Source organism: Megalobrama amblycephala, linkage group LG13, assembly GCF_018812025.1.
Source record: "Megalobrama amblycephala isolate DHTTF-2021 linkage group LG13, ASM1881202v1, whole genome shotgun sequence".
NCBI lineage: Eukaryota > Metazoa > Chordata > Actinopteri > Cypriniformes > Xenocyprididae > Megalobrama > Megalobrama amblycephala.
This window is the reverse complement of record NC_063056.1, coordinates 15,362,412-15,479,513: the sequence shown is the minus strand read 5'-3', so window position 1 is coordinate 15,479,513 and position 117,102 is coordinate 15,362,412. Positions and strand designations below refer to the sequence as shown.

General features: G+C 36.4%; 5 protein-coding genes across 5 annotated transcripts in view; 4 read left to right on the top strand and 1 right to left on the bottom strand.

Annotated features, from left to right (window-relative positions):
- Positions 1–17,195: 17,195 nt before the first annotated feature.
- Positions 17,196–37,424, bottom strand: ahr1a (aryl hydrocarbon receptor 1a). Its single transcript, XM_048152739.1, has 11 exons — positions 36,914–37,424; positions 35,176–35,360; positions 26,436–26,524; positions 26,203–26,292; positions 24,838–24,961; positions 23,846–23,976; positions 21,939–22,141; positions 21,598–21,707; positions 20,850–20,991; positions 19,270–20,590; positions 17,196–18,535 (listed from the first exon to the last, which is right to left on the bottom strand). Exons 1-11 carry the CDS (start codon positions 36,967–36,969, stop codon positions 18,410–18,412), a joined length of 2,577 nt encoding a protein of 858 aa, XP_048008696.1. The 5' UTR covers positions 36,970–37,424; the 3' UTR covers positions 17,196–18,409.
- A 1,785-nt stretch (positions 37,425–39,209) lies between these two features.
- ankrd28b (ankyrin repeat domain 28b) lies at positions 39,210–73,531 on the top strand. The gene is made up of 28 exons (XM_048152196.1): positions 39,210–39,570; positions 46,669–46,752; positions 46,882–46,960; positions 47,112–47,182; positions 49,812–50,012; positions 50,159–50,246; positions 50,359–50,501; positions 56,098–56,310; positions 56,433–56,511; positions 56,596–56,710; positions 56,915–56,997; positions 57,102–57,165; positions 61,013–61,081; positions 61,177–61,317; positions 61,404–61,515; positions 61,595–61,621; positions 61,716–61,790; positions 61,902–62,103; positions 63,764–63,851; positions 63,939–64,056; positions 64,165–64,384; positions 66,285–66,372; positions 66,463–66,546; positions 68,784–68,929; positions 69,060–69,142; positions 69,301–69,383; positions 69,472–69,563; positions 72,017–73,531. The coding sequence occupies exons 1-28, from the start codon at positions 39,544–39,546 to the stop codon at positions 72,298–72,300; spliced, it is 3,159 nt and encodes a 1,052-aa protein (XP_048008153.1). The 5' UTR covers positions 39,210–39,543; the 3' UTR covers positions 72,301–73,531.
- An 8,671-nt stretch (positions 73,532–82,202) lies between these two features.
- Positions 82,203–84,759, top strand: LOC125243143 (uncharacterized protein C2orf66). The gene is made up of 3 exons (XM_048152526.1): positions 82,203–82,836; positions 82,935–83,037; positions 84,359–84,759. Coding segments are annotated over exons 1-3 (264 nt in total). The 5' UTR covers positions 82,203–82,834; the 3' UTR covers positions 84,518–84,759.
- Positions 84,760–85,246: 487 nt separating this feature from the next.
- On the top strand, positions 85,247–103,363 carry hacl1 (2-hydroxyacyl-CoA lyase 1). Its single transcript, XM_048152523.1, is given in 18 exon segments — positions 85,247–85,404; positions 87,026–87,130; positions 87,228–87,268; positions 87,349–87,429; positions 87,523–87,595; positions 87,872–87,949; positions 92,146–92,240; positions 92,365–92,477; positions 92,582–92,717; positions 92,806–92,911; positions 95,739–95,777; positions 95,779–95,823; positions 96,447–96,548; positions 96,678–96,832; positions 98,481–98,639; positions 98,817–98,924; positions 99,444–99,630; positions 102,515–103,363. Coding segments are annotated over 18 exon segments (1,707 nt in total). The 5' UTR covers positions 85,247–85,353; the 3' UTR covers positions 102,548–103,363.
- Positions 103,364–104,467: 1,104 nt separating this feature from the next.
- The window catches only part of colq (collagen-like tail subunit (single strand of homotrimer) of asymmetric acetylcholinesterase), a 30,443-nt gene continuing 17,808 nt past the window's right edge, over positions 104,468–117,102 (top strand). The window contains exons 1-5 of the mRNA XM_048152525.1: positions 104,468–105,200; positions 108,133–108,239; positions 108,504–108,605; positions 113,185–113,229; positions 115,135–115,161. Of these exons, the coding sequence (XP_048008482.1) occupies positions 105,110–105,200; positions 108,133–108,239; positions 108,504–108,605; positions 113,185–113,229; positions 115,135–115,161 (372 nt within the window). The 5' untranslated portion in view covers positions 104,468–105,109. The remainder of the gene's footprint in view (positions 105,201–108,132; positions 108,240–108,503; positions 108,606–113,184; positions 113,230–115,134; positions 115,162–117,102) is intronic.

Genomic DNA, 117,102 nt, shown 5'->3' with positions numbered 1-117,102 from the left:
ATAGATGAATATATATGTATATATATATGTGTGTGTGTGTGTGTGTGTGTGTATATGTGAAATAATAATAGTACATGAAATATAGATGAAATATTTGATGTAGCAGTGATATTGCTGTAAATTTCATGTTTTTGTAATGTTGCTGTTTTCTAAATGTACTTAATTTTAAGTAAATATATTTTAAAATCATAAGATGTGATATTGTTTTATTCAGTGTTAAAATCAGCAAACACTAACAGGTACATTAGTGTTAGTATTTTGAAGTATTAACTGTCCATCATTGCACTTTAAAAAGAATCAGTTGAGGCTCTTGTTGGTGAATATAATATAAATTTTTGGAATGTATTTTTCTTTGTATCTGTCAAAATAGTACAAGATTATCCTACAATATATGTGACTTCAAATAAGAGCTAGCACAAAAGTAATCTAAATGTAATCCAAAAGTAGTCAGATTACGTTACTCTAAATGTGTAATCTAAGAGATTATATTACTGATTACAAATTTTGTCATGTAATTTGTAATCAGTAACTGATTACAAATTTTGTCATGTAATTTGTAATCAGTAACTGATTACAATTCATAAGTAATCTACCCAGATCTGTATGTATATATGTATATATTTTTTGGACTATATTTTTTCTTTGTATCTGTCAAAATAGTACAAGATTATCCTACAATATATGTGACATCAAATAAGAGCTAGCACAAAAGTAATCTAAATGTAATCCAAAAGTAGTCAGATTACGTTACTCTAAATGTGTAATCTAAGAGATTATATTACTGATTACAAATTTTGTCATGTAATTTGTAATCAGTAACTGATTACAAATTTTGTCATGTAATTTGTAATCAGTAACTGATTACAATTCATAAGTAATCTACCCAGATCTGTATGTATATATGTATATATTTTTTGGACTATATTTTTTCTTTGTATCTGTCAAAATAGTACAAGATTATCCTACAATATATGTGACATCAAATAAGAGTTAGCACAAAAGTAATCTAAATGTAATCCAAAAGTAGTCAGATTACGTTACTAAAAATGTGTAATCTAAGAGATTATATTACTGATTACAAATTTTGTCATGTAATTTGTAATCAGTAACTGATTACAATTCATAAGTAATCTACCCAGATCTGTATGTATATATGTACACACACACTAAAGTGTTGTGTGCCTTCTAGCACAATTAGTTTCGATTCTCTGATTTTCAGAGATTTCTCAGCAGAGATTTTTCAGCAAGAATTCTACTGCCTAGCATGATTATTAAAAAAAAATATAACCTTAAATAAAGTGGACTGATGGCTTCAACAGAGGCATATAACATTGATTAAAGGTGCAGTGTGTAAATTTTAATTGTTTATAAAGTTTTATAAGTTATTATTAAAAATGTGGGATTTTTCCAACTGTTGCAAACGTTTCACACTTTTCAAACTTTTTCTGCAAGTTATATTGTTCAGACAGTAGGTGCTGGCAAATGACCATCTTTATGAATTAGGCATTGAATCATTTACTCAAGCAATTCATTCAAAACACTGATTTATTCAGGAACGAAACGACACTGTTGCTTAGAAGTCCGTGACGGGAGATTTTGTAAGTTGTAAGCTACATGTGATGCACAGTTTGAACCAGTAATGTAAATCTCAGCATTGTCATGAAATGGAAAAGTACATTGTTGCTACTCTGAAAGCTTTCAGTTCTCACTTCTTCACAGAGAAATACCTTCAAGTAATAATAAGGAATACCCAAGAATGAAAATGAATCATCATACTGTACTCCCCCATGTCATTTCCAAATCCTTTTTTTTATTCTGTAGAACACAAAATATTTTTTAAAGAATCTCATTGCAGCTCTTTGACATAGAATAACAGTTCCCTGTCCACATTTACCACATTAAGTGCTGTTATAAATAGCACTTATGTTTTGACATTCTGATACACAATTGTAAGAATGAGTCATTTGAATTGCCATTGTATATCCAAAGAAAATTCTAGACTTGCTGGAATATGTTGTTCTTACATTTCCAACTCACACAAATCTGTGGTGAGAATGATCCTGGGTTCACGAGGACTTTAGTTGGCAGTATGGCGATGACACTGCCCCCTCAAGCCATCTGACTGGAGAATCATACACCTGCTGGGCTTCAACAGGCAAAAGCTGCTCTATGTCGGGCACGCTACACATTGTACAGAAAATGTTATGTTTAATGAGAGTCAACAGAACCACAGACCTTCTGACTATGTATGCATTAGCGGTATTAAAATACACTACCCGGGGAAATTTTTAGCCATATGTCTCACCTGTTTTAGTCATCTGTCCCACTGAGCTGTCCCTGTGATATTTTTTAGTTACCAATAATTTCTTGACTTTCATCACACGTTCTGTCAGAACTGCTGAAACATGATTAATTATCATCCAAACACTATGAGTGTGACTATGTCGATCTGGGGACCGAAAGTGTGAGATTTTTTTTTTTTTTTTTTACAAAAAAATGTACTACTTACTCATCTCTTAACAAATTTGATAAGCTGTAATGCTTTTCATTTGAATATATGCATTTACTGAGGTTTTTAATGTAATGTTCCCAGATCCAACAAAAATAGTTATCTTCTAATTAGACTTTATTCATAGATGTAAATTGCTGTATATGCATTTATAATATAGTTAATCACAGGACAAGCTTCAACCAAAAAGTATCTAACTACAGTAAAACCAAAATTTATTCAGACACCTTGAACATTTCATTCATTAATTCAGTTTATTCACTATAGTTTTAAAAAAATGGTAATAAAATATGATAAGATCTCAGAGTTAAACTATGTCAGAAAAAAATAATCTTAATTATGTCAGATAACACATGGTCAGGTCAAAGTGTCTGAATAATTTTTGGTCCCAAATTTTTAGCAATTTTACTGGTAGTCCACTCTATGAAGAATTTTTGGGTATAATATTTCACAGTTTACTTTATTTTGCTAACCTCACTTACATTAATGAACTATAGTGTCCTGCACCCACTAGTAAAAAAAATATTTAAAAAAATATATCTAGTGTCTGAATAATTTTTGGTTTGACTGTACATTGGAGTAATTAAGGCTTAAAAGCAAATTAATAATTTAATCAGAACAGCAGCTAAAAAAAAAACAATGAAGGGTTTTGAATAAATGAACAAACTCTGACAGTTGGCCTTTCTATGTAAGCTTCTTTCTGCCATGGGATAAAAAAAAGTAATAAATAAGGTAGTTGCAACTTTTTATATCACAATTCTGACTTTTCTCATAAAAAAAAGTCATAATTGTGAGTTATAAACTTGCAATTATGAGAAATAAATTCAGAACTGAGAGTTTATATCTCACAGTTACAATAAATAAAATCAGGATTGCAAGTTTATTTCTAACAGTTACAAAAAATAAAGTCAGAATTGCAACTAGCAGTTGTGAGACATAAACTCACAATTCGGACTTTATTTCTTGTGAGATACAAGCTTGCAATTGCTTGTTATAAAGTCAGAAATGCAAGATATAAACTCATAATTTTAACTTTTTCCTCAGAATTACAAGCAATAAAGTTTATATTCCACAGTTACAAGAAATTGCAACTCACAATTCTGACTTTATTTCTCGTAATTGTGAGATATTAATTGCGAGGTAAAAAGTCATAATTGTGAAATAAAAAGTCTTACTTTAAGTCTTAAAAAGTATTACCTTTTTTTCAGTGGCAGAAACAAGCTTCCATATCTTTCAAACTTGAACAGGTAAATTCCTTGTACAGCTACAAACTTTGTTTACATATAGCCAAGTCAAAAACATATAAATTCGATTTGTGAATCATATGTTTAATCTGTTCATTTACATGAACCAATTCACGAATGAATCAGACTTTCCAATACTAAACATGAGAAAGGACTGTTTAGGACAGGGGTGTCCAAACCTGGTCCTGGAGGGCCGCTGTCCTGCAGAATTCAGCTCCAAAACACAACTGAACCAGCTAATCAGGGTCTTCAGACTCCCTAGAAACTTCCAGGCAAGTGTGTTGGAGCTGGATGGAGCTAAACTCTGCAGGACGTTGGCCCTGCAGGAGCAGGATTGGACACCCCTGGTTTAGCTGTATGAAAGAGGAAACCGTTTAGAGTAGACAAACCAATTCACAATAATGAATTGGATTTTCCAATGCTAGACATAAGAGAGAACCATTTAGAACTAACCGATTAAAAAATTCTAGTGCTACGTAATGAGAGAGAGGCTAATTAATGCTGTTTTTATTTTTTACATAATTTTAAAATTGATTATTAAAATCTATCTGCGTACACATATTAAGAAAGCAAGAGAGAATGAGAATAAATAAAGGTGTGTGTTTGTGTGTTGTTAAGTCAAATGTGTGTGTGCATGGATGGGTGTGGGGGATATGGGTGAAAAGAAATCTGATTGTCTAGTTTAGTTTCATCGCTTTTTCCCCAAGCGTGCCACACGAGTCCTGAAAAGTGAAGCCAAAGTGTCTCGATCACCCCCAGGTGGCTGGAAGCAGTATAGGTCATAAACTTCGTCCTCTCCTTGTATTCCAATGGGACGTGAGACAAACTAAACAATTAAATTACACTTCAAATATTTTTTTTAAAGACTGTGGCGAGCAGGGCGGGTGAGAGCCGTGAGGGAACGGCGCGAGGCCGGTGACGCGAGAGTTAACCAGCTCCACCTATGAGGCGCACCGGCCTTGAGTCTCTCACGGAGGAGCTCCGGGAGCATAAAAGGAGGAGCGACGACAGTGAAGGATGAGAGAGGACCAGGCCTGGACTTTATTTTATGTTTTATTATGTTTGTGTGGCCGGCAGACGTCCGCGAGGGTTACTTTCGTTTTGTATTTGTTTATTTTGAATTAAAGTTTTGTTGAACGTTCACCGGTTCCCGCCTCCTTCTTCCCATACTTACGAACAGTGTTACATTGGTGCCGAAACCCGGGAGGAAGGAGGGACATGCTGTCGGCGAGCCCTCGCTGCAGGAGTGAAGACCGCAAGAGGCTGCTCGAGGCGGTGGTGCTGGAGCCTTGTGACAGGTGGGACTGAGACCCCGATGCCATGCTCCTGGGACGAGGTGGGGTGGTTGTCATCCAGGAGGGAGTGGAGGAGTTGCTGTCGTCTGCCATGGGCCGGAGCCTGCTACCGTCCGCCATGAAGGGGAGAAGCAGGGGACGGCGGACTCGCTGCCGGCCGCCAGGAGGCGGTCGAGGATCGGGCCGTCCACCGAGCGTCCAGTGCCATCGCATGGCACTGCGAGGAAGAGCCTCTTGGCAGGCTGAGGACCGAGCGGCAGTGTGTCCGGGAACCGGACCAAGAATTTTTTTTTCTCTTTTTCCTCTCTCCCCTCTCTCATTCTGTCGCTCCCCTTGCTTCCGTCTCCTTTCTCTCGTCTCATCTGTCCTTACCCCCAGGTGCTGCGGCCGCCGAGACAGGCCCCAAGGGGGAGTAGAGCGCAGTCTCGGGAGTACCCCCGGCCTGCGAGGGGCGATGGGGGTATGTGGCAAGCAGGGCGGGCGAGAGCCGTGAGGGAACGGCGCGGTCTCTCACAGAGGAGCTCCGGGAGCATAAAAGGAGGAGCGACGACAGTGAAGGACGAGAGAGGACCAGGCCTGAATAAAGTCTTATTTTATGTTTTATTATGTTTGTGTGGCCGGCAGACGTCCGCAAGGGTCTGCCGGCATTACTTTTGTTTTGTATTTGTTTATTTTGAATTAAAGTTTTGTTGAACATTCGCCGGTTCCCGTCATGATTGACAGCTGAGATTGACAGCTTCTCTGAGCGAAGTAGTCACTGAGGCGCCAACAGATTTTTTTTCTGGACCTTTGTAAGGTGAATGGAGCTTTAACTTTAATTTCTACATTTCCATAACTGTTTATTTCTCACTGACATAATGAGTTGTCCTGAATTTGATATCGCGGCTCCAGTTCAGTGGTCCTGACATAAGAGCCTGTTCACAACATGGCTGCCACATCAGAGCCTGTTGATAACATGAACGCCACGTCAGAGCCTCCAGCTGTCATGGATGCCACGCCAGATTCATCTTAACACATCTTAATACCGGGGGGGTATTACAGAAAGTTTAACTTACCGTTACATATACCCTGAACTCTCAGTTGATTAACCCAAACCTTGCTTACTCAAGGTATGCTGGTTCCAAAAACACGACCGGGAGTAAGTTCAGCCAACCCAGAGTATGTTCCCAGTTAACACACAAGACATTCTCAACAGAGACGAATCAATGATTCACCGTGAAAACAGATGCTAAGAAGTAGTGCCATTCTACTTCCTTCTTCTTCTTTTGTTTAATGGCGATTTATATAACCTACTTAGTGCACATCGCCACATATTTGGTGGTTGTGCAATCATTTTTTCAATCTTTTCATTTAATTAATGAATTCCGGAGCAGGTTATGTTCAGACCCCATTTGCCTCAGTTTTTGGAACCAAAAGTTGAGGTTATCCACTTACTTACTCTTAAACATACCCAGGTACACCTCTCGATGCATCCTCGATTAAGGGGTGGATCAAACACACATCTGGCTAGATGTGAACTTTGAATTCGAACAGTACTTGGGCAGCGACTGATTCTGTCATTTTTACTCGTCCTCAAGTTGTTCCAAACCTGTACCCCATTGACTTTCATAGTATTTTTTCCCCCAATACTATGGTAGTCAATGGGGCTCATCAACTGTTTTGTTACCAAAATTCTTCAAAATATCTTCTTTTGTCTTCAGCAGAAGAAAGAATTTCATACAAGTTTGAAACAACCTGAGGGTGAGAAAATTAAGACAGAATTTTTATTTTTGGGTGAACTATTCCTTTAAGTTAGAAGTCACTCTTTGTAGTTACTCTTTTACACTGATGATAAGCAGGTTAATGCAATGACCTCAAAATAACAGCTTATGGTTGAGTTATTTTCGTACAGGAGCATCTTGTAAAATTATAGAGCAGTGCTTTTTTTTTTTTTTTTTTTTTTTTTTGAGCTTGCTTCTCCATTTGCACTGTTCTCTGTTCTTCTTTCAAAAACAAGTTTTATGTTCTTATGGCCTTGTTTGACTGAATTTCTGGCCTAGTATATCTAGCGCAGGTGTCGAATTAATACGTGTGTTAGATTTATTCTGGTGTGTAACCTCAAGTGTTGGTCTCCAGCCAGGAGCACTGCGCTGATTCACGTGTCAACATGACATTACATTTTCTGAAGCTGAGAGGTTTTTCCCCCTGCTACCTCTGTAAATCCATCATCACGTTTGTTTGCAGGCCTTGCACATCAACAGAAATCCTAAATCCCCCAGGATCCATCTACACATATTTCCAATTCCATCTTCTCTCCCTACTTTTGTCTGATGATGAAGAGATGCAGTGGGGAGTTTCTCTGTGATGGATGACGTAGTTTATTGTGCTGCAGATGAGTGTTTGCGGTATGAGGGAGAAAGAGCTGGTTTGTGCAGGTGTACGGCTGCCACAGTAGTGTTTATCCTGGCTCTGTATTGTGTCTGGGAACGGGGGCTCTGACGGAGGTTAAATGTCCCCTGCGGCCTCAAAAACACTCTAGAACATGAGGCAAAGGAGGAGTCCAAGAAGAGAGAAGCTTAGCTGGTCCTCTTCTAGAGTGTTTCTTGTGAACGTTTTTTTAAGGAATTTTGCTTTTAAAAATGTTTGATATGTGAGCTCAGTTAAACAACACTATGCTTGTCTTTTTTAGATGAGATTGTTTTCCTATGATGAAGGTGAAGTGTTGCCTACAGTCTTAAAAATTGAGTTCTTTATTGCCATTGATGGGACCATGAAGAACCTTTAAAGGGTTAGTTCACCCAAAAATGAAAATTCTGTCATTTATTACTCAGCTTCATGCCGTTCCACACCCGTCAGACCTTTGTTAATCTTCAGAACGTAAATTAAGATATTTTTGTTGAAATCCAATGTCTCCACGAGGCCTCCATAGGGAGCAATGACATTTCCTCTCTCAAGATCCATTAATGTACTAAAAACATATTTAAATCAGTTCATGTGAGTACAGTGGTTCAATATTAATATTATAAAGCGACGAGAATATTTTTGGTGCGCCAAAAAAAACAAAATAACGACTTATATAGCGATGACCGATTTCAAAACACTGCTTCAGGAAGCTTCGGAGCGTTATGAATCAGCATGTCGAATCAGTGGTTCGGAGCGCCAAAGTCACGTGATTTCAGCAGTTTGGCGGTTTGACACGCAATCCGCAATCCGCAAAAACAAAAGAATCATAACACTCCGAAGCTTCCTGAAGCAGTGTTTTGAAATCGGCCATCACTAAATAAGTCGTTATTTTGTTTTTTTGCCGCACCAAAAATATTCTCGTCGCTTTATAATATAAATATTGAACCACTGTACTCAGATGAACTGATTTAAATATGTTTTTAGTACATTAATGGATCTTGAGAGAGGAAATGTCATTGCTGGCTATGAAGGCCTCACTGAGCCATCGGATTTCAACAAAAATATCTTAATTTGTGTTCTGAAGATTAACGAAGGTCTTACGGGTGTGGAACGGCATGAGTAATAAATGACAATTTTTTCATTTTTGGGTGAACTAACCTTTTAACATCCATGGAACCTTTCCATTGCACTGAAAGGTTCTTTGGGAAACCCAGAAGGGTTTTTCAATGGCATCTCTGTGAAAACCCACTTTTGGAACCTTTTTTTTAAGAATCTGTCATTTGATTCTGACGTACATGTATAGCAAAACAGTGTGCATTTACTAATGAAATATAACATATTTTAGAGTTTAGCATGTACAAGATAATGATGTATCATCTCAGCTAACAGGGAATGTTCTCAGAACTTATGAACAAAGTTATAAACAAACGTTCTTCCAGTAACGTTAACAGAAGGTTCGTTCAAAGTTGTCTGGTCTTTAATAACATTCTCAAAACGTTATAGCACAAAAACATTACTTATGCATCGTTCATGAGCGTTTTTCTTCTTTTTTTCAAATCATTTATTCCCTGCCAATCAAACCTATGACATTGGGGTTGTTAGCACCATGTTCTTCTGTTTGAGCTACAGGATTGCTCATAGAGCATTTTTCTGAATCATTTTAGTTGGATGTTCGTCTAACTTTAAAAAAAAATATTACTACTTGCTAGTTTCTGATGTTTTGGAAAACAAATGGAGAATAAATTCCATTAATGTTTTCTCAAAAGTTCACATAACCAAGATTTTTTAAAAGGTGCCCTAGAATTAAAAATTGAATTTAACTTGGCATAGTTAAATAACAAGAGTTCAGTACATGGAAATGACATACAGTGAGTCTCAAACTCCATTGTTTCCTCCTTCTTATGTAAATCTCATTTGTTTAAAAGACCTCCGAAGAACAGGCGAATCTCAACATAACACCGACTGTTACGTAACAGTCAGGATCATTAATATGTACGCCCCCAATATTTGCATATGCCAGCTCATGTTCAAGCATTAGACAAGGGCAGGATGTCTGGATGTGCACAGCTGAATCAGACTAGGTAAGCAAGCAAGGACAATAGAAAAAAATGGCAGATGGAGCGATAATAACTGACATGATCCATGACAACATGATATTTTTAGTGATATTTGTAAATTGTCTTTATAAATGTTTCGTTAGCATGTTGCTAATGTACTGTTAAATGTGGTTAAAGTTACCATCGTCTCTTACTGTATTCACGGAGACAAGACTGTCGTTATTTTCATTTTTTAAACACTTGCTGTCTGTATAATTCATAAACACAACTTCATTCTTTATAAATCTCTCCAACAGTGTGTAATGTTAGCTTTAGCCACGGAGCACAGCCTCAAACTCATTCAGAATCAAATGTAAATATCCAATTAAATAGTCTACTTACGCGATTAGACATGCTGCATGACGAAAACTTTGTAAAGATCCATTTTGAGGGTTATATTAGCTGTGTGAACTTTGTTTATGCACTGTTTAAGGCAAGCGCGAGCTCCATGGGCGGGGAACACGAGGATTTAAAGGGGCCACAGCCTGAATTGGCGCATATTTAATGATGCCCCAAAATAGGCAGTTAAAAAAATTAATAAAAAAAAATCTATGGGGTATTTTGAGCTGAAACTTCACAGACACATTCAGGGGACACCTTAGACTTATATTACATGTTTTAAAAAGACGTTCTATGGCACCTTTAAACTGGATATTTTAAACGTTCAGAAAACATTCAGAAATAATGTTTTCATAACTTGATGGGAATGTTACAGAATATCTAAAATACATCTGATAGGATTTTTTTATTATTTTTTTAAAAGGTGTCATTAATGTGAAATGCTAAATGAAATTCTGTGTAAATATATGTTGACAAATAATACATTTGAATAATTAAATGATGACAGTCCAATAAAATATCAGAATCCCACTCAACGAGATACATTTGAATTAGTATAATTCTATGAATTATACACAATACTTTTAACTGAAGTGATATCATAATAGCAATAGACTCAATTCACATACAATTCTGCTCAACTGGCCTATGGGTTATAATGAATAATGAAGGTGTTTAAAATGTATGTAATTCATGCAATTATTAAACTGCTCAATGAATTATAATAATTATTAAGATACATTATATAACAAGAACAGCTAGAGACCTTCTTTCCCAATTTTAAAGAGGGCAAGAATCTAAGCTTGATTATTTTCACTGAAAGAAAATATATATATATATTATATAACTAAATAAATATACATATTCAGGAAGTACTGTGTCCCCCATTATATTAAATCACAAAAAAAAGTGCTATGTTTCTTTAAAATGAATGCCATGGCTTGAATTTTCTTATTTAATGCAGTGACACTTCAGAGTTCAAATAATTTTGGAGTCAGTGCATTTTGGCTGAATTGCATGTTTATTATGTCTGACATAGTGGGAAGTTCATTCTGCACAGAAGTATTTAGGCTATGCACCTGCTGCTTTTCTTTCTCCACGATTTGAGGAAGAGGAAGACTGCCACCTTCTGACAATAACTGAACATTAACCTGTAAAAAACTTCTGTATGATTTCAAAGTCTGCAGCCAGTATGACTTTAAAGACATGAATGATCAGTTATGCCTCATAACACGAAGGTCTTTCCCACTCCTACCGTCTGTCACTGATGACTGTTGGGAACGCAGTAGGACAGGGACCCTTTCATCCCTCCTGAGGATGGGTGGAGGATGCGATTAGCACCGATTATGTACAGATTTGTCATCGTCATAAATCCACAGCTGCCAGGGGATTCACATTTTTACATGTCACTTCAAACGCATTCCTGTCTGTCTCCGCCTGCTTTACAGCTTCTGTCCAACTACTGAATGCTGCAGAGGAGGGTCACCCTTCTCCTGCACTTCTCCACTGAGATGTCACGTTTCACGTCATGCTGCCTGAATGCTTGTTAGGAGCAAATTGGAAGGCCAGTGTTGTCTGAACCTTTTTCATCCCTCAGAAGAGGACTATCCCTCTTCTTCTAGTGTTCATATCCTTTCTTCCACGTCAAGCAGCTGGATATGTGAGAGTGTTTGTGTATTTGTGTGTGTGTGTGTGTGTGGTACAGGAATACCCTACGATGGGGATAAAATGTCCCGACAAAGATGGAGCAGCTAGAGCAACAAATATCTGAAATCCTCGTCCTTGTGGAGACGTTTTTTAGTCCCCCAGAGGAAAACAGCTTATAAATCACACAGAATTATGTTTTTTGAAAAAATAAAAATGCAGAAAGTCTTCTGTGATGGGTAGGTTAGGGAGATAGAATATACAGTTTGTACTGCATAAAAATCATTATGTCTACAGAAAGTCCCCATAAAATGTGTGCGTGTGTGTGTGTCTCCTCTAAGCAGCTGTTGGCTATTCCTCATGCTGACTGCCTGGGAGTCTCCCTTGACCCAGTGTCCCCATCCTTTCACAGATCTGCCTTGAGCTGCACTAATGAGACAATATTAATTTATTCACAATAGCTACATTTACAGGCTTTTTATTACACATACAGTATATTGACTGTAAAAATATAGTCATTTTACCTGTAAAAGACTGTAAAAATGCTATACAGTAAAAAAAAAAACTCTTAACTGGTTAACTGTTCCCTTACTAGCCTAAAGTAAAATATTGTTAAATACAATTTTTTGCAAGTAAAAAAGAACAAATTTACAGAAAAATGTAAATGGACATTCCCAGAATTCCCTGTGTGACACTCACGTTTGATGGTTTTTCATGTTTCGTTATCTGCACATTAGGGTTTTATGGTACAACTTGTTAAATCAATGTTTATTGTATTATTTTGTCATGCGTGTTATATTTTGGTTGTTCTGTAAATATCTTTACATTTGTTACTGTATTTTTACAGTATTATTTTGGTAACCACAGCTGCCAGTTTTGTTGTTTCTGTAAAAACGACATTGTTCTGTTCAGACACGCCTATTCATTCTTTATTACTTTTTTGCCACATTTTAAAGCGATGGTAAAGTTCTAAAAACATAACAAAAATAACACAAATGTATGTATTAGAATTATGTAAGCATGGGAATTATGTATTTTTTTTATTCTTCACCCTTTGACTAGATTAGTATTGTCACAGCCATATAAAAGGATACAAAAGACCTGCCTGTTCTGTAGTCTAAGTGAGACCCTTTTGTTTTAGACAAAGATGGTAATGATGATCACACATGTTCACAACCTCACGGGAAGTGTAAAGTTCAAAGGTGAGCAGGTCTCAAACAGGACTGGAATACAGTGGCAGATCAGGGGTAGAGTGGGCTTGACCTGCCCTGTGCCCTCCGACCTCTCTTCACCCTGCCTCAACTGACTGTCTACTAATTCAATTTGTGGGAACCTTCAGCCAAATTCCATCTGGTGTTAGTGGGGTATTATGAGGCTTAAGGAGCCCAATCCATTGGGATTATCCTGCTCTGAGTGGGTTGGTCCCACCAGCTATGACACTATAAGCTGTAAAACAAAATATACATATATACACACTCATTGGACCACCTTTTGCCTTCAGAATTGCCTTAATTCTTCATGTTTCGACAAGGTGCTGGAAACATTCCTCAGAGATTTTGGTCCATATTGACATATCATCAGGCAGTTGCTGCAGATTTGTCGGCTGCACATCCATGATTCCACGTTCGACCACATCCTAAAGGTGCTATTGGATTGAGATCTGATGACTGTGGAAGCCATTTGAGTTTGAGTTTAGTGAACTCTTGAGCTTTGTGACATGGCACTTTATATGCTGCTGGAAGTAGCCATCAGAAGATAGGTACACTGAAGGGATAAACAGCAACAATATAAATATATTTGGGCACTACATAACACTATATTTATACTTTACAATACTTTATATTTTCATTTAATATAAATATTTATCTAATATAATAGAAAGACATTAAAACAAGCATTTTATGTATAATAAGTATTTCTATGGAATATATATTCTATTATATGTCAATATCAATATAATTGAATCCAATTAGAAAAATAAAAAAAGAAAAAGTTTTATTATAGGCTAATTTTCAAATCACTAACGTTACCAATACTGTTTCAAACAACAGAGGGCACTATTGCACAACCAGAGAATAGAAAAACAACGGGGGAAAGTACAGGTAATGTCCGAAACAGACTCAGTAATTAAATCTAATCAGTAATTAGATGCCACATTCATACTCATTAGTTGGTCCGAAAAGCTGAAATGATCCAATCAGCTACACACATGCTTTGTAAAAGCTTTATTGAACTGTTCATTACACTCTTGCTATATAGCACTAAAAGTGGTTGGTAACACTTTACTTGAAGGGGTGTGCATAAGACTGACATGACACCTTCATAATCATGACATGACACATGTCATGAATATGAAGGAGGTTTTATGAATGTTTATGACAACTGTCATTAAGTGTCATTCGCTCAATTATGTCATTTTTAATGCAAAGATGACATTGTTTGAGATGTCCGAGTTATGACAACTTGACATAAACCAATACATCATAACCTGTCAGTGTCTTTGTCATGACAACATGACATTATTTAGCTAATTGGGTTAACATTACATTAAACTGTCATGTGGTTGGTTTTGACATTGGCTGTCATGAGGCCATTATAATAGTGTCATAAATATGTATCTTGAGCTCAAGTACAGTGGTACAAATTGAACTTGTCATTAAAATGTCATTAAGTGACAATACTCTGACAAATAATTTTATAACAGCGTCATGACTATTTTTCATTTCATGTTTTTTTTTGTTTTTTTTAAGTTTCCTCCAACAGAAGGTCAGATAATAGATAATTTCAAATTTCGTAAAAAAGATGACACTGTTATAAAATAATGGTAACACTTTATTTTAGGGTCTTTTAACTAGTTGCTTATTACTATTAGCATTCATATGGCTAAAATATTGGCTATTTATTAGTACTTATAAAGCACATATTAATGCCTTATTCTGCATGACCTTATTCTACATTCTTAATCCTACCCAATACCTAAACCTAACAATTAACTATAATAAGCAGTAAATTAAGAGTTTATTGAGGGGAAAGTCATAGTTAATCATTTATATATGTGTTCCCTGTACTGAAGTGTTGCCAAAATAATGTAATGTAATGTTAACTCATAAAGCTAAGTAGTTTTTTAAGTTTGATAATTAATCTGCTATGTCATGTTTATGACAGGTTATGATGTTTTGCTAATGTCAAGTTGTCATGACAAAGACACTGACAGGTTATGATGTGTTGGTTTATGTCAAGTTGTCGTAACAAAGACATCTCAAACAATGTCATCTTTGCATTAAAAATGACATAACAGAGCGAATGACACTTAATGACAGTTGTCATAAACATGCATAAAACCTCCTTCATATTCATGACACGTGTCATGTCAAGATTATGAAGGTGTCATGTCAGTCTTATGCACACCCCTTCAAGTAAAGTGTTACCAAGTGGTTCTTGGCTCGTAATCATAGGGGAACCACTTTTGGTCATATGTAGGACCATATCTTTAAAGGTGCTCTACAGCACCTTTGTCAAATGGTGATATGTAGAACCCATAAGAGGTGCCATATTGCATTTTATTTCTTCAACAAAAATGGTGCTAAACAGCACAAACAGTGGTTGTTTGGCTTATAAAGAACCTTTAAAGGGGCTTAACAGGTTCTTTGTACTGCAGTGGTGCTATATAGCACCTTAACCACCCCAAAGAACCACTGAAGAACCATACAGGGGCTTAACAGGTTCTGTATATGGTAGCGGTGCTATATAGCACCTCAGTCATCCCAAAGAACTGGTGAAGAACTGCTGAAGAACCACTGAAGCACCAAGATTTGGTGCTATACAGCACTTAAAGTGGTTCCCCTATGATTATGAGCCAAAAAAAGCACTTTTAGTACTATATAGCACCATTTTTTAGAGAAGTTCAGAACGAGTGCTGTTTACCCGTGTTGCTCTAAATGAGTGGAATCCATTCATTTACACGTTCTGAATTCAAGCTGTTATTTCAGTTGATTGTGATCAAGAAAATCAAGACTCAAGTAAAAAAACGAATCTATCCAGTAATTGTTTTTTATTTTTTTAATATAAATTTCCATTTACACTGTTAAGCCAAAACATTATGACCAGTCACAGATAAAGGGAATATTGTTGATCACCTCTAAACACTGCCACATATTAAGGTCCGGGTAGATTAGATGTTAAGCAAGCAATCAGATCTTATTATTCTCGTAACGTGTTGGATGCAGTAGAAATGGGCAGGAAAAAAGACTTTGACAAGGGACAAATTGTTATGGCGAGGCGATTGGGTCAGAGTATCTCTGAAACGGCAAGGGTTGTAGGTTGCTCCCAGTCAGCAGTGGTGAGCATTTACCAACAGTGGTCCAAGAAGGTACAAACCACAAACCAGTGACAGGGTGTTGGGTGCCCAAGGCTGATTGATGCACGAGGGCAACAAATGCCTGCATACACAGCAAAATCCCCAGAGTTAAATCAACTCTGCTCAGAAAACATATGGTCCCTCTCTACATAGAGTTAAAATAACACTGAAGCAGAGTTAAAGTTTATGAGATAATATGCTGTTTGTGGAGTCGTTTAATCAGATCTTGAGAGATTTAATGTCTTTTATTTTAAATTAATTTCATCTAAGGCTGTGGCTGGAAGTGATTATGCTTGTTAACAGCAGGTGTTCATCACTAATGCTCAATCATAACTTAATCACTTAATTATCTCATTAGCTTTAACTCTGCTTCAGTGTTACTTTAACACTATATAGAGAGGAACCAAATATAATCTGAGCAGAGTTGATTTAACTCTGGGGATTTTGCAGACCAATCAGAGTGCCTATAATGACCCCTGTCCAGCTTCTAAAGCACCTTTTGGGCAAGAAAGAGTCAGAACTGGACCTTGAAGCAGTGGAAGAAGGTCGCATGGTTCGATGAGTCCCATTTTCTTTTACATCATGTGGACCGCCATGAACATGTTCGCCACCTGGGGAATTGATGGCACCAGGATGCACTGTGGGACAACGATAAGCCAGGGAGTCTGATGCTTTGGGCAAGGTTCTGCTGGGAAACCCTGGCTCCAGCCATTCATGTTGATTGATCTGCAACCTACCTAAACATTGTTTCAGACCAGGTACACCCCTTCTTGTCAATGAAATGTGTTCCCTGGTGGAATGGTTTGAGGAACATGATGAAGAGTTCAAGGTGTTGTTCTGGCCTCTGAATTCCCCAGATCTTAATCCAGTTGAGCATCTACAAAATATGCTGGACCAACAAGTTTGATCCACACAGGCTCCAACTCGCATATTACAGGACTTGAAGGATCTGCTGCTAATGTCTTGGTGTCAGATACTGTACCACAGGACACCTTCAGGACTCTTGTAGAGTCCACAGATTTCTGTATCAAGATAAATGCGGTTTTGTGCTTTCAATTAATCCAAGAATCTTATACAAATGTATCACGCCTTCCACAATTTTTTTTTTAAGCAGCACAACTAGTTTCAACATTGATAATAAGAAATGTTTCTTGAGCACCAAATCAGCATAGAATATCATGTCATATCATGTGACACTAAAGACTTGAATAATGATGCTGAAAATTAAGCTTTTCCATCACAGGAATGTGTTACATTTTAAAATATATTTTAAAAAGAAAAAAGTTATTTTAAATTGTAATAATATTTCACAATATAACTATTTTACTGTATTTTTGATCAATTAAACACAGCCTTGGTGAGCATAAAAGTCCACTTTAAAAAAAAAAAAAAAAAACTCAACCCAATTACTTTCTTCTTTTTTTTTCTCTCTCTCCAGAAGCATTAAGAAACAAGTTTGTTCATCTGTCACATTATCTTGCCTGCTCGTTTAACAATAGTGCTTTATAAATACAATATTCCTGCAACCAAACATTGCTTGATTTACAGTTTGGTCAAAGTTTATATCTCATGTAAAGGAGCTGAATTAATCTATTCATAAGTGCTACATATGCTTGATTTTAACAGCTTTCCCCAAAAAATAAATGATCCAAAAACAACAACAACAAATAAAGATAAATTACTACGCAAATGACAGTCCAGACAGAGAGACCCATGACGGTACCATGATTACCCTTCTCCAGAACATTACAAATCTCTCTCTCAAAAAAAAAAAAAAATGTGAAAAAAATTAAGTATCTTCCATTTAATGAATTCAATTATTCAAAAAAGTGAAGAGAAGAAAAATAACAAAATGTTGAAGAATTCTCAGCTTAACTGAAAATACTCCTGACAGGAAGTCTATGTACAGTAAATCACCCAAATAAATCATATACTGTACAATATTTGTCTTTTGACTTCGGTTTAAAGAGGAAACAAGTAGCTAGCATGTGAAGAACTGCAAATTATATAGCTATGTTGTCCTACTTTATAAATGTTATTACATATTTGGAAAACCAAGGCTTGTTTGGCATTTGTTGGAGGCTCTTTACAGTTAGTTCACACTGTATATATTGCTTTGGGACACGTTTTTGACAGGCCAATAGATTTGCAACATCTCGTGAGAAACATTTAAAGAGACATTTATTAAAGCACAGTGACAGCACTGTTCGTATAACAGGGAAGTCACAGATGAACGATTCTTATCCAAGCGGGCTGGTTCTTCATTCATCTTACATGTCATGCTGAGCCACAAGACAGTTGTACCTTTCTTTGTCCATTTTCAGCCTTCTTCACCCCAATTTTTCTTCACTCCTGCATTCTACTGGTGCTCTTCTTTGGCCCAGGCATTATGGGTTCATATGACCACAGCTGCCAACTCAAGATAGCCAGAGCCTGGTGAGCACTGATAGGTAAGAACTAAGCTCCACCTTGTTTTGTTTTGTTTTGTTGTTGTTTGTTTGTTTGTTTTTTGCTTTATTTTTTCATGATTGTCAGCTGCACAGTCAAACGTATCCTCCTAAAGACAGGTTTGGATGGGGTCTGTTCTTGTTCTGGCGCTGGTCGGGATGTTGTGCCAGATGTGCTGTGTTACTCTCCATTGCATAGTTTGTGTGGCCTCCATTCTGAAACTGATTAGAGATGATTTTAGAATGATTACTTGTCTTAAGCCCTATTCAGACAGGATTAGCTTTACAAGGGTAGACAGAGAAATGTTTTTATCACAGGATGTCTGTAATATTAATGACCAATTCGCACGGGATAAGAAATCTCAGTAAAACTACCAGAAGTAGGAGGGGTAACTCGATTTACGAAGTGCCGTCACCAGGGTTGCCAGGTTTCCCCAACAAAACCCGTACAAAAACTAGTACAATTCGCATTGCAGACTCTAATATTATGTTATGTGGGGTCACTTCAACCCGTGGGCATGAAAAACGACCCGCGGCAACGGTGTAAAAGTAGCCCTGAAGCATTGTTTTGAAATCGGCCATCACTAAGTCATTATTTTTTTTTTTTTTTTTGGTGATCCAAAAATATTCTCATCACTTTATAATATTAATATTGAACCACTGTACTCACACATGAACTGATTTAAATATGTTTTTAGTACCTTTATGGATCTTGAGAGAGGAAGTATCCATCGCTCCCTATAGAGGCCTCACGGAGCCATCGGATTTCAACTAAAATATCTTAATTTGTGTTCCGAAGATTAACGAAGGTCTTTTTCCATTATAAAGAACCTTTTGTGCAATTGAAAGGATCCATGATTGTAAAAGGGTCCTCATGTAACCATAGATGCCAATTTAGAACCTTTATTGTTAAGAGTGAAGGTAGGTAAACCACACATGAACAGTTTGGTTCTTACCTGGCCTATGTAAGCTTGTTGATCCAGGCTTGGTCCAACACCTACTCTTTCATCCTGTCCCGAGTGTCTCCTTCTCTCCATGTCACCATCCAGGCCATTGAGGAGCTCCTCGAGGTCCTGAGCAGTGAACTCTCTCAAACCTGTGTCACTTGCAGTGATATAAGGTGAAGAGAGCTGCTGGGAGCAGCTGATGGACACAGTGCTTAGATGGTTTCTGAAATTGTGCTTCAGATCGAGAGGGGGTGTCTCCAGGTAAAAGCATCCAGGCTGTTGGAGCTCTGCCTGGAAGAGGGGAGGAACCTGCTGCATGTCGCTGGCAAGAACTTCAGTGAGGTTCCCACAAACCTGAGCATTTTTGAGTGTTTTACATACCTGCTGATGGAGAGGTGGAAGGTATGAGCACTGTGATTGTTGGCTTGTCGTCTGAACCTGGTGTTTTTGGATTGTAATGTGTGAAAGTTTGCATTGTGTGATTCCTGTCCCTTTGTATGGTTGAGACATTGTGTGTTGCTGTCCTTGAGGACAGTTTTGGAGATCTGCAGTAGCCTGCAGTTCATTATGAGGCTGTATTCGTGAGGAGTGTTGTGACTTTGGTTGAGTATGTTCAATTGTAAAAGTCATCTGTTGTTCCTGAGGTATAAATGTGAGATGATCACATGAATCCTGTGGGATTAGCACAGGAGCTTGCTGTGGAGGTGTGAAGGTCTGCGTAGGCTTCCTGAGAAGACACTTCTCCTTCACTTTGTCCTGGACATCATCTATACAGTCCGTCTTCGTCCTGAGAGACTGTTGCACATAGGACAAGATGCCATCTGTGAGGTCTGGCACGTCATCCCGACCATCAAGGTCAATCCTGCGGAACAGTTCGTCTTGTTCTAGGAACTTCAGGTCTTCTGGGCTGATGCCTAAACTCCCCATGAAGTTCAGTATCTCACAGTTGTCATCTCCTCCAGAGCCAACAATTGGTTCTTGTTTGAACTGAGAGCTTTCAGAGAATGAAATAACACTTCCTTGCCAGTTACTGGAGAAGATCCCACCGAGATCCTCATCCCCTAAGCCCTGTACCGACGCAGAACGCTCATCTGCAGAACCCAAATATATTGACTCATCCTGCTTCAGCATGGAGCCCAGTAGCGAGTCAGGGTCTACAGTTCCAGTGGTTCTGAGTAGGGTATTGGTGTCTGGAGCAGTTGGATCACAAGGTGTTGTGTTACCCAGAGATCTGGGCAGGTTTGTGTCATAGAGAACAGCCTCTCCTGTTGTAAAGCTGAAGGGAAGCATCATAGCACGCTTTTTCAGGTTCTCCTCACCCTCCTCGTCCCTACATAGGAAGAAATGACTCATTCTCAAGCAAGACTATAGAAACAATATTAAATTCTACTACCAAAAAACAATATTAATACTAGATCTGAATTAAATAGAAGTGCTTGCAACACAGCAAAAGTAAGCACAGGGTTCAAGTTTTTGTTTTGCTGCTTTGCCGGTTATATACTGTTTCATAAAAAAACAACATAAGAAAACATATACAGGCTGTACAATATGAAAAAGAGACAACTTCACAAAGACAAATAAAGGCATACGTGATGACTCTCTGAGAGGCAATGATGCAATCCGGTTGCCCATTTTTGTAGACAAGTCTTGCATTTGACTGTATCCAAATCCAGAGGTTCTGTTTAGTCAACAGTCTGAAAACAGTCAACCCACTTTCACCAGTCCTCATCACTGCAGGGGAGAGAAATGATTAATTAATTTAAATAATCAGCATGTTTCTACATTAATAATAAAAAGTAAATGCTTCTGATAGCAGTCCTCTTTTAAAAGATTCATTTCAGATCTATGTAGATTTGTCATTGGTTCATGCGGTTCAAGAAAACACATTTGAGCTTCCGATTGCCATATTTGATGTGCTCTATGTTTGTGCGTTTGTCAATGCTTATAAGTAAATAAAAGCCTAAATTAAATCTGTTCATCATGATCACATCTCTTCAGAAGTCTTGGATTAAACTGTTCGATTCATATGGTTTACTTTTACAATGAGTTTTTGTACTTTTTGAAGTGTGAAAATTTTGGTTGCGTGGGACAAAAATGATGTGAGAATATTAAAAATATCTTAATTTGTGTTTTAAATATGAATGGAAGTCTTATGGGTTTGGAATAATTGATTTTAAATGATTTTTTAATTTTCATTTTTAGGTGAACTATCACTTTAGGAGCAACACAATTATTTCCGCAACAGTTAGATCTCTACCCTCTGACACTTCAATGTTGAAACCCAGCGGCAGGAGCAAGTGAGGTTAGTGTGTTTTTTGTGATAAAAGGGAGACTTACTCCGCATGTGGTTCTCAGCGCAGTACAGCATGTCAGCTGCATGGATGAACTGATAGCCTGAACCGCGGTAACACAGTTCTGCCTCTGTGTAGCCGAGAACAATCTTTCCTCTGTGGAGGAGCAAAAGAACACATGGCTTTGAAGAGCAGAGAGGAATACTGCACCAAATTAAGAGCCCATTTTTGTTTACAAAAAAGGTTTTTTCTAAGTGGTACAGTAAATAAATTTTAACAAATCCAAAGAGATAAAGTTGACCCTACAAGTCAACTGAAACAAACTAAAGTGAACAGAGAACAAATCCATAAGCTTTCTCACACATGTTAGGAGCTTATATGTCTTACTTTGTGTCACATGCGGTGGGAGTGAAATCCAGCTTATGCTTGGTTTTAAACATGAAGCTCTTGGTTCGGATTTCCAGTATGGAAGGTGGCTGCAGAGGGCTGACCAGGGCAAACAGGGCCAGCTGAGGAGGGATGGGTTTCCCATCTGCTCTCCTCTCATTCTGCCCATACAGGAACTTCAAACGCCCCTGAAAGTTCATGGCCTATAAAAGTACAAGCCATCTATTTAACACATTTGACCATATGTAAATACATTCCACAGTGCTAATCTTTAAAGGTGCAATGTGTAAAATTAAGGAGGATCTATTGACAGAAATGCAATATAATATACATAACTATGTTTTCAGTGGTGTATAAAGACCTTACATAATGAACTGTTATATTTTTACTACCTTAGAATGAGCCATTTATATCTCATACATCGCAGGTTCCCTACATGTTAAGTCGCCATTTTGCACCAGCATGTTTCTACAGTAGCCCTAAATGGACAAATTACTCTACAGAGCGTGTTTCATCACTATGTTGTTGTTCTTCTAAATCGTTCGTGTTTTTAGAGGCAGCTTGCATCGGCACTAAGTTGAATACGCACGAAGAAGAAGTTCGTCTGGTTTATTAGAAGCAGAAACCGTTCTTTGTTAGAAGTAAGAAGAAACCTCATTGCTTGACTGGCTAGCGTACTCTCTGCTGTCTCAGACGACGACATCTTTGTCTTGTGTCGGCCAGACGGCCACCGTAGCTTCTCTATGTGCTTCGAAAGGGATGGGTGAGTGCCGTTGGTTGCAGTTCGCAACCTCACAGCTAGATGCCACTAAAGTTTGCACTCTGCACCTTTAAAGCGATAACTGGTGCTTAATGTTGTGAATGAATGGAAGTAGTGACATCTTTTCTTCCGTATTGTGACGTACATCTGATGTATTGTACATCAAGAAGATCGAAAAAGAAAAATATGAACTTGAGTTTGAAGGGACAGGGGTTTAATCAGATTAAATGATTAGAGAAGCCCTGCATGTCATTGAAAGGTGAAAAAAAAAATGCATTAACAAGTGCACAGATGAATTTTTCACAATAAGACCTATAACATGCATTTAGAAAATTGGTATTGTGAATTTTCATTTCATGCTGACTTTAATGCTATTTGAAAAGTCTGATAACAGTGGCTTTCAGTTAATAAGGTTACAATCGATCCAGAAGAGACAGTCTGAGAATCTTCTCAAGAGGCTGAGTCATAACTCCAAGCTGTGTGGAAGTCATGGACCAAAAATGAACTCAGCTGACCCAAATATGATCTTAACATTATAACAGATGCATCATTATAGTCTTACCACCATAGAGCATCTTAATATTAGTTCAAACAATGCTAACAAAGCACCTTTTGTTACGTTTGGAACACTCTGTAAGTAGAGGCACAAGATGTCACCCCTCGGTCTGGATTATTACATTGTCATTGGCACTTCTCAAAACAGCAATATACAATAGGGTTATTAACAACAAAAATAGTTTAATTACAGGGTTTTCTAGGTGAGCACTGTTTTGAACTTCCTCACGCTTCAGTTTATTCTTATTTTAATTTTACACAATTTTCTGCTCAGTGAATGGACTCCATTTAAACTTTGTTTGTAGACCGTTTTTAGCCTTCAGCCAGAAGAGCTTTGACTCTCTCTAGACTCCCAATGACACACTTTTTTCGATTTTAAAATCTACTTATACTAAACCTGTCCTTAGCCTTACCCATATCCCACCTCAATTGCAGCAAAAGTGTTTTGCAATACAACATGAACACACAATAAGTACATTGTACCTAACATTTTTTTTATGTAAATGCATAGTTGTTAAAGACACCTAATATAAAGTGTGACCAAAAAGCTTTTTTGATTTTTTATTTATGATCATTTTTCTTGTCAACTTACAAGAAAGCCAGATGAGTTGTCCATGAGACATCTTAACCGGCAAACAAAATTTCTCTCCAGAAAGGCGGAGTTCTCTGGTGGCAACTGCTCTGGATTGTAGTACGTCTGAGGCAGTGGTGAATCGTGGGAAACTTGACAAACACAAAACAAGTGCATTTAAACTTGTATTTAGAGAAAAGCATAATTAAATACCAAACTCTCTAAGATTATATAACATAAAACAGGCTAATAATGCATTGGTGGCAAAATGTTGGCCCCTGCACTGTAAGCGTTTATATAACTCATTGTAGTGTAGGTAGTGTCCTTGCTGACAGCTGGATGTGCTGTGTGTGTGTGTGTGTGTGTGTGTGTGTGTGTGTGTGTGTGTGTGTGTGTGTGTGTGTGTGTGTGTGTGTGTGTGTGGCACAGGTGTCATGTGTATATAGTTCAAACAATGACAGGCCTTCCAAATTGCCAAGCGTTAGATCTAATGAAAACTGATCCCAATCTGAGCCTAATCTGAAACCAGAGCAAACTGGCATAGCCTTTGAACACCAGCTATTAGAGGTAGTTACACAATGAACCTGAATCCTCCGAGCATATATAAAGAAAAAGTATCTTGGGAAATATTCAGATTGTCTGAGATCAAGTGAGCTGTTGGTTAAAAACATGGTCCATTACAAACTTCTTTGTTATTCTAAGAAAAACCATTTGGATACCTTAACAAATCATTAGCCATCTGAACAATAATGACAATGTTTGAAGTTAATAGAAATGTATTGCTTTTATTGTTTTAAAATCATGTTCTTCGTAGATTTATTTCTTGAAGATTGTAAACTAAGATGTTTTGTCTCTCATAACAGAACTTTGTCAAACTTTGTTTGCAGACAAATGCAATCCATCTTACTTGACTCTTTGTGATGATGGAATGGGGACAGAATGTTTCAGTTGTCCAGGCACAATGCCTAGGTCTACTCATGGTCTGTCTGGAGAGATGTTTAGTTATTTTCTACCTTGCACTAGCTGTCCGGCGTCTAGAGTGCAGCTGGGGTTGAGTGCCCAGTGGAGCTGCTTCTGAAACTCAGCCCGGTCTTCAGTGTGAATGAGATCGTAAACACTCTGATGGATGAGATCTGACTGTAAACAAAACACATTGCTTTTACTGCAAGTAGTTTCACAGCTGCTCATCACAGCTGGTACCAAATTTAATGAAGAAATCTGAATCTAAATGCTGAAAAAAACATGTAAATGTCTTAACAATCTAAATTTGTTCACAGCCTGCTTTGTCTGGCAAAACAATCCCATTAAAGTTGCCATTTGTTTACAGCTTGATTTCCGATCGTGGTGAGGAAGTCGAGAATCACGTTTGTGGGAAGAAGCTGGAATTTCATACACAATAAATTAAAAAACTGCTATGAAGCATTTTAAAAGACATAAATTAAGATTTCTTTCCAGTAGTATTTCACAACAACAACAATATGGATAAAATCGGGTCCATAATGCTTAATGTAATGAACCTTAAAAAGGTTTCTGAGTGAGTAGATTCACTAAACGGAGAAGTACATGTCAATTCATCTCAAGGAAAAAAAATACACTTGTTAAAATTAATTGATTTGTATACAAACATTGAAATTGCACAGTTTTTATAATAACAACATTTTAATATCTATTTAATTACATAATTATGTTTCTACTCCAATTCTTTTTTTTTGTATTTTGTTTCAATATAAACATTTAAACGGTGGCTGTTTTATTCAGATTTATTCAAACATATATTAAATATTGAAGAACAGGTTAAGTAAAAATATAACAAATATGTAATATAGTGCATATATTTAACAAAATGCTCCTGTATAGTGTTCATTTTTCTACCTACCTATCAAGCAATGGTTATTGAATTTAGGTGAGGCATTTTCTGAGGTAAATTGTTATATGACCTATTTACAAGCTTTTATTTAAATTTTTTTTTTTTGCACTTAAAAAACTGTTTGAGCGATTACATGAGACATGATGCATTTCAGTAGTTGTACCGTTTCTTTGAACACCTGATGTTATTTTTTTGTTTATTTCATGTTTATGCTATAACTAGTAGTAAAGAGGAAGAGTGATTGGTTTACGTGCTGCTTGAACTACAGCGATCTGTCACGTCACATTAAAAAGCATCAAAATGGTATTTATTGTTTGAATTTTAGGGATATAAGGATCAATTTTGGTTGATCAGAATCGAGCAACTGATACTTTTAACACAGCCCTATTCTTTTTTTTTGAACAGAAGGTGCTAGAATACCAATCCAGATCATTTCGGTCCAATTTAGCCTCTACAAATAAACCCTGCGGTTTCTTCCATCCCCACAATACATATGCAAACCAGTACAAACCTGATGGAACCCCAAGTAGTCCTCAATGGTGGAGGAAGCATAGAAGATTGTGCCACTGGAGGTGACCACCAACACAAAGCCATTTATAACCTATAAAAAAAAATAATAAAACGTAGGTAGATTAAGTTATTCTGCTAATAAATAGCATTCTAAATCAATTTGATTTTGTTTTTGTCTAGATCTATGTGGTTAAATTGAAATATTTATGTTTCACAGCACACATTTGAGCTCACCTGTAGCAAAAAGTCTCCCTCTGGAAGTTCCTGAATGTGTGGTTTAGTGTTATTTGCTAGTTGGCTGGAGTTCTTTGAGTTCAGGGTCACTGCAACAGCAAACAAGCATTTAAAAAAGAAGCTCTGCACAATAGATAAAACAGATATTACTAATTCTTCAACAACGACATGATGAGAAAATTATGAACTTTACTTGAACTTCCTGCATTAATAATAATAGTGAGAGAGAAACATGAAATACTGTATAACAATGGCAACTTAAAGCAAGAGTTCTCCCAAAAATGAAAATTATCCCATGATTTACTCACCCTCAAGCCATCCTTGTGTATGGTGTATAAAGGTAGTGAAGGTTGCTTACGATTTTGAAGCCCAAAAAAGTGCATCCATCCATCTTAAAAGTAATCCACACAGCTCCGGGGGTTAATAAAGGCTTTCTGATGCAAAGCAATGGGTTTTTGTAAGCAAAATTTTTATTTTTGAAACTTTATAAACTATAATATCTAGCTTCTGGCAAACGGCCACTTAGACGGTACACTTCGAGTTACGGTGAAAGAGAGACCTCTTATGAGAGGTATGACTTAGGATGTAGGAGTAGGTGAGAGTACACACCTCTCGCGGTTCAAACAAATAGGGCTGGGCAACAAACTCAAGCTCCTCTTCTCTTATATCGAAATCCTCCAACATTTCTATTTAAAAATTCTCGTTTTAGACTTCTAATTTGTGACCGGTGTTTTGTTTTGCTCTCTCCTCTGCGCTTCCGCGTTCGTCAATACATCGCGCGTTGCGTCAGAAGTAGTGTTGTCAAAAGTACCGACTTCGGTACCTAGTCGGTACTGAAATTTAAAAAATGTGACGCTTTGAGCGCTGTTGAGTGGATTCGTAAACATCTCTGATTGGCCGTTATTTTCACGGCTCATCGGATATGTCTGTGATAGGCTTCAATGATCAACGCTGTAAAAACGTTGTAAATAGTCATCAATTAATCTCTTCACTAAGTGCTTACACAGATACACACGGGAGCGTTTGAAAGCAGGCGTCTATCGCGGATCGGTCCACTGTTAGACGCCTGCTTTCAATTGCTCCCACGCGTTGATCATTGTAGCCAATCACAGGCATATCCGATGAGCGCGTCAACACAATGGCCAATCAGAGATGTTTACGAATCCGCTCAACAGCGCTCAAAGCGTCACGTTTTTAAAATTTCAGTACCGATAGGTACCGAAGTCGGTACTTTTGACAACACTAGTCAGAAGTTATGTTTCCACCGTAAGCCGACTTGCGACTGGTTATTATAGTTTATAAAGTTGTAAATATGGATATTTTTTGGGGGAAAAAAAGCTTGGAAGAGCCAGGATATTTTAATATAACTCCGATTGTGTTTGTCTGGGAGAAGTTAGTCATATACACCTAGGATGGCTTGAGGGTGAGTAAATCATGGGATCATTTTCATTTTCGGGTGAACTATCCCTTTAAATCATGGAGCTGTTGGCATCTGAACAACCAAAAAGTGAAAGCAAATTATAATGCCCAGAGGTTTAACAATACACAGTCATGGTTGGAAAAATACTTGTGCTTAAGTTGGCAGACATCACATGAAATGTTTGCTCACTGAGTGGTTTATGACATGCAAGGGCAACTCTACGATTCTTCGAATACAAATACAAGACTCTACGAACTCTACGAAGGGCATCTCTTTGTATTCATATTGGTTTCATATGATTTATATATGTGTGTGTATTGAAAACATGCTCATCATAGAAGAGCTGTATTGAAGCCACTGTATGAATAAATTGCATTTTATAATGAATAAATTAAAAAATAAATTAAAAAAATGTTTTGTGTCACTGACCCAACTATGTAATAAACTAAGTCACTGTTTTAAAATGTATCCGTTGGGAACATCAATTCTTCAAGCTTATATACACTATACATAACTTCACAATAAAACACTGGCAAGAAGACACAAAAATGTACTCTTGACTCTGCCAGGCAAACTCATTTCTATTGAGAACAATGATCTTTCCACAGTCTTCACTTACTATGCCATTACTGGATAAAGGTGATTATTAGTCACTGTATCAACAAACCCCTGTATTTGGAAGAGTGTGCCAGCAAAACTGAGATCACATCTCAACTGGTGTTCCTGCACTCTTCTCATGCAATGTCTGTCAACGTCTGGCCCTAAAGATCCCCAAACACTGGTTCACATCAAACCTTGGCAGGATCTTTGATGCTACACAGCAACTCGGGTCAAAGTTTGCTGCTGTCGCCAATGACTATCAAATATTTCGTAACTCTTTTCACTAAAGTCAAAAGGTCAACGAGTCTGTTTCAATTACTCACGCAAACCCAGACCCTCCCCTGCATAGCCTCCAGACAGTTGGAGAAATTACACACAAAAACACGCAGAGCAATCAGCACTCCTGTTTAGCCTGTTTCTCATGGAATCCCTTCAATGCTGACCACACCTCTGAACTGGCCAGGATAATTGGATGAGCATAAGCTAGGGGAAATCTGGTGTGAATGTCGATTCATTCAGGCACTTTTTTCATGCTGGCCAATTCCCTAAATAATGATTGAGTAACTTCCTTGGAAAATGGCTCTAGGTATTTTTTTCATGACAGTTTCTTGCTTAACAAAACTTGGACCGTTGCCTTTATAAATCTCAAAAAAAGATGTACAAATGCACTCGTGAGAGCATAATTGTGTAAGGCTCATTTGAAACACATGCGTACAAAACATAAACTGTGATATTAAACTCTATAAAAGTCTATTCTCGGACTGTCGTTAAACGAGCTAATTATTAACATTTGAAATATATGTTTGATCAGGGCAGTAGTTCAGATTTGTACTTTTCGCAATTTTTAATTTTTTTTTACATTTTACAATATAAAACATTTTGCTAAATGTTTTATATTAGTCAAATAATACACACACACACACACACACACATAAATACATACATAGTTTATATATACAGTTATTAGACTGGACACTCTTAAAAATAATTTATTTTTTGTTATTATGTTTGAATAAAGACTATTTAGTTGTTTCAGTTTGTTATTTTTCAGTTATTCTATCTATCTATCTATCTATCTATCTATCTATCTATCTATCTATCTATCTATCTATCTATCTATCTAAACACACACACACACACACACACACTACCGTTTAATGTTTGGGGTCAGTAAATAAGCTTTTTATTTTTTTATGAAAAAAAAATTACCCTTTAAAGCACCCTTTTATTCAGCAAGGGTGCTTTAAATTGATCAAAGTGACAATATATGATATGATACTATATATAATGTTATAATATTATTATAATATATTACAAAAAATTTCTATTTTAAATAAAAATAATTTTTTGAAATTGTTATTCATCAAAGTATGCTGAAAAAATGCATCATGGTTTTCAGAAAAAATAAAAAATACATTACATTTTAACATTTAAATGTAAAAGAAAATGTTTATTTTAAATTGGAACAATATTTTACAATATTACTGTTTATACTGTATTTATCAAATAAATGCAGTGAGCAAAAGAGACTTCTTTCAAAAACTTTATCTTAGCGACCCCAAACTTTTGAAATTAATCTATATTAACTTAACATTTACTTCGTAAAAACAAATTTTTATTAATAAATTCTATATTAAGATTTTAATTTACAATAATAGCTGGAAATTTTATACATATAATGTAACTAAAATCTATGAATTCATATATGCACTTCATTCACACAGTGACATATGTTGCAAAACATTACTGATCTGTTTGAAGCTTTTCAAAACCCAACAGATTAAATAATCAGAATTCAACAACAATGTTCAGGGCTGTTCCCGCCCGGGCCATTGGTTCATTCTTACAGTTGAGCCCTGCAGGCATTATATACTGTAACTCTATGTCACTATATAACCTATTTTCAAGTACAAACATTGTACAATCTGTGCCTTGTCTGTTGTGATTCATACACACATTAAAACTGTTGGACAACTGCAAGAAAAATGTATCTGTCCCAACAGAAGAAAGAACTTCCAGACCATTATTATAACATTAAAAAGCATATTTTGCATATTCCTTGTGTTATCCAAATATGGGTCATCCTGAGATAAAACTGCTGAGAGACCGGGATATCCTGTGATACACAATCTATCACAAACAAACGGAGGAACACCATGCGCTGCTCTGTCCAACTTCCATATCTCAATGCCGAGGGCAAAATCCTCTTGCCTAATGCCAGGTAAATTTCTTGGGTTAATGTTTTCAAAAACATATTCTGGTATTACAGAAACAACCAGCTTTGGGTGATCATTAAGAGAATTTACTTGTCAAAACAACTGCATTTTCTGCTCTTGAAAGAAAATGCTATTGTTGTAGTTCTCACCAGACTTCCGCTGCAAGAGTATGCATATGATTACAAATTTATATTTTACTTTCTGCAGGATCTCACACACCCCAGTGGCATCCTGTTATTTGAAAGAGCTCCCCCTACTTTCTCTCTGAGGGGGTTAGACAGCAATTAGCCTAGAGATGTGGCAGACCCTCATAGGAGGAAACAAGCATATAAGTATTGAGGTACATTAGACTTCGGGTTTACCTAACTACTTAAAATGATCTGTGATCTAGGGGGCTTCCACACTGGGCAATGTTTGCTGCAATCCTATTTCAGTGCCCCCAGCTAGTGTTGGGGAAAGTTACTTTTAAAAGTAATGCATTACAACAATGTGTTACTCCCTAAAAAGGTAACTAATTGCATTACTTAGTTACTTTTTATGAAAAGGAATCATATCATACACCCGGCGCAATGCGGCGCTAGGCACAAAGCAAGTGTTTTTTGCTAGTTTCAGCCCGACGCAGTTATCATTTTCATGTCCTGTGCCACATTGTTTAAATAGAAAATGCATTTGAACTCATTTGTGCACCCATGGGTGTGCTGGTCTGAAAACGAGGTGTGTTCAGGTGCATTGTTGCCGCGTTGTGTTACATGTGCATGTGTGTGCATTTATTTATTTAATTATTTGTCTGTCCTCTAGGGGCAGGAAAAGCAATTACCTGTGTTTTGTGTTTAATTGAGCAGATTCCTCACAGTTGTGAACCATTGGCAAGTGCTTAAAAAAAGCCAAGCTGCCACATTTTAGCGGCGGGACTTGAGCAGCCGTCCAAACACGGAGTTGCGCTCTCTGTTGTTTTTTTTTCTTTTTATTTTCCTGACTAATTTCTCCCACCCTGTTTATATATTATGTTATTTCAATAAACTCCCCTATTTGACCAAGCCTTTGTGTTATTCCTCTTTTGTGTTATGGCAGTGGCTGTAAGACATTGCTATTTTAAAGGTGCTAAAGAGGATGTTTTGTTTTATACATTTTTGCAATATTACTTTAAACTGTCTTTACTAACTGATAAAAGACTATTTATTAGGTGCACTGAAAGGAATAATATTAATATACATCAACTGTGCACAAGGTAGGGCCTTAAAAACATCAGCCAATCGTTTACGCGATCATCGCGTAAAACGATTGGCCCTCTGGCTTGTCAATCACTGCCGTGACGTTCCTTGTGAGAGACGTGCGCGGATTGGCCCTCTGGCTTGTCAATCACTGCCATGACGTTCCTTGTGCGAGACGTGCGCGGCTGCGCGCTCCAGTAACTTTCCACACTCTACAGGCGCCACATGCAATGTTTTTGTCAGGAGATAGGAGTAACAACTGCAGATTATGAGTTACCTGCGGTGAGTCCGACATAATGAATCCACTAACACGACACAGCGAATGCCGGTGGTAAACACACGTATTCCAATACTCATGCACGAGTTTTGGGAGGCGTTCTCTTGAAATGAGCTGTGAAGGAGGGGGGTTGTTCTTACGCATGCGCTCATTTCAAAAACTCAGAAACAGTCTTTGGATTCTCAGTCGACAAAAAAATCCTCTCTATCACCTTTAAGGCAACTGAAATAGACTGTGTCTAAAGTCAATGGTGCAGTATTTTATTTTTTGTTATTTAAAAAGCGTGTTAGTAATATGTGCCTATGCGCAGCAGCACACAAACATGCCAAATATTAAAAATAAAAGGATTACAATGTAAAAGATTATTATTGTGTGCATAAAGATAAAAATGCTTTGGTGGAATCTGGCTTGTCCTGTAGATGGTCGCACACTTTAACCTCGCGCACGAGCAGATCCTTTTCCTCGCAAGAGAAGTGTTCAGTTTTTCCGCTTGCAAATTCCGCCATGTAAATAGCGAATCCGTCATGGTGCGAGCATAACTGGCTTTAATGGGAATGAGAGATGAGACTCTGATTGGTTTATTCACGTTACGGACAAAACAGACCCATTACCCATTAAGAGAATAGGGACAACCCTTTTAGACCAGTGGTTCTCAAACTTTTTAGCATGGAGTACCCCCTGAAGGGATTCCCATCCTTCTGTGAACCAGCTCTCTTCCACTTCGACTGCAGTCACACCTTTTCCATTAAGGGACAATATTTGCCCCCTGATTTTCCAGTGCATATTTTTACATTTATGAATAACTTTATAAAATAAATAATGTTTTAAATAAAAATGTTTAATAGAGAAATATGCAATGATGGTAAAACAAAGTGATACTTTTAAATATTAAACTAAAACTGCCAGTAGGTGGCAGCAAGTCACTGTTTTTATGAGTGAGCCATCGAGTCATTCATTCAGTAACGAAACAAGTGGCTGTGAATGAATCATTGAATCATTGACTCTCACGATTCGTTCAAAGCCGCATTCGTGTGTTGTAGTTCTGCTCTGGTTTTCGTTAGAAATATTTTTTCGTTGCAAAATAGAGTAAATACTGACAGTACTGTGTTTAAAATGTACGTTTTGTATAATAATACACGTTTGCAGTCATGTGGATATTTGTGTACAATTCTTCCTCGTTATCAACATTAAATACAAGAACTCACACAAGGTATGTTTTTGTATCGAAGAAAGTTTGAGTCTTAAATTGATGTAAATCCTCTATCTGTGTCTATATTTGTTCTTCATGCAAGCGCTAAATCCCCACTTTTACAAAGGTGCATTGTCAAGAACGGCAGTAATTTAGCATGATTTAAGGCAGCAGATTCGGCACGCAATCTATCATATGCATGCTGCTTGTGTGGATACAGTCATTTTAGACTGCAAAACATGAGGTAATTTGATTAAATGTAATGGATTTACGGCATTTTGCCAGTTAGAAATACATGCTCGGTTTTAATATTATTTTAAGGTATGGTAGAGTTAAATTAACTACTCCGCATTTTGTTCGCGTACCCTCTTTTGTCACCCCACGTACCCCCAGGGGTACGCGTACCCCAGTTTGAGAAACACTGTTTTAGACCATGTGCCGGGCACACCGACCATTTTTTCCATAATAATATTATGGTTGAATTGGATCATTGAAGTTCAGAAGCAAAGACATTGGTTAATAAGGTGAGATTAAATACATAAAGTATATTTGTGTAATTTAATATAGTTAATTATTAAAGGTTAATATTAAATATTATTAAAAACATTTCACTGTTTTTATTCATTTTGAGGAATACTGAATGTTTTCATGCAAGTGAGATAAGTAAATGCATGTTCACATTTAGCCTAGAACTACAATAAGACAAAATGGGGACAGGAGAGCTGTCAGTCAATAAACCTGAAAAAGTAACTTGCGTTACTTATTTGAAAAAGTAACTTAGATATTTTATTGTAAATTGAAAACTAGTTACTCTAGTTACTTGAATGTAATCTGATTACATAACTCATAAACATAAAGTTACTTGTAATGCACTGGTTTCACTCTCACTTGATTCCATCGAACCCTGGTGTGTTTTTGTTCATCGCAAAGGTGAACAGCGCATGACAGAAAACTTAATTTGGTACTATTATGCGCAGTGAAGTGAATGACATTTGCATTTACTGTGTGTGCTTCGCATAAAGGCTTGCAAACAGACTCTTTTGAGCAGAAAGCTGATTGCGAGTCATTCATTCGCCGATCTGATTGCACTCACTCTTGCTCGTGTCCAGAGTAAATAATCAAACTGTCATACCCTGAATGTGTTTTGTTAATGACGTTGTCATTGGATAAAATGCATATGCAGGTTACTTTACTTCCTGAAACAAGGAGTATGCTCCCAAGTCCGAGTTGCTTTCACATTCACATAAATTGAGCCACAGTTCCAGTGCAACCAAACTCAGATCACCTCCTACAGGTAGTCTCGGGTTTTGTACCCTGGGTCGGCATGAAAGCTTTCACATTACCAGTTTTTTATGCGAACTGCACCCTGTTTCAAACTAAACTGCCATTGTGAAAGCACCCTTATTAATTTTAATCATTCACAAGGGAGAAAAAGTGTTGCCTTTGGATGCAGTCCACAAGATACTAAACTATGGCAGAATTTTATAGAAAATACATCAAAATAATAAACCATTATCTTTCAAATTTGCATAAAGTGGATGGGACTATTGTAGGGGTGTCCAGTCCTACTCCAGGAGGGCCACTGTCCTGCAGAATTTGGCTCAAACTCCAATTAAACACACCTGAACTGAGGTAATCAAGCTCTTCAAGATTACTAAAATCTTCCAGCCAGGTATTATGGGAGAAGTTGAAGCTAAACTCTGCAGGACATTGGTCCTCTAGGACCAGGATTGGACCCCCCAGGACTATTGCATCCATAAATTTAAATACAGTCAGAAATTGTACAACAATTTACACATGATACATGATACAAGCTTCATGTATTACCATTGAAGTGACTTTTGGCCCGCAGGTAGCTCACACTTAGCCTCAGTATGGTGAGTTTGTCCAGCTTGGATATGACCTCTTGTGGGAAGGGGAGCTGGCTGGCCAACCTGTCTAACTCTCCATTCAGCCGGTCCCGATGTCGTTTAGATGGGTTCGATGTGACACATTCAGCAGACTGCTTCTCACTAAAAAAGAAAAACATTTGGCTTTACTCTAACTTTCAGATTAGTATATGGCAGGATAGCCAATCACAAAATCAAGAGTTTAGACTGTATTTAGGCCCAAATTTTGTTAAGGGAAATGCAAATATGAACAGAAAATAAAGTTAAACACCTACATTCAATGACCATTTGCTGAAAAGAATATTTGTTGTTAATGCTTAATTTCAACAACCTGGAATAGGTTGTTTATTAGATGTAATTAATCACAAAATCAGGGTTTTATCCCATATTTAAACATTTCCCACAATTTGGTAGCAAGACCAAAAAAAAAATCTTGTAAAATATAAATATAAAAGGCAAGCATACATCTACACCTATATTCAATGGCCATTTGTTGACAAAAAAATTATAGGCTATATAATGCATCATTCCTAAGGTCTCTTTTGAATGGTATTTGTACCATGGGTGGTACAGTGCAACACTAACAGGATATTAAACAAATGGCATTTAAACTGTATATAGTGCCCTATTTCACTGACTTGAACTGACTTGAATTACTTCACGACCACTAAAAAAGTACGTTCTGCATAGTATGTGTAGTATGAATGTAATTCGGACACTCATCTGCCATGCTGTCATTATCATGTGACCAACCAGCGTCAGTTACATCACTTCACTGACATTCACAAATCCTCTCCCGTGGCCTCATGGGATAGTAAAGTGTCCATCGTATGCATACTTCAGAGTCTGCATCTGAAAACTTAGGTGACTTGTTGTCTTTCTAGGCAATGGCTCTGCAGGCAGCGTTTGTGCACGAAGGTACCTCACGAAACTGATTTCGAAGAGACTTCTGAGGCAGCGTAGAGCGAGCTTTGGTGAGAACTAAACAAATATTTAATTACTACAGTAGTCATTTCTCCGCAACTTTCGGACGCCATTTTTCTTTTCCTAGCACAACTGTCACTGAATGGAACGCATAGGATTGTGGGATTATGGGATATCAAAGGCAGCGAAGGATATATCTATTCTGCCTTCAAAAAACGATCAGATGAAGGTATCTCAGACAGGAAGTGAAGCTAACATTTGATTAGGAAGTGCCTTCTTGATGCCTTCCTACCTTGGAATATTGCAAAAATTTTACGTTTTCGGATGCAGCCAGAATCTCGCCGAAAGTAGTAGGTCATCCGGGTACTTTTTGCCTACTCTTTTATGCGTACTGTGAATTTTTGTCACATACTGTTTTTCGCCTAGCCTACTATATAGTAGGAAAGTATGCGATTTAGGATGCAGCCACAGTATGAAAACGTTCACGCACAAAAAAACACGGTCGAAATTACGTCCAAAGTTTGGCAAACATGCCATAACGTAATTCCACTAACAAATATGAGTCAAATTGAATAAATATTCAGATAACTATATAAAGAGATACTAAAAAAAAACTATATAGAAATATTAACTATGCAATGATAGTCAGTTGTCTGCTTTATATTGACTGACAGTATAAGCTGAGTAACATTATATAGGTTTAATTAAGCAGCCTTATTAAAAAACAAAACAAAAAAACAATGATTTATTACCTTTTTTGGACAGGTTTCTTCCGTTTGCGACTTGCATAACGATTACTGGTGCTCATAATTCCCACAGAAACAGATTCGTGGTTAGGGTGCTAGCAGGCTAACCTTAATCTGCCTTGGGTTAGATGTTAGCGTTCTGCCCAAATAAACAAACCTTAGAAACTAATAATTACCCGGCAGTGCTCTTTAAAACTGAAGCATTCCCCTTTTTTTTATTCCACAGTTAAAGCCCAGTGGTTGACAGAGCGGAATAAACATATCCCTGTCATGGCTAAGCTAAAATGACAAGCTTTCAATCTAACATTAGCTAAGTTTTGTCTAACTTTCTAAAGCTCTGCTACCACTCAACCAAACGCACATTTTGCTCCCCAGAAATGTTTGTATTCAGCTATCATATACTAATAGTCCTGGGCTGGCTAACTTATAGTTAGTTTGACAGCGCTGCTGTAACTCAGTCTCCGTGCAGTGACAGACCAATGTTTGGTTTTGACAGTCTGATCAGAGCCACTCCCTCACCCACTAACCACCTGCTAACCACTTCCTGCAATTCCTTTCAGTCATGTAGTGAACCAGCACTTTTCCAAGTACCCCAAATCCCACAAAACTTACCATTATAAGGAGCAAATTATCATAGTTAATGTTAAACCATAAGTCCAATACTGTATGAAAACTGTAAAAATATAATAAATTGATATATTTAAACCATGTTAAAAGTTCAGAAGCATTTTTTTTTTTACTTTTTATGACAGTAGTGTCTAATACTAAGTTACCACATTTTTAGTATTGTAGGGTAACAAAAACACCATTGCACTTTTGTTGAGCTTAAACTCTGAATATTAAAAAATTGACTACAATATGATAGAAATTATGACTAATTACATGGATGCAACAATGTATACTTCTGTAGAATATTTAAACAATAAATGTTTGCAAATATCACATTTTGTCTGTATTATTATTCTCAATGAAAACCTGCTTAATTCTTTCTTGTTTTTCCAATATCTTTTCTTTTGCCTGTAGAAATGTTATTTCTATTAAGGGCTCTTCAATTAAGAAATCCTAATAAGTTTATAAGAGGATTTAGGGCAGGAGTGCCCAACCCTGCTCCTGAAGATCCTGCAGATTTCCAAGGAATGAAGCTTTCATTAGGGTTGTCATATGGGGTATACTAAAATTCAGTGAATCTTCAATGTGAATACTTAATGCTAATAGAAGTTTTCGAGTATAAGGGCCCAATATTCTTTGTTATGATGTAAAAAGTGCTAAAAAAGTTATTGTAATATGCAAGTTATTAGTATATAACATTTTTTTTTACATACTATACATTCTAAATGAGTTGATGATGTGCCTCTACCAAGCCTAACTAAATATATTAATATATTAATATAAAACTGGCCTCTTCAAATAGGCAAATTTTTACATCTTGTGCTATGACAATTAAATGAGCGCTTTGGCTGATGCATCATAATCTGCATATGCTAATTTGTAAAAGATTTGTAAATTTAAATGTATTTAAATTGTTTTAACTCATACATGTTTAGATAGGTGTGGGTATTGCGTAAGGGCATTAAAGAGTAAATCATGTCTGTTTCTGTCCCGGGTTGCGGTGCATTACAACAGCCACTGAGATGTAGGTTGTTATTTGTAAAGTCTTATAAATACACCTTTAGCGTCATCTGGTGCACAATATTAAAATAGACTGCTTGTGCTGAGTTTATTTAAATGAATGTATTCTCTCATTGTTCTCATAAAAACTGAAGTTGTCAAGTTTTTATATTATTATTGAGACAAGCTGTCAGTCTGATTTATGTTACTAGGTTTTATATATATATATATATATATATATATATATATATATATATATATATAGCTAATATATATATATATTATCTAACACAACTTTCATTTACTCTACCAGCTATCATCTGATGAGCTGTTCCTTTTAGGGAACAATACAAGGATCCGGTTTCATTGTTTTCTGCACAGACCTATGAAAACATGTATTTCCTGTAACAAAGTGAAGACCCATTAAAGAAAATGGGTAAAATAGGATTTTCCATTTTGCTACAATTTTATCATACATACATTTACATATGATAGAATATTAATATATATATAAGAAACTGTTATAAATGTATAGGATATGTGTAATCATAATATAAGTCTTAATCCACTTTTTTGTATTCATTGTAATGCATTTTGTTAAAAAGTGAAGCGGAAGTCACTTTGTGATAGAGAAACACGCACTTCTTCCTTTACTTCTCTGAAATAATCTGCAGCACGCACGCACGCGCACGCACGCACACGCACGCACACGCGCACACAGACACACACAGACGCACACACACACACACCGTTCCACAAGCAAGCAGCTCCCATCTTGCTTTTAACCAATCATCGTTCCTTTTACTCTCGCTCAAACCGTTGTCTAGCCAATCATTGTTTCCGTTCTTTGTGAGGCAGCAGTGGCGGTAATGTTATGGAGTTTTCTCCCCTGCTCATCAGTGGCACATAGGAAACCCCAGGCCTACTGGAAGCGCTAGATTTACCGACAATATAACATCAGCATTCAAGTGGTGGTGGTAAATAATATCCGTTTAGTCCTGCATGAGAGCCAAAGAGAGCATCGAAACATGGTGGTTCTCAAAATTAGAGACCAGGTGAGTGATGTCTGAAACAGCTAGCCGAGTTAGGCTAATAAGTGCTAACACGCTAGTGAACTACACAGAAACATCTCAGACGATTAGACTGTACAGAGTCATTTAACTAAAACCGTTTAAGAGAATGAAGAAGTGATACACTGAGCTATATGCGCGAAACGTAATTTTTCAGGTATTTGTCAGTCATCTCGTGCAGTAGGAATGTAGCTAATAGTTGCTAAGCTAAATGTGCGCGAGCCACGATATTAGTATAACGGATCTTGACTGATGAAGTGTACACTTTGTCTTCAGCAATCTACTGTATGTAATTCTTAAATCTCTTTTCGGTTTAATAGTTTTCTTAAAGCTAAGTCAACAGTTGGTCTCCTGAGGTTAGATGGTTGACATCTCGTACTGCTGGCTGTGAAATGCACAGATATATCAGAGATTATATTGTGGTTTGATTTATATAGGTTTATTTATAATTTGATAATACGTTGAAGGTCGTATAAAGATCGATAACTTTAACGTCATTCAGTGTTGGTTGACAACTTTGCAGGGTGCATGACAGGTGTATGGTCGCCTATCAGTGATGCACCGCAGCTATAAAATATAATCATTCAGATTGGGTGATTTGGGGTTTGCAGTTGATATTTTATACTTAATATGATCTTCATTCGTTTTAAATGTGGGATGTATCTAGTTTAGAGCACATTCAAATGTAGGCAGAGATGTTGAATATTTTGCACATTTGATTTGACCTTTGTAGTGACGGCACTGCCAAAGAGGCTTTATTTAATTACTGACGTCATAAATTTCCCCTTTCACATTACTTTCTCCTGCAGGATATATATCTATTTCTACATTTTATGTACTCAGTGAATGTGTAGCAGTGCTCCACGCTAAGGTTTTTTGCTACTGGCCCTGCCACAAAATAAAATAAATTAAAAAGTAAATAAACCTTGTAAAACCTTATATTCTAATAAATAAGTTGTTAAAACAACTTTTTGGATACCTGTGAAATTTCACAATTCTCTATTCCAATTTCGATACCACAGCAAAAACTACTAGCCTTACATAATGTTATAAAATTCAATCATTAAGTTGTACAGCAAATCTGATTTCTTTCTCCACTATTTGTTCGTTTAAGACATAACCAACCATTTACAGAGATACTCGCCAACAGTGTTGGGGAAAGTTACTTTTAAAAGTAATACATTACAATAATTTGTTACTCCCTAAAAAAAAAAGTAACTAATTGCATTACTTAGTTATTTTTATGGAAAGTAATGAATTACATTACTTTTGCATTAGTTTTTCTCACCTGGGTGGGGCTTGCTTGTTTGCTTTTTAATAACAATGAAAAGTTCTATTTTTGGCAAATGTAAAGGCCCTTTCACACCAAAAGTGAAATGAATCAGCTTCAGGCTAATCACAAATGTGATGTTAATCTAAAGTCATTTTTGCTTATTAGCGTGGTTGAATTGGATCATCAAAGGTCAGCAGCAAAGACATTGGTTAATAAAGTGAGATTAAATACATAAAGTATATTTGTTTAATTTATTACCTTTAATTATTGCAGGTTTGTGCAATATTCTGAGATTGCATTTCACTGTTTTTATTCATTTTGAGGAATACTGACTCACATTTAGTCTAGAACTACAATAACCATCATGTTTACACCACGCACACAACATTTACTTACGATTTCTCTCAATATGGGGACAGAAGAGCAGTCAGTCAATAAATGGGAAAACAAAGTAACTTGTGTTACTTATTTGAAAAAGTAACTCAGATATTTTGTTGTAAATTTAAAAGTAATGCATTACTAGACTAGTTACTTGAAAAAGTAATCTGATTACGTAACTCGTTACTTGTAATGCGTTACCCACAACACTGCTCGCCAAGACTTGCATTTTCATAATTTTGTGTATTTCTCTGTTCAAGCATAAGACTAAAAAGAAAACCCATTTTGTGTACTGATTTGATTTCTCTTTGTCACCTGAATGGCTTGAAATTGCTTGTTTGATTATTAAAATTGCCAAGACTTAGCGTGTGCAAATACATTTTCATGACAAATCCGTCAGCTTGCCATCAGGCAGTTCTTATTGTTGAGCCCTTCTTATGCACTTACAGTGAATTCCAGGTGTTCTCTTGGAGTCGAACCAATGACCTTGGCATTATTAGTCCCAGTTGACCTCCAGGAACGAAAGGAGATTTCAGTATTGATTTGTTAGTGTTTGTACATGTGTTTCTCCATTTAGAGAGGATGTGGAGATACCGAAGAGCTCATCTCCATGGTGATAGCATTAACTAGAGGAGCTCGTTAAAGGAGACAGAACACGATCGCAGTGCTTGAATAGAAGTTTAAAACCCCGTATGCATGCAGTAGAGCGCAGGCCACATGTGACAAATAGAGCCTTGTCTCAGCTTAGGGCCACTAAAGGAGGCTTTTCAAACGAAGCTTTCTTCAAGCACAAGTGCTTGCTTGTTATGTTCTCACGACTCTCAGTGTGAGCCTGTCCTTCCAGTGACAACCTGAACTGAGACTAACTGGATTTAGATGAGTCAGTGAAGATAGGGGAAAATGAACTCTACATATTGAGATGCTCAACCTGTATATTGCTAATATAAAGAACACGTTAATGTTAATTTGAACGCCTCGCCAATGCTGTTATTCTCAAAAGTTGTGCATGGTGTGAAACCCGAGGCAAATTAACACTTTGCTGTTATCAGGATTTTCTGTGTCCCATTTCACAACTCTCAAGAATGTGTGGCTGAACACTTCCTGTAACTCAGGCATAGTGCACATACTTCCCATGAGTCACAGCAAGCCTGCACTGTGAGAGATGCGGAAGATACGTGCATTGTTCTGAACTCCTTTTTTTTTTTTTTTTTTTTTGAAAGTGATGATAAAAGAGTATGGAATACTTATGGCCACGTACACACTGCAGCTATATTTGGTTGTCAGTTCTCCTTTTAGTGCTTAGTCCCATTCTGTACACACACAGTACAGTAATTTACGGGAATGACTGACAACTGCATTCTACAACCAGATTAACTCCTGGAAAATGCAGTTAGTGAAAACTGCATTTACAAAAATTCTACACCGTGTGAACTGAACTGATCAACTAGTTGTTGAGGACGTATTTTAACATGCATCAGAAATGTTTCTCTCTTCTGTATGTACAGTGCAAGAAATCACAGGGAAAGCAGTACGAGCCTTGTGTTGTGTTGCCAGATCTTACTAGAAAAACAGCGAACAAGAACAAGCCCATAAAAAGGAAATAAATCGAACTGCTTTATGCTGAAAATAATACCAAAATATCATGACCTGCACCTTCTCACTTCAATAACTCCATAAACCCTTTTAGTTTTATGAGCCGAGTTTAAATAAGTCCAAAAATGCTTAGAAGTAGTAGACATGGCAACACACTGCAAGAGCGCGCTCTGTGAAGAAGCCCCTGCCGACTGTGCTTAAGTTAAAATTGTTGAACATAATGAGTCTTTTGTCGCTGTAATATTACTTTGGTCAAAGTAACGGATACTAAACATGTGAGACGATAGAGCGTTGCTATGGTTACCATGATGTCAATCATCACTGTTGAGTGAGTCGTGTTCCATACATGCATGGAAGGATAATTTAGGGGGACTCACTCCCACATTCCCAGAAACTTTACAGTGTACATGGACTGTGTGGCAGAGATGGAGATGAATATGTGGAGGAGATGAGTCTTTGCAGAGGATGGGGGAAGGGCTCGTGGTGTCATCCCTTTCACAGCGCATTTGGCTCCTCCGTCACCTGTTGGTTGGCACTGACATTTTTTTTTTTTGTTGTTTGTTAAAGCTGGATAAATATTTATTGATAAACTCAAAATTAGACATCAGTGTCCTTTTATAAACCAGTAATGCAAGCTTCGCTGCTAGGAGGAACAGTTGTGTCCAGCATCAACAGTCTTGCTGGTTTGGAGCAGATTTGCCTTGTCTGCACCATCTGCTCTGTTCACGCTCAACCCTCTATGGACAAACTGAAGCTTGAGTCACTATTGGCTGGTAAATTTATTTTATTCGCCAGACTTTTTACATGGAATGCAAGAACAAATAAACATTTCAAACACTAAAGTCAAATAAACAGTCTGTAATAAAATAGGGTCAAATAATCAAACTACAAGCAATAGCACAAATGAACACAATAGAAAAGAAGCCAATTAAATAAACAGCTTTTCGGGTGCATCGAACAGTATATAGATAAGGTACAGAAATTGAATAAAGTAATCAAATGCAAAATAGCACTGCATAGTCTTCACTGTATAAATTAAAGGGTTAGTTCACCCAAAAATTAAAATAATGTCATTTATTACTCACCCTCATGCCATTCCACACCCGTAAGACCTTCGTTCATCTTCGGAAAACAAATTAAGATATTTTTGTTGAAATTCGATGACTCAGTGAAGCCTGCATAGCCAGCAATGACATTTCCTCTCTCAAGATCCATTAATATACTAAAAACATATTTAAATCAGTTCATGTGAGTACGGTGGTTCAATATTAATATTATAAAGTGACTAGAATATTTTTGGTGCCCCCAAAAAAATAAATAACAACTTGTATAGTGATGGCCGATTTCAAAACACTGCTTCAGTAAGCTTTGGAGCATTATGAATCATGATTCGGATCGAGTGTCAAACCGCTGAAATCACGTGATTTTGGTGCTCTGAACCACTAATTTGACACGCTGATTCATAACGCTCCGAAGCTCAGCAGGCAATGAAATTATATCTGTGCTAAACATATATTTTTTTGCTTCTAAATCAATTACAGGCAACTGTAATTGTACAATTTACTGGACATTGGCTACTTAGTCATTTTTTAGTCACCTCTTGAAATTTGTACGTATGTACGACTGATTTACTCTCAGTGTAGATCTGGTGATGCTGATAGGGACCATCATATTTTGCATCAGCCTTTTTTTAATGTATCTTTTTGAGGTTCCTAACTGGTTGGGATTCACTGCTGGTGTTTAACCTCATTTAACTAATATTAGGGTGTTTTTTCCCAATACGGTGGATGCTTGACTGCTTAATCTTGAAAAATTAGCTTCTTCAAACTGTTTTATCCATGTTAAATTGTACCATATTTTTTGGAATAAGGATCTGATCATGGTTTTGATTAACCTTCAAGTTTTTAACCTTCAAGGATTTTAAATATATTGTGTGTGTGATGGCAATTCTCAGTTTTTGAAGTTATTAATGCAATTTTTAGATGCTGACTGTTTGTTCTTGACACCTAATAGAGTAGAGCTACTCTCATGTCATGATTTAAAAGTAGTAAAATGAATTACATTTCTGGTTTTCAATGTGTCATTCTGTGGTTCTGGCAGAGATGTGTTCTTATATTACTGAGGTTTGTCAACCAAATTTACATTTTGCATTTAGCAGACGCTTTTGTTGAAAGCAACTTTCAAAAGAAGAACAAAAGTGACTTGTAAAAGAGCTCACAATAATCGGAATATAAAATGCCAGGTTTATTAGCCAACTAGATTAGGAGGCATTGAGGCAAGCTATAGAGAAGACAACATTTTTGGGTACAGTAATTCTTTGTTATAATTAAATTACAAATTTTCATCTTACAAATAGGGGAAATTCTTCTTTCCAAAAAACTTAAAATCATACTTAATCAAATATTACACAATTTAAAAAAAACAACAACATTTTTCTTTAGATATTTATTATAATGGCAATGTTAAAGGATTAGTTCACCCAAAAATGAAAATTATGTCACTAATGACTCACCCTCATGTCGTTCCAAACCCGTAAGACCTTCATTAATCTTCGGAACACAGTTTAAGATATTTTAGATTTAGTCCGAGAGCTTTCTGTCCCTCCATTGAAAATGTATGTACGGTATACTGTCCATGTCCAGAAAGGTAATAAAAACATCATCAAAGTAGTCCATGTGACATCAGTGGGTTAGTTAGAAGTTTTTGAAGCATCTAAAATACATTTTGGTCCATTTTGGACAGTGACGCAATTAGGACATCCGCGACATGCACACCTACGCACCATTTTAAAAAATATAGCAATACCAAAATACAAACAATGTAGAATAGCTTGAATACAGCGTGCGTCTCCCTCAGACTGTAAACGAAGCTCGGGCGCACTACATAACACGTCATCAGCGTCACTGTCTGGAGCAGAAGGGGGAAGTAATGCACCAATAAGCTGGATGCCAACTGCCGTAAAACAGGAAAGAAGCAGCGTCACTGTGGAGTGAAAGCGGATATACAACAGACCCTGAAGAGAATACAATGCTGAATAAAGTCATAGTTTTTGTTATTTTTGGACCAAAATGTATTTTAGATGCTTCAAAAACTTCAAACTGACCCACTGATGTCACATGGACTACTTTGATGATGTTTTTATTACCTTTCTGGACATGGACAGTCTACCGTACATACACTTTCAATGGAGGGACAGAAAGCTCTCGGACTAAATCTAAAATATCTTAAACTGTGTTCCGAAGATGAACGGAGGTCTTACGGGTTTGGAACGACATGAGGGGGAGTCGTTAATGACATAATTTTCATTTTTGGGTGAACTATCCCTTTAAGTCCGCATAGGGACAAGCTCCAAATTGTGAAATTCTATGAGGAAATATTAATTAGTTAGGCAACGTTTGATGCTATTATAATCTATCCTTTAAAGCTTGAATGTTTGTCAACTAGAATGAAAGCCTGTTTTCTTTAAAATCATCGATTTTAAAGGGGAAAGAAAATTGACACCCATTAGTGTCAATTTACACTGCAGCTCAAAAAGACGAGGCGAAGATGCAGAGGCTGCTTTTATTTAGAATCACTCTGGCCCTTGAGGATGCACTTACATAAGCAATACACATGCAGTCTCATGACAACACTACCTCAAGGTGTTGTTGCTTCGGTTTGCTGTCGGAATTCTTTGGGGAAGAGATGCAACCATGCTTACTCAGTTATTGCAAACATAATCTCAGACTCTGCATTTGAGTTCACCCCTCAGGACACAGATAAAATGTCACAATTCAGACTTGGCCATGTTTCTCGCTGTCAGTTGTATGACTTGATTTTTCTCGGTCTCTGTCTTTCAGCCTGCCCTGCTAAAAGCTATTTTCAATGTTGATCCGGATGAAGTACGCTCTCTCATTTTCAAGAAAGAGGATGTGAATGTACAAGTAAGATTTTAACCTGTTTAAAAAATTGTCATGGTCAGATTTTTTTTTTTTTTTTTTTTTTAATTGAACCACCACATTTTTTTTCCAATTGACTCAGTTGTGATTAAGAATTGTCTTTGTTTCTTTGAGGACAATGAGAAAAGGACACCACTGCACGCAGCTGCTTACCTAGGAGATGCTGAGATTATAGAGCTCTTAATTTTATCGGGTAAATGCACCTGAAATATTCATCATGATGAAATAAATTCTCTGAAGCATCTAATATCTTCTCCCTTTGATTCCAGGTGTTTTCAGTTGTGGCTTTGATGTATTGTTATACTGTTATTCATGAATCTCTTGATGTTGTGATTGTGATGTAGGGGCGAGGGTGAATGCCAAAGACAACAAATGGCTGACTCCCCTTCACCGCGCAGTGGCATCCTGCAGTGAGGTACTACAATCACAGAGCCTTACGACAACCTTTACACACTTGTATCCTGTAGGTTTTGCCTAAACTCTACTTTCTGAAGAGTAGGATTGTCACAATACTAAAATTTCAGTAGTGAACACCAGGGTTATTAGTTAACTGAAACTAAAACTAAAAAAAAAAAAAATTGTTGTTCGAATTAAATTTAAAGGTCCCGTTTTTCGTGGTTTTTTGAAGCTTTGATTGTGTTTATAGTGTGCAATATAACATGTGTTCATGTTTCACGTGTAAAAAAACACAGTATTTTTCACATAATTTACTTATCTGTATACCGCTGTTTCCACTGTCATAAAAACGGGCTGATGACTTCCTTGTTCTATGAAGTCCCTCCTTCAGAAATACGTAACGAGTTCTGATTGTGTCAGCGGTTCCTGTGTTGTGATTCGACAGCAGCTTAGCGCTCCTTGCCCGGAAAGGTCACGCCTCTTACCATAACATGGAGATGCACGCGCTCAGTGTTATTGTAAACGTGTCTTTAATTTTACCCTATCAATTTGAGCCGGAATCAGACCCGGTGATTGGACTGCGGGATGAAAATAACAGCGTTTCGACGACATGGCGACAAACACACTCTACAAACGCAACTCTTGTGTATTCCTGTGGGTGGAGGTTAGTCAAAAAACTGTTTTAGTGACGTCATTAAAGAAGGAAGTAGAGGGATGTAGTCCAAACTGGCCGTTCGATGTAGGCGACTTCTGTTAAATAAAATATCTCGCTTGGCATTGAACTTTGAGCTTTAAAATTTTACAGATTTTATTTATACTCTAACAACAACATTACACACTAACTAAAGTTTGAAACATGGGATCACGAAGAATGGGACCTTTAAAGTGCCCCTATTTTCCCTTTAAGGTTCCTAATATTGTTTTGGGAGTCTCCTACAACAGGTTTACATGCATGCAAGGTCAAAAAACACTTGTTTTCTCATAATATACATTTAATTTCACCTCAGTTTGTAAATGATTTGTTAGAAGCAGTCTCTCTAAACCCCTCCTTTCCGTGAGCCTACACTGCTCTGATTGGTCAGATGGCCCAATCCTTTGTGATTGGGCTACTGCGCGCACCGCGCCCCTATTGCTATAACTGAATGACAGCTATCAATTCGCAAGACATTGTATACAATGTATGGACAAAAAAAGATTGCATCGATTTTACCGTATCAATTCGAGCCCGAGTCTGACAATGAAACGTCTGAAGTAGTCTATTAACCAAGTAAAAAATGTCTATATCATTGTTTGACATTACAATGGGTGTTTGCTGTTTACTGAGAGAATACTTCAACTAGTTAATGCGGACTAGCATCTTAACATCCTATTACAATACAGATAGAGCTCCATACTACTGTAATAATTAAAGCGCAGCATAAATAAAGTTTGTTTAATTGACTCTTACTCTTGCGAGACAATAATTTTATATATGGTGCACTTTCAGATTTAAAAATTTTGCAGGATGTTTTCATTCACTTAGAGCCATGTTACACACTATATGAAAGGTCATTTTCAAAAATCCATAATAGAGGCACTTTAAGTTGTGAAATAAAATATTTAAAAAAAAACCTTAAACTTAGTTTATTTCAGCTAGCTGCCAAGGTAACATCTCATTTTCATTTAGTTTAACTTGATATATGAAAATAATTAAAACTAAAGCTGAAATAAAAAATAAAAACTATGTAGACATTTAAGAAAAAAACTTTACAAACAAAATTACAAAAACTTTCAAATTAAAATGGAAAAATTGACATCACAGTTAAAACTATTCTGAATCTATTTTGAAACTAAAAAAAAAATATTTAAAAAAGTGAAATATTATATAAACATTTACAAATTAAATTAAAAACAATAAAATGTAGCCTACATTTGAGGGAAAAAAAAAATTTGCAACCAATAAATAAATAAAAACAGTAGAACAAAGATATAAGTATGGAAGCTTGTTTCCTCCACTGAATAAAAAACAAAAAAGGTTATTGCGACTTATCTCAGAATTCTGACTTTTTTCCCCACAATTGAACAAAAGTTTACAAAGGTCAGAAAGAGAAAAAGTTGCAATTACCTTTTTTTTATTTAATTATTAATTTTTATTAATTACATTTTTTAATTTAATTATAATGTCAGAATTGCGCGATATAAACTCACAATTCGGACTTTTTTTTCGCAATTGCTAGTTTATGTCTCGCAATTCTGACATTATATACTGCAATTGTGAGAAGAAAACTCAGAATTTTGAGATAAAAAGTCACAATTACCTTTATTTTTTTTTTTATTCAGTGGCGGAAACAAGCTTCTATATATAAGTGAGGTAAACACTGCTGTAAGATATCTGAAACGTCAAGCACTAAATATTGAAAAATATACAAAAAGATTTATTTTGACATGTCCAGTCTGTGTTTTTTTTTTTTATATATTAATGTTTTTATTTTTGCAGTGCAAAAACACCAGTATTTTTGACTTGAACTCATGCGTGTAAATTGACAAATTGTGACTCAGTTGGAATTGTAAAAGTAATTTACTGATTCACGGATTCACAAATTAAGGCAAAAAAAGAGTAATGTTTCAGATTATTGATCTGCCATTTCGTGTGACCTTGTGTTTTGCAGGAGGCAGTGCAGGTTTTGTTGAAGCACTCTGCTGATGTAAATGCTCGAGATAAGAACTGGCAGACCCCTCTACATGTGGCCGCTGCTAACAAGGCGGTTCGCTGCGCTGAGGCCTTGGTGCCACTGCTTAGCAACGTTAATGTATCCGATCGGGCTGGACGAACAGCTCTGCACCACGCTGCCTTCAGTGGCCACCTAGAGGTCAGTGAAGAAGCATTTGCATATGTGTGGGTTTGATGAAATTATGGTTCAGAATTCATAAAATGCTTTGAGGTACACGCTTCAGATGTATTGTTTAATAATTAATGTTCTCCCTGTGTAAAGTATGCATGTTTTTCTTTTGTCAGATGGTGCGGTTACTGCTATCCAGGGGAGCTAATATAAATGCGTTTGATAAGAAGGACAGAAGGGCAATCCACTGGGCGGCATACATGGGTGAGACAGAGCAATATTTGTTTTGTAGTCTCTTACACAACCATATGTGGGATCTTTAAATTCAAAACTCATTTAAATCCTCAACTCTACATTTTTTTTTTTTCTATCTCAGGTCACATGGAAGTGGTAAAACTGCTGGTGTCTCACGGCGCTGAGGTGACGTGTAAGGATAAGAAAGCTTACACACCCCTCCACGCTGCAGCGTCCAGCGGGATGATCAGTGTAGTGAAATATCTGCTGGATTTGGGAGTGGATGTGAGTGTTAACCTTTAACAAAAATCATATTGTCTTAAAATAAATGTTTACTAGGACTGGATAATATTGAATATGTACAATGTATCTGCAATGATTTTGCTGCCATTATTAAAAACAAGCAACACAGTAGTGGTTGAGGAAGGGTGGCCGATGGTGGATATTTATAACACTATTTAGATTTATTTATAGAAAAATGCTGCAATTAAATATAATATTTTCAAATTTAAATTTATATCAGAAAGCTGCTTCAATTCGTGCCGCATTCAGTTCTCTTTCACACTTGAATGGACAAAAACACACAAAAGTATACCAAAATGGCCACACTGTCAAGGATCCTCGTAAGCACAGTCTTAAATGACCGTAAAGAGTAAGGACATTGGATGAGTGTCAGATCCGCATCTTGTACATCAGATCTTAAAGTGACAGCAGCCTAATAAACCTGCTGCTTTGATATCTATCATTAATGTTAATCAAAGAACAAAAGACTGAATAACTTTTGTAGCCTTAATAATGATTAATCTATATTTAATATTTAATTTATGCAGTGAAGACTGTGAAGTATTTGATAACTTTCTTAAATTTCTGTATATTTCTGTTAGATCAAATATTTAAAATGTACTGTCTTTGTTATTTCTACATTAATCTGGAGATTAACTGTAAAATTATTACAATTTAAAAATATATATTAAAAAACTTTAACGTCAGGTGCGATTAATCACAATTAATTACAGACAAATGTGCAATTATTTAAATTTAATCAATTGACAGCACAAAAATGTACATTCACTCCAATTAAAAATAATTTTAAAACATTTAATATGTTAAAAATAATTTAACTTGAAACTACAAAAAAAACCCTGTAAAATAAAAGGATTTATACTTTAGATAGTTCTTGGCTTTGTGATCCTAGTATTTTCACAAATAAATCAATTGTAAAAAAGACTAATAAGGAAGTAAATACCGTGTCGAAATGTACTCGGTCTGGAAAGTCTGTGGACTGGGAATCATATTTTCCTCAAAGACTAGGTAACGCTACTTTTACATACAGTTCACAGTAACTATGATATAAATGCATATTAGCTAAATGATGACCATGTGTCAAAGTATTAAAGCATTTGACTTCTTATTCCTAATGCATTAGCCGACCACTAAAACATGGTTAAGCCGTAAAGGACATACATTTTCAGAAAGAGTGTGTCATGTCACTAATTTCACTGTCAATCCTTGTTTTGTTACTTGTGCATATTAGAGACAAACGTAATCAAGCACCAAAAATGGCTCGTTTAGCATTATCTGTGACGTCACACAGGCAAATAAATTGCATATGCCTGCCTCTAGAGCAAGATATAAAATAATAGTTATACATTATCGCACCATAGGCCCTGCCCATTGGCGTTCAGTCATTGACCCCTTTAAACTACCCCTCTGTGAATCATTTCTTTTACAGTTTTATAAATTATTTTGTCAGTGTGCAATTTTATTTTATTTTTGATTTTTATTTGTCCAGTCAAAAGTGGCCAAGACCATAATAAAATGCACAATGTGGTTTGCTTTCATTTGTACTCTTAAGGGTGGTTTGGTCTAAGCATCATGCTAACCTTTTCATGCAGAGAACCACTTTAAAGGCACTAAGAAGGTAGACTGCTGTGCATTTAAAAAACTTGAATAGCTAATTGGGTCACACCACAATGTTTAAATTGGTTGCACACCTATGTTCAATCTCATTCAGTCGCATATTCTATTAGGTAGCTTTGCAATTAAACTCTTCTGAAGCCTGTGCAGTGTGAAGGGCTATAATGATGCATTGGCGTAATGGATGACGTTGATTTGCGCCAACGCGTCTCGCTGTATGTTCACACAAAACAAGACTTTGCATCCACTGCAGCTCCTGTGGATCTTAGGATACGGCTCAAGCATACTCTCTACACTTCATTACAAAACATTTAAAATATCTAAAGGATGAACTCATGTCTTAAAGGGCACCTATTATGCAAAATTCACTTTTACATGGTGTTTGACCATAAATGTGTGTTGGCAGTGTGTGAGCAAAACCACCCTAGAATGAGAAAAATCCACCCAGTGTTTTTTTTACAATCTCAATAATTCATAAGCACTGTCTCAGAACGCCCTGTTCTAAGATTGCTCTCACTGTGACGTAGAATTGCGCTAAGCCCCACCCACGCGGTTTGATTGGCAATCTGGTTTTGGCATAGACCCATCCTCCATTGTTTCAACGACAGCCGGTAATGTCTCCTAAGAAAGTGTTCTGTTGTGGGATGTAATAATGAACATAGTAGTTTTCACTTACTTCCGACATCAGAGCCACTGAAAACGCAGTGGATGGATTTTATTTACGAAGGAAAGGCGGCACTCAAAATTCCAAAATACGTTTATGTTTGCGCGAATCATTTTTTGACTTACTGTTTTGAGAACGAGGGTCAATTCAAAGCAGGTTCAGTCGATGTCAGCCAATTCAATAACAAATGCGTCTAAAGTAGTTGTCGTCGTCGTAGAATGTCTGTGTATATAATTTAAACCTTGTTTGTATAGTGTGTATCCACATGTATATATATATTTTTTAAAGATATTGTATTAAAAACTGTGTATGTTTACTTAGCAAACGTTATCACAGTATTTGTGTTTGTAGTTTCAAAAAATTGCGCGAACGTTATCACAGTGTGTGTGTGTGTTACACATCCATAATTGCAAAGGGGACGCGATTAAAACTCTATAAGTAAATAAATGTATCAAATAACCATTCAGAGACGTCCTGCTCCATTCTCAATTGTTTCTTCTGCCGGAGTCTCTTCATCATCTGGGTCTGATTCCGGTTCAAACATGTACGGCTGAATGCCATACAAAACAGCGGGTCTTTCACTCTCAGCCATTCTGCTTCTACCCTCTGTTTATTGCCATAGGTATGCAAGTTACGCCCTCATCCAAAGGCAGGGCGGGGATATGCAGCTCATTCATATTTAAGGTGGTACACACCAAAACAGCTCTTTTTAAAACAGGCCCCAAAAATGACATTTTCAAATGGTTATAATAAATTAACTGTGGGGTATTTTGTGCTGAAACTTCACAAATACATTCTGGGGACACCCAAGACCAATATTACATCTTGTAAAAAGGGGCATAATAGGTGCCCTTTAATTGGTGTTATGGACATTGGCATCATTGATACTGTTGCTATGGTTACCTAAGTTAGAATGTGGTTTTGACTTCAGCTGTTCGTTCATGTAGATATGTAATCAAGCTAGTGTTGGGTGATATGTTTAATTTTCATATCGTGTTTACGTCAGCCTCTGCGATCGGCGATACTCAATATTATCGTGTCGGGGGGTCTTTACTTTTCTTTACTCATTTAACTATTTACTTCATATTATAATCATGGAAATTGAGATTGTTTATCTCTCATTTTGTGAGCAAAGATGGAGTGTTTATTAATAAATCAGGTTATTTCCTGGTAGTGAGGTAAGAACATAGACCCATTTGTGTCTGAGTATTCCATTTATTATGTCTGTTGTGATGTAAATAATAAAGCATTAAAAACTAAAGAGTATTCTAACTTGTAAGCAGGAAATTTACGGACACATATTATCCTTTCATGCTGTTACAGATGCAGCATTTTGACTGTATTTCTGCATGAGATGAGAACACATTTTTATAATTTCTTGTGTCAAGAAAGAGTCGGAGTTTGCTATATATTTACACCTTCCTAGTTACCGCGAAAAGCTCGCTCTGTCTGGATGCACTTAAATCCACAGTTAGGACGCTTTCCTGTCAGATATAGCCTATCACATAGGTGTACTTCAATGAGCCCAAAGAACGAAAGTTAAAGTTACATGCCGGGAGAAATGGGTTATGCTTAAGGTGTTTATGACTACTCTGAAAAAGGAAAACCGGTCAACATGACAACATGCATTGTTGGCTTAAAGGGAAAAAATGAAAATTTGATGTTTATCTTCTTATCCCCAGGGCATTCAAGATGTAGGTGACTTTGTTTCTAAAGTAGAACACAAATGATGATTTTTAACTCCAACCGTTGCCGTCTGTGAGCCGTATAATGCGTCAATAGGAATTCCATCTATAAGAGTAAAAAAAACATGCACAGACAAATCCAAATTAAACCCTGTGGCTCGTGACAACACATTGATGTCCTAAGACATGAAACGATTGGTTTGTGCGAGAAACCAAACAGTATTTATATCATTTTTACCTCTAAAACACCACTATGTCCAACTGCGTTCAGCATCTGGTTAGTGAGGTTAGTGAAACGCGTTCAGATGACGGAAGTGATGTCTTGTGCTTTGCTTCAATGAGTGCGAGACATCACTGCCGTTGTCAGAGCGCGATCAGACCTCATGTGGAGGGCAGTCGGACATAGTGGTGTTTTAGAGGTAAAAAATGATATAAATACTGTTCGGTTTCTCTCACAAACTGAACGTTTCGTGTCTTAGGACATCAATGTGTCGTCACGAGCCGCAGGGTTTAATTTGAATTTGTCTGTGCACGTTTTTTTTTTACCCTTATAGACGAAGTTCCCATTGACATGCATTATAAGACTGACAGATGGCAATGGTTGGAGTTAAAAATCATCATTTGTGTTCTACTGAAGAAACAAAGTCACCTACATCTTGGATGCGCTGGGGGTAAGCAGATAAACATTTTCATTTTTGGGTTAACTATCCCTTTAAGCATAGTCAGGTTAAAGGGTTAGTTCACCCAAAAATGAAATTTTTGTCAATAATTACTCACCATCATGTGGTTCCAAACCAAGACATTCGTTCATCTTTAGAACACAAATTTATTTTTGATTATTTATTTTTTTTATCCCTCATAGAAAGCAATGAAATGACCACATTCAAGGTCCTGAAAAGGTATTCTCATCACTTAATGGCATTAAGGTTGAACCACTGTAGTCACATGGACTATTTTAACGATGTCTTTACTACTTAGCTGGACCTTTTAATTGTGGTAATTTCATTGCTTTCTATGGGAGATTAAAAAAACAACTGAACCATACACTAATGACAGTGAAAAAATTAGAAGAATAAATATTCTTGTTAAACAAGTTTTTTTTTTTAATTTGGTGTTTGAAGCAGCTTTTAATTTTCACAGAAGACTTATTTGTGCTGTGTTTCGACCTAAAGACTGATAGCTAACTCTGATACTAGACTGATAGACTGATACTCTAGATATCTTCAGAGGCATCAGCCATCGGTGATATGTCTGTGTATTGGCACAACCCAAATACAAGCAGATACCTTAATCTGCTGAATGAACAAAATGTTTCAAGACTCACAACTGTAAGCAAATACATGCAGCCATCATGGAGATTTGCATTACTGATTGATGCCTTTTCGTTCTTGGCACTTTATTTTTATGAGAATGTTTTAATGAAACATTCAAAATCTAATGTTAAAGTTATTATTGGTATGTTAACTAAAGGAATAATCGACTAATCAGATTAATAATTAATATATTAACCAGAAAAAACAATCAATAGATTAATCGATTATCAAAATAATCGTTTGTTACAGCCCTAGTGTGAATGTTGTGTATCTGAAAATTTGAACTGTGAACCTGCTTTCAGATGAATGAGCCAAATGCGTATGGGAACACTCCGCTGCATGTGGCATGCTACAATGGTCAGGATGTGGTGGTGAACGAGCTGATTGAGTGTGGCGCAAACGTGAACCAGGTTAATGAGAAGGGCTTCGCACCCCTGCACTTCACTGCCGCCTCACGGCACGGAGCGCTCTGCCTTGAGCTGCTCGTGGGCAATGGAGCGGATGTCAATATCAAGGTAGGGCCTCTATTAGAGCTTCACATGTATGAAACAAAAATCACCACTGAATTTGATCAGATTAATATCGAAAATCGAAACAGGTTTGATTGGTTATTCATCATTGTTTTTTCCTTGTACAGAGTAAGGACGGTAAGACCCCTCTACATATGACCGCAATCCACGGGAGGTTCTCAAGATCTCAGGCGATTATTCAAAATGGTGAGTCTTGATATTTTTCAGTGTTCATTATTGAAACCTGCAGTATCTGACTGCGTCTTGTTTGTCTGTTTCGTGTACGTGTAGGTGCTGAGATAGACTGTGAAGATAAGAACGGGAACACTCCTCTGCACATCGCAGCTCGATACGGACACGAGCTTCTCATCAACACACTGATCACCAATGGAGCTGACACAGCCAAGTACGAATTCACATTCTCATGCGCTTTTTAATTACTGAACATAACAGCTTTGGTTTTGTTTGTGCACTAACTGTTGACATAGATGTAGACAGGAATTCATTATACCTTCTTTGAAAACCCAAGAATGTTGTAATTGATCCCACATGCATACACAGTGAGATGCTCCTTACTGTCTAATTGTAACATTGGCTCTTTTTCATTTAGGAGGGGAGTTCATGGCATGTTTCCACTGCATTTGGCTGCTCTCAGCGGCTTCTCAGACTGCTGCCGTAAGCTGCTGTCATCTGGTAAGATAGTCAGTGCACGGATTACAAAATAATTGTTTTTTTAATAGTCTGCTAGTCTGCTCTTTTCCATATAAAGATAAACTGAATGGGTCTCTGTCTTCCAGGCTTTGATATAGACACCCCTGATGACTTCGGAAGGACCTGTTTACATGCTGCTGCCGCTGGCGGGTGGGTTTCTTTTTGATTTTATACTCAATGACATGATGCAATTTTTTTAAAAATTAGTTGGGCATAATTTTTTATTGTTACTAAAAAAAAAATTGAACAAAAAATATTTATAACACAAAGTAATATTTTAAAATCTTTGTCATGTTGTGCGACTAACATGGAGAAAAACAAACTTAAATCATAAAATAATATCACAGAGAAGACCCTTTCAGACCCTCATGACTGTGTACCAAGGCAAGGTTAAAATTATTATTATTTTTTATTATATCGTTTTCAAATTTCGTATAAATTTCAGTTTAGTTTTAGTTAGTTTCATTAATGGTTTTGTAGTTTTTATTTTGTAAACACATTTCTATTTGGTTTTTGTATATTTAGTTTTAGTTTTAGTAATTATAGTTTAGCAAGTTAACAGAACACTTCCAGTGCGAGACATTTAATTTCAGCAAAGTTTAATTTTTGCACAGTTTGTGCAAACCTCTTATTAATAAAAAATAAGATAATTATTTGAGGTTGAAAAAGAACCAAACAAATGCAACTTAAAAGTAAAAATTACTCATTCATACTCATTCATCAAGTCAAGTCAAGTCAAATTTATTTATATAGCGCTTTTACAATTGGTAATTGTTTCAAAGCAGCTTTACATATTAGAAGCACAGAAAAAAGGGAAGTGGTTAAAAATAAGCTGTACAAACAAGCGTGGTAATATGTAACATATACAAGATGGTGCTACATTAAGCCAATGTCGGCTGACTCCCAGGGGTGGAAAAACCCCCCTAGGAGAAAAACCCAGCGTGCTAACACTGGGAAAAAAGTCCTAGGAGGGAAAAAACCCCTTGGAAGATATATATAATATATGTAAATGGATATGGAGATCAAAATCTGAATTATACATATTTATTATAGAGATTAAAAATAGATTATATATAAATATATGTAAGCGGATACGGGGATTAAAAATCGGAATTATAGATGCAGCCAGAACTGGATCTGTAGGCCCATTGTCTCCTGGGCTACGTTGTAGTCAGGTCCAGACACAGGTTCTCCATCTGATCTGGATACGGCCTGGATCCAGCACCCGGAAAACCTCAGGATAAGCAGAGAGACAGATATTAGCGTAGATGCCATTCTTATTCTGATGTACAGGTATATCTAGTGTTCTAGGAAATGTTCTCGGTTCCGGCCGACCTAATTATTGCAGCGTAACAATCCTTTAACGGATTTGAAAAATGTTAATGTATTGATAATGTGTTATGTGTATGCAAGAGCAAAGAGATGTGTTTTTAGTCTAGATTTAAACTGACAGAGTGTGTCTGCTTCCCGAACAATGCTAGGAAGATTGTTCCAGAGTTTAGGTGCTAAATAGGAAAAGGATCTAAATTCATATTACAGATGTAATCTTGTTAAACATGCCTAGTTTACTTCTTTTTTTTCCAGCTGTACAATGTAGCACTATGACCACTGGTAAATCCAGAAGTGATCTACAGCAAGCACAACCTGCTGTAAAGCCAATGTGATTGATTAATGAAGTGTAAATGCAGCGTGTTTGTGTGTGAGGGGGGAGGAGTGTCCTCAAATTCCCTGTTGTGGAGAAATGTCTCCACATGGATAATAATTTTAATAATGTTTTGTACAAACAAAGACAATAACAGCACTTTTTGGCCTGTCACCATCATGCAAACATTACATCTCAAACACAGTAGTAGGTCTTGAAAGATTTTTGCATTGTGCTGCTTTTCAATTGTTGTTCTATGTAAAAATGCACTTGACGGACGTGTTTGGCTGTTGTACCTGCGTCTCTCGCAATTACTTATTTTTGATATTTGTATAAAATATAAGTATTTTGAAGTGCATTCATGAATTTTTACATTTTTTGAAAATAATAAAAATTTGTACACACACAAGGTGCAAGCGAATTATTATTAAAATATAAATAAATTATAAATTAAAATATAAATATTATTAAAATATAAATAAAATTAATTTTAATGAAGGCTACACCACACATTTAAATTTAAAGCATTAAATCATTGGCATTAAATTGAAACATTTCTTGAAAATGATATAAACTAGACTAAAATTTCTCTTTATTGTGATTTTTGTTGTTGTGATTAACCAACCTAGTGCAACCCATTTAAAGGGTTATTTCACCCAAATTCTGTCATTAAGTTCTCACTCTAATGTCATCCCAAACCTGTAAGACCTTTGTTCATCTTCGGAACACAAATTAAGATATTTTTGATAAAATCCAAGGGTTTCTGAACCACACATAGGTAGCAACGTCATTGCAACTTTTGAGGTCCATAAAGGTATTAAAGACATCCTTAAAATAGTCCATGTGACTACAGTGGTTCAACCTTAATGTTATGAAGCGACGAGAATACTGTGTGTGCTCAAAAGCAAAACAAAAATAACGACTTTAACAAATTTAACTTGTCATACACAGTTACATTCGAACGCCGCCCCTGTATTGGCCGATGCTTTTCATGTGAGCAGCATGACGCATATGTGTGATGCTGACACAGGAGCCAGCCAATAATGAGCCGGCGTTCTGATGTAGAACCAAAAGCGCTGCTCTGTTCGCTGCGTCAACTCTGTATGACAGCAGTTCAAATTGTTAAACTAGATAAAAAATTTGTCGAGACAAACTTTAAGTTGGCTTGAAAAAGCCGGTCCAGAATGTTTGAAGCAGTTTTAAAAGTTTTCAGTTTGAAAGTTTCAGTTTTAGTTTAGTAATTTTGATAGGGTACTAGGGTGCTGTGTGGTTGCTAAGGTGTTGCTATGCGGTTGCTAGGGTACTCGGGATGGTTGCTGAGGTATTCTGGGTGGTTGCTAGGGTGTTGCTATGCGGTTGCTAAGGTACTCGGAGTGGTCGCTAGGGTGTTGCTATGCAGTTGCTAAGGTACTCAGGGTTGTCACTATGGTGTTGCTATGCGGTTGCTAAGGTACTCGGGGTGGTCGCTATGGTGTTGCTATGTGGTTGCTAGGGTACTCGGGGTCGTTGCTATGTGGTTGCTAGGGTGCTCAAGGGTGGTCGCTATAGTGTTGCTATGCGGTTGCTAGGGTACTCGGGGTGGTCGCTAAGGTGTTGCTATGCGGTTGATAGGGTACTTGGGGTGGTTGATAGGGTGTTGCTATGCAGTTGCTAGGGTACTCGGGGTGGTTGATAGGGTGTTGCTAGATTTAGTTTGATTGATAGATTTAGATTTTAGTTTGATAGATTTAGTTTGATAGATAGATTGATAGATTGATTGATTGAGTTTGAGTTTCAATGAGTTTCAGTGGATTAGAAATAGTACATAGAATGGCACTTGAGTCTAATGGGCTTCCGTAGTTTGAATATTAATTTTGACAGTTGGAGTTTGAACAGTCTTGGCTCATTTGAACATTCCGTCAATGAAAGTCAATGGGATTTTTCCGAGCTTTAACAGTCATTTTTAGGAAAACCGTAAGTCCAATTTAGTTATAAAAGATATAGCACACTAAGTCAGAACAGTCTGAAGATCTGACCCGAGTTTGGAGTATGTAGAGTTAAAGCTCTAGGAGGAGTTAGAGTTGGAAATTTTAGTCTCAGAAGAAAATAGCATAACAGTAAGTAACTTTTTCAAGCCAACTAAATAAAGTTTGACCTTCCTGGACCTCAAAAGGTGCAAATGACGTTGCTCGGATTTCATCAAAAATATCTTAATTTGTGTTCTGAAGATGAACAAAGATTTTACGGTTTTGGGACAACATGAGGGTGAGTAATTAATGACAGAAATTTCATTTTTGGGTGAACTAACCCTTTAATGTTTCATTCACAGTTTGAACATGTATTACAGTATCTAATGAAACATGTTTTCCACCACAGAAACCTTGAGTGTCTGAATCTTCTCCTCAACACGGGGGCAGATTTCAACAGGAAGGACAGTTTTGGAAGGTGTGTTTACGTGTACAGTCCCAAAATCATCCATCATGCTAATGGATTCATGATATTTTTGATTGTGAGACTTGAGAAAATATCATCTTCTTTAGGACACCTTTGCACTACGCAGCTGCAAACTGCAACTACCAGTGCCTGTTTGCTTTGGTGGGTTCAGGAGCCAATGTCAATGAGCTGGACAAGAGGGGCTGCACCCCCCTCCACTACGCCGCTGCTTCTGACGCAGATGGAAAGTGAGTTACCATATGGACTATGATTGATTTTGGATGGGTAATTTTGAAGCAAATTAATTTACCAGTCTCTCTCATTCCCTACCTAGGTGCCTGGAGTATTTGCTGAGGAATGATGCCAACCCAGGGATCCGAGACAATCAGGGCTACAATGCAGTGCATTACGCCTCTGCTTATGGGCACCGCCTGTGTCTGGAGCTGGTGAGATGACTCAAAATCATGTGATGGTGTCTATGCTTTTAATATTTTCAGCTTACTGTATTTCTGTCCTCTTCATCAGATTGCGAGTGAAACTCCTTTAGATGTGGTAAGTGCTATGACACTCAACGTAAACGCCTTTAAGATCGTCACTCCCCTTGAGTTATCAGACCTAATTAGATCTGTTGTGTCTTGTCTTGAAGTTAATGGAAACCTCAGGGACAGACATCCTAAATGACTCTGATGTACGTGCTCCTGTGAGCCCACTTCACTTGGCTGTGAGTACAGTCTCCATCTGTTTGTTCAACAACATTTTGACTCCCTTTAATTCTCTTTAATTCTCTCCTGGCTGGGGTTCATCTCATATTAAATGTAATGGTTGTCCTCAGGCATATCATGGACATCACCAGGCTCTTGAGGTATTGGTTCAGTCTCTACTGGACCTGGATGTAAGAACAGCACAAGGACACACGCCGCTGGACCTGGCTGCCTTCAAAGGCCATGTTGAATGTGTGGATGTGCTCATCAACCAGGGGGCTTCCATCCTGGTGAAAGACTACACGCTCAAACGCACCCCCATCCATGCCGCTGGTATGCTGTACAAAGACTAATGAGATAACATGAAGTTCGGTTATCCGCTAGGTATGCTGTGGTAGTCGGTGTTACACAGTGTTCGGCTGTGCATCGATTCCATTACTTGCCCACCACAGCACCGCCCCCACTGTCGTTTAGTTTTTAGTTATAGACTGCTCTGCTCCATACAGCACGAGCTGCAGAGTCGCAGCAGTCAGATTTCACTTATCACATGACGAGAGTAAAGAGAGATGACTGACTGAAGTTGATTGTGTAGGATTTGGTGTGCAGCAGAATGTACCACTACGCCCTGTACACAGTACGAGTGATTGTGAACTCAAAAGCGAAAAGCAAATGCAATTTCCATCCTTGGCATACCTATTATCTGCATGATTTGTGACCGTTTACCAAACACCAATCAATTGTGAATCTTAATTGTTAATTTTATTGGTTAATTATTAGGGCTGACCGATATATCGCATGCGATTGTCACGCGCATTTCGTCAGTAAAGCCGGTTCCCTGATTACCGCTAAATCGCCATCACCGGCATTTAATAGACAGAGCCGTAGATCACTGACAAGCCACGCAATATCGCGTTCATATCGCAGATGAATCGCCTTCGATAATGAACTTGATATTGCGTGGCTTGTCAGTGAACTACGGTTCTGTCTATTAAATGCCGCTCCATTTGAAAGCAGGTGATGACGATTTAGCGGTAATCAGGGAACCGGCTTTACTGACGAAATGCACGTGACAATCGCATGCGATATATCGGTCAGCCCTATTAATTATAATGAAAAAAACATATTTTGGGATAAATCTCTAATAAATCTTTCCTGTGGCTGATCAATATGGATTTTCCAATGGCAGTACCGGTAACTAGGGAGTGATGTGGCTGATTTATTTTTATTTTTATTTTCGTAATTGTTACTATTTAAAAAAAAAAAAAAAAAAAAATCCTTTATTTGATTTTTCTTTTTCTTTTTTTTTTTCTTTTTTTAAATGAATTGATGTATTTTATTTATTTTTATAATTACTCCAAGGATGAAGAAGATGGCAATTAATATGAATGCATATATGCAAAAAATTTGATATTTTTTAAATATTAATATTTTTTAAAATATTAGTATTTTTATTCAAACAATAGTTTACTGAGCAGTTGATATGAATATAAGCTGAAAAAAAATTATTAAAGTTTGAGACATTGAACAATCACAGTTAATATGAACGCATATATGCTGGAAATTGTACTTTTGTATTTATTATTACTTTTTATAATTTTATTATCAATAATATCTAATTACAAATATTTCTTTTTTTAAATATATTATGTATTTACTCAATGGTTTAAGGCATTTAATGATAGAAATTAATATATGTAATTTATCTTTTTTTATTATTTGTCATCTTTTTATTTTTAAAAAAATACATTTTTATATTTACTCAGTTCACTAAAAATATTTGAAAACAGAAAATGTGCAGATCCATTGACAAAGCTATTTATAGATTCTTGACAAGGCAGTGCTAACACTTCTGTTGTTAATCAGCCAAGCAAACACAATGTCGATGCTGTCGGCAGATTTATTATCCTGGGCGATATATATTGATCTGTCATTAACCTCAGAGGAATTTAACATTCATGAAGCCTGTATTTGTGCCTATTCTCTTTCCTTGCAGCCACAAATGGTCACTCTGAATGTCTCCGTTTGCTCATCGGAAATGCCGACCTGCAGAGTGCAGTGGACATCCAGGATGGTATTGGCCAGTAAGTACATGACACAAAAAAACCCTAATTTTCATGTTCCTTCATGTCAATGGAAATTACAGATATATTCATATATGTGATTCTCAGGACTCCTCTGATGCTGTCAGTGCTGGGCGGACACACAGACTGCGTTTACTCTCTTATTAATAAAGGAGCCAATGTCGATGCCAAAGACAAGTGGGGCCGCACTGCTCTGCACAGAGGGGTAAATCACAACTAATTTCCCATGGCACTAGAAGAATTACAAGTGTCACTCTCATCTGTGCTAGTGCTTCCTGTCGTGGCTCATCGATGTGTGTGTTGTTCCATCCAGGCGGTGACTGGCCATGAGGAGTGCGTGGAGGCTCTGCTGCAGCACAGTGCCAGTTTCATGGTACGGGACTGTAGGGGGCGCTCTCCAGTGCACCTTGCGGCCGCCTGTGGCCACGTTGGGGTTCTGGGGGGCCTTCTGCATGCTGCCCAGTCAGTAGAGACCATTCCTGTCATCACTGACCACCAGGGCTACACGCCCCTTCACTGGGCCTGTTACAACGGTGAATAAACGCACTTGCCAGTCACAGATCGATACACCATGCCTGTCTAAAGGCCTGCTCACACCAAGTCTGATAAAACTAAATGCAGGGTTCCCACTGTCATTTCCACACCTAGAAAAGTCTATAGTAAATGTAAGTTAAAGGGTTAGTTCACCCCGGAAGACCTTCATTCATCTTTGGAACACAAATTAAGATCTTTTTGATGATATCTGAGAGCTATCTGGCATCCGAAAGACTGCTAAGTTAATACCACTTTCAAGGCCCAGAAAGGTAGTAAAGTCATCTTTAAAATAGTCCAGGTGACTACAATGGTTCCACCTTAATGTTATGAAGCGACAAGAATTACTGAAGAATACATAATATTTCTTCTCTTCCATTTCAGTCTCCTACGCTGTTGATGTTGTACACGCATGCGTCGTGCTGCTCATGTGAACAATCTCAGCCAATCAGCCATTCTTCTGATGTAGAACCTGGAAGCACTGCACTGTTTACAATGACAACAGCATAGAAGAATGACAGGGAAGAGAAGATATTGTTGAATAAAGTCATTATTTTGTTAGTTTTTTTTGCACAAAGTATTCTCGTCGCTTCATAACATTAAGGTTGAACCACTGCAGTCACATGGACTACTTTTCTGGGCCTTGAAAATGTTAGTAATGTTGCACTCTATCGGAGGCCAGAAAGCTCATGGATTTCATCAAAAATATCTTGATTTGTTTTCCGAAGATGAACAAAGGTCTTACTGGTTTGCAATGACATGATGGTGAGTAATTAATGACAGAATTTTCATTTTTGGGTGAACTAACTGCTTTAAATATTTCTGTTCATCATCTGTTTGGAGGCTCAGGAAGCTGAATCATCTTTGGAGCTACATTCAGCTTTCAGGCTGTTTGCCATTTTAGAGACTTTCATACACAGATAAGCATAATTATTGAAATGTAATTTTAAGGAAAACAACCTGGCATATAAATGAAATCTTCTTTAGCAATCTCTAATAATAATAATAATAATAAATTATAATAATAATATTATGTAGTAATTATCTACTGAACAGGTCATGGAAATTAATTGGTTTAAATGGGTGGGAACCCTGTAAATGGCACTATGGGGTCTTTTTTTTTTTTTTTTTTTTTTCTCTGCAAAAGTTAAAATTTGAATGAAAGCATGAAACATGTTATGAAACAGTTTTCATTTGCATTAATCTGAAAGAACCCTTTTTTATAATCTGGGGGGCGGGGGGGGTGAAGACTAATCTCAATGGTCTGATTTGTTGTGACTAGACTCGAAAAAAGGTCAAACCAGCTCAATCACAAAATGTCGATGCATCGCAAATCGAGAAATGATTATGGATCGATTCTGATATTTTCCTTATGTATCTTGATTCTCCCTTGAATCGATTCTGAGTTTAGTTTTCAACAGTAGATTGCACTGTGTGCTTTAGAAACAGCCATACTCTGCTTCCTTCTAATTCCTTACACACACCACTTGAACTTTAATCTTAAAATAACCTTAAAATAATCATTCATAAAGTTCAAAAAGGTTGAAGCAAATTACAAGGGTCTATGCAGTGCGCTGTTTAACATTAATCTTGCATCATAAAAGCATTCTGAGGTTCTGAAGACTCAGCCGAACGCATGAGCGCACTTCTTCGTGAGCATTTGAGCGTGCAGTTAAAAAATAGCCTAGAGTGCCATCTGCTGTTGAAAACTAAGCTCAAAATCGATTGGCGATGCATTTGGAAAATATCAGAATCAATCCACAAATCGCGATGTATCGATATATTGTCCCAGCCCTACTTCACACGTTCGCTAGCCAGACTCTGTCATTGAGGGATTTCTTTGATCAGGAGTCGGGAAGCTTTTTGGATAAACTGTTGTTACATCAGATTCTCTCTCTGCAGGTCATGACACTTGTGTTGAAGTGTTGCTGGAGCAGGAGTTATTTCATAAGACTGAAGGGAACACTTTTAGCCCCCTTCACTGCGCTGTGTAAGTGGATTTGGGTTGGTTTTGTGTGTGTATAAAAAGGGCAAGAGTATTGAAGTTCTGTTTTTTTTTTTTTTTTTTTATGACCTTCAGTATAAATGACAATGAAGGAGCAGCTGAGATGTTGATAGACACGCTTAGTCCTGCTATCGTCAATTCGACTGATTCCAAAAACAGGTACCTTTCATCCTTCTCTTTATTCATTCAAGATCCATATGGCCTATGATGATAATTTCCTTTTTAAAAAAAAAAAAAAAAAAATCAAGCTTAAGTTTGATTTTTTTTTATTTTATTATTTAAATAAATATAGTTTAATATAAACAAATATTAGATAAAAAAACAATTAAATTAGAAATGTTGCCTATTAACTGAGTAGTTTACTGAAAAAAAAAATGTTTTTAGTTGAAGTACTAAAATTACTAAAACTGAAAAATCAATTAAAGCTAAATAAAAATATTGAAAAAACAATAAAAATAAGCTTATAACTGAAAATATAAAAACTAAAAGCTAATGATATTTTATATATATATATATATATATATATATATATATATATATAGATATAGATATAGATATAGAGATATAGATATAGATATAGATATATAGATATAGATATATAATGATATATATATAATATAAATATATATATATATATATATATATATATATATATATTTATATATATATATATATATTAGTGGTGGGCATAGATTAATTTTATTAATCTAGATTAATTTTGGAATTAATCTAGATTAATCTAGATTAAAGTGGCTCATTTGAATTCTGCCGAAGACATTCAGAATATGTGAGATACCCAAATTGTCCCTGCGTCCCAATGTCCGTACTATCCATCCTAAATAGTATGTTAGATTAAAATAAGTGTGTCCCAAAGCATAGTATGTTGAAAAGAGTATGCCAAAAGTCCCTGGATTGTCTACTATTTCCGGTAGATTTTCGAAGTGTGGATCCGTGCACACTATAAAGGCTAATATTGCCCACAACCCATTGCGCGTTGGACGAGGATTCAGTTCAGAACTACAAACACGAGTAAAAAGTGTTAAAAACTACAAAACATGGCGAATATGCATGATCGACGCTGAGAGGTTGTTTGAGTGACTAATCAGTTCAAACTGATAGAAAATATTTATTTAATGTTATATGTGTTATTTTTCATCTGCAAATACCAATGTGGACTTTTATAAAGATCTGATTGGCCATTAACTTTTAAATGCATCATTATGCATTAATATGAGGAGAGTTCTCCACATGAAAGACTCGCAACTGCAGATCAACGTGCTGCATTTCTCTCTGATACGGTAGGAAATTAGCTAAATGAAATGTGGAGGATGTAAGATGATTGACAGGGCAGTTTACGGTGACTGGATGCGACAGAGAGCAAAGACGCAATTGTATGACGTGATAGTATGTCCCAAAGCTTGTCTACTCTTTTGCTACACACTCAAAAGTAAGTACTTTTTGTTCACAGAAAGAGTATATACTTTTAGGGCGTAGTATAAGTAGGCGAATTGGGACGCAGCAAATGACTAAAAGTAATCCGCCATTTTGTCCGACAAAGCAGATAGGAGTTAGAAGATTAACCTCGGTGGAGTTAAGCTTTTGTATATTATATTTTGTATATTGACATCTTTCCACGTTTGAAACAACATTGATTCTCATGTTCATTCATGTTTATTTGATGCTATAAATGGACTCGTAGTAAGAGATGATCGGTTTATGAGCCTCTTGAGTTGAGGCATTACAGCAATCTGTCACGACTATGGTCACAACACATTAAAGAAAACGGGGTTTATTGTTTGAATTTCTTAAAAAACTACACAGTTTTAAAGCTGGGACTTTGTTAAATATCATAAGTAACCTGCTCTGTCTTGTCTGTCGGCGTGTTTTCAGTGTCCTCTTTGCTCCGTGATGCATTTATCACTGTGTGTATGGAGTGACAGCGCCACGGCTTGTCGGACAAAGCAACAGTAACTAAGGGGGCGGGTCTTTGCGAAGGGTCAGTTCGGCTAGGTATACATCCGCGCTAAAATGTCAAGGTGAAAGTCATCATAGCTTGTGTAGTATAGACCCAGCTCCCAACCCAACTTTGAGAATAGATTAACGGCGATATTTTTTTTTATCGCCCGATAAGAGTCTCACGTTAACGCAGCACGTTAACGCCGATAACGGCCCACCACTATATATATATATATATATATATATATATATATATATATATATATATATATATATATATATATATATATATATATATATATATATATATATATATATATATATATATATATATATATATATACATATAAAATATTTCCTAAACATGTAGAAATAAATGTGTTTCTAAATGTCACTTTGTCTCACAGTCCAGGCTGTAATTGTTGTTCTCTCTGTAACAGGACTCCTCTTCATGCTGCAGCATTCACAGATCATGTGGAGTGTCTGCAGCTCCTGCTGGGTCATAACGCACAGGTGAACTGTGTGGATGCTGGAGGCAAAACCCCACTCATGATGGCTGCTGAGAACGGCCAGACCAATGCCGTCGGTAGGAGTTTGACACTCAAATCTCGAATGTTTGTGTGTGTGTGTGTGTGTGTGTGTGTGTGTGTGTGTGTGTGTTTGTTTACAGTTAACTGAGTTTGTGCTTGGTTTTGATGTCTGTCTGTGTTTGGCAGAGGTGTTGGTGAGCAGTGCAAAAGCAGATCTCACGCTACAGGATGCCAACAAAAACACTGCTCTCCATCTGGCCTGCAGTAAGGTAAGAAACACTCTGTTCTGTTATGTCTTCATTTCTGTAGAAGTTGTTTTTGCAATCTGCATTGAGCTCAAGCAATGGAGCGTGATGGGACATTGCATCTCATGTAGATGTTCTCCTATCTATTACTCGCACTACTGATTTTCATTTGCTCTTTATAGGGTCATGAAACCAGTGCCTTGTTGATCTTGGAGAAGATCACTGACAGAAACCTCATCAACTCAACCAACGCAGCTTTACAAACGTACTGTCAACACATAGAAATGATGCGCTTACACTGATGTACCAAAATATATTAAAGTATAAACTAATGTTCAGTTTTCATTTTCTAGGCCCCTGCATGTTGCTGCCAGGAATGGCTTGACTGTGGTTGTCCAAGAACTACTAGCTAAGGGTGCCAGTGTGCTAGCCGTGGATGAAAATGGTAAATGCTGATGATTTATAACCTTATAGAAATCATGACTGGAGTTGTTATTGTGTTTAAAATAAATATTGTTTAGAAATGCACAATATATTAGGGATCCTTTTATATACACACATTACCGCTCAAAAGTTTGGGATAAGTACGTTTTTATTTATTTATTTATTTATTTATTTATTTATTTTGAAATAATACATTTATTCAGCATAGATGCATCAAATTGATCAGAAGAAACAAATCTTTTGTAACATTATAATTGTCTTTACTATTTTCATATAAATAGTTCTTTTGAACTTTCCAGTCATCAAAGAATCCTGAAAAAAAAAAAAAATGTATACAGATACAGCTACAAAAATAAATATGAAGCAGCACAGCTCAACATTGATAATAAGAAGAAATGTTTATTGAGCAGCAGATAAGCATATTAGAATGATTTCTGAAGGATCATGTGACACTGAAGATTGGAGTAATGATGCTTAAAATTCAGCTTTGACATCACAGGAATAAATTACATTTTAAAATGTTAAAAAAAAAAACAAACTGTAATTGTAATTTTGCAGAATTACTGTTTTCATGGCATTTTGATCAAATAAAATCAGAAACTCCTTTCAGAAACATCAAATAATCTTACTGAATCTAAGCTTTTGAGTGGTACTGTGTGTATGTTTATGTATATTTATTTGTATATTAGAATTTTAAAAACTTGTTTTTTTTCTCGCTGATAGTAAACAATGGAATTTATGAAATCATGGAAATTTTAGTAGCAGTGTTTACAGATAAATAAAACAAAACATTGATCTCCTAATATCTTTTATATATATTAATATTTTCATCATTTTGTTTAGTGTTTTTTTTTAATTAATTTTTTTATTTTTATTTTTTATCCATGATATGGTTTATATTGGAAAATTTTCTCATGCACTGTAAACCCGAATAAGTTGGCAAAATAATTAAGTTAAGAAATTTAAAGTTTAAGTAGAAATGGCAGATTTTTATTTTGTACTCATACATTTTAATTGTTCTTAACTTGAAATGTTTGAGTACACTAATTTATACATTTAACTTAAAATTTTCATGTAACCTCAATGTGAACATTTTTATTAGTGTAAACTTGGCTATAACAAGCTAATTCAGAAAATGCTAATTTGCAATTCATGTTAACAATAGCGTGGTATAGTACTTGCTGATTGAGTATAGCAAAAACATATTTGCTCTCAAACCAAGCCGCATGCGCCACTTGATACCATAAAGGCCCCGGTATACTTCAAACAAAGTTCTTTTTCGTTCTTCGTTTAGGGGTAAAACGAAGTTCGAAATGCGTGACCAGCGATATACTGTAATCAAACATCTGACGCCGCCCACACTGTCTAAAGCGACAGTTATGAATATGTAAATATGTGCCTTCTCAGTAACAAAAACAACAAAAATGAGAAAACAGCAAGCATTTATTATAGAAAGCATAAGAAAAGCATCTGATCATAACAACATGAGTATGTTAGCATGAGCTCTGCAAATTAGCACTCCAGTCACATCACGTCTTCATATATCACTTTATTCAATAGATTGCTTAAAATCAAGCAGCTTTACAATATCAAACATGGAAAACAGTGTTAGTGCAAAACTTCATTTTGTACTATAAAACGGCTATCCAGTGTGTTCATGTTTTCACCCACAGAGCTCTTACCTTGACAAACTCAAACACACGAAATGAGTCAAAGACGCGTTCGACGCGAGTGAAGGCGGAGCCTTGGCGCACACCTCCTGTTACGTTATCGTCACTGACCAATGGTAGTACGAAGGTGTTTTGCAGCTTGAGCGAACTTTTCCTGATAGTTCGCTTTGGCAAGCCATTTCGAACTTCCAAAAAGAACACAAAACGAACTTCGTTTTGGCCTGATTTTGTTCGAAATGACGTCAAATCAGTTCGTTCTTCGATTTCGTTTGAAGTATACCGGAGCCTTAACTCTCCAAAAACCCACATTAACAGAAACGCTTCTAAATGAGCATAACAAAACATTAATCACTACTAAATCTTCCACTTAACATTAATCTTGCACAAAAAAAAACATTTAATTTTAGCATTTACCCTCCCTTTTGAGCGTCATTGGCAAAGCATGCTAGGAAATAGAAATCCCAGCCCAGTTTCAGTTAAACTTAAGTCCTCTAAATTTAAAGAAATAAGTTCATAAAACTCAAAACAATGAAACAATTCATTTTACATATCAGTTCTGTGAACTTGAAAGAAAGTGCTAAATACTAATTAGTTTAAGTTTGTCCTACTCAAACCAATTGATTAATTATTTTGAGCGTTAGGGTTTACAATGTAAGGATCAGTCCAAATTTCTCCATTGTCCACTTATTCTCACATTGCGTTTTTTTTTTTTTTTTTTTTTTTTTTTTTTTAACCATAATAGTGTAAAACCCTTCTGAAGGCTCTTCTCTTATTTCTCTGAAAGGCTACACTCCAGCCCTGGCTTGTGCTCCTAACAAAGACGTGGCAGATTGCCTGGCGCTAATCCTGGCCACCATGATGCCAGTGTCTCCCGGCGGAGGTGCGGTGCCCGGTCTCACGTTCAGTGCCATCAATCACTACACCAGCCCCACTAAAAGCGTCACGTTCGACAGTCTGCCCATGCTCCGCTCCGAACACAGCTCCTATTGCAGTTTCAACAGCATCGGTCGCCACGACGGCTTCTACAAGGACGACGAGCTAAACGACTCTGACTCAGAGACTTACTGAGGTGGAGGAAAGAAGAGGCTCACATCTTGTCTTAATTACCCAGCGGCCGGCCACTCCGCAGAGCCTTAAGAGTCTCCACACAAAAACACATGTATATGAGGCGCAGCAGGCTGGCCTTCCCAGCCCCTTTATCCATCAGCTCAACCTCTGCCAGCACATCTTGCCCTACGCAAACGTAACGGATAGGTGTGCGGACCTCCCGACATGGCAATAACAAGACAAGAATCAGCAGCCTGGGACCAACATTCGCACGGGCAGTTTGACACTGTCGTAGGGATTGGAGATTCAGCTCTTCAGATCTCGAGGGAGGATTTGAATCAGTCCCTTACAAAAGACTGGAATATTTGCGATGCTCTCAACAGTTTCAAGTCAGTGTGCACTTCTGAATCGATCATTTAAAACGGGGAAAGAAATGATTTATTTTTTAAAATACGATTTTAATACCTGTCAGTTTCTCTGTCCCTCTGAGGGGGGAAAAAATAATCACAGCGTTTCAATAGTTTCAAAACCGCAAGGGCGAAATTGAGGACATGAACATCAGCGTTGTAATGCTTCTGGCCACAAGCATGAGTGATGTTGAAATGCTCACTGTCTCCATCTTCAGTTTTAGGATAAATTATTCTTTTTATCTATGGTATTTATTTTTACTTTCCATATTTCATCATCATTTTGTGCCTTCATAAATTACTGTATGGAGGGAAGGGGCAGCTTGTGAGAACAAATCTACGATGCACAAGAAGTTCAACACTACGTCTGTGAAAAGCACTGAAAATGAAGAGGCAAACGGCTCCCAGCATGCTTTGCTCCAGGATGAGGAACACTGTGTAAACCAATGGTAGAACAGCATTTGATCTCTTTGTATGTTGATATATGAATATAAATATATATTATATTTTTTCTGGCTCTTATTAACATGATGTTTTTGAGCAGGTATGCTCGCTTTGATTTAGCAAATGAAACCACTCGATCCTTCTTTGATGGCCTGTCAGAAAACCTGTGTTTGTCTCTTTTCAAGCTTTGATTTTTGGAATGATTAAACTGGAAATCTGTTCAAAACGGCTTCCTGGCTGAGAGGGGGCCAGCAGGTATCTGTTTGCTTTCCTGTCCTTTTTTCTTTTTTGTGGAAAAAGGAGAGTGATTGGTGCAGTTAATGGCCACTGCTGTCCCTCTACAAGAGATTCCTGTATATTTTATGGTTGTTTAAATAAATAAATGAGTTCAGTAATTTGAATCTTTTTTTTTTTTCTTCTTCTCAATCATTTAAAGAGGACCTATTATGCTTTTTTTACATTTTCAACTGTCTTTGTTGTGTAATGTTGCTGTTTGAGCTTCTCTACGTAAGTCAGGCTCAGCACTGTTTCTGAACTACCTTAGACTCCTCCATCGGTTTTCTCTTGGGAACGTACACATCACAATATTCCTCATCATGATAATTCCCACCCAAGGCATATGCAAAAAAGGGGTGTGGTCTGGCTGAGACGTGTTAGTAGTGTAATGTGAAACTTGCGGTTATGATAAGGGATGTGATATTTCCAAAAAAATGCTCAAAGCGGTTGACCGATTACTGGTACCAATCAGAGCACATTGCACTTTTCAGAAAGAGGGACTTCATAGAGAAAGGAACAAAAACAGTTACAGACTGGGAGGAGAGGTGCTGCAACAATATACAATGTTTTTTGAACATTCATGCATGAAAACCTATTCTAGTAGACCCCTAAAACCTTTAAAAGAGCATAATATGGCCTCTTTAAGTAAACCATGTACAGGTCCTGGACAACCTGGAGATATTAGGAAATTGTTAAAATTGTGACTTCCAGACCAATTTTAAATAAATAATTGAAATGAATTATTTCAATAGTGAATACATTTGTTTGTTTGTTTGGTTTTTTTTTAGCTTTTTTAAGTTTTAGTTAGAAATTTGTTAGTGTAATATTCATGTATCCTTATGCTGTATTGGCTTGTCGTGCTGATGAGGCTTGCTTGCACACAATGATATTAAGAGCTGTGTTGTCGGTTTTGTATTCTGCCAGAAGGGCCTCCCAAGGTGGACAGGTGTCAGTTGAGGTGCCAGACTAAGAATACAGCACGTCAGCAGCAGGGCGTTGAAGTATTGGGAGGCGGATGATCAATTTCTTTTTGAAAACAGTGAAGTTGTCAACTCAGTGTAATACTTTTATTGGTGTTACACGACTGTGTGGAAGAAAGGCCTGGCAATTTACTTTATTATGCTAAGAAAACTTTATGGAGATGAAAAATAAAGAACTTCGATGTAGTGTTGCAAGATGTTTTCTCAGATCGGAAAACACTCCAGATACTGGGAAAGAGCCAAAAGTCAACCTGAGTATGAATGTTAATGCTAGTGACGTGGAGGGTATACAGCTTCAAGATCGTCCCGACACTATTGTTGCTAGACAGAAAGGGAAGATCAGAAGCTGCAGAGATTCAATCATGTTTGGAACATGGAATGTCAGAACAATGAATCAATCAAGGTACACTGGACATAGTCAAGGCTAAAATGGACAGAGAAAAGATAGATCTGCTTGGAATCAGGCAGGACATTTCCAGTTAAATGAACGTTACTACTCAGGAAATGACAATACATGAGGGAATGGTGTGGTTTTTATAATCAAAAAGAAGCTATAAAACTGCTTCAGAACGTTTGATATTGGTATGTTATGATTTCCTGGTGCCTTGTTTCTGGTTAGGACTTTGATGGCTGTTATTGCTGTTATTGTACAATTCCATCTGCATCTTTCAGCATGCCAACTTTTGGCCAGAATTTTCTTTTTGATCTCTTTCATTTTCATGCAGGCCAATCAAGATTTGCCTTTGGTGTGCTCATTTTCAATTTCAGTGCACATGTTCTGGTAATTGGTTTCTTTGTCTCTTTGCTTCGGACATCCATGGCTTTGTCGGTTTCTTCTTTTTCCTGATGAGTGTTTTCTGTGTTTCTTCAATAATCATGGTTTTTATATCTGCCCGTAGTTCTTCTGGCACTTTTTCATCCATATCTAACACCGAGAAATGATTTTGTAGATTGTTCCAAAATTCCTGAGGAATGTTGTCTAAATCAAGCTTTGGTGATGTCTTTATTAATGTCTTCTTCCACAATTTGACATTAAAGGGTTAGTTTACCCAAAATGAAATTTCTGTCATTAAGTATTCACCCTTATGTTGTCCCAAACCTGTAAGACCTTCATTTGTCTTTGGAACACAAATTAAGATATTTTTGATGAAATCCAAGGGATTTACCTTTCTGGACCTCAAAAGGTGCAATGACGTTGCTGCTTATGTGTGGATCAGATAACCTCGGATTTCATCAAAAATATCTTCATTTGTGTTCCAAAGACAAACAAAGGTCTTATGGGTTTGGAACGACATGAGGGTGAGTACTTAATGACAAAAATTTCATTTTTGGGTGAACTAACCCTTTAATCTTACACTTTAAAAGTTCAAGGACAATCCCACAATCCTTCATCCTCACTGAAATTACTGATGATTTCCATCTTTGCCGACTACAGATGTAGTTGATTTGGATCTTATATTTGCCATCTGGTGATGTCCATGTGTAAAGCCTTCGCTTATGGTGTTGGAAAAAGAAGTTCATAATTAATAATTGATTTGTTGCACAAAAAAATCTATGAGCAATTCTCCAACTTCTTTGCGTTTGCAAGGCCAAATATTCCAACAATATCTTGTTGTATGCCTTGTTCCACTTTGGCATTTAAATCTCCCATGATTATGAGCAGATCTTGCTGTGATGTGTATGGTCAAGTTCTTGGTGCATAGACTTGAATGAATGTTGCATTAATTGGCGATCCTTGTAGGCGTATCGATATTACTCTGTCACAGATTGTGTTGTCTTTAAAGAGAAGCCATCAACACTATGTCAGCAGATATGGAAAAGAGGAAAATGGCCAAAAGACTGGACAAGATCCATGTTTATTCCCATACCCAAGAAAGGAGACCTCACCAACTGCAGCAATTATCGAAGTCGCACTCATACCTCATGCTAGTAAGATTGTAATGAAGATCCTTCAGTGGCGACTACAACCATATGTCAAAAGAGAACTGCCAGAAGAGCAAGTCTGTTTCAGATAAGATAGAGGAACCCAAGACATCATAGCAGATGTAAGATGAATATAAGAAAAGGCCAAGGAATACCAGAAAATCTTCTACCTATGCTTCCATTGAAACCAATGGAGCTACGATCAACTTAGGTTTACGATGCTTTTGGGAAACGCTACCCTGGACAGTAAAGAAAGGAGACAGAAGACAATTTGATGCATTTGAATTATGGTGCTAGAATTCCATGGATGGCGATAACAACAAACAAGTTTGTGTTGGAACAAATCAAGCCAGCCATGTCATTACAATCGTGGATGATCAAACTACGGCTTGCCTACTTTGGTCATAGGATAAGTAAGGAACAATCACCAAAGAAGGACATCATCGGTGGATTGACACAATCCTAACAACAGCGGAGAAGACTGGCCAAACTTGGTCAAATTGCACATGATCGATCTCTCTTTTTTTTACTCATTATACAATAACCACAGATAACTAAATGAGTATTAACTGGTCAAAGATTGAAACCCTGTTTGCTATCACCATGTTGAGTATGTTGCATGGAGCCTCCATGGATCGAATTTGTTGGTCCAGCACATGCCATAGATGATCAATTGGATTGAGATCTGGGGAATTTGGCATTGTCATGAAGGAGTGTACTGGTCTTCAACAGTCTTTAGGCAGGTGGTATGTGTCAAAGTAACATCCACATGAATGCCAGGACACAAGGTTTCCTAGCAGACCATTGCTCAGAGCACAACACTGCCTTCGCTGGTCTGCCGCCTTCACATAGTGCATCCTGCTGCCATCTCTTCCCCAGTGTAAACGACATGCACACCCAGCCATCCACCTGATCTAAAAGAAAGCATGATTCATCAGACCAGGCAACTTTCTTCCCTTGCTCCAAGGACCAGATCTGACACTCACGTGTCAGAGGTAGGTGCTTTCGGCGGTGAACAGGGGTCATCATTCTGATTGCATACATAGTGTGGTAGATTTTCCAAGACGCACCTGACCTAAGTTACCTGTTCCTGGGGCGTCTCCTAATCGACACTCAATACATTTCCTGATCTTTCGGAGTGTCTCCAAATCGACACTCAATAATATATGATCTTTCGGAGCGTCTCCTAATCGACACTCAATATTATCTCGGTCAACGTCTTGACCCTCTTAAACCTTGTTCCCTAACCTGACTTGCTGCGCAGCAATAACCAGAGACTCCAGTTGTTGTCCTTCAAAGCTTTAATCACGGCCAGGAGAGTTCACATCAATCCCAGAGAATCTCTCTCCGAACAAAGGAATACAGCAGGTTTTATAGGATTTCAGGTACATTTCACAGTCAGTATGGCATGATCTATTACTCATTATCATCAGTCATGATTAGTTCAGATTTAAGAAAAACATCTCAGTTCCTCTGTCCCGCTTACTGGCGGAGTAAATTTAGATTAGAACAACTGAATCACAAGATCACCGGGTTAATAGTTCAGATTACTCAATAGGTTAAAACAATTTCTCAAAGACTATTTTTTATCCTTAGAAGGATGCTGTCTAGCCAGCACAGCAGAATTTTTCCACTTGTTACAACACTCAGTCCTAGTGCCTATTTCTCTATTTCAAAGTTAGCTTATTAGGCCTGTAGAAGAAAAGAAATGTTAGTTCATTATTGATTAGTTAAAAAATTCCATCATAACAGCAAACTGCAATGTGTTGTGTGTTCTGACTCATTTTAATCATGAGCCGCATTAAGTTTTTCATCAATTTGAGTTACAGTAGCTCTTCTGTGTAATCGGTCCAGACAGGCTAACCTTCGCTCATCAGTGAGCCTTTGGTGCCTATGACCGGTTTCCGATTCACCTGTTGTCCTTACTTTTAGTAGATACTAACCACTGCATACCAAGAACACCCCACAAGACTTGTCGTTTTGGCAATGCTAGCCATGTCTAGACATCACTATTTGGCCCTTGTCAAAGTAACTCAGATCCTTTTGCTTGCCCATTTCATTTTTCATGCTTCCAACACTTCCAGAACTAACTGTTCACTTGCTGCCTAATATATCCCACCCCTTGACAGGTGCTTTTGTAACGATATAATCAATGTTATTCGCTTCACCGCTCAGTGGTTATAATGTTGTGGCTATATATATAAATTGAGATAAACTGTCTGAACTCTACTGCACCTTGTCCAGTCAGGAAAAACAAAGGCAGCATGAGTTTGAAATGACGGAAATTGAAGAGCACTTTGAAATGTTTAAAAAAAAAAATCAAAGGGTTCATGAAGGTTCAGCACATGTCAACACTGTTTCCTGACTGGACAAGGTGCAGTAGAGTCCAGACAGTTTATCTCAAATTATATGAAGCCTACTTTAGGCAAGCTTTCAATTTCTATACATCAGCCAATCAACCAATCACATTCAAACTCTTAAAGAACAGTAATTATAGTCCTCCAGTCATCATGCAAGTGATTCTGATTAAATAGTCTGTTTCTGTAGGAATTTTCTTACTGGTTGCAACTTATGGCCAGCAAAGAGCACATGGTTAAGAGGCACCAATCCGGTGAAGGTTACAAAAGTATTTACAAAACATTAGATGTTCCATGAAATACAGTGAAGAGCATCATGAGCAAGGTTGGAAACCTTAGTCAGGGTCGCACCATATTTAATGTTTGTCAGAAATCAAAACAAGTCTGTAAAGGATAGAATTACAGTGTGTTCAATGGATTCTACTTTAGTTTAACAAAATGCCAGTTGTTCAGCTGACAAATCATCATCATTATAAAAAAAAGAAGAAAAAAAAAACTTTCAGTAAATAAAAAAACTCCATAAAAGTTTTGAAAGTTGTATTTTGGTGAATTTAGAAAATTGTGATCTAGTACCTTTATAGAGTGCATGCCTTATTAAGACTTATATTGTAAAAAAATATAAATAAATGTAATATATATATATATATATATATATATAATATATATAATTTTTTTTTTTTTTTTTTTTTTTTTTTTTTTACCCACCGTAGGTTTTTCCAAGCATCCTGGAGATGTTGCTACAGTTCCAGTCTGATTTTTCTGATTATTATAATTATTGGCAAAAAGAATGTTTGGAAATGTAAATTGATATTTCCTACTGGCACACTGAAGCAAAATAATATTAACTTTTTGGTATAAATAATAATATACAATAAAAACTTTTTTTTTTTTTCGGTCAAAAATATTATGTCAAAGAATTTTGCACTCTAAGTGCATTATATTTTTAATTAAATTTAAGCAAATTTTTATAAATTGTTAAAAGTTTTTTAATTATAAAACTTTTGGAAAATTCTTTATTGTTTACAGACATTTTATCATGTCATTTTTCCTTTAAAAATTGATCAGAGTGAATAGCAAATTAAAGTTATAAAGAATGTATGCAGAAACAATGACACTACATTTGAGTTTGAGAGTTCATCTCAGGCTGTAGGCACTCATGAACACTTACTGTAATGACATAGTAATAACTATGTTATTACATGGTCTGGACTGAAATGACAAGGTACTGGCCAAAAAATTAAGCACACTTATTGGCTGTTAAGTATTGGCCACTATAGTAAGTAGTTATGTAGTAACTTAAGTATTACAAGAATAGGTGTGCTACAGTCATCTGGGGTTAAGTGCCTTGTTCCTTCCGGAAAAGTACATCGCAAATTATATCATCATCATCATCATCATCATCATCATCATCATCATCACAATATTAACACAAACACTAACAGGAGGAGAAAAGACACACACACACACACACACACACACACACACAAAATAATGCCAAACACCTTTTAATACTATCTACCCCATCCTTCAAGAAATTAACATTTAATGATGCTATTTTGTCATATTCTGGTTATTCTGTCATGTTACATGTCAAATAACATTTATCTATCTAATTAAAGTTATTTCTTGAAGAGAGAGATTAAGGTGCCAAGAAGTTTGAGAAAGACCCTTTAAGACATTTTTTAAACTTATATCATGTTAATTTATCAGTTTTTCCATGATATTAATCTCATATTACATTTCATATGGGTTTTTTATGATATGGTACGTTCACTCACTTTGAGCTTTCGCACCGAATAGTTATAGAACTCAGTTATAGGAACTAGCCACTAGGATAGTTCCCCAAGAACTAAATTCTCCCCCGGGCCATGTTCCTGGTTGCATTCGCACCGGTAGTAGGAACTCTGAAGTGGCCAACAGCGATGTCTTTAAGCACTGCATTTACAAACACTAAAAATCAGTGGATGGAAGAAGCCATGATCAGAGCTGTGTTTGTTGTGTGTCTTGGGTTTCGTGATAACGGAGATGGAGTGTAAGCGCATAATTTACGCGACCGAAAGAGCAAAAAGTGAGGCTAAGAGATGAAATCTCCTATGACAGCTTTCAGTATTATATATCATCGAGGGTGGAGAAAAGAACACAACCCCGCAGGTAAATGCCATTATCGCTGTTTTCCATGTTCGTGAAGTAAATATGTTTACATGGCTTTTTAAAAATGCCGGGTGCTGGTGTTTGACATGCGTTTGACCAAACAACATACACTCATGTCACTGATAGTTCCTATAGTGCTGGTTTAGACCCTACTCTGAAGTAGGAGCTAAAATAGTTCCCCCAAAAGGAGTTCCTAGAACTAATATCGTTCCTAGTTCCTGTGGTGAAAACATGCCAAAATCTGGGTACTTCGGCCTAGTTCTAGGAACTATGAAAAGTTTCCTCTGGTGCGAAAGCCCCTAATAGACATTCTGAGAGTGACAATGATGAACTCTCAACCTATCGTTTCAAATGGTTCTTGAAAGGTCAATACAACCACTTGCAACTACATGTTAATTAAATAGAAATATTTAGACCAAACTTACACCACTACAAGTGACAACTTTTTGTAATTTTATTATCAGAAAAAGTGATAAATTATGTAGACAAGTGGAACAAATCTTTTATTCAGCTCTTAAAGGTGCCCTAGAATCAAAAATTGAATTTACCTTGGCATAGTTGAATAACAAGAGTTCAGTACATGGAAATGACATACATTGAGTTTCAAACTCCATTGTTTCCTCCTCCTTATTTAAATCTCATTTGTTTAAAAGACAGGCGAATCTCAACATAACACCGACTGTTACGTAACAGTCGGGATAATTAATATGCACGCCCCCAATATTTGCATATGCCAGCTCATGTTCAAGGCATTACACAGGGCAGGACGTCTGGATGTGCACAGCTGAATCATCAGACTAGGTAAGCAAGCAAGGACAATAGCGAAAAATGGCAGATGGAGCGATAATAACTGACATGATCCATGATATCATGATATTTTTAGTGATATTTGTAAATTGTCTTTCTAAATGTTTCGTTAGCATGTTGCTAATGTACTGTTAAATGTGGTTAAAGTTACCTTCGTTTCTTACTGTATTCACGGAGACAAGAGCCGTCGCTGTTTTCATTTTTAAACACTTGCAGTCTGTATAATTCATAAACACAACTTTATTCTTTATAAATCTCTCCAACAGTGTGTAATGTTAGCTTTAGGCACGAAGTACAGCCTCAAATTCATTCAGAATCAAATGTAAACATCCAAATAAATACTATACTCACATGATCCGATGCATCCAGTATGCATGACGAACATCTTGTAAAGATCCATTTGAGGGTTATATTAGCTTTGTTTATGCACTGTATTATAGTCGAGAGCTCAGGGGGCAGGGAGCGTGAGATTTAAAGGGGCCGCACGCTGAATCGGTGCATAGTTAATGATGCTTCAAAATAGGTAGTTAAAAAAATTAATTAAAAAAAAATCTATGGAGTATTTTCAGTTGAAACTTCACAGACACATTCAGGGGACACCTTAGACTTATATTACATCTTGTAAAAACTGGTTCTAGGGCACCTTTAATTCCAGCAGAATTTGAAAAATTGTATAAAATGACTCAGAACTAGAAGTTCAGAACCACTAGAAGTTGCCCAAGTCATTTTATTATCATTCTCAGTGGGATATAAAATTCAAAAATTGCTTTAAAGCCCGAAGTCTCCCTCTGAGCCTTCACACTACTGGTTGTTAGAGTAAAATAATAATTGGTTGTCAACATTCATCCTCAACCATATTCATTAAAATATTTCCTATAATTTCGATTCCTTTATTTCACTAATACGTCCGGTAGTCTTTTACATCCATCATGCCCCTTTAAAGGTTAAACCCATAAATACCACCATCATTATAAGAGGCTATTCTGAGTTGTATGCCTCTAAGGGAGCCATGATGACGCTATAAGGTAAGTTAATTATGTCAATTATGGCACTCAAGGTCCATCCAGATTTTCTTTGAGTAAAAAGGAAATGTCAATTTGCCAGAAGGTGCGAATTGTTATGGCTGTGTATAAAAGCAAGGCCAGTGAGCTTTAGGGAAACAGAGGAAACCCAACTGCAAACTGACCCGGCAATCACAGGCACTGCAAGCATGTGAGTTCTTTTGGTTAGATGTTGAAAATGTGGTTGTCTGAGGAAGACTGTTTCATGCTGGGATTGTAATGTCTGTGTGTGTCTGTGTTTGTGTCTAGGATGAAAGTATTGGCTCTGATGACACTACTGATGGTCTCTGTTGAGTCGGATCTCTCAAATGAAGAGTGGAAGTCTTTGAGCAACCCACAGACCAGGACCCTGGTGAGTCAAAGTGCTCTGTTCTTCATCCTTCTCGCAAAGACTCTTGCTGATTTAAAAAAAAAAAAAAAAAAATTAAAAAATAATGAATTAAAACTAAATCCATAAAGTATAGAACCCCTCAAAGGTTCTTTAAATGAAACACCTGAAAAACCTTTAAAGATACAGAACCTTTTTTTATGATTGTCCTTGTGTATTATTTACATATAAATACTGTGTGTATATATATATATATATATATATATATATATATATATATATATACAGTACAGTCCAAAAGTTTGGAACCACTAAGATTTTTAATGTTTTTAAAAGAAGTTTCGTCTGCTCACCAAGGCTACATTTATTTAATTAAAAATACAGTAAAAAACAGTAATATTGTGAAATATTATTACAATTTAAAATAACTGTTTTCTATTTGAATATATTTGACAAAGTAATTTATTCCTGTGATGCAAAGCTGAATTTTCAGCATCATTACTCCAGTCTTCAGTGTCACATGATCCTTCAGAAATCATTCTAATATGCTGATCTGCTGCTCAAGAAACATTTAATGTGTACAATTGTACAAAATATTTTTTTTCAGGATTATTTGATGAATAGAAAGTTCAAAAGAACAGTGTTTATCTGAAATCTAATCTGTTGTAACATTATAAATGTCTTTACTGCCACTTTTGATTGATTTAATGCATCCTTGCTGAATAAAAGTATTCATTTCTTTAATTTCTTTTCAAAAAAATAAAAATAAAAATTCTTACTGACCCCAAACTTTTGAACGGTAGTGTATAATGCTACAGAAGCTTTGTATTTCAGATAAATGCTGTTCTTTTGAACTTTCTATTCATCAAGGAATCCTGAAAAAAAAAGTACACAACTGTTTTCAACATTGAAAATAATCATAAATGTTTATTGAGCAGCAGATCAGCATATTAGAACGATTTCTGAAGGATCATGTGACACTGAAGACTGGAGTAACGATGCTGAAAATTCAGCTTTGCATCACAGGAATAAATTACTTTGTCAAATATATTTAAATAGTACACAGTTATTTTAAATTGTAATAATATTTCACAATATTACTGTTTTTTACTGTATTTTTAATTAAATAAATGTAGCCTTGGTGAGCAGACGAAACTTCTTTTAAAAACATTAAAAATCTTAGTGGTTCCAAACTTTTGGACTGTACTGTATATATACAATATGTTTGTATTTGTATTATTACAGTCAGTGTTTCTTCTTCTTATAACTTTTTTTTAGCTTCATTTAGCTTCTTTTGAAAATATTTACTGCATTGTAATTTCATGTTCTTGTAATATTTCTGCAGTTTTTCCGGATCCTGCAGTCGTATCTTGAAGGCAGAGAGAGTGAAGCTCGAGCGATGGGCAGGAAAACAGAAGTGAAGCTGAACAAAAACAGCAATATGGAAAATACTGGTTACGACAAGTACAACCTCTATCTTCACAATGACATTTATGATGTTTAGCCTGAAGATTTCATTTTTAGTTTCTCAATGTCTATCATGTAAATCATTAGATCTAATAGTTTAAGGAATGTTCAAGTCATTTTGTCTGTAATGATGTTTTCTTCTCTATATATTTCATTTCTCATATACTAAGTTAATGATTCATACAATTTGTTTTGTTATAAATGTTTTAGCAAGTTTCATACTAGTTGATAAAAGCAAAGCATGTTATAGATATTGTGTTTATAATAAAGACTTATGTAAGAAGGTTATGTGTTGTTCTCTTCAAATTATCATTCCTCAAATATTTAACCCAACTTGCTGAGTCAAAACAATAGTTTAAATCTTTTAGAATCTTTTAGAATCTGTGAATTACTTGGTTACTTCCAAAGTTTAGTTTCAAATTTGATATATATATATATATATATATATATATATATATATATATATATATATATATATTAAATATTGAGGATTTCTGTTTGAAAGAAGTAAGTATTGATAAAGTGTAATGAAGGTTTCTAATACTCTCAGGAATGATTTTCACTTGTTTGACTAGTGTTAACAGTAAACGGACAAAGGAAATTTCATATTGATGAGCAAAATTTGAAAGAAACCAATAAAGAAAAGCATTGTTTTTAGCAAATGTTGTTAAAAAAAACTTTTTTTTTTTTTTTTTTTTTTTACATATTAAATAATAAACACACACTACAGCACGTCCAGTATATCCAGTAGGTGGAGACATGCGCTTTCGTTTTATTTTAACTACACACACACACACCACAGAAGAAGAGCAGCTGGACAGAAGAGCAGTTTGATGTCTGTATGAGTGAAATGAGTCTGTTGTGAAGGTGATTATGGATGAAGTGACTGGAGCTCAGCTGATCGCTGCGGCGCTCAAATCTCAGGTCTGTGTTGGTTTTGCCGTATGCTTTTCAAAAAGTGTTTTCTCTTAAGTTTCTCCTGTATATTGTATGAAATAATCTTGCAAATTATCTGTTTGTATCTATATAAAACCTTTGTCCATAGTACCTAATCATAAACGTGTATTTTATTTACAGTGTTGTTATTCTTTGTAACGTGCGTGCAAAGAATGAGCGTATCGCCTGATGTACACTATTGAACTTGGACAGTGTGTCAAAGGTTCCGCGCGCACGCAATAGAGCTGTCAAAAAAGTGTGATCCAAAACACCAGGCATGGAGATTGAGTTTAATATAACAAATTGTATGTGTAATAATCACCGTATGCTATAAAACCCCTATTAATAGTGTGAAAAATTCATCAAAATATATATATAAAAAAAATTTTTGATTAAAAAATGAAAAACATTTGTATTATGATGTGTGTTAGATGTATCATTTATTTATTTTAATCAGATTTATTTATTAAAATCAATGTATTTTTTTTTATTAAAGCAGGACATAAGAAAACACAGTCAGATGATACCATCAATACAAAACGCATAAAACAGAGAGTAGGATATACATGTAATTATGTGAAGTGTGTGTGTAAAATTGTGTTTAGTATGTGCATATCTCTATTATAAGTTTCCTAATATATATATATGTAGAACAATGCTCATTATATATATATACACACACACACACACACACACATATACATATATATGGGGAGGGGATAAACAAATAAAAAAGAAAAAGAAGAAACGTAAATTATCAGAGAAATGGAGTTGAGAACAGAAGAAAAAGAAGGAAAAAAGAAAAAGAGCGAATAAATAAATAAATAGGTACATAAGTTTACGGAAGAGGATTATGGCCAAGCAATAATAAAAAAATAAAACTATCTCGAGATTAAAGTTGTTAAATTTCGAGAAAAAAGTCGTTAAATTACGAGAAAAAAGTCGAGATAAAATGTTGGGAATAAACTCATTAAATTATGAGAAAAAAGTCATTACATTACAAGAAAACAGTCGAGATAAAATGGTGAGAATAAACTCATTAAATTATGAGAAAAAAGTCGTTAAATTACGAATTTGTTCTCATAATTTAACGACTTTTTTCTCATAATTTAATGACTTTATTCTCATAATTTAATGACTTTATTCTCAACATTTTATCTCGACTTTTTTCTCGAAATTTAACATTTTTCTCATAATTTAACGAATTTGTTCTCGTAATTTAATGACTTTATTCTCAACATTTTATCTCGTCTTTTTTCTCGAAATTTAACAACTTTAATCTCGAGATGGTTTTATTTTTTTATTATTGCTTGGCCCTAATCCTCTTCCGTATAAGTTGCAAAAGAACAAAAATATTTAAATATTAATTTAAATGAAATGGTTTTTTTATTATTTAATCTTAATAATTTTATCAAATTTATATGCCTCTTATGTATTTTACAAAAATTTTACAAATGTTATTTATTTTAATTAAAGTTAGTGAGTTGTTCGTTTGTTCATACAATCTTATTTTTATTATTTATTTAGATTTACATTTACATTTTTTCTCTAAACTTTTCCATGGGCCCTCTTTTGTGGCTCCTTGGGGATCTCTAAACTCCATCTGCAGAATGTGGAGTACATGTTTGGCATCGTTGGTGTGCCTATCATCGAGGTGGCCATGGCCGCCCAGGCAGCTGGCATCAAGTACGTGGGCATGCGCAATGAGCAAGCAGTAAGACGGTCTCTCTTTTATTTCAAATGTGTCCTGGTTTCATTACAATGAAGACTGTCTGGGTCTATCTATACATGCATGTTCTCTCTCCTAACAGGCCTGCTATGCTGCGTCTGCTATTGGGTATTTGACAGGATGGTATGAATATGTCAGTTAATTTCTTTTTAACTTGTTTTTTTCTCTTGCTGTTTTGCTGAAGTATCGTTTCCTTTCCTTAGGCCAGCTGTGTGCCTGGTGGTGTCTGGACCTGGACTGATTCATGCTCTCGGAGGAATGGCCAATGCTAACATGAACTGCTGGTAGCTCCCACACTGCTGAATTCACTTAAAATTACAGGGAATTGACCTCAATGGACCATTTTTGTACTTTTCTTCTCTTATTTAAAATCACAGGCCTGTCATTGTCATTGGCGGCTCATCTGATAGGAACCAAGAAACCACAGGAGCATTTCAGGAGTTCCCTCAGGTGGGGTCGATAGGAAATGTTTGGTACACAACGACCTCTGGTGTCTCAGTATTTATGCTGATTTGATATATTAAGCAACAAATAAACAGCATTTGTTGACCAATAAATGAAACATGTTCTGTCAGTAGATTAAAAAATATAATTATAATTAAATCTCATATATTTATATGTGCTTAATGTGTTAAGATCCTTTCTAAAGGAAAGGAAAACAAACAGTCATTTGTATTTATTTTCTAGTGTCTCTTTAACCTCTATCGTTTTCTTGTTTCTCATCAGGTTGAAGCTTGTCGTCTGTATAGCAAGTTTTCTGCTCGACCAAGCAGCCTTGAGATGATACCAGCTGTAGTTGAAAAAGTAAGTCATGTTTTAAATCGTGAATCTCTGTTTTAAGACCCCATGAAATTAAAAATAAGCTTTGAGGCCATTTATATGATAATTAACAAAAATGTCGCAAATATACATTTGAGCAGATATACATTTTTGAAATTTACATTTTTAGCCATTTTACAAAATTAAAATTTTAAGTCTGTCTCTTACAGGAAAAAATATAGATGACTCATCTTGTTTAAAGAGATTTAGCTGTTCTTTAAAATTTCCGTTCTTTAACTTTTAGCCATGCTGTGATGTGATGTAAAATAAAGGCCAAGCTGCTTAATGTCAGTTATGTTCACTCCAACAAACAAAATCATTTTGTTTCAGTGTTGCTATTGTTAACTAAAACTAAAACTTTTAAACATCGTTTTCGTTAATTGATAAAGCTGAAATAAAATGTAAATATTAGATGAAAAGCTTACCTTAAATGAAAATTTAGAAATGTTGCCTAACCAACTAGCTGAAATAAAATAAGTTTGAGACAAAGCACATAACTAAATTACTAAAACTAAAACTGAAACTAAAATGGAAACTGAAAATATAAAAATAAAAACTAATTCAAAATATCAATAAATACTATAATCGTATATAAAATATAGCTGCAAGATGCAATTAAGGGGCCAAACACCACAGAGGCAGAATGAGGAGCTATAAATCAAGCAGTGAGCATCAGACCAACTGCAAAAATGAGTAATTTGGAGACTGTTTTAAGCAAAATGGTTGAAAGCCATAAGTACAATCACTTGTAATGTGACATAATTGCTTATTACTTTTGACCAATAGGTGGCACTGACACTAAATTGATCTGGTGTGGTCAGTGTTGAGTGACAGCATTGCAGAGATATAGATTACCTCAGGGATGACGTGTTTTTGTAGGCAAAACCCGGAAGCGAGTTAGCATTTTAGGACTTCCGGTTCCATCGCCCTAAAATCTATGGTTTTTTTGAATGGGTTTTTGCTAAATCGCCTGAAATAATGTCTGTGGTTAACAAAGCCTCTAAATATTTTCATGTTTTGATCTATGACATAAAACACACCAGTTATAACCCACTTGTGATTTTTTTAAACCTTTATTGTGTCTTAAAAACGGCAGTTGCTAACAAATTGCTAAAAGGGACTACTTCCTTTGGCGGGGACTTTAGACGTTATCATGACAAACAGGACATTTGGACAGCATTTCTCATGAAAAACTGGATAAGTATTCATACACAGCACAGATCATAATCAGCGAACATGTTTTTAAATAAAGTTGTTTTTTAAATAAAGTTTGAGGAAGCTTGATGGTGGTGACGTTGATCCGCGACCATGGTGTGCTGTAGTCCATTAATAGCCTACTGTTAGCTTTTTATATCTGACGACTTTATTTAGGCTTCAAAATGTATAAATGTTGCGGCTTGTAAAGATTATCTTGATAGACAAAACATGTAAGTGTCATAACCCTTTGTTAAACACAGCTTATTTTTTGCGATTTTCCAAAAGTCTGTGGGAAAAAAGCATAGGCTTTCAATCGAGGGAACCCGTGCGCTGCTAACTTCGGGGTTGGCCAACAAAAACACGTCAACCATGAGGTACTCTATAGCCTCATGACCATTTTGGCATGTTGTTGTAAATTTGTTGTCACGTTAAACGAGAACAGTTTGACGAATTGACTTGAATTCCATGGTGTTTTTTTGGGGTTTTTTTTGGGGGGGTTTTTTGTCAGCAAGGTCTGAGGATGGTGTAACGAATGTAGCGGTTCATACAGTTATTAATCAATTTATGGATGAAATATGAATATAATAATTCATAAGGTTATGAATAAATTATGATTCATATATCGACCCAACGGGGAATTAAACATATATTGTGAATCAATTACAACGAATTATAATCAATTACATATATGATTAGTTCTGGTTTAATAATTATTTAGAGAAACTGTTGGTTTGTCCAGCAAACTGCAGCTCCTCAGAATGTTATAAAATATTAGGAACGGAGTTACTCTCTGGCCAATGAGAATAAATTCCTATTATAGCATCAAAGCACAAAACGATCGAAAAACGTTAAAGTGACTTGGTCTTTAGTTGAAAGAACAAACAGAACAATCGAGCATGAATTAAGTGTTTAATATACAGCTACGGCTACAGAGATTATACGTCTAAAATATATACAGAAGTATACACATATATATACACAAGAGTGAGAATGAAGAAAAGACATGGAAAGAAAGATGATCAAAGGATGGCAAATTCTTTGTTAAACCTTTTTGAGAGAGAGCCAGCACAGAAATCAGTTTAGACAACTTCAGATAAATGATAATACTTGCTTATTGGTTCAAGTCCGTGTGTAGCAGTTTCAATGCGCCTGGCTGGGTTGGTCCTTTCAGAGAGGGTTTCTCCGGCGGGGTTTTCAAAAGAGGTTTAAGCTTAAGTAACTTAGCCGAAGAGAGAGAAAGTCTAAGGAAGTGGTCCTCCCGAACTGCGCGCGTGGTTGGGAAGCACGGTCACCTGAGGCGTCCGTGCATGAGGTGCTCGTGAGTCAGTCGGGAGACAAAGGAGAAGAAGAAGAGGAAGCGAAGAGACGAGGTGAAGGTGTGTGTCGTTGTTTTATGGAACCCAAGCTAACACACCTCCTGAATTGTAGCGACCAATAGATGCGCAGCACTTTTGGCGGGCAAAGTTCCTTTGTTTGGATCCTACTGAGTTTGCATACAAGCTATCGGATTTCGAGATGGAGCGTGTTCTTCACAGGATCTAAACCTGAATTGTCCGCTATGTGAAATATCTCAATGAATAGCTCGAGTCCGGAGCTTTAAAACGAGATCAAACTCGATAGGTCAGAAAGGCATAGAAAAGGAGTTATGGTTTACAGACAAAATTATATCGTTAAAATGCACACTAGCACAAATACACTCATTTAAACACTAGGAAACATGCATAGGCTCTAAAATATATCATATATATATTCCAGCATAGTGGTAGTTCACATATACAGTTAAAAATGTATGATTGTGTGTTTCTGTATGTGTCTGTGTGTGTGTTTTTGTGTGTCCCTGTGTGTGTGGGGTGTTGGAATGTGGATCTGGTCAGTCTCTGGGGGGGGGTGCTCCTTTTGAAGTCACCAAAGTGAGGAAGTTGGACTTTTCTGTTTACCATCGCAGGCCCACAAACCTGCCGAAAGTCACAGCCGTCCGGCGCCGATTTAGTGATTTATAAACAAAGTTCACCAGGTTAAAAGCGTTCTGAAAACTCCAAAGTTTATTGACTCTGAACGGATCCATCCAGGCGTTACAATGGTCTGCTTCAATTTTCATGATCAGAGCAATGGGGGCATGACCCATTATTGACCCAGTTTCATTACAATAGGCAAAATTGATCAAGCAATCAGCATTTTTTGAAATTTCATTGTAATTCTTGACCACAAGGTGGCGCAGCTCTGAAGCTTTTTGAGTACCTTCAGGGAATGGTGCCGATGACATTTACCAAGTTTCGTTTAGTTTGTTTAAATTCAAAATGGGTATCATTTGACTCACCATGCTATACCAAATCTAAAGAGATCTAAATTTTGAAAATAAAAAAATCTAAATGTTATAAGAAAAAACATTTTTCAAATCTCCTGACCACTAGGCGGCACTGTGCTGAAACTATGTAGGTACCCTCAGGTCATGGTTGTCATTAAACACACCAACTTTGGTTAGAATACGGGTCCATTTTGGTGTGCTCTTCGTCAAATTTGTTCGCACGTTATTCATGAGTGGTTTGACAAATCAATTAGATTTTTTTTTTTTTTTTATGTCACCATGGTATGAAAATGATCTAAGCAAATTTTGGTTAAAATCGGATGAACCATCTTGGACATAAATGTAAGTGAAATTTGGGCAGTTGGTGGCGCTATAGGGATTGAGTTTTTTGCTGTGGTTAATGGCCGGACTATCCTCTAACTGTGTGCCAAATTTCACAACTTTTTACCTTAAGGTTCTATAGGCTGATATAGACTTTCAGGGCAGAAGAAGAACAACTCTAACGGATACAGTAGGTGCCTATGCATCTTTGATGCTTGGCCCCTAATAATACTAAAATAGCACTGATTTTTTTTGTCAAACATTTAATTGGGTCCTGAAATTGAATGCTCCTAATGTAGGCGAAATATACAATGTACAATGTTCTATAGTTAATGGGATGTTTGTGTGTTTTTTTTAGGCTGTAAGGAGCAGCATTTACGGCCGTCCAGGAGCATGTTACATAGACATAGCTGGAGATATGGTGAACGCCAAAATTGACCGGACCAGTGTCAGGTGAGCTTCATGTAGACTTGAAGATTTATCATAGCAATGGGGAGCTTCCTGACTAACTGTAGTTTATGATGTGATCACTTGCAAATTGCATTGCTTATTATACACGTTCTTTATTTATCTTTAGGTTTGTTTCCTGTTGTCCTGCTCCTCCTGTGAGTCAGGCCGACAGCAGGGAGATCACAGAGGCTGTCAGGCTGCTCAAAGCAGCTCAGAGGCCTCTGATCATCGTGGGCAAAGGTGAACAGAATACAACTGAATGACCCAGATGTTTGAACATCTTTAAGGCTAGGCTAAAATAAAGCAATGTTGCAAATGCAGTGTTGAGCTGTGATCTGGTGCAGGTGCGGCGTATGCCAGGGCGGAGAAGGAGGTCCGGGAGCTGGTGGAGGTGACTGGAATCCCCTTCCTTCCTACACCTATGGGGAAAGGACTACTGCCGGATGACCACTCCAACTGTGTTGCTGCAGCTAGATCCAGGTATGTGTGTGTATGTGTCTAAATGATCTTTACAAAATCTCTTTTTAATGAAACTGACTGATATGATGCCCATCTCTTTCTGTTCTAGAGCTCTATTGCAGGCTGATGTTATAGTGTTGCTGGGTGCCAGACTCAACTGGATCCTGCACTTTGGGTTTCCACCAAGATTTAGTCCTCATGTGAAGATCATTCAGGTTAGTTGCAACCCTGTATAATTCAGCCTTATATGTTTGAACCAGAAACTGATTCAGAAGAAGAAGAGGAAGAGCGAATTATACAGGGTTGTCTACAAGTCGATGTATCAGAATGGTGATGTGTATTATGTACCGCTACAACGTCGGACGCATAACTCTAATTAATATCATTAGCCTTTGGATTGTCTACGTTATCAAACGGCAAATAATGTTTTGCCAATGTTACACAAACCATGTTCCCGTTCGCTATCTTAGAGTCAGATAGCTGCCTTCTAAAATAAATCCTTAGAATTAGGGCTGGGCGATATATTGCATGCGATTGTCACGCACATTTCATCAGTAAAGCCGGTTCCCTGATTGCCGCTAAATCGCCATCACCTGCTTTCAAATGGAGCGGCATTTAATAGACAGAACCGTAGATCACCTACAAGTGACGCAATATCGCGTTCATTATCGAAGGCGATTCATCTGCGATATGAACGCGATATTGCGTCACTTGTAGGTGATCTGCCGCTCCATTTGAAAGCAGGTGATGGCGATTTAGTGGTAATCAGGAAACCGACTTTACTGACGAAATGCGCGTGACAATCGCGTGCGATATATCGCCCAGCCCTACTTAGAATCACTTTGAACATCATAGGAGGTCAGTGGAGAAAAGCCCCACCGTACATTAACGGATTGGTTACATGTTTGTGACGGTACAAATCAGGCGGATTCAAACCGTGTTTTTGGTACACTGCAGTTTTAAGGAGAAAATACTCAACAGTGGTGTTGACTGATGAATTTGCACATGGTTTGTCTTAATGGAACACTCCACTTTTTTGAAAATAGGCTCATTTTCCAACTCCCCTAGAGTTAAACAGTTGAGTTTTACCGTTTTCGAATCCATTCAGCTGATCTCCGGGTCTGGCGGTACCACTTTTAGCATAGCTTAGCATAGTTCATTGAATCTGATTTAGACCGTTAGCATCTCGCTCAAAAATGACTAAAGAGTTTCAATATTTTTCCTATTTAAAACTTGTCTCTTCTGTAGTTACATCGTGTACTAAGAAAAGGTACGTAATATCATTGCGCCTGCTGCACCCATGGTACGGCAGCAAAGTTCCTTGATTATTATGCCGGAATGAGAGTATAGTTCCTAGCCATATCGGCCTAGAAAATCGCAACTTTTCATTTTCCGTCGGTCTTAGTTACGGAAGAGGATTAGGGCCAAGCAATAATAAAAAAATAAAACCATCTCGAGATTAAAGGTGCTACAGAGGATCTTTTCGTCGACTCAGAAACCAAAGACTGTTACTGAGTTTTTGAAATGAGCGCATGCATAAGAACAACCCCCCTCCTTCACAGCTCATTTCGAGGGAACGCCTCCCGTGTTTACCACCGGCATTCACTGTATCGTGTTAGTGGATTCATTATGTCGGACTCACCGCAGGTAACTCATAATCTGCAGTTGTTACTCCTGTCTCCTGACAAAAACATTGCATGCGGCGCCTGTGGAGTGTGGAAAGTTACTGGAGCACACAGCCGCGCACGTCTCTCACAAGGAACATCATGGCAGTGATTGAGAAGCCAGAGGGCCAATCCGCGCATGTCTCTCACAAGGAACGTGATGGCAGTGATTGACAAGCCAGAGGGCTAATCGTTTACGCGATGATCACGTAAACGATTGGCTGATGTTTTTAAGGCCCTACCTCGTGCACAGATGATGTATATTAATATTGTTCCTTTAAGTTCAACTAATAAATAGTCTTTTATCAGTTAGTAAAGACAGTTTAAAGTAATATTGCAAAAATGTATAAAACAAAACATCCTCTGTAGCACCTTTAAAGTTGTTAAATTTCGAGAAAAATGTTGAGAATAAAGTCATTAAATTACGAGAAAAAAGTCGTTAAATTTCGAGAAAAAAGTCGAGATAAAATGTTGAGAATAAAGTCATTAAATTACGAGAAAAAAGACGTTAAATTACGAGAACAAATTCGTTAAATTATGAGAAAAATGTCGTTAAATTTCGAGAAAAAAGTCGAGATAAAATGTTGAGAATAAACATTAAATTATGAGAAAAAAGTTGTTAAATTACGAGAACAAATTCGTTAAATTACGAATTTGTTCTCATAATTTAACGACTTTTTTCTCATAATTTAATGACTTTATTCTCATTTAATGAGTTTATTCTCAACATTTTATCTCAACTTTTTTCTCGAAATTTAACGAGTTTTTTCTTGTAATTTGACGAGTTTATTCTCAACATTTTATCTCGACTTTTTTCTTGAAATTTAACAAGTTTTTTCTCGTAATTTAACAAGTTTATTCTCAACATTTTATTTCGACTTTTTTCTCGAAATTTAACGAGTTTATTCTCAACATTTTATTTAGATTTTTTTCTCGAAATTTAACGAGTTTTTTCTCTAAATTTAAAAAACTTTAATCTCGAGATGGTTTTATTTTTTTATTATTGCTTGGCCCTAATCCTCTTCCGTACTTAGTACACAATGTAACTACAGAAGAATCAAGTTTTAAATAGGAAAAATATTGAAACTCTTTGGTCAATTTTGAGCGAGATGCTAACGGTCTAATCAGATTCAATGAACTATGCTAAGCTATGCTAAAAGTGGTACCGCCAGACCCGAAAATCGGCTGAATGGATTCGAAAACGGTAAAACTCAACTGTTTAACTCTAGGGGAGTTGGAAAATGAGCCTATTTTCAAAAAAAGTGGAGTGTTCCTTTGAAGCATATTTTAAAAAAACACAGACATATAAACTACATTACAAACTTAATTTTCTTTAAGATTTAAGATTACTAAATGATCTTATTGTGAATTTGTTCAGGTGGATCTATGTGCTGAGGAGTTGAATAATAATGTGAAGAGCCGCATCTGCATTGCTCGGAGACATACGGGCTGTGGTCAGCCAGGTAAATTACAGTATCCTCAGTCATCTTACGTAAAACATGTTTTTTTGGTTTTGCACCCTTATACACTCTCAGGAAAAAAAAAAAAACAGGTACAAAAACTGTCACTGGGGCGGTACACTTTTAACAGGTAGACCTTTGTACCTTAAGAGTGCATTTTAGTGCCTCAAAGGTACATACTGGTAACAAAGGTGTACATGTTAGCACCTAAATGGTACTTTTTAAAGGGTACTGTTCTATAGACTCTGTGAGAGACTCCAAATGTCCCATTGAAATCCAGTATTTGTAACATTTATTTCCTTTTAGTTCGATTTAAAATGTTACACAAATGTCTTTTGCAAAAATGTATTTTTTTATTTATTTTCTTTGACCCTTACTATTAAAATGGCAGATTTTCTATATCTTTATATCAATGACTCCTGTTTCTATTGTCTAACATTTTTGCCTGTGAAATGAGGAACAGTTTGTCGACTGTTACAAAATACTGAATCAGTGTTGATAGTGGATGCTCGTATGTTAATGTGTTAATTTTTGCTGTTTAATTTCAATAAATGGTGGAAAAGTTATGGAAAATTATGTTTTCCATGAAATGGCCCCTTAAATATCATTTTCTACATGGTTTAAAGCTGTTGGAGACCGTAAGATCAGAGTCCTGGAGATTTCCTTCTGATTCCCAATGGTGGACGACACTGAGGGACAAAATGACTGCCAATACTCAGATATCAAAGGTGAGCTTGTGCGCCAGTAACATACTTGATATAATAAAATTGCTTTCAATTGATCATTCAGCTTTCTATATACGTCTGTGAATTTATCATTTATGTCATTCGATGAACCATTTTTATTGTGTCCCACAGACTCTTGCTCTCCAGTCCACTCTGCCCATGAACTACTACACAGCGTTCCACCATATTTCTGAGCTCTTGCCCAAAGACTGCCTCATAGTGAGTGAGGGAGCGAACACTATGGACATCGGCCGTACCATGCTGCTCAATTACCTCCCACGACACAGGTGAGAGACATTTTCCTGCCCCACTGTTCACAGCTGGACAAGAGATGATACTCTATTTATCCCTAGATCACTATTCACTGTTTAGCTGTCCAGATCCAGACCTTGGATTGGTTCAAAACAGTTAATCATTCTTCATGAATTAAAATGTTTATAAAATACATAAAGAGAGGACAGAAAAAAACATGTGCTCTGATTGTCATGACAACGGCAAATTTTAAAACAGCTCATATGTGACATTTTAAATATAGAAATGGTTTGTGTGTGATGAGAGAAATGAAGAGCGACATATAGTTTTTTTTTCTGCTGTGAGAAAGTCAAGATCACAAGAAAGCTACTGTTTAGATGAAAAAAAAATTGTTTACATCATGAGAAAACAAATTACATTAAAACAACTTTTGTGATGTTTAGATACAGAACCTTTGTTGTTTAGATCACAAAAACAACTAATGAGTTTAGATAACAACTAACATAAGAAAACAACTTTTAGTTTAGATCACAAAAACAACTAATGTTTAGATAACAACTAACATAAGAAAACAACTTTTAGTTTAGATCACAAAAACAGCGTTTGTTATGTTTAGATGCGTTTTTATGTTTGGATCATAAAAACAACTTGTTTAAATCACAAGGAAAACAAGTTTTGATCACAAATTTTAAAACAGCTCATATTTGACATTTTAAATATAGAAATGGTTTGTGTGTGATGAGAGAAATGAAGAGCGACATATAGTTTTTTTTTCTGCTGTGAGAAAGTCGAGATCACAAGAAAGCTACTGTTTAGATGAAAAAAAAATTGTTTACATCATGACAAAACAACTTCTGTTGTTTAAATTACATACAGTAAAACAACTTTTGTCATGTTTAGATACAGAACATTTGTTGTTTAGATCACAAAAACAACTAATGTTTAGATAACAACTAACATAAGAAAACAACTTTTAGTTTAGATCACAAAAACAGCATTTGTTATGTTTAGATCACGAGGGTCGTTTTTATGTTTGGATCATAAAAACAACTTGTTTAAATCACAAGGAAAACAGTTTTGATCACAAAAAAAAAAGTTTAGATTTATGAGAAAAAAGGTTGTTTACATCACAAAAAACATGTTTAGATCACAAAAATACATCTTTTATTATGTTTTGATCATAAGAAAACAACTTTTGTCATGTTTAGATACTGAACCTTTGTTGTTTAGATCACAAAACAACATGTTTAGATAACAACTAACATAAGAAAACAACTTTTAGTTTTTGTTATGTTTATATTACGAGGACAGCTTTTATGTTTGGATCATAAAAACAACTTGTTTAAATCACAAGGAAAACAGTTTTGATCACAAAAAAAATGTTTAGATTTATGAGAAAAAAGGTTGTTTAGATCACAAAACAACATGTTAAGATCTCAAAAAATACATCTTTTATTATGTTTTGATCATGAGAAAACAACTTTTGTTATGTTTAGATCTCAGGAATAACAAGACAGAACACACATTTTTTTATTTTAGCTGTAGAACATATTGACTCTTGTAAGTCTTTGGTCTTCTTCTGGAAAGCAAATTTAAAGAACGTACCGTAAACTACATAGCTCTATTAAATGTTGAGTTCTACTGTAATGTTGTCCAGAGCAGTAATCTGAATGTCTTGTACAGGTTAGATGCAGGCACATTTGGCACTATGGGGGTGGGTCCAGGCTTTGCCATTGCCGCAGCAGTTTTGGAGCAGGCGCAGAAGAGCGCTCAGAGAGTGGTGTGTATAGAGGGAGACAGCGCTTTCGGTTTCTCTGGCATGGAGGTGGAGACCATGTGCAGGTGAATTATTCATCATGATGCATGATTCTAGTCATTATTTATCTTGGACATAGAGCTCCACCTACAGGACATTTGTGCAATGTGCATACTTTTATAATGGTTCTATTTGCTCTGTCTCACTATAACTACGTTGCACTATGTTGTCTTGTCTGATTATTTTTTTTAAACTCTGAATAGGTATAAACTGCCCATCATCATCATAGTAATCAACAACAATGGCATCTACAGTGGAGTGGATCCAGAAACATGGAAAGAGATGGAACAGATGGGAGACATGACCACCATGTGAGTATAGAACCTAAGAAAAGTTCTGGGTTCGTTTTAAACCAGAGGCACCTGAACGGCTACGAAGGGTCACTTGATTGACAGCCGTAGACTGAAAGTAAATGTTATATTATATAATATTAAATTACAGTCTCTACATTTCAGCACAATAACTCAGTTTTGCGAGGTTATATCTCACAATTCTGAGGTAAAATGTTGCTTTTTAATATTTTTTTATTCCATTGCAGAAACAAGCTGCCATAAAATCTTGTGCAGCACTACAAGTTGTCCTGGAGTATATAATGAAGATAATACAAATTTGTTGGGATAGATGGCTGAAATGTGTTCAAAATATTGGACAGCTAATTTTAATACCTCATGGGCCTCTAAATTATATAAATAAATGTATAGTCAATAAGTTAATTGTTAAAAATGTATTTAATTTTGTTCTATCAATTATGCTATCAGTAGGCTTCATTTCTATTGAACCCAGCAGGTATAAAACGCTGTTCATAAGATTGACCTCTGTGTGTGTCTTAGTGCTCCTCCGGTGACCCTGCTGCCAGAGGCACGGTACGAACAGGTGATGAGTGCATTTGGGGGTCGTGGGTATCTGGTTCGAGCGGTGGAGGAACTCCGCGGTGCACTACAGGAGAGTCTGACAGACACAGAGATGCCCAGCCTTATCAACGTACTTATAGACCCGGCCTCAGACCGCAAACAACAGGTACTGCACACAAACACAATCTTACATTTTAGTTAAATCAGTTGGAATATCATTAAAAACGTATATAAAACACAACACATTTGTATTTTCTTATGTTAAATAAGTAACTACACAGGAAAAACACTGATTTTAAGTTATTGGCAATAGGCTAGTGTGGTGTTGGACCTTTGACATGTACAGCAGTTAAAGTGTTAGTTCACCCAAATATGAAAATTATCCCATAATTTACTCACCCTCAAGCCATCCCAGGTGTATATAACTGTATTGTTTCAGCCAAACACAGAGTAATAACACAGAGATTTTGCAGTCCAAAAAAGCACATCCATCCATCTTAAAAGTAATTCATACTAGAGTTTGGTACTTTTAAAAATATTACGCTTTGAGCACTGTTGAGTGGATTCATAAACACCTCTGATTGGCCATTGTGTGTTCAGATATGTCTGTGATTGGCTTCAATGATCAACGCTTCAAAAGTGTTGTAAATAGTCATCAATACACAGATACACACAGGAGCGTTTGAAAGCAGGAGTCTGTTGCAGACCAGTCCACTGATAGACGCCTGCTTTCAAACGTTCCCGCTCCCGCTTTCAATTTCAAACCCCGTGCGTTGATCATTGTAGCCAATCACAGACATATCCGATGAGTGCGTCAACACAATGGCCAATAAGAGATGTTTACAAATCCGCTCAACAGCGCTCAAAGCCTGACATTTTTAAAATTTCAGTATCGATTGGTACCGAGGTTGGTACTTTTGACAAATCTAATCCATAAAACTCCAGGGGGTTAATAAAGGCCTTCTGAAGTGAAGCAATGCGTTTTTGTACGTAATATCCTGTAAAAATATCCTTGTTTATAACTTTATAAACTAGAATTACTGGCTTCCGTACACAAGGACAAACACGGAAGCGCAGAGGATAGAGAAAAACAAAACACCAGTCATGAATTAGAAATCTAAAATGAAGATTTTTAAAGGTGCCCAAGAACATGTTTTCAAAAGATGTAATATAAGTCTGAGGTGTCCCCTAAATGTGTCTGTGAAGTTTCAGCTCAAAATACCCCGAAGTGTTTTTTTTTTTATTAATTTTTTTAACTGCCTATTTTGGGGTATCATTATAAACGTGCCTATTTATGCAGCGCGGCTCCTTTAAATCCCGTGCTCTTCGCCCACGGAGCTCGCGCTTGCCTTAAACAGCTATAAACAAAGTTCACACAGCTAATATAACCCTCAAAATGGATCTTTACAAAGTGTTCGTCATGCAGCATGTCTAATCGCGTAAGTAGAGTATTTAATTGGATGTTTACATTTGATTCTGCATGAGTTTGATAGTGTTCCGTGGCTAACGGCTAATGCTACACTGTTGGAGAGATTTATAAAGAATGAAGTTGTGTTTATGAATTATACAGACTGCAAGTGTTTAAAAAATGAAAATAACGACAGTCTTGTCTCCGTGAATACAGTAAGAAACGATGGTAACTTTAACCACATTTAACAGTACATTAGCAACATGCTAACGAAACATTTAGAAAGACAATTTACAAATATCACTAAAAATATCATGATATCATGGATCATGTCAGTTATTATTGCTCCATCTGCCATTTTTCGCTGTTGTTCTTGCTTGCTTACCTAGTCTGATGATTCAGCTGTGCACAGATCCAGACGTTAATACTGCCTGCCCTTGTCTAATGCCTTTCATAATGTTGGGAACATGGGCTGGCATATGCAAATATTGGGGGCATACACCCCGACTGTTACATAACAGTTGGTATTATGTTGAGATTCGCCTGTTCTTCGGAGGTCTTTTAAACAAATGAGATTTATATAAGGAGGAAACAACGGAGTTTGAGACTCACTGTATTTCCATGTACTGAACTCTTGTTATTCAACTATGCCGAGGTAAATTCAATTTTTGAATCTAGGGCACCTTTAAAGAGAAATGTCGGAGGAGCTTATTGCCCAGCCCTATTTATTTGAACCCGGGAGGCGTCTACTCTCACCTAAACTTACGCTACTCCTACATCCTACCGCATACACCAGAACTCGACTCTCTCTTGAACACGCGGACAGATGTTACCGGAAGCTAGTGATTATAGCTTATAAAGTAATAATTATGGATATTTTTCTTACAAAGATGCATGGCTTCGCATGGCTTTTTTTTTTTTTTTTTTTTTCAATTTTATTTATAGAGCACATTTAAAATCAGCCCTTTTTATTATTTATTTTTTATTAACCCCTTTGAGCCATATGGATTACTTTTATGATGGATGGATGCACTTTTTTGGGCTTCAAAATATCAGTTACTATTTACTCCCATTATAAAGCTGAAAAGAACCAGGATATTTTTTTAATATAACTCTGATTGTGTTTGTCTGAAAGAAGATAGTCATATACCACTAGAATGGCTTGAGGGTGAGTAAATCATGGGATAATTTTCATTTTTGGGTGAACTATCCCTTTAAGTGTTCATAACATCACAAGGCCTGTGTAACCTTAAATTTCAACACCAAAACAACTCTAAAATAAAAAAAAATTTCTCCCCCTCTCTCATACACACACCTTAAACATATCTGACCTTTCTATTCTTGAAAGTTATGAGGCCCCATTATTGAAAGTTGTGACCCTTTTTTGTTGTGCTGGTTGTATCCTGGCAACCACACGCAGAAGTATTGAAGGATTGGGTGCCATAGCGAGCTGGAACTCTGAAACTCTCTGTGTATGTCACACTTACACTCAATGGGCTTCCCCAACGATGAATGGAAACTTTCTAGTGTTACAAAAGCATGTAGAAGTAAACAGGATCGACTTCAATGGAGTTTATTCATGTGTAAACCTTTGTTGTCTGTTTGTTGTTCATATCATAATGAAACTGTGTTTATCTCCTAGGAGTTTCCCTGGCTGACACGGTCAAATCTTTAAAAGCTGACAGACGTATCAGATGTCGGATCACACTGTATCTTACACTACATTTGGTCAGTTTACTGTAGGTGGCACCATTTCCTAAAAAAAGACAACAATTAAGAAACTGTACATTTTATATGATCTCACTCTCTTCTGACTCAAATGAATTTCCATAGATTCCAGTTCTTTCTGTAAACACTTAAAAGAAAAAGTTCACCTTAAAATGAAAAATTCAGTTATCATTTACCTCATGTTGTTCCAAATCTGTTTGACTTTGTTTCTTGTGGAACCCTAAATTAGATTTTTTTTTTTTTTTTTTTTGAAGATTTTTCCAGCAGCTCTTTCTATACAACCCTAGAAATTAGTTCCATCGTCCTGAAGTCAGTGAGGTTTTTTTTAATGGGTTTTTGGTTAAATGTCTGAAATAAGGTCTGTGGTTAAAACAAGCTCAAGATATTGAAAAAGGTGGTTGCTAACAAGTGGCTAAATGGATGTAATTGGAGACATTAAACGTCGTCATCACACTGAACAGGAAAACTCTTCTACTCACGAACAGTCCGTTTTACAGTTGTGTTTATACTTGTGCTCTTGCAAACTATTATTCTAACTCAAACTTTCCAGCTTGTAGATTTTAAATAAAGATTGAAAGAGTTGTCGGAAGCTTGGTGATGGTGGCGTTGAAGTCATGTGGCCATGGTGTAGTTCATTTAAAGCCTAAATTTAGCTTTAATTGCTGCCGATTGTGTTTTTGATGAACAAAACATGTAAGAATCATAAACTTTTGTTGTTCGCAAAGCATATTTTCTGCAATAAACCCAAAAGCCAATGGAAAAATCTGATTGACTTTTTGTTGAGGGAACCAGTACTTCAGTGCTTTAGTGACCATCTCAGTCAAACTAAAAAAAAAAGGTACTATAAAAGTGATTCATATGATTTGTCTAAGCCTTCTACAGCTTTATGTGAGGAATAAGCTAAAATGTAAATCATTATTCACGTCTTGCTTCTAGCCCACATTGCTTTGTTTCTTTTTATAGCTTCACAGCCATGTTCACTATGAACTGTCATTCTATGGAAAAGAGCAACGGGAAGATTCTTCAAAATATATACATTTTTTGTTCCACAGAAGAAAGAAAGTCATAGTTTGGGGTGAGTAAATGATGATAGAATTTTTGGGTAAACTTTTCCTTTTTAGGAGAAAATGCTAACAATATCAAATAACAAATTATGGGACATTTCGCTAGTTAATACTATGTATGTTTGATTATTTTATTTGACTTTTTTAATTCCCACTGTATGTTTAGAGTATTTTAACCTCTGATCTTAGGTTAGTGTTGTGCGCACTGCTCCAGAGGGCTTCTGTTTAAGCTCATGTCAGTCTCCGGTTAATTGCGGTCTTCCTGGCCTCATCTTCTGCTCTTTCATAAGGTATCATTACAGCGGTGCTTTATCACAGAGTGAGAGAGCTTCTCCGCCTTGGCCTTGGCAGATCACACCATTTTCACATTTCCAGTTGTGGAAATGTTCCCAACAATTTTACAGCATATAAAGGACTTATTAAAAGAACGATTTTCACAGCCAAACGTGTAAAGGCGAGAATGACGGTATTTGTGGCACATTATAAAAGCCTTGTGATTTTGTTAATTATTGTGCACAAACAAAAATGGCCTCATGTACATTATTATTGTATAAAAAATGTAGTGATTTAAAAATATTTTTCTAATAACAACTTGATAAGAATGTAATTTGATTTTCTTTGGAAAATTAAAATGCAATTCATAAGAAGCCATCTCTGCCTCTGTCTTTCTCTCCATCTCCCTGCCTGTCTGCTGTCTCCTTTGTTCTGCACTTTGTCTAATTGGAGGCGTTTACAGACCGCATCTCCCATCAGGCTTTTAAACGGCCCTCTTCATAATTGCTCTGTCATTTATTCTGAGGGAAAGTAAAGGCGCCAATAAATTATGAGCAGTAGTGGTCGATAAGTCCTGAAAAAAAGGACACCGAGAGGGAGGGCGAGATAGTTAAGGGGGTCTGGAAAACATCTGAGATACTCCACTACAGAGCATGCAGGCTAATTCTGTCATTTTATGCATGTGTGTACATCACATGCCAGTGGCAGCCCGTCTCAGATTTGAGTCCGAACGTTATAGATGCTCAAACCAAAGCCAGCAGGTTTGACTTTCTATCAATCTATACAAACTGAGATCATGTATAAATGAATGGCGGTAGTTCAACATCACCTCTTGCATGACACCTTGTCACTTCAATGTCATTTCTATCCATACTGTTTTGTTTTCTCTGTCCATTTGAGGCAGGGAAACAAAGGCAGTGCTGGCAGTAGTAACAGGCTAATATTGGCTACAGAGGGCAGCTGACCGGCTGCCTCCTGTATATTTAGCTCAGGGCCAATACATGGGAGAGGTGTAACAGACATTGGCTGGCATTCACTTCTCCTAAAGGCGTGGATCTAGTGTGTGTGTGTGTGTGAGAGAGAGAGAGAGAGTGGCATGGAGAGAGAGGAGTAGTGTGGGACTGCCTCAGATCACTCCTCGGTGCTATTGGAGGTAGACGGCAGCCGGCAGCATGATTCTGTTCTCGCTTGGACTATATTTTCAACTCTTCTGCTATGTGTCGTCATTCTCTTACATGGATAACATATTCCCTCCTCCAACAGGTAAGATATCACTCTCTTTTGCACATGTTTGGTAGGTGCTGATATTAGGGGTTTTCTCTTGCAGAGGGAAGTTTGTTTGCACAATATGCAAATCAGAATTTGCAACAACAAAAGCATGTTTGACTAACTGTTGGTAATTTCATGAAATTAAATGTAGTTGCAGAATATAACATAACATGGATTGGGTTGCACTGAGGATTACTGATTATAATGAGAACAAGTAAAAATGTTGCCCTTATTTTGCAATAAATTTTCCCACTGGCATCATTGAATTATCTCTGGTTATTATCTCTAATGGCAAAATGGCTGTGTTTCAGTTTTGTCAGCCAACACTGCAGTTTTTTGCCAAGTTAACATATTTTTTCTACTTTAGATTTTAATGTACTGTGATTTTTATTTTTATTTTTATAGAATATATGGTCACTTTATTGCTTCTTCACAACAATGATTGTTTATATAGTGTGTGTGTGTGTGTGTGTGTGTATGTATGTATGTATGTGTATGTATATATATATATATATATATATATATATATATTAGGGCTGTCAAAATAACGCGTTAATTTCGATTAATTAATCTGAGAAAAAATAACGCGTTATAAAAAAATAACGCAGATTAATCCACTCCGTATTGACCTTTGAACCTGGAGCCATTCTAGCCAGCATTCGACTGTAAAATGAAGGAGGGAGACGACTGCTGCGCTGACGGACAGAACGAGCAGAGCTCCTCCCTCGTGCGCGCGAGCTCTCTTCAAAGTAAGCACCGTCTTTGCACTCTCTCTACCTCGCACATAATAATCTAAATCAACTGACACGATGCTAAAAGTTCGTAAGACCGAATCCATGTTTCACGAGGCGAATTCGGAGAATGTTTTTCCTGAATAACCGCTGGGTGTGAATAGTGCTCAAAAGAACGTCACCTCATCTTCTCTGACAGGCGCCCTGCACGTGCAGCTGACATAAACCACACTTTCAGTAAACAAAAAGAAAATCCTATCCAGTGGTGAAGTGTTTTGACAAATCTTTTGCGATATCCTAATAACAATCTTGATTCGCACGCAACGCGTCAACGTCCACTAATGTCCAATTCGCGACCTAATGACTCATTTGAACAGATTCATTTTAATGAATCATGACAACAACTTATGATGTCTATGGATCTGTCCACACGGTCTATAATTAATCATTTACTCGAACAACTCTGAAATGAGAACATAAGTGTGCTTACCCCATTTAGCAAGAGTGGTTAGTAAAATTAGCCTTAATAATCCACAATATTTTCAGGTTATTTAAATGACAATGTGTAGTAAATTAGGCCTATAAAATCAGTTAGTTTAGACTGGAGTGAGGTGAAACCAGAACAAAGCAAGTTGTTGTTAGCTAGGTGCATTCAATTGCATATGGTAGAAAATTATATTATTAGTTAATATAAAATGCTACTTTTTAATACTTTTCAGGTTTAGCAAAAAAGTATCTTCTCTTACAAAGCTATAAAATCACTTTTTTTTTTTTTTTTTTTTTTTGCAAAGAGGGCAAGAAAGAATTACAGTGAGAGTGACGGGTACTTTATTGTCAGTATTGGGCTCGTAGATCATGTGGGTAGGGCACTTTTTACTGTTTGTGTGGATGACCATGTCTGTCACCACTGAAGACCATTTTTGACCCAGGAAAAACCCTGCATTGATTCAATTGAAATATTTAATACTTTCACAGCAAAAATTATGTATGCGATTAATTTAGATTAATTAATCACAGAGTATGTAATTAATTAGATTAACATTTTTAATCGATTGACAGCCCTAATATATATATATATATATATATATATATATATATATATATATGTATATGTCAAATATAAATATCAAATTGATATCAAATTGATTAATCACAATTAATCACACATAACATGAAAATTTTTGTATATATATTTTTATATATTATTATATTATATATACTGTATATGTATATACACTGTAAAAAAATATTTTTATTTGTTATCACAACATTTTTTATTTTGTCAAATCAACTTAGATAATTAATGTGCTTCAGATAACATAATATTTTGAGTTTCTGTTGATTAAACCAATCGCCTTCATTTGTAACTCAAATTTTTAATTTCAATGAACTCAAAATTTTAAGTCAACCAGATAACTTACTTTTTTAAGTTAAACCAACAATTATTTTTTCCACAGAGATATATATATATATATATATATATATATATATATATATATATATATATATATATATATATATATATATATATTATATTTATATATACATATATAAACAAACTTTTGTGTTAGATGTGATTAATCATGATTAATCGATTTGACAGCACTAATACACACAAATTAAAAAAAAAAAATAGGAAAAGGTATTTGGACATTAAAGTCAAACACTGAATAATGTATGAATTATGTATCATTGCATTAGATACAAAATATCAAAGCAAGTACCATTTATTTTAAATAAAGACAGATTTTACATTTTACTTTTACAGCACAACAATTCAAAAGAATTTAGGTTTCAAATGATAAAACGATACATATACCGTTCAATATGGCAAGAAAAAGTGGCTTTCAGATGTTAGTGGATCCTGTTCATAGTAAATGCAATGAACTGTGAATTTGAGGTGAACTGACTCCATAGAATCACTAAAAATCACTTTGACACCAGTTGATGAAGTCATTATAAATATCTTATTTCTAATAATGCTAAGCTCTAGCATCATGTGTTTGCAGATAAATCTTTAAATATCTAGTAGTTTCAGTTATGAATGGCCTTTCATTACAATCTTATCCACATGATGACTATCATAGTTGTCATGTGTTTCAGTCTCTTTTCCAAAACAGTGGAGTGAAACACTGTTCCGCTGACCCACGTGTCTATTGACATGTTCCTCTTGTAACTCATTTCCCCACATCTAGAGTTCCAGTTGCTGGAAACCAGAAAGAAATTCAACCCCTGCTGTTTACTGAGTCCACCTCCGCCTCCTCTCTTCCCTCCCCCTTCACTGTGGCGGAAGGAGTCTCTGGTGAGTCCTGACACATGACCGCTGATCCAACACCTGGATCTGATGTAGGTTCCATGTACATCAAGGGTTCAGGGTGTGAATAAGTACATTAAGTTTGTCCCCATGACCATGACAGCTATGTCTACATCACTGTGATAAATGAATGTAAATAAAAGTCAAAAGAGGTGTGTGATTACCACTAAAGCTGCAAAGACTGTAACAATTTAACATTTTCTCATTTTCGTCATATTTCTCTGATGTAATTTTACATGACTTGTCTTATAGACTGAGACACCAAATGTGGGGACCTCAGAAGAGAAGCACAGTCCCACAACCCACACATGTTCCCCAGGGCCTCCAGGACCAGCAGGACCTCCTGGCCCTCAGGTATGTGCTTCAAATGTTATATAATATTGAGGACAAAACCATAGGCCTAAACTACACAGAAATCTCCAGCTATGAAACAGACCTTAAGATGCATTCACATACATTTTTGGCATAAAAACTTGCAAGATTTTAAAATAATATATTTGTAATCAACTCCTTCACAATGAGTGAAACATCATACAGCAATAATCTGTAGCTGTTTGAATGCTAAGTTGATTTTTACACTGTTCGAGGGATATATGATAAAACATGACAAAAAGAAAAAAAATTGTTTAGATTCTTAGAAACATACTTTTTGGTTTTGAATTGTTGTTTTTTTTGGTTATACCATTTTCAAGAAAAATATCTTTAAATGCAAATGAGCTGATGCTCCTTGCCAGCTTTCCAGAAGAGGGCGGAGCTTTAACAGCTCGCGCTTTGGTTGCTCAACAACAACAAAGCTGGAGAATCTCACGCAGCCAAAATAACGATTGTCAGTACTTGTTCAGGCTTACATTGTTCAAACCAGAGTCGGACACTGATGGAGAGACTCAGGAAGAAGTTACAACTTTTAGAATGCATCTGGAGATTTCTGAATGGTTAGTGGATAAATTTATGTAGCTGCTGTGGAGTTGATTCAACTCATCGACTAAGCATGTGCTGTCATGTTAATCTTTTGTGCAAATCCAGCGTTGATTTGACCCTCGTTTGTGAAGCAGTCTGGAGTAAAATGACGGCATGGTAACAACGCTCAACATGGCCTCGCCCCCTTTTGTTGCATTTTTTCAGGGGCAGGATTTATGTAAATTTTAGGGTTTGTGATGTCATCAACCCAGAAAGAAGCTCATTGTAGTCCTTAAAAAGTGATTTCTGTAAAAGAAAATATGTCCCTTTGCATTGAACTTTGAGCATCATAACTTTGCAGATGTTGTTTATGCTTAAACAGCAACAGTGAAATCATAATTAAGGTCCCCTTTAAAAAACTGTCTAAGAAAATCATTAATCATTAATCATTAATTAATCTTTATGCTTTTGGGGAGTTGCACTACATAACATTTTACATACTAACTTTGCAATTTAATAAAATAAAAAAAAGATCAAATTATCAAATTCTTAGACTTATTGACCTTGATCCACAGTAATCAGGGTCTGCAAAAGTTTTATAAATATAAATAAGTTGTAAAGCAAATAAAATATATATTTTAAAGAAATAGAATATTTATTTTCAAAAATTTCATTATTTTAATAATGCTGCATTATGATATTGTCACATGCAGGCAAGGCAAAGGCAATGAAGAGGTGAGGTGGATAAAAATTTTTAACTTTATTAACAAAAACAAAGAAGGCAGTCCAACATGAAAACAGTTCACAGGAGAAAACCAACACAACAGCTTTATCAAAGCAAATAGTATTGGACAATGAGTAGAACTAATCTTAGGGCTTAAAGACTTAGTTCACTTTCAAATGAAAAGTACCTCAAGTTTTACACACCCTCAAGCCATCCTAGGTGTATATGACTTTTTTCTTTCTGATGAACACAATCGGAGATATATTAATAAATATCCTGATGCATCCAAGCTTTATAATGGCAGTGAGTGGGGTCAACAAGTATGAGCTGAAGAAAGCACCACCATCCATTATAAATGTACTCCACACGGCTCCGGGGGGTTAATAAAGGCCTTCTGAAGGGAAGCAATGCATTTGTGTAAAAAAAAAAGAAAAAAAAAAAAAAATCTATATTTAACAAGCTATGAAGTAAAATATCTAGCTTCCGCCATAACGCCTTCCATATTCAAATTACAGAAAAAACGGAACTGGCGTCAAGTCAGCTTTTTCCGTAAATTGAATAGGGAAGGTGTAGGATGTAGCGTAAGCTTTTTGAACTGCGAGAGATTTACACTTTCTTCGTAAGTTGAATACGGAAAGCGGTTCAGAAGGCCTTTATTAACCCCTCTGGGCTGTGTGGAGTAGCGTTTATTATGGATGGATGTGGATGGAAGCACTTTCTTCAGCTCATACTCATTTGGTAATGCTTACTGCCATTATAAAGCTCAGATGCGTCAGGATGTTTATTAATATTTCTCCGATTGTGTTTATCAGAAAGAAGAAAGTCATATACACCTAGGATGGCTTGAGGGTGAATAAAGCTTGGGGTAATTTTTATTTGAAAATGAACTAATCCTTTAAATACACAGGAGAAACAACCTGAACAAGAAACAGGTGCACAAAGCAATCAGTAACCATGACAACAAATAATGAATGAGAACTCAGGCAAATAGGAACATGGAAAACCAAACTAAAACACAATGAAACTAAATATAACCCTTACAGATATCAGGACAAGTTCTATCACCGTGACATTCATTTTTTTTTTTTTTTTTTTTGCTTTTATGGATTTTAATTCCGAAATTAAAAACATGCTCATCATAGAAAAGATGTATTCATTAATGTCAATAATGTCATTTTTTGCATTTCTGAATAAATGAATAGATCTGAATTAAAAAAATATTAGCGTCATTTCATTGACCCATAAGCTATGTTTAACAGATGTTAAAACTCAAATGTTAAGTATTTATTCAGAAATAATAACAACAGTCACATGCAAATTTATTGAGGTGCCTCAAGGAAGCAGAGTATTGGGTTGTCACAATGGTCAGTTCCAGCTCTGTAATTAGCCTCCATAACCCTCTCAGCATGTGAAACCCGTGTGAGTTCCCCAGACGTCTTTCTGTAGTGACACGGATGTGACCAGTTTGGCCCCCCACGACACAGCAGGCCATTAACGCTCCACATTTAGAGCAGATGGAAATAGACCTTTTTCCATTGCCAGCCTCTGCTCCATCGTGCCATTCTTAGAAACAACCCCAAGAGAGACACTCGAAGCCCCAAGAGGGAGTTCACCCCTGCCCTGCAAGTTCACTCTGAATACAGTTTGATCCCTGTCATAGGCAGAGATGTATAGTAACGAAGTAGAACTGCTTCACTACAGTACTTAAGTACTAAAAGGCGGTATCTGTACTTTACTAGAGTATTATTTTTTTCTCCTACTTCCACTTTTACTTCAGTACATATTTTCGATGAGTTTAATACTTTTACTCCGATATTTTTTATGTGCTGCATCGTTACTCGTTACAATTATAAAAATGTTGATGAAGCTGACGCATCAATGAGCGAATCAAGTGATTAAGAAGCTGCGCGTGCTCCCGTTCTGCCTTTTGATCAGCTAAAAAGATCAACCAAAGACGAACCAAAAACACTACCTTCCACCCCTTCAACTTCAAGTGATCGTGGCTGTGAGAGTGAGGAAGGAGACCAACCCTTGTCAGGGCGCATATACGAGCAGCGAGAGAGGGAGAGCGCGAGCGAGCGAGTCCCGGCCGCGCGCGCGCGCGCATTCACCGTCTTAAAACAACACGAGCGCTGTCTTGCTCTCAAATTGCTCTCTATTTGTTTACATAGTTAATGTGCACTGTGAAGTAACATATACAAACAATGAACAGCTGTATTTTTATTAACTAAGATTAACAAAGATTAATAAATACAGTAATAAATGTATTGATCATGGTTAGTTCATGTTGGTTATTAGTCTAATACATTAACTAATGTAATGTTAACAAATCAAACCATATTATAAAGTGTTACAAACAAATCATTTACTCAGAACACCTCTTGAAATGAGAATATAAGTGTGCTTACCCCATTTTTTTTTTTTTAGTAAGAGTGGTAGTTTAGCCTAGTTTAGACTGGAGTGAGGTGAAAACAGAAAAAAGTGCAAAGCAAGTTGTTGTTAGCTAGCTGTTAATTTTATTCAATTGTATATGGTAGAACTATTAGTCAAAATAAACTTTTTGGTAATGAAATCAAAGTGCTGACAACAAACAAAGCATCTCAACTTGTCTGCATCTCAAGTGGTCTTCACGCACTCAATACTTGTACTTTTACTTTCAGTACTTGAGTAGTAAATTTCAAAATAAACTACTTGCAATACTTAAGTACAAACAATTTTGAATACTTTAGTACTTCTACTTAAGTGTGGTGCTTAAAGAGCACTTCAACTTTTACTCAAGTAACTTTTTTGATAGAGCACTTGTACTTTTACTCAAGTCTGGGTCTCTAGTACTTTATACATCTCTGGTCATAGGTTATTAATTATGTGGTGAATATTATTGCGATTGTCAGCCAAGAACATTATAAATGCATCCTGTTGAAATACTGTAATTTGCTACAGCCACGATTTTTTTTTAAGTGTAGTGCACTATGAGGAAGACATTCATGAGCTCATTTCCCAAAAAGTGTAAACACTGTGACTCTGTGGTGCTCTGATCATTGTTTTGATTGCACGAGCCAACACAGTAACATTGACAACAACCAATGACGTGAGTTTGGGGGTGGTTTTGTGTCAAACAATGGAAGGGTGAGTATTTGGGAAACCTGTTTGGAAACAGTTTGGAAATTCTGAAATGACTCACTCACGACAATACGTTATAGTTGACAGACTTGGTCAATATAGATGTTATAGATACTTTGGCTTTAAACAATGATATTAACTGAAATTGCAAGAGGTTTTTGATAAGGTTTTTGATGTTTGTGTTATGATCAGGGTCCTGCTGGACTGCCGGGACCACAGGGACCAAAGGGAGATAAGGTATGACACATTCTTATGTAAATATACATATCTAAGTGATTTAGTGAATTCAGGAGCAAAATAAGATTGTATTATTATTATTATTATTATTATTATTATTATGGTAACCCTTTAGGTTACACTTTATTTTAAGGTGTCTTTGTTACAGTGTAATTATACATTTAAGTACCGAGTAATATTAAGTAATTACATGTACTTATAGGGTGAGGATTAGGGTTTGGTTTGTTTTAGGATTAGTTGCATGTATAATTTATAATTATTACTATAGTAACTACATGTAACATATGTAACAATGACACTGTAAAAGAAAGTATTACCACACTTTATTTTACAGTCCTATTTAGCATGCACTGTAAAGAATTGTTGGTTTAACTTAAAAAAGTAAGTTACCTGGTTGCCTTAAAATTTTGAGTTCATTGAAATTAAAAATTTGAGTTAATACTGGTTAAAATTGGATTAATTAACAGAGTTACTCAAAATATTGTTATCTGAACTACATTATCTAAGTTGATTTGACAAAAGAAAAAAATGTTATAACAAATCATGAAAATACTTTTTTTTACAGTGTGTACATACTATGTACTTATTATAGTAATTAAAATAACTGGGTAATAAGTACTATCCCTGAACCTACCCCAAAACCTGACCTTAACCCATTTAGTTACCTTACATATAGTAATATAAAAATATATATTGCATATAGTATTACTGTTACCTTATATTACCGTTATATTACATATATTACCTGATGTTACTTATATTACACATAACTGTAAAATAAAATGGAATCATTCTTCTTCTTCTTTTTCTTCTTCTTCTTCTTCTTATACATTATTATTATATATTTGTTTATATGTTATTAAGGGTTATTAAGTTTTAACGGCAGCATCTGTGACATTCTGTCAGTTACTATAAACAATAATTTTTCTCAGTTTGTAAAAACGAACGAAAATTGCACATCTAGGATTACAGACTTAACATGGTCATTACAGGAGTTTAAAAAATTGGTTAACTTTGCAGAGACAATGTTGGCAAGCAAATTCTGTCACTGTATTTTTGTTGCAACACCTATAATATTTATATTTTGTGTGTTTTTTTTTTTTTAATACCATTAACATTTATGTCTTGCCCCATAGACTTCTATTGTAATTTGTAAGTACATTACTGTAAACAAAATGTTTGCTTGTTTTACAAACTGGGGTTTGGGATGGGTTAGAATAATTGGTAAGACTTTATTTTACAGTGTCCTTGTTACACGTTACATGTAATTACAATAAATTGTGAATGATTTCATGCAGCTTACCTAAACCACTTCCTAATCCTAACCCTATAGTAAGTACATGTAGTTAAATATTATTACTCAATACTTAAATGTATAGTTACACTGTAACACAGACTCCTTAAAATAAAGTGTAACAGAATCATTTTCTGTGGTAATTATAATCAATCCACAGATGCTGTCAATTGCAACTTTGTGGATTCCTTTAATTCACATGGCAATCCCTGTCATGTATTAAAAGGATAGTTCATTCTCCTGTAACTCATTCTCATGTCACTCCAAACCTGTATTACATTCTTTTTCCTGTGGAACACATAAGAAGATATTTGAAAAATGTCTCCGTGTTTTCTGTACAATGAAAGTTAATGTAGTCCGATGATGTTTTGGACCCCAGTGACTTGCATTGTATGGGCAAAAACAGATTCTTTAAAATATCTTCTTTTGTGTTCCACAGAAGAAATAAAGTCTTATAGTAGTTGCTGAATAAATGATTGGTTTTTCATTTTTGGATAAACTATTCCTTTATGTCAGTGACACTATCAGAGCAAGATATATGTATATATTGTGTAACACATTGAAGGACTGACTCTGTTCTTATTCCCTCCTCCCCTCCTCTGTGTTGCCAGGGTGAAATTGGAAGACCTGGACACAAGGTGAGACTCATTGTTCTCTACTTTCCAATAAGTGGATTTGCTTAAAGGACAAGGAATAAAAGACACAGCACATACATAATGTGAGCTGGAGGGAATTCAAAGCAAGCGCAACCTTGACACAGATAAGCAGGTCACATGATTCTACATGATCTTTTGTATGTATAAGCAGCAGAATGTTTAAACATCAGGGGACGCTTGTGGTCATCCTCATTATGTTCAATCCACAATGGAACATCCCCATGGCTCCTGTCCCACAATTGTGTGGTTTCCTGGAAGGCATTTGGGACCAGTGTCAGTAATACCTACAGCAGGGCTGTGGGTAAACCGAGAAGCCACTAAACCACTGCACAGGATTCTGGGTGTGCTGGTGCATTGTTTTACTCCAGACAGGCACTGAGAGTAGAGTGCTTCTGGTGTAGGAAGCTTTGCAGCATTGCATAGTAATTTAGCTTAGTGCTGGGGCAGCCCAATAAATCATTCGCTCTCCCACAATCCCCGGCTCCTGCCCTTAGCACATAATTTAATTAAAGCCAGGAGACTGATGGGGTTTGGTTTAGTTTGTTCTCTCTCTCTCTCTCTCTCTCTCTCTCTCTTGATGGCTATTTCGTCCCTCAGAGCACTCAGAAGACACGCTGTCCTCACCTTGTTCTTATTGCTCTGTGTTTGAGCAGCCAATCGTCTTTAAGTGTTACACAGATTAGATTCTGGAAAACGAACGGAGGGCATAACACCTTGATAAAACTCAACAGAATCGTAAATATTCAATTACATTTGTGTAAGTACATGTGTGCCTCAATTACTGATCTACTGTATCAGTGTTATTAGCGTTAAAGGGTAGTTCACCCAAAAATTACTCACCCTCATGTCGTTCCAAACCCGCAAGACCTTCGTTCATCTTCGGAACACAAATTAAGATATTTTTGATGAAATCCAAGAGCTGTCTGACTCCTCCATATACACCAATTTACTTACCACTTTCAAGGCTCAGAAAAGTAGTAAAGACATCATTAAAACAGTTGACGTGAGTGACCATAGTGGTTCAACCTTAAAGTTATGAAGCGAAGAGAATACTTTTCAAATGCAAAAACAAACAAAAATTACGACTTTATTTAACAATTTCTTCTCTTCCCTGTCATGTCAAAACACCGGCTCATTATTGGCCAGCTCATGTGTCATGCTGCTACGGTGGCCCAGTAGTGCACAACACAACGAAATTAAAAAAGCAAACATAAGTTCACAACACATCGAAATAAAGCCACAACACAATGGAAACAAGCCACAACACAATGAAATAAAGCCACAACACAACAAAATTAAAAATAGCAAACATAAGTTCACAACACAACAGAATAAAGCCACAACACAGTGGAAATGCTCCCGACCACTAGAGGGCTCTCAGAGCTCGGTAAAGTTAGATTTCCTTGCACTGTTCTATAAAGTCGACAGTCTTACAAAGATATCAATACCATTAGTTTTAATTAATTAGTTTTAAGTATGTAAACCTTGTATATCGACATGAAATATTAATTCAAAATCAACATCGTGATCAATAGCTTCATATTTATACCTGTGAATGATTTGACGCGCTACCATGACGCATGATGAAGGGAACATCTGCCAATTCCACCAAGTGGTTAAAATGTATAATTTGTATTCATTACAATGACTTTGTTTAACATTTAAAAACAGACATGTTCAAATTCCAAAGCTTGTTACTTCCTGTTGGTAAGACAGGAAGACATTTTGTCAATACCTCCCTTCATGTATAATAAACAATAAACGATTATTTTCAGGAAGAAAATCAGTGTAATTCACCAAAGGTTTTTTTTTGTTGTTGTTGTTCCAAAGGTTGTTGTAGTGACCAGACTGACTTACTACAGGTGAAATTGTGCCGATACCTTCTTTTATGTACAGTACACAATTTGTTTACATATATTTTGT

Excerpts from the sequence above, each read along its gene's own strand:
- ahr1a (XM_048152739.1), bottom strand. The coding sequence starts at position 36,969 with ATGAGCACCAGTAATCGTTATGCAAGTCGCAAACGGAAGAAACCTGTC. Across the intron at positions 26,525-35,175 it reads GGCCAAAAGTCACTTCAATG|TGACCCTGAACTCAAAGAAC; the intron begins GTAATACATGAA and ends TTGCTGTTGCAG. Across the intron at positions 20,992-21,597 it reads CGCTGAGAACCACATGCGGA|TGATGAGGACTGGTGAAAGT; the intron begins GTAAGTCTCCCT and ends TCTCCCCTGCAG.
- ankrd28b (XM_048152196.1), top strand. The coding sequence starts at position 39,544 with ATGGTGGTTCTCAAAATTAGAGACCAG. Across the intron at positions 63,852-63,938 it reads ATCCAGGATGGTATTGGCCA|GACTCCTCTGATGCTGTCAG; the intron begins GTAAGTACATGA and ends TGTGATTCTCAG. Across the intron at positions 64,057-64,164 it reads GCACTGCTCTGCACAGAGGG|GCGGTGACTGGCCATGAGGA; the intron begins GTAAATCACAAC and ends TGTTCCATCCAG.
- LOC125243143 (XM_048152526.1), top strand. Across the intron at positions 83,038-84,358 it reads ACCCACAGACCAGGACCCTG|TTTTTCCGGATCCTGCAGTC; the intron begins GTGAGTCAAAGT and ends ATATTTCTGCAG.